General features: G+C 40.4%; 1 protein-coding gene, 1 long non-coding RNA gene and 1 pseudogene across 4 annotated transcripts; all 3 read left to right on the forward strand.

Moving 5' to 3' along the window:
• Window positions 1-4640: 4640 nt before the first annotated feature.
• On the forward strand, window positions 4641-48394 carry LOC126068359 (uncharacterized). 3 transcript variants are annotated; one of them, XR_007515627.1, is made up of 10 exons: window positions 4641-4973; window positions 6058-6218; window positions 7184-7252; window positions 20991-21049; window positions 22149-22379; window positions 33172-33261; window positions 40909-41012; window positions 42440-42520; window positions 42628-42680; window positions 42865-44235. It is a non-coding gene; the product is annotated as an uncharacterized LOC126068359 (long non-coding RNA). The 3 variants fall into 3 exon arrangements; XR_007515628.1 differs by lacking the exon at window positions 4641-4973 and adding an exon at window positions 5004-5586 and having other exon boundaries at window positions 42865-48394; XR_007515626.1 differs by lacking the exon at window positions 4641-4973 and having other exon boundaries at window positions 4999-6218; window positions 42865-48394.
• A 15192-nt stretch (window positions 48395-63586) lies between these two features.
• On the forward strand, window positions 63587-68853 carry LOC126068254 (ral guanine nucleotide dissociation stimulator-like). The gene is made up of 6 exons (XM_049870698.1): window positions 63587-63972; window positions 65621-65814; window positions 66456-66515; window positions 67426-67619; window positions 67865-67950; window positions 68326-68853. Exons 1-6 carry the CDS (start codon window positions 63856-63858, stop codon window positions 68851-68853), a joined length of 1179 nt encoding a protein of 392 aa, XP_049726655.1. The 5' UTR covers window positions 63587-63855.
• A 37869-nt stretch (window positions 68854-106722) lies between these two features.
• Window positions 106723-107659, forward strand: LOC126068255 (olfactory receptor 6C6-like; annotated as a pseudogene).
• Window positions 107660-144179: the final 36520 nt, after the last annotated feature.

Below are 144179 nucleotides of genomic sequence, written 5' to 3' on the forward strand. Positions count from 1 at the left end.
CTGGTCTCAGGCCAATGGAGTCTCTGGTTTATGTGGCCATTTTGTCTTTTGAGTTAATATTTTTCTTGTGTCTTTGGTGTTCTTCATTCTCCTTTGCTCCAGGTGGGTTGGGACCAATTGATGCCTCTTAGATGGCCTCTTGCAAGCTTTTAAGACCCCCAGATGCCACTACCAAAGTGGGATGCAGAACATTTTCTTTGTTATGCCAATTGACCTAGAGATCCCATGAAACCATGGTGCCCAGACACCTGCCCCTGCTACTCTGTCCCATGAAGTGTTTGGTTATGTTCAGGAAACTTCTTAGCTTTTGTTTTAGTCCCGTTGTGCTGACTTCCCGTGTGTTGCGTGTTGTCCTTCCCTTCACCTAAGATAATTCCTGTCTACTCTCTAGTTAGTGAATTCCCCTCTCCCTCCCTCCCCACCCTTGTAATCATCAAAGAATGTTTTCTTCTGTTTGACTTTTTTCTTGAGTTCTTATAATAGTGGTCTCATACAATATTTGTCCTTTTTTGACTAATTTCACTCAGCATAATGCCTTCCAGATTCATCCACATTGTGAGATATTTTTCAGACTCATCATTGTTCTTTATCTTTGCATTGGATTCCATTGTGTGTATATACCATAATTTGTTTATCCATTCGTCTGTTTATGAGCACCTAGGTTGTTTCTGTCCTTTTGCTGTAGTGAACAGTGCTGCAGTGAACAGGGGTGTGCATGTATCTGTTCGTGTAAAGGCTCTTATTTTTCTGGGATATATTCCAAGAAGTGGGATTGCTGGATCATATGGTACTTCTTTTTCTAGCTTTTTAAGGAAGAATCAAATCAATTTCCAAAGTGGCCATACCATTTAACATTCCCACCAGCAGTGTATAAGTGTTCCAGTCTCTCCACAACCTCTCCAACATTTACTAACTTGTGGTTTTGGGATTAATGCCAGCCTTGTTGGGGTGAGATGGTATCTCATTGCAGTTTTGGTTTGCATTTCTCTAATGGCTAATGATCATGAGCATTTTCTTATGTATCTGTTAGCTGCCCGAATGCCTTCTTTGGTGAAGTTCCTGTTCATATCCTTTGCCCATTTTTTAATTGGGTTATTTGTCTTTTTGTCGTTGAGGGTTTGCAGTATCTTGTAGATTTTAGAGATTGAATCCTGATCAGATATGTCATAGCCAAAAATTTTTTCCCAGTCTGTAGGCTGTCTTTTTAACTCTGGTGAAGTCTTCTGATGAGCCTAAGTGTGTGATTTTTAGGAGTGCTCCCAGTTATCTAGTTTCTCTTCTGGTGTTTGTGCATTGTTAGTTATGGTTTATATTCGGTTTATGACATGTATTAGGGCTCCTAGCATTGTCCCTGTTTTTTCTTACAGATAAGTTAAAGAGGCTGTATTTTCCCTATATAACGGACTTCGGACCTTTGTCCGATATGAGATGCTCATAGGCAGAAGGATTTACATCTGGGCTCTCAATTCTCTTCCATTGGTCAATCTGTCATTGTATGAGTACCAGGCTGTTTTGATTACTATGGTGGTAAAATCAGGTAGTATGAGGCCTCCCACTTTGTTCTTTTTCAGTAATGCTTTACTTATCCAGGGCCTCTCCCTTTTCCATATGAAGTTGGTGATTTGTTTCTCCATCTTGTTAAAAAATGTTGTTGGAATTTGGATCAGGATTGCATTGTATCTGTAGATCGCTTTGGGTAGAATTGACATTTTTACAGTGTTGAGTCTTCCTGTCCATGAGCAAGTTATGTTTTTCCGCTTATGTAGGTCTCTTGGTTTTTTGCAGTAGAGCTTTGTAGTTTTCTATGTATAGGTCCTTTATGTCTCTGGTTAGATTTATTCCTAAGTATTTTAAGCTCTTGGGGGCTACTGTAAATGGTATTGATTTGGTGATTTCCTCTTTGAAGTTCTCTTTGTTAGTGTAGAGGAATCTAACTGATTTTTGTCAGTACTGTACATTTCTACATTTCTTTAATATTTGAGTATTTTATAATAAGCAGGAGAAATCTTATAAATTTAAAAAAAAATCAGAATTCAACATGAATTTTATTTTGTTGCTCCATTTCTTAAATTTTTTATTTCTATGTTTTAGAATAAATGGTTATTACCCTCTTGCCAGCTATGGAAATGTAGTTGCGGTAATAATAACATTAAATTTGTACAGCCCTTCAGAGTTCCCACAGCCTTTCATGTCATCTTACTTGATTCTGGGAGATGAGCAGGCCAGGTAAGGTCAAGTTTAGATTTTACGAATGATGTTCAGAGTCAGGAAGGGTGAGAATCCAGCTCGGGGTTAAACATTCTCTAGCAGGAGAGTTTGGCGTTTACTATTTGTAAAGTCGTCAGATTTGGTGCATTATAAAACATAGTCATTAATTGTTGGTAATTAGAAAAATTCAGAGGAGCCCTGAAAAGTTTTATTAGATCAATTACAAAACCTACAAAAATACATACTTGGTCCATAATTTTAATTCATGTTCTCAAAAGCACTTACGTTGTCCCAAAAGTTAATCTTCACCATGTTCCTAATCAAGTTCCCACTGTGCTTTTAAATTCTAGAACTTTAATCTAGAGGAGGGATGATTGGGGGGAATTTATTGGTTTCTGACTAGACATCCACAGTGGTTAACAGGTTTATGTATGCATGAAGCTAAATTCTTAAGGTAGAATTCTGTATCCCACATAGCACATGGGTAACTATTTACAAAGGTGACCTGTAATTACAAAGTGCTTTAGTAATATTATGAGAACTTTGATTTGCAGAACTCAAATGCTTTCATAACATTAACTCATTCACTTTCACTGAACAGATAAGGAGAGGTTGGGGGACAAATAGCATCCCTATTTTGTCCGCTGGAGTTGATGAAGTAAAGGGAAAGGAGTGAGGTACTGAAGATAATACAAAGCAAGAGCAGTTGGACTTTCTTTTTAGTTTTGTCATGATTGTTGCATTCACTGTTATGAGAACGTCTCCATTTGGACTAGAAAGTGTAATTTATGATGATGAATCTAATTTTAGGTAGAAATTGTTTCTAGAGCATCAAGGTATGGAGATGTCAAAGAATACTGGAAGGCTTGTACTATTAATCTGCATCGTTTTTTATCTTGCATATTCTGATATTTTCATTTTTTATGGCGCTAAGGATAAGCTTTTTGTTATAAGTGAAGCATTATAGTAATTTGACAGTTCTGGCGTAGGTCCCCTTTCCTGCATCCAGACTGCCCTTGGACTGAAATCGATCCTCTAAATATGAAGTCTATGCCAAGAGATACAACTGATGTGGGGAAAACGGGACTTTTTAAAACCAAGTCTGACGTCACACATTCGTGTTCTAACCATCTGTACCTTTTATTAACCAGGGGCTGGTGCCGCCTGGGAGAACAGACACAAGCGCACAACAGTCTTCTCCCACACAATCCTGGAATGGGAACAGTGTGCAGCTGCCTAAGAAAGAGAAGCAGTTTCAGAGCTGTAGGGTGGCCTGGAGGGGCAGGGGGTTGGGGAGTGTATGTGTGTGTGGCAGGGTTAGGGAGTTATTCCTCTTCTCCTCCATCCAAGGACGATACTTATTAGAAATTTTGCACATCGTTTTTTATATTTAATTGATTTTTCTCGCGTGGGAGACAGAATCCTTCAGGTGCATAAGAAGAAGGGGAGAAAAAAGAAAAAAAGCAAGCCTGGCAGGGGGGCTTTCCGAGAGGGGGTCAACAGCCTTGCTTAGGATTGGGACTGCAGGCAAAAAAAAACTCAGGCGTCCACAACCTGTTTGGCTGCAAATACGCCTCCCTTCCTTCTGGAGAGCCAGCACCGTCCCTCTCCCCCTGGATTGCAGCCTCCAGGCGTTACCTCACACCCTTCCAGTGCCTCCACCATCCTCCCCAAATCCCGGACCTTTGGGGTGAGGGGAGAGGGGAGACAGAAAGGTCTCCATTCTACCTCGACATGCAAGTAGCGGCCAGTTCGCCTTCCCCACCTCCCTATGACCTTGGTCACCGCCCAGGTGAGGGCAGCAGCCCCCAAAACCACCTCTCACCCCTGGGCTCCTTCGACCCTCCCCCACCCAAGCCCAGGGGCGCATCCTCACTCTTCCTCCAAATGCGAGTCCAGGTCACCCCCGAACCCAGGCCGCTATGGAGAAGGCAGCAGCCCCCACGTTCCCACCTCTCACGCCTGCCCATTCCCGCCCCTCACCCAGCTCCTTCATCCCCCAAAGCTGGAGGCGCATCTACACTCTACGTCCACGTGTGAATCCCGGGCCGTTACCCCCACCCCCTGTCCCCTTCAGCCCCGGGCTCCGCCCACCGCACTAGGCCGCGCGCCCAGGAGCCCGTACACCTGGCCGTCCCACCCCGGGCTCCGCCACGTTCCCGACTCCTCCGCCCACGGCAGCCGCAGCTCCGCGCCCACCCCTCGCGGCTTCCTCCTCCCCGCCCTCTCCCCCTCCGGCAGGTGGGGGGGGCCACCAGCGAGCGCAATGGCGTAGCCAATGGGCGCTCAGCTTACGCTGGCCTCTCCCCCGGGCGGCGGCCAATCGCGGCGGGCGGTGGTGGCAATATTGGGGAGTGGAGTTTGCAGCCGCTGCTGCCGCGGGCTGGAGCGGCGCTGCCGCGGGGGCTGACAGGGTATTTCGGGAAGGGGGCGTGAGGGGGAGGAGGCGGCAGGGGCTGTGGCGGCCGCTCGGGCAGCGTGTGGAGGCGGCCGAGAAAAAGAGAAAGAAAGGAAGGAAGAGGGCGTGGAGTCCTTAGAAGGAGGAGGCGGGACCGGCCGGGCTCCTCACCTCTCGGTGGCGGCGGGCGGCCCGGGAGGCGGTGCCGCCCCCTGCCCGCGGACTCCTCAGCTCAGCCGGCCGCCGACCCGCCGGCCCCTGGCAGCTGCTGAGGCCACCGGCGTGGCAGCGGCGGGCCGGGGCGTCGGCGGAGGCTCGAGTGGGCGCGGAGGCGACCGCCATGGCGTTCCTCAGACTCCGCGACCAGGTAGGTGAGGGGCGACGGAGGGGCAGCGCTCCGACTGAGGAGGAAGGTGGGTAGGGCGGGCCGGCGACGTGGGCCGCCTGGACGCCTGCCCGGCGGGGTGGGTGCGCGGGAGGCAGGCGTCCCGCCTCGGGGACAGGCGTCTGCACTCTCCGTCCGCGTGTGAATCGCTAGCGGTTACCCCGACCCGGTCTCCTTCAGTCCCGGGCTCCGCCCACCGCGCTGGGCCGCGCTGTCGGCCTGCGCCTCCTGTCGCCTGCCAGGTGAGGCTCAGGCCTGACAGGTGGCTTCCTGCAGGCGGGCGGAGCGGCGCGGGCGGCCGGGACCCAGGGTCACGACCTTGCTTGTTTGCTTCCCCAGATAGTTCCAGGCACTTTTTTTCCTGGTTCAGAGCAGTTGATTCTGCTTAGGGAGTAGTTATTCAACGTGCAGGTTGCCAGACTTACTTTTTTTGGTATCTTGTGCACGTTCTTGATTACTTGGCTTGGGAAGAGCTGGTCAGAGATTACTTGAAGTGCCCTAAAGACTCGTGACTTTCTTGGCCTGAAAAAAATATTTTGTGTGTAGGAAGGAAATCGCAACGGTATCAGAATGATTCGTTCGCCTAAATACATAGGTAAGGAGGCTTTCAGGAGATGCAGGCGCTTGCAAACGTTTGTATCTTTCCTTAAGGGAAAAGGAAACGTGAAATTTACCGAGTCGTAGGAAACTTATTAGTGCTAAGAACTTATTTTTGCATTCCTCCCTTCCTTTTGTGAACAGAAGGTAATTGGACAGATTTGAAGGAAGAGTTACTCGCATGCATTGGGAAATTATTCCATAAATCAGTACCTGTTTTGCAAAATAATGGGGGAGAACTTGAGATGTGCTTTTTAATATTGTTTCTTAGTGAGTATTGTGCCTTGCGTTCTGAATCTAAGTAGTATTATGAATTCTTATTTCGTAAGTGAATTTTATGTTTAGGCTGGTGTTGAAGGTGTGTATCATTTGGTAGCAGAAGGGGTCTACTTGGTGTTGACATCATCTCAGGACATGATACTTTGAAAAACTAGTCAGTCAAGTTTATGCCTTTTATTTCAAATTGTAGGACTGCGCTGTCCAGTATAGCCACTAGCCGGAAAAAACAAAAACAAAAAACCTGTTGCCCTGGAGTCCATTCCGACTCATAGTGATCCTATAGGACAGAATAGAACTGCCCCCATAAGGTTTCCACGGAGCGGCTAGTGAATTTGAACTGCCGACCTTTTGGTAAGTATTGTAGCTCTTAACCACTGTGTCACCAGCCACTAGTCACCTGTGGCAATTAACATTTAAGTAAATTAAAATTAAATCAATTTCAAAACTGACTTCCTCAGTCCTGCTAACCACATTTCAAGTGGGCAGTAGCTACATGTGACTGTTAACTATCCTACTGGACAGCACAGATAATAGAAGATTTCTGTCATCAGAGAAAGTTTTATTGAACAACGCTGTTAAAGAATAACAAGCAAAGCACAGTTGAAATAAAACAAATTGGTTTCTCTTTGGAAACTGATTCGTGTACAGTTATCTCACATTATACTCCAAGGGGTGCGAAACTCAAGATCTAGATTTTCCTCAAATTTTTACCATTCTAAATAACTTTGTGTTCCCATAAGTAAAGGCTGAGGTAATGATTGTTAGCTTTCTTGAGTTTCTGATCCTGTACTTTTGGGAAAGTTATTTTTATGATTTAAATTATGTGTTAGGGATTTGGTGAACTTTTAGGAGAGCACACTATTTTATTCACTGTCAGGTTTAAACAGAAAGAGGATTGTGTTTTCAGTTGGTCATAAAATCCAGTTGCCCCTTTGTGTATGGTATTTAGGAATTGCACTCATGAAGTGACTGTGATGCTACTCCAGTTTTATATAATATCTAGTAATACTAAGTGGTAAAGTTGATCTATTTAACATCACCTGCAAACTTGAGGGTACTTGGATAAGTTAATAAAATGGCCTGGCTCAGAGCAGGTAGAAGAGCATTGAGGTTTACCTGTAAATCACTAAGCCGTTGGTTGGCTTATCTTGTCTCTGTTTTGGCAGACATTGAGGAACGAGTTTAATTTTTAATTTTGCCTAGTTTGAACGGAATAGCTGTTTTAGAAGTCGTCTTGTATGTTGATACTTTAGAGTTAGAAGTGATGGTAAAAGTGAAATGGAACGTAAATACTATTTGAACTCTCTCATCTACAGAAAAAGCAGCTCAGCTAAGATGAATTACTTTATTTGGAGGAAAGCAGGATGAGATCTGAATAAGTACAGGTGAGTTTTAAAGCTGGAAGGTACTTGACGTACATTTAGCTCAAAGAATAACAGGTAAAGCATAAAACGAATTGGCTTCATTTACATTTGAGGCTGGAAGTAGTAGAACCTACTTTTCTAGATCTGTTTCCATATTCATCTTGTATTTTGTTTTCTTCTAGCTTTGTAAAATACAGCCTAATATGTACAAGCTGTAGATGGGTAGTGGTCATTTTTTCATTGTGCGTTTAAGCATCAGGAGACTTAGAGATGGTTTAAATATAAAATCACTGAGCAAATAAAGCAGTTTGTTCAAATACCGAATCAGTAATCTGAATGAAAGAGCTTTCCTTCATCTTATGCCAGTACCTAATTATGTGGGTAAAAAGTTATTTCTTACTACTGTGTATTAATTGGTGAAAATAATTTAAGACTTTTTAAACTAAAATTAATTTCTTGTTCTTTGTAGAGTAGAAACATGAACTTTTCCCCAGATTATTTCGCTTTAGTTTACACAGCATGAATCTGTAATAGTTGTAGGGTTTTGTTCAACAGGTGTTGCTGTTGGTATTTTTCTCTTTGAAGTTAATAAAAATGTAATCCTACATGATGGAATTTTAACTTATTAGTGGTTCATAGTACATTCATTATAATAAGAAAGATAGACGATCTTTGTTTAGATCAGGGATCACAAATTCACATGCCTATGGGGACTACAATAGGGAGTGATGTCTGGAGATCACAGCATGTAGGAGCAGGTATGTTACTTGCTGCCATTGTTAACTGTGCAGGTATGCCTAGTATCTTTAGAACTCCTTTTTTTTTTTTTTTAAGGAATTCAGCACTCTGGATTCTTAATACAAAAATACCTTTTTATAAGAATTTAATGCTATGGCTTTAAAAAGGGGCTTGTAGGGAGCTAGCTTGCAACCTGTAGTTTTAATCAGCTTGAGAAAACAAAGTACTAAGTAAGATTCCTATGAAAAAGTTTTCTTCAAGGTAAAATGACCAAATTGATCATTGGTCATAAACTTTAAAAAATTGAAGTATAATTTAGGTCACATATATTGAAAGCTATATATATTGACTCGTGGTGACCCCATGTATACAGAGTAGAACTGTGCTCCATAGGGTTTTCAAGGCTCTGACCTTTCAGAAGCAGCTTGCCAGGCCTATCTTCTTAGGCTCCTTTTGGTGGGTACGGACCACCAACTTTTGGCTAGTAGTTGAGGGCTTAAATATTTGCGCCACCCAAAACTGTGAGATGTAATTTATATAACGTGAAACTCACCCTTTTAAAGTGTACAGTTCAGCGATTTTAAGTATATTCACAAAGTTGTGCGGTTATTACCACTGTCTAATTTCAGGTCATTTTCATTACTCTGAAAAGTAACCCCATATCCCATTAGCAGTCACTCCCTATTTGTTCCTCCCTTCAGCCTCTGGCAATCACTAATCTGCTATCTGTCTCTATGGATTTACTTATTCTGATTATGTCACATAAACAAAGTACTATAACGTGGTTCTTTCTGTCTGACTTCCTTCACTTAACATACTATTTTTAAGGTTCACGTATGTCGTAGTATCAGTCAGTTGGTTGTAAACCTTTATATTATGTTTCCATTGCCATCGAGTCGATTCCAACTGATAGTGACCCTATAGGACAGAGTAGAACTTCCCCATAGGGTTTCCAAGGACTGGCCGGTGGATTCAAACTGCTCACCTTTTGGTGAGCAGCCTCTGTAGCTCCATGTCATGTTTAAAACCAAACCCAGTGCTGTCGAGTCGATTGCGATTCATAGCGACCCTATAGGACAGAGTAGAGCTGCCCCATAGAGTTCCCAAGGAGCGCCAGGCAGATTCGAACTGCTGAGCCTTTGGTTAGCAGTCATAGCACTTATCACTACGCCACCAGGGTTTCCATATCATGTTTAGGGGTTCCTAAAAAAGTTCCTATATTTGTATGCTATTTCACTGCTTCCTGTAGTGTTTGTTGATGTTGTTGTAAGGTGCTGTCAGATCAGTTCTGACTCATAGTAACCCTACGTACAACAGAACGAAACATGTCTGGGCCTGCGCCATCCTCATGATGGTTGTTATCCTTGAGCCCATTCTTGCAGCCACTGTGTCAGTCCATCTCATTAAGGGTCTTCTTTTTTCCTGGTCCTCCCCTTTACCCTGGCAAACAGGTTTCATGTCAGCTTCCAGACTAAGACAGACTAGGAAGAAGGACCTGGCAGTCTACTTCTGAAAAGAATTAGCCAGTGAAAACCTTATGAATAGCAGCAGAACATTGTCTAATATAGTGCTGGAAGATGAGCCCCCCAGGTTGGAAGGCACTGAAAAGATGACTAGGGAAGAGCTGCCTCCTCAAAGTAGAGTGTACCTTAATAATGTGGATGGAGTCAAGCTTTCAGAACCTTCATTTCCTGATGTAGCACGATGTCTTACATACTTTGGACATGTTATCAGGAGGGACCAGTCCCTGGAGAAGGACATGATACTTGGTAAAGAGAGGGTCAGCAAAAAAGAGGAAGACCCTCAATGAGATGGATTGACACAGTGGCTGCAGCAATGGGCTCAAGCATAAAAATGGTTGTGAGGATGGTGCAGACCGGGCAGTGTTTTGTTTTGTAGTACGTAGGGTCACTGTGAGTCAGAGCCAACTTCACGGCACCTAACGACAACAATCTCTTTATCAAGCATGATGTCCTTTTTCAGGGACTGGTCTCTCCTGATAACTTGTTCAAAATATGTGAGATGAAGTCTCATCATCCTCCCTTCTAAGACGCATTCTGGCTGTACTTCTTCTAAGATGAATTTGTTCATTCTTTTGGCAGTCCACGGTATAGTCAACATTCTTTGCCAACACCACAACTCAAAGGCATATATATACACATAAAATCTATGTATTGCATATATAATTTGGGATGTTGTTATGTATGTTTTCTGAATCTGTTTTATAACTGGGGCTCCCTTCTGGGTTAGTGGTCATTAGGTGAGGATTCTTGATATGTTGAAGGTTTTTATGAACAAGCTTTTTAGTTATCTAGTGCTCCATAAGTGGGTGGTACCATAAGTGGATGGCTTTAACAGGCAGAAATTTATTCTGTCAGAGTTTATGAGGCTAGAAGTCTGAATTCAGGGCTCCAGCTCCAAGGGAAGGTTTTCTCTTTTTATCAGCTCTGGGGAAAGATCCTTGTCATCAATCTCCCCCTGGTCTAGGACCTTCTCAGTGCAGGGAACCTGGATCCAAAGGATGCACCCATTCCTGTCTCTTCTTTTGGCGATAATGAGGTCTGTCTCCTCTCTGCTCCCATCTCTCTTTTATATCTCAAAAGAGGCAACCCAATTCTGTAGATCGTGTCCTGCCTCATTAATATTATGTTGTTGTTTTTGTTGTTAGGTGCCGTCGAGTCGGTTCCAACTCATAGCGACCCTATGCACAACAGAGCGAAACACTGCCGGGTCCTGCGCCATCCTTACAGTCGTTGTTATGCTTGAGCTCATTGTTGCAACCACCGTGTCAGTCCGCCTCGTTGAGGGTCTTCCTCTTGTCCGCTGACCCTGTACTCTGCCAAGCATGATGTCCTTCTCCAGGGACTGATCCCTCCTGACAACATGTCCAAAGTGTGTAAGATGCAGTCTCGCCATCCTTGCTTCTAATGAGCATTCTGGTTGTACTTCTTCTAAGACAGATTTGTTCATTCTTTTGGCAGTCCATGGTATATTCAATATTCTTTGCCAACACCACAGTTCAAAGGCTTCAGCTCTTCTTCGGTCTTCCTTATTCATTGTCCAGCTTTCACGTGCATATGATGCGATTGAAAATACCATGGCTTGGGTCAGGTGCACCTGAGTCTTCAGGGTGACATCTTTGCTCTTCAACACTTTGAAGACGTCCTTTGCAGCAGATTTACCCAATGCAGTGTGTCTTTTGATTTCTTGACTGCTGCTTCCATGGCTGTTGATTATGGAACCAAGTAAAATGAAATCCTTGACAACTTCAGTCTTTTCTCCGTTTATCTTGATGTTGCTCATTGGTCTAGTTGTAAGGATTTTTGTTTTCTTTATGTTGATGTATGATCCGTACTGAAGGCTGTGGTCTTTGATCTAATGAAGTAAGTGCTTCAAGTCCTCTTCACTTTCAGCAAGCAAGGTTGTGTCATCTGCATAACTGCCGGGGGCCAGCCTCAGCAATGAACAGGGTTACCAGAGGAGGGGTAGAGTTCGGCGAAAAAGAATGAGAGGTAGTATGTCTTATATTTTCATTTTGCAGAAAAAGAAGCCTCTCTTTATTTTTTACATGGTCTTTTATATCATAAGCTTACAAAAGCATAACATCGCATGATCAATAAAGGGGCAGTACAAGATATAATCATAAACATCATTTCCCAGAGACATAATTTTCCAAGTGACACATAGTACAGTTCCGCATATGCACACAAGTACAATGAGTTTTTGTTTAATTGAAGAGAATATTTTGTTGATATATTTTTACACAAAGTAACAATTGACTTCATACTGCTTTACACTTTATGCTTAATCTTGCAATTCCTTCCACAGTTTTTATAATAATTAATCTTTTTGCAAAAACCATTGCCACATAGGCTTTGTCCATTTTGTCCAGGGTGGCCAAATTTTTGAAGTCCAGCCACTTTGGGTTACGTCATATTGTCCGCGATTATGCCAAGGACAATTAGCCCGATCTCTATACCCAAAGACCAGTCAAGCGCAGCAGTGAGCGAGGTAGACGAGAAGGTTGACCTGTAATTGGCTGAGAAATTGGCTGAGAGAACTCACTGCCTTTTGTTTTTCCACTTTTATGGGATCATGTGTGGGTGGTGGTTTAAAAACAAAAGGGCCTCGGTAAGTACCAGGATTCCACCATCCTGTTTTTGTTTTCCATAGTCGAGCTATTTGTTTTTTCCCCTAAGACAACTTCATGTTGATCCCCAAGTAATACACGGGCTGTCCCTACCCGGGATTTCACCAGGGGATTATGAGTAGGACGCCCCCCTCCAAAGGTCCCTAAATCTATAATGGAATTTTATGCTTATACATTCTGCTATACACAGGCTGAAAATGAAACAGAAACATAACACAGATGACAGAGATATTCCTGACTTTTCAGGAATTCTTCGATGTTTATGCTGGGGTCAGTGGGTGCAGAGGGGCCGCCCTTGCAGCCTGGCTCCTCCTGACTTTTCAGGGATTCTTTGATGTTTATGCTGGGGGCAGTGGGTGCAGAGAGGCCGCCCTTGCAGCCTGGCTCCCAGCACATAACGCAGGTTGTTAATGAGTCTTCCTCCAATCCTGATGCCCCATTCTCCTTCATATAGTCCAGCTTCTCAGATTATTTGTTCAGCATACAGATTGAATAGGTATGGTGAAAGAATACAACCCTGACGCACACCTTTCGTGACTTTAAACCAATCAGTATCCCCTTGTTCTGTCCGAACAACTGCCTCTTGATCTATGTAAAGGTTCCTCATGAGCACAATTAAGTGTTCTGGAATTCCCATTCTTCGCAGTGTTATCCATAGTTTGTTATGATCCACACAGTCAAATGCCTTTGCATAGTCAATAAAACACAGGTAAGCATCCTTCTGGTATTCTCTGCTTTCAGCCAGGATCCATCTGACATATAATAGCAGTTAGGATTTACGACACATAGGATAATCACATCAGATCACAAAATGGTGGGCAATCACACAGTACTGGGAATCATGGCTTACCCAAGTTGACACACATTTTACGGGGACACATTTCAATCCATAATAGTAGGGTTGGCATATCTCAGTGAGTAGAGAGAATAACTTTACTACTATTTTAGTAAGTTCACGGTTGATCTAGTACCCACTAAGGGGGTAGAACATTGTACTTTGAACTTTGTTTATGGAGGCACAGGGGAAGATGATCCTTGAAAAATCTTGTAATTTGGGGTACAGAATCCATGAAGTGTCTGAAGAACACTGAGGCCCAGATATTGAGGTACTTTATATCAAGGGTACTCCTTTTCTGCTGGTGACTGTGGGACACCCAAGAGCACATTAGGTACTGTGTCTGCCCTGAAGGATCTTATTGGCTGTGAGAGGAGAAAAGATACAAATAAATACAGAGTGTGTGAGATACTTCACATGAAAAGCGTTGTGGAGGTCGAAGACAAACATAAAAAGCATATTATTTGAAAATATAATGAACAAGTGTATTTTATGTTTCCTAACTTTTTGTATAATACAAGGAAACCCTGGTGCTATAGTGGTTAAGGGCTATGGCTGCCAACCAAAAGGTTGGAAGTTCTAATCTACCAGGTGCTCCTTGGAAACCCTATTGGGCAGTTCTACGCTGTCCTATAGGGTCACCATGAGTCAGAAATCGACACGACGGCAACAAGGGTTTTGGTATAATACAAGGTAGAACATGGTGAACTCTATAAGAGATGTAGGTAACTTGTCTCAGAATTCAGAAAGGAGCAGATGATCTGATCATGGACAGAGGGACACCGTCACGGCAGGGGAGGTTTTTTAGGTTTACCTGGAAGTATTTGTAAAAAGCAGACAGTTGTGCATGAAAGCAAAAAGAGGGAACCATAAGGTCAAGCCAGAAAGAGGATGGTGTGCCTGTGTTGGAATAGTAAAGAGAGAGAGAGTGCCATGATTGGTGCAAGTAGTTGAAAAACAACGAGAGATAAATTACCTAGGTTAACTGTGACTACATTATGAAGTACTTTAAATATCAGGCTAAGAAGTTTGGATTTGATTGGTAGGCAATGAGAAGTCATTATAGCTGTGCTTTCTTAGAGTCTGTGAAGGACTTGGAGAGAAATGTGAGTATATGTACTTACTCAAGAGGGCCCATAACTTTTTTTAGATTCTCAGAGGGGCCTATGACCCCTGAAAGTTAAATTACCACTGTATTACAGGTTTTAGAAGAGTAGATTACAACAGACAGATAAACACCCAAGGCCAGTTGGGTGGCTATTGCTGTAAATCAGATTGTATGTAATCTGTTTGAGTATAAACTGAGGACATTAAGTACTAACCAAAGTTTGAACGGAAGTGAGTATATGTTTAAAGGTCCCACATAGCCATATTAATGGCTCACTTGTAAGTACAATTGAGAGTGACTGTCATATATTTTGGAAACCCTGGTGGCGTAGTAGTTAAGTGCTATGGCTGCTAACCAAAGGGTTGGCAGTTCGAATCCGCCAGGTGCTCCTTGGAAACTCTATAGTGCAGTTCTGCTCTGTCCTATAGGGCTGCTATGAGTCGGAATTGACTCGATGGCACAGGGTTTGGTTTGGGTTTTTTTTTTTTAATTGTATATTTTTGTTGTCGTTGTTATTTAGTCCCAGTAGGATAAATTAAACTTTATGAAAATGAAGTCAAACATTGATTAAGGCAGTAAAAAAGAATCAGATAATCCAGGTGTTTAGATTTGGGTTGTGTTAGGTTTTTCAGCATTTTATCTTGTTATTTGGTTTTTATTATTCTAGTCTAACATAAAATTGATATTTTGTGAATGTACTCTGGGGTGAAGTGACCTTGGAAAAATGCTGTGTGTCTGGACAGAGTAGTTCGGGATGAAGTCTTTTTGTTTTGGATAATGTTCCTGGTAGACGGCCACATGAAATCAAATCAGTCACACAGTAATACTTCTGATTGAGAACAAAATTTAATGAAATCTCCGGTTATTAGTATGTTGTGTACAAATATAAAGTTAGAATGATTACAATTATCCTATGCTTTTTAGTTTTTATTTCCACCATTCCCCATTCTTATTTATATGATAACTATCCTCCTTATTTGAAGCTCATTAAAAAAAAAAAAGAAAAAATTACTAACATTCTTCTCTGTATTTTCTGATTGGCATAGAAAACAGTCTGGATGCAGTTATTACTTCACAGCTTTAGGGAAAAGGCCACTTAATTTATTAGTTTATTATCAGCTTAAAAGTCAATCTTTTGTACTTGTAAGGATTTAAGGCCACAGATAACATTAAAACATGCAGCATAGGATAATTAAAATACTTAAAAAGTAAAATCAGGTAAGAAATATTTGTTCTAAAACTTAGAATGAGAGTTATTACAATTGAGCGCTACATTTAACTTCATTTCCTGTTATCTAAGGTATAAAAAAGAGAGATTGATTTTATATTTTATAGTATAAAAAATAAATAATTTTTTTGTATATTTTATATTTTTTTAATATATTTTATAGTAGGGAGCACAAATTACTTTGGAGAGGTAGCCTTTTCCCTTGCATCAGTTTCTGGATTGAAAAATTTGATCACTTTTTCTTTTTTAGGTAGCTTTATTGAGATATAGTCACCTACCATATAATTTACCAATTTAAATTATACAGTTCAGTTCACAGAACTGAACAAGTATCATTACGATCAATTTTAGAACATTTTTCTCATACCAAAAAGAAACCCCTCACCTCTAAGCTGTCACTCCCTAAATGCGTATCCTCTCCAGCTGTAGATGACCACTGAACTGTTTTTGTCTGTGTAGATTAGCCTTTTCTGGATATTTTGTATAAATGGGATTAAATAACATATGTCCTTTGTGATTGTCTTCTTATCTTTGGAGATGTATCTATTAAGATCCTTTTTTCCTTTTTTAATTGGGTTATTCGTCTTTTTATTATTGAATTGTAGGAGTTCTTTATATATTCTAGATAGAAGTCCATTATCAGATACAACATTTATCAGATTTTTCTACCAGTCTGTAACCTGTCTTTTTGCTTTTGTGATGGTGTCCTTTGAAGCATAAAAGTATTTAATTTTGATGAAGCCCAATTTATTTTTTCTTTGGTTACTTGTTCGTTTGTTGTCACATCTAAGAAATATTTGCCTAACTCAAAGTCATGAAGAGTGTAGTGGGTTGAACACTGGTCTTGAAAAAGACATGTCCAAGTCCTTACCTGAGGATCCTGTAAATGTGATCTTACCTGGACAGAGGGTCTTTGTAGATGTAATTAAGGTAATGATCTCGAGATGAGGTCACCCTGATTAGCGTGGGCTCCAAATCCAGTGGAATGTCCTTGTAAGAGATAGAAAAGGAGAAGACTGAGAGACCTAGAAACATATGGGAGAAGGCAATGTGAAGATGGAGGCAGAGATTGAAATCACGTACCCTCAAGCCAAGGAACGACTGGAGCCTGAGATGCTGAAAGAGGCAAGAAAGAAGTCTCCCCTAAAACCTTTGGAGGGAGGGCAGCTGTGTAGACACCTTGATTTTAGACTTCTGGCCTCAGCTGTGAGAAAATAAATTTTTGTTGTAAGCTACCAAGTTGTCATTTGTTATGGCAGTCCTAGGAAACTAGTACAAAGAGTTGTATAGTTACAGTTCTTATGTTTTGGTCTGTGATCCATTTTGAGTAAGTTTTGCATGTGCTATGAGGTAGGAGTTTAACTTCATTTTTTTGTGTGTCTAGACTATTCTTTTCCCATTAAATTGTCTTGGTATCCTTGTCAAAAATCAACTGACTGTAAATGTGAGGATTTATTTCTGGCCTCTCAATTCTGTTCCACTGGGCTATATCAGTACCATACTGTCTTAATTACTTGTAGCTTTGTAGTAAGTTTGGAACTGAAAAGCATGAGTCCCCCAACTTTATTCTTCTTCTTCAAGATTACTTTGGCTTTCCTGGGTTACTTGCATTTCCACATAACTTTTAAGATCAACTTGTTAATTTCTGCCAAAAAGGCTGTTGGACTTTAATGGGAATTATATCGAATCTGTGGATCAGTTTGAGGAATACTGCCTTCTTAGCAATATTGTCTTTCAGCCCATGAACATGGGATGTCTTTCCATTTATTTAGTTTTTTTTTTTTTTATTTCTTTCAATGACGTTGTTTCCAGAGTACAAGTTTCTTAATTTTATTTTCAGATTCTTTATTGTGTATAGAAATACAGTTGTCTTTTGTATATTGCTCTTGTACCCTGCAACTTTGTTGAACTTGTTTATTAGTACTAATAGTTTTGAATGGATTCCTGAGCATTTTCTGTATATGAGATCATGTCACCTGTGAATAGAGAGAGTTTTACTTCTCTCCAGCCTAGCCTTTTATCTCTTCCTCTTGATGAATTGACCTGAGCAGAATCTCTAGGACAGTGTTGAATACAAGTGGTGAGAGTAGACATCCTTATCTTGTTCCTGATCTTCTGGGGAAAGCATTCAGTCTTTTATTTTAAGTATGATGCTAGCTGTGAGTTTTTCATAGATGGCCTTTATCAGTTTCAGGAAGTTCCCTTCTATCTCTAGTTCGTTGACTGGTAGCTTCTTATACATGGATAAGAAGTTCCCACCTTGGGTCCATGATATAGCCATATAACTAGAAGGAAAGATCCCCTGGCTTTAGCCAAGGTCATATATTGTCGGAACTTGTCCATTCTCAAGATTTCTAAATATTGCTTTTTTATTAGTGATTCTCAAATTTGTGATTCTGGTTTTGAATTTTCACCTAAGTTCTAATCTCTCTGACATTTGCTTATTTGATGATTCCAGTTAGCTACCAGTCTGCCATTCCAAATTCAGCACGACTTTATTCATGCATTCATTTGATTGATTCATTTACTGTACATTGAGTGCTATTCCAGACTCCAAAGGATACGAGAATATTTTTGGAGAAATGTTTGGGGTAAGAATGGCTCTAACACAGAGGACCTGGCGTGTCAACAGAGGACCCTCTTGGAGATATGCAGGGGCCGTATCACGAAGATCCTGTGAGCTAAGTTCTAAGGAGTTAGAACTTTATTCTGAGAGTAGTGGTGAGCCACTGAAAGATCTGAAGCAGGAAATCAGTGTCAGATGTGAATCTTGAACAAATCGTGAGGAAGGAGAGCTAGTGTAGAATATATAGATTGATGTTGAAAATGAAGCTGGAGGTTGGGGAACTGGTAGTTCTATCATTTGAAAAGAAAAGAAAGCCCGAAATAAGACAGTGGCAGTGGAGCTCTGGTGGCACAGTGACTAAGAGCTACAGTGAGCTGTGGCTCCTAACCAAAAGGTTGGCAGTTCAAATCCACCAGCCGCTCCTTGGAAACACTGTGGGGAAGCTCTGCTGTGTCCTATAATTAACTTGGTGACAGTGTTGGTTTTTTGTTTTTTAAGTGGGGATAGATGGTAGATTTTTAGGAAGTCAAAAATGGATAGTACTTGGTAACTGGATTATAGAGGCTGAAGGAGCAGGACAGTACCTCCATGATTCCTATGGTTTTAACTAGGTGGCCTAGGTGGTTAGGGAACAAACAGAGGGAACTGGTTTGGCAGGAAGATGAATTCATATTTGGATATGTTGGGATGCTAGCAGGACATCTACATTGGAGAAGTGTTATAGTTGTTGTTAGTTGCCATCAAGTTGATTCCGACTCATGGCGACTCCATGTGTGCAAAGTAGAACTGGGTTTTCAAGGCTGTCATCCTTCATAAGCCGGTCATCAGGCCTGTCATCCAAGGCACATCTGGGTGAGTTCAAACTGTCAACCTTTCGGTTAGTATTCGAGTGTTTTCAGCGTCTGCACCACCTTGGAAATCCTAGGCGGTTAAATGTGAGGCTGGATTCAGAGAAAAATGTTTTAGGTGATAATTAACGTGAATGAGGTCACTCAAGGAATGAGCAGAGCTCGTGGTCAGTGAGAGTATAATGGAGACTATAGGATGAATAGAGAAAAGGAAACCTGAAATTAAGCTACAAGAGGTAGGAAGAAAGCTACGAGAGGCTGCTGTTACAGGCCAAAGTAGGGAAGAATTAGCTCAATTTTTCGTTATCCTTTAGTTTTCCTTTTATCTAGTACATTGTTTTAAACTTTAACATGAAAATTTTTTGTTTTGCTTTTCCCATTTGCCTCATGCTCTTTACTACCTAAGCCAGTGTTTCCTAACTTGGACATACATCACAGTTAGTTGGCGAGATTAAATGCAGGTTCTTTGGGTCCTGGTAGACCTACTGAATGAGAATCACCTGGGATAATACCTTAGAATCTGTATTTTTTAAAAACTTCTGTGATAAAGACTTGCTCTTTACCAAGCTTGTTTCTTTTTATCCCTGATGCCAGCTAACCTATATTTACTAGTCCCTTTGCTGTTGCGGATGGCCATATGATTGAGATCTTTCCATAGGAAATTAAGCAGAAGTGTTGAGTGTCACTTTATCCACCGCAAATACGAAGCCCCCTCGATCGATCCTCTCTCTTCCCCACCTGCTGTCTGGCAGTTGTAGGTATGACAGAGCAACATTGGAAACGAGGGGTCAAATAGAGCTGAGCATCTGTCAGCCTGGGTCGTCTCCACCCTCCTCAGACTGATTTTGGTCTTTCTGTATGCAGGGATTAAAAATAAACTATTGTGTTATGCCACAGTTTTGGAATTTACGTATTATACCATCCATTGTTACGTTAGCCAGTATGGTTTCTTAGATTACTATTAAAGGATCAGAGTTTGGGAACCATGGCCCTTTGTCTATGCCATTTGTATTTTTAAACTCATTTATATGGTAGTCTTCAGTTTCAAACAACGTATTGCATTAGGCAAATCTGCTGCAAAGACCTCTTTAAATTATTAAAAAACAAAGATGTCACTTTGGGGACTAAGGTGCATCTGACCTAAGCCATGGTATTTTCAGTTGCCTCATATACATGTGAAAACTGGACAATGAATAAGGAAGGCTGAGAAAGAATTGATGCCTTTGAAGTACGGTGTTGACGAAGAATATTTAATATACCGTGAACTGACAGAAGAGCAGACAAATATGTCTTGGAAGAAGTAGCAGCCAGAATGCTCCCTAGAAGCGAGGATGGTGAGATCGTGTACTTCTGGCATGTTATCAGGAAGGACCAGTCCCTAGAGAAGGATATCATGCTTGGTAAAGTAGAGTGTCAGCAAAAAAGAAGACCCTCAACAAGACCGATAGACACAGTGGCTACAACAGTGGGCTTAAACATAGCAAGGATTGTGAGGATGGCGCGGTTACTGGGCAGTATTTCATTCTATTGTACATAGGGTCGCTGTGAGTTGGAACTAACTCGATGGCACCTGACGACAATAGTCTTCAGTTGTTGACTTACAGGGACTGTAGGTAAATATTGTGTTTTTTTTTTCTGTAATAATTTTAATGGAAATGGTTTTGTTAACATCCTGATAATTTTATTAAATGACAAACATTTGCATGCTTACTGCCTCCTGGTCTTTGATGCTGGAGATACATCTATATATAAAACAAAGGGTCTGCCTTCTGGTATGGAATAAGGTGGACTCAGATAAGGGCAAGTGTCTTACCTGTACTTTGGAGCGCCAAGGGAGAAGTGGCTAATTGAACCCAAGGTGGAGTGGGTGGAGTCCTTCTCGATGTTTATATCCCTTTTGTAATATTGTTCTCTTTTGTACTCGTTGGACAGGAGTCATACATAACCTCTTTAAAATATCCCTTTAAACGAAAGAAACCAAACCTGCTTCCATTGAATCGATTCCAACTCCTAGTGACCTTATAGGACAGAGTTTCCAAGGAGCGCTTGGTGGATTCCCTTTAGAAGATCGAAAACCACAAGGACATGTTTGGTAGATTTGTGTTCCGTGGGGTGTGCCGAACATGTGCCTTTTCTTAATCTCCATCACTAAGAAAATTATTTAAGAGAACTATAAATTTTCGTCTTGATGCAGATTATATTGTTAAATGTTGCCTGCAATTAACAAAGAAAAAATGTGAAGAAAACCTTATTGATGATATTTACTCTTTCCCTCTTCCTTTGCAGGGAAATTTTGGATTGGGAATGGTGGAAGTCAGAAAGAACCTACTTTCTTCATAAACATGGTATGCGAAATCTGTGTAAGTTCCATAGGGTAAAATCACATAATTAATCAAACAGGACTTGGAAAGATCTATCTATCTGTCTTGCCAAACCCATGGCTGTCCAGTTGATTCTGACATGACGACTCCATGTGTGTAGAGTAGAACTGCACCCTGTAGGATTTTCTTGGATGTAGTCTTTATGGAAGCAGATCGCCAGGTTTTTCTTCTGTAGTGCCACTGGGTGGGTCCGAACCTCCACCCTTAAGGTTAGTAGCTGTGTGTGTGTGCGTGCGTGCGTGCATGCGTGTGTGTGTGTGTAGATGGGTGCATTTGTATATGAATAATAAACAAGAGTCTTCTATATATTGCATAGTTCTCTAAATACTTAGGGATTTCCCCCAGTTTTGAAAGCTGACACGCTAGGCAGTGTGTGGTTGCAGTGTCAAACTGGATCGTTACCAGCATGTGGAAAGTGTTCCCAGGAGAACTATAAAAGGCTGAGCAAGTGAGAGCCACAACCTGGAGAAATAGGCGTGCCATGTTCTTGGAGTTTGTTGGACTTGTTTGTTAACAACAGTTGGCTTTTAAAGGATATGTAAGCAACTGCAGCGTCAGTAGGGTTGAAACCAGGTGACTAGATCAGAGTAGCAAGTGTAATATTAGTTAGGCAAGACAGATAAGTAGCCTAATCCGAGGTACGAGCAAGTAGTTAGAAACTAGCGTGTCTGTGAGAGCCTGCAGGATTCAAATAGGGAAGATGTCTGGGATCAAGAGACTTGAGTAAATGAGGCCAAGGAGCTATGTAACCTTGCAGACATTCTCATGTGATCTTGTAGCAGGGACAGTGAGAGAGAACTGGTTAGAGTATTTCCTAATAGAGAAGCTAGTCAAGGGGGGAAATGAAATATGGGCTGTATGTCCTATAGAAATGTTTCTGTGTGATTGTGTATATATTCAGTAATGGCTAATCTACTCACTTAACAATGGATGAACTTGTTATTTTAAAGAAACTTACTGTAAATGATTTAAAATATGAAGTCCTTTAATAGAATAAGTTATCTTTTAGCTTATCTTTTATCATAAAACTGAATTTCTGTATATCACCTTGACTTAAATTTAGGTGCTCTGACGGTTTGACTGTTACAGTTGATCACTACAGAGACTATTTTGCATGTTCTCATGAATTACTGGAGTCCTGGTGCCATAGTGTTTAAGAACCCAGCTGCTAACCGAAAGGTCAGCAGTTTGAATCTACCAGCCACTCCTTGGAAACGCTGTGGGGCAGTTCTGCTCTGTCCTGTTGGGTCGTTATGAGTTGGAATCGACTCAACAGTCTCAAGTTTCAGGTTTGGTAAGTTATTGGCTTACAGATTCAATTAATGTCAAGTGAACTCCTTACCTGCTCACCTTGTGCCTCTCTTTGCTCCTTGGAGCCGCAGTTCTGAACTTGAAATTTCTTTTCTCTGACCACAGCTTCTTTCATTCTTGGTTCTTCCAGTGAACCTGAGCTTTGCTGTATTAAGCCTACTTCACTGAGTTGATCGGTTCAGTTTGGCCACAAACTGACCTCTGGAGAATCCTTGACCTTTTGATTTGCAGAGTCCTGGTTAGAGCAGTGTTTTTCAAAGTGTATGCACTGCTAAAGGGGCAAGGTGGGCAAACCTCACCTTTGTCATTTCCTTGTCACCACTTACATGGCACTTTGTCTCTCTTACCCTGACCACCCAGAGTTAAACTAGACCTCATCCCTGGCCACCTAGGGCCAGGTCATTGGGTACCAGCCGTAGGCTCAGAAGTCTGCACAACTCCCATCACTTCAGACCAGCTGGCCCCTCTCTCTCTCTCTCGTCCCCTGGGACTAGCCTGTGCAGCCTTTCTCTGTCACGCAGCTGCCCAGACCTGGGTCTTCACAAATCTCTGTCCTGCTAGTCCCTGCTGGCTTATTGCCCCCTGGGTTTGCTAATTCTCTATAACTGCTTATAAAATTCACAGAAACTTTTTAATTTGTTGTTGTTGTGTGCTGTTGAGTTGATTCCAACTCAGAGCAACCCTTTTGACAGAGTATAACTGCCCTATAGGGTTTCCTAGGCCATAATCTTTACGGGAGCAGATTGCCAGGTCTTTTCTCCTGTGGAACCACTGGGTGGGCTCAAACCACTGGTTAGCAGCAGAGAGCTTAACCATTGTGCCACTAGGGCTCCTTTACTTGTACCTACATTTACCCATTTGTTATAATAAGAAAGAATACAAGCAAAGAAAGACTTCAGTTAAGGTCTGGGAGAGGGCCCTGTGGCGCAGCGCAGAGACAGTCTCTGACTTTCATCTTTATCCTCCCATCTTGTCAGCTGGGGATTATGTGCCTGATGATTTTACACATGGTGTTAGTTGATGAGGACTGAGGAGGGATGGCAGGAGCTGAGACTAGGGGAGGAAGAGTATATAGGGGCAATTCTAAACTAAGGGGCTTGAAATTTATTCTTACAGCTGTGGGGTGGTAGCCATTGGAAACGTTTATTTAGAGTTTTGTCGTTCAATTTGAGCCTTTAGGAACCGACTTTGCAAAGACTGGGCTCTGAATGCTTAGAGATGGCAGTGACAAATCACAGGTTCAAAGAGGAAGGTGAATCTGCCTTTTTCTCTGGAATTGGTCCTTCATTCTTTTGGGCAGTTAAAAGCTGTTTGTATCCAAGAAGCTACTTCATTGCAAGCACGAAATATTTACAAATTTGTGACAGAGTGATGTGGAGAGGGAATCATGAGAGCTCTCTGTGAGGTTTGTACAGCAACAGTTTGAGAAAACCGCTATTATGGGAGTCCCCGGCTGGTGCAAATGGTTAACGTGCTCAGCTCCTAACGGAAAGATTGGAGGTTGGAGTCCACCCAGAGGTGCTTTGGAAGAAAGGCCTGACAATCTTCTTACAAAAAAACAGCCGTCGATAACCCTGTGGAGCACAGCTCTGCTCTGACATACGTGGGGTTGCCATGAGTTGGAATTGACTGGACAGCAACTGGTGTTTTGGTTTGTTACAGGCTGAACAGATTGCTTATTGTTTGTGTGTATGGAGTGGGGTGTGTACTGAAAGCCTAAACATCCTCTGGCATCTTATTTATTTTTGACTGTTCAAGGAAGGCTGGGCTGATAATAGCAGTGCCTTTTAGTTGTTTTTTTTTTTTTTTTTTTAGTAGTTGACATAACAGGGAAGTGTTTGGCCTTTTACTTACTTGGAACCCACAGCTTTTTTTTTTAAACCATAGGTAGGCTAGGTAAGAGGCTTTGTACTTGCTTCTTAGAAGAAATTTAAGAGCAGTAAATTGACTGCCTTCAAATTTTTGCTACCAGTTCTTCACAGAAGTACAAAATGCAGAACCCTGCCTGATTCCTTTGTAAACAATCCTTGTGATTGTCAGCTTGCCAAGGGATGCTTTTTTGTTTTGAGTAATTTCTGGGGAATACCTTGCTTTGGATCACCCTTAGTTATTGCCCAAAGTTGCCTTCGGGAGTACAGGTGCTCTTTTCCCCGCTTATTCATAAAACCATTAAATTCTACTTTTTTCAGGAATTTAACATTGTTTTCATTGAACTGATGTAAGTTAAAATTGAAACGGTGAGAGAATTTACCTATTTAGTCTTGAGCTTAAAATTTCCCAAAGAGTAGGAGCCATAGTTTTGCCCACCACCAAACATAGAACAAGTAATTTTGAATGTATGGACATGATTATGTCATGGCCTTTCTAAATACAAAAATACAACTTTCACTTAGAACATTGAGTACTTTGATAATATCTTTACTGATATTGGTGAGAATGTAGTGAAATTGGTCCCATTATAGTTTTTTCTATTTGCCTTTTTTTTTTTTAGTAATGTTTTAGGTGAAAGTTTACAGAGCAAATTAGTTTTTCATTAAAGAATTAAGAGACAAATTGTTTTAGGACATTGGGTGCCAACGCTTTGATGTGTCAACACTCTCCCCTTCACGCCGGGTTCCCTGTTTCCATTTGTTCACTTGCCCGTCCCTTCCTGCTTTCTTTATCTTTGCTTTTGGGCTGGTGTGTTCATTTAGTCTCATAAACATGGTTAAATTATGCAGCCAGTTCCTCAGGTGTGTTATTGTCCGCCATATAGACTTGTCTCATCTTTGGCCTAAGAGGGAGCCTCTGGAGTACTTTTGTACCGAGTTAAAAGGGTATCCGGGGGCCCTAGGCTTGTGGTTTCTCAAGGTCCGTCAGACCAGCAAGTCTGGTGTTTTTTTGTGTGTTTGAATTTGAATTTTGTTCTACATTTTTCTCCTGCTCTGTCCAAGGACCCTGTATTGTGATTCCTATCAGAGCAGTTGGTGGTGGAAGCCGGGCACCATCTAGTTGTTCTGGGCTCAGCCTGGCAGAGATTGTGGTAGTTGTGGTCCATTCGTCCTTTGGACTAAACTTTCCCTCGTGTTTTGTTTTTTTAATAGACTGAGGTAATCCTGTTTATTTGTCTACATGTTTATGGTGTCTCCCTGTACTGGAATGTGAACTTTAAGAGGACAGGGACCATGTGTCTTTTATGTATTGCTGCATCCCTGTCATGGATTGAATTATGTCCCCCTCAAAAATGCATGTGTTTACTTGGTTAGGCCATGATTCCAGTATTGTGTGGTTGTCTTCCATTTTGTGATTGTAATTTTATGTTAAAGAGGATTAGGGTGGGATTTTAACACCCTTACCAGGTCGCATCCCTGATCCAGTATAAAGGAAGTTCCCCAGGGGTGTGGCCTGCACCACCTTTTATCTCTGAAGAGATGAAAGGGAAGTAAGCAGAGAGTTGGGGACCTCCTACCACCAAGAAAGCAGTGCCAGGAGCAGAGCTTGTCCTTTGGACCCAAGGTTCCTGTGTGAGATGCTCCCAGACCAGGGAAAGACTGATGACAAGGACCTTCCTCCAGAGCTGACAGAGAGAGAAAGCCTTCCTCTGGATCTAGCGCCCTGAATTTAGACTTTTAGCCTACTAGACAGTGAGAGAATGAATTTCTTTTTGTTAAACCCGTGCGCCTGTGGTATTTCTGTTACGGCAGCACTAGATGTCTGAGACAATCCCTATCACCTATTACAGTGCTTTGCGTATAGTGGACACTCAAGTAATTGCTGAATGAATTCTGATTTGGTGTGGCTTAGATGGTATCCTGACGTATATTAAAAAAGCACCTCAGGTTATTTTGATGTGCACTCCCATGGTTGAGAAACCTTGGTCTATCTTCCCTCTCTAATGCGCGTGAGATATAGAAGATATCACTCCTGAAATTGGTAATCTCATTTCCCTAGTAGAAAGAGTTTAATTTGGTAATGTTATTCAGGTGTTGTTTGTAGGTGGGACTCAGAATGGACAGTTGCATTCCATCATCGAATAATTAAGTTTAGGAAAGGTAGGAAGATAGACCTAAAATTGAGTTTATTCCTTTTTTTTGTTTTGTTAAAAAAAAAAAAAAAACAGTCAAGGTTAGACTTCCTAGGTGGTTTTCCTTCAAAACACTACTTCTCAATGTTGGGTAGGATAGGATTTTGCTTCTGGGGGACATTTTGACGTCTGGAGACGTTTTAGATCCCTTGTGGTCAGTGGTTAAGCGATCAGCTACTAACCGAGAGGTCAGCAGTTCAAATCCAGCCCCTCTGTGGGAGAAGGATGTGCTGGTCTGCTTCTGTAAAGACTGAAAAAAAAGACTACAGCCTTGAAAACCTGATGGGACAGTTTTACTCTATCTTATAGGGTCACTATGAGTCGAAATGGTCTCCACTGGCAATAGGCTTTTTAGTTTTAATTTAAATATGCACATATCTTACATTTTAAAGACTTGTTTGTATATGTAAGTCAGTAGTTTTCAAAGTGTAGTCCTTGAACCCTTAGGAGTAAAACCTGTTCATATTAATACTAAAATATTATATGCCCTTTTTGCTTTGATGTTTGGATTAAAGATACAAAAGCAATGCTGAGTAAAACAGCTGATATCTTAGCAGGAAATCAAGGCAGTGGCACTGAATTGTCTAGTAGTGTGTATTCTTCTCTGTCATGAATACTTCACGTCATACAGTTAAAAAAAAACCTCATTTTTCCTTCAGATTCTTTTTCAGTACAAATTAAATTTTACTCTACTTGGCTCTAGAGTATCTGTGTGATAAAATGGGTATGTGCTGCAGAGGAAAAGAATTTGTGTGATTGAGTTGCTAGCTCAGCTACCCCCCTCCCCATTTTCATGTAATATCTTCTTTAATTGAAAGAACAACTGAAAAACCATGGTTATTCAGACTTGGGTATTTGACAAGCATTTCTTTGAAAATGAACAAAATGAACTTGTTACTAATAAAATTGGAGCTTTCAGGCAAAAATTAGAATTTGGGGAAATCTGTATGGGCCACCTTGAGCTTGATAGCATTCTAGTAAAGACATTCGTGGTAATAATGATAGTAATAGTGATATTATATAATGAACTGTGTCAACATTTGGAAGAACTGAATAACTCAGTAAACCAACATTTTCCAGATGGCATTATGAAATCACACGTAGGTAAAGATCCCATTCAAAGAGCACATTAGACAAATGGATTTTGTATGTGTGTGTGGTAAAATACGTATAACAAAACATTTGGCATTTCAACCATTTGTATGTGTACAATTCAGTGACATTTATTACATTCACCATGCTGTGCAGTTGTCATCCCTATCCATTTCCAAATTTTTTTATTATCATCCTTAACAGAAACTCCATACTCCTTAAGGAATAACTTTCCATTTTCCCCTCCCACCTGCCCTTAGTAAGCTCTAATAAACATTGATCTCTATGCATAGAGATTTTATATAGGTGGGTCATAAAATATTGTCCAGTAGTGTCTGACTTAGTTCACTCAGTATAATCTTTTCAAGGTTCATCCATGTTTTACCATGTATCAGAACTTCATATTTCTTCATGGCTGAATTACTGCATTGTATGGATTTCCCACATTTTATCCATTCATCTGTTGATGGATACTTAGGTTGTTTCCACTTTTTGGCAGTTGTTAATAATGCTTCCCCCACGTGTCTGTCATTTTGTCGTACTGTGGGGGCTTGCATGTTGCTGTCATGCTGGAAGCTCTGCCACTGGTATTCAGATAACAGCAGGGTCACCCATGGCAGACAGGTTTTAGTGGAGCTTCCAGACTGAGACAGACTAGGAAGAAGGACGTAGTGGTCTATTTCTGAAAAGAATTAGCCAGTGAAAACCTTATGGATAGCAGTGGAACATTGTCAGAGACTGTCCCAGAAGATGAGCTGCCTCCTCAGAGTAGAGTTAACTTAATGATGTGGATCGAGTCAAGATTTTAGAACCTTCATTTCCTGATGTGGCACAACTCAAAATGAGAAGAAACAGCTGTGAACATCCATTAATAATTGGAACCTAGAATGTACAAAGTATGAATCTAGGAAAATTGGAAATCATAAAAAACAAAATAGAACACATAAGCATCAATGTCCTAGGCATTAGTGAGCTGAAAAGGACTGGTATTGGCCATTTTGAATCGGATAGTCATATGGTCTGCTATGCCAGCAGCAACAACCTGAAGAGGAATAGCATTGCATTCATCATCAAAAAACATTTCAGGATCTATCCTGAAGTACAATGCTGTGGGTGATAGGATAATATCCATACGCCTGCAAGGAAGATCAGTTAACGTGACCTACTTTTCAAATTTATGCAGCAACCACTAAGGTCAAAGATGAAGAAATTAAAGATTTTTTACCAACTTCTGCAGTCTCCAATTGATTGAACATGCAATCAGGATGCATTGATAATTACTGGTGATTGGAATGCAAAAGGTGGAAACAAAGAAGGATTGGTTGTTGTAAAATATGGCCTCAGTGATAGAAACGATGCTGGAGATGGCAGGATAGAATTTTGCGAGACCAATGACTTTTTCATTGCAGGTATTTTTTTCGAATAACATAAGTGGCGATTATACACCTGGGCCTCACCAGATGGAATACACAGGAATGAAATCAACTACATCTGTGTAAAGAGATGATGGAGAAGCTCAGTATCATCAGTCAGAACAAGACCAGGGGCCGACTGCAGAACAGACCATCAACTGTTCATATATAAGTTCAAGTTGAAGCCGAAGAAAATAAGAACAAGTCCAAGAGAGCCAAAGTACAGGCTTGAATATATCCCACCTGAATTTAGAGACCATCTCAAGAATAGATTTGACACGTTGAGCACTAATGACCAGACAAGTTGTGGAATGACATCAAGGACATCATACGTGAAAAAAGCAAGAGGTCATTGAAACGACAAGAAAGAAAGAAAAGACCAAAATGGATGTCAAAAGAGACTCTGAAACTTGCTCTTGAACTTCAGGTATCTAAAGCAAATGGAAAAAGTGATGAAGTAAAAGAGCCGAAAAGAAGATTTCAAAGGGTGGCTCCAGAAGACAAAGTAACCTGGAGTTAGGAAACCAAAAGGGAAGAACATGTTGGACGTTTCTCAAGCTGAAAAATCTGAAGAAAAACTTCAAGCCTGGAGATGCCATATTGAAGGCTTCAACAAGGAATATACTAGGTGACACAGGAAGCATCAAAAGACGATGGAAGGAATACACAGAGTCACTATACCAAAAAGAATTGGTCAACAGAACCGATGGTACTGAAGGAAGAGGTTCAAGCTGCACTGAAGGTATTGGCAGAAAAACAAGGCTCCAGGGATTGATGGACTACCAGTTGAGATGTTTCAACAAACAGATGCAGTGCTGCAAGTGCTCACTTGTCTATGCCAAGAAATTTTGGAAGACAGCTTCTTGGCCAGCCAACTGGAAGAGATCGGTATTTGTGCTCCTTCCAAATAAAGGTGATCCAACTGAATGCAGAAATTATGCAACAGTATTATTAATATCACACGCAAGTAAAATTTTGCTGAAAATCATTTAGAATGAGCTGCAGCAGTATATCAACAGGGAACTGCCAGAAATTCAAGCCAGATTCAAAAGACGAGGTGGAAAGAGGGATATCATTGCTGATGGCAGATGAATCTTGGTTGAAGTCAGAGATAACCAGAAAGATGTTTACCTCTGTTTTACATTCACTGAGCAGAGGCATTCGACTGTGTGGATTATGACAAATTATGGATGATTGCCAAGGATGGGGATTCCAGAACACTTAATTGTGCTCATGAGGAATCTGTGCATAGATAAAGAGGCAGTCGTTGGAACTAAACAAGGGGATACTGCATTGTTCAAAGTCAGGAAAGGCGTGTGTCAGGGTTGTATGCTTTCACCATATTTATTCAATCTGTATGCTGAGGAAATAATCCAAAAATATGGACCATATTAAGAAGAATGAGGCAACAGGATTAGAGGAAGACTCGTTAACAACCTGCAATATGCAGATGACAAAACCTTGCTTGCCGAAAGTGAAGAAGACTTGAAGCACTTATTGATGAAGATCAAAGACTACAGTCTTCAGTATGGATTATACCTCAACATAAAGAAAACAAAAATCCTCACAACTGGGCCAGTAAGCAGCATCATCATAAACAGAGAAACAATTGAAGTTGTCAAGGATTTCATTTTACTGGATCCATAATCAACACCCATGGAAGCAGCAGTCAGGAAATCAAAGGACACATTGAGTAAATCTGCTGCAAAAGACCTTTTTAAAGTGTTAAAAAGCAAAGATGTCACCTTGTAGACTAAGGTGGGCCTGACCCAAGCCATGGTGTTTTAAATTGCATCTGCATGCGAAAGCTGAACAGTGAATAGGGAAGACTGAAGAAGAATCAATGCCTTTGAATTAATGGTGTTGGCGAAGAATATTGAGTATACCATGGACTGCCAGAGGAACGAACAAATCTCTCATGGAAGAAGTACAACCAGAGTTCTTCTTGGAAGCAAGGATGGCAAGACTTCTTCTCTCATGCTTTGGATATGTTATCAGGAAGGATCAGTCCCTGGAGAAGGACATCACGCTTGGTAAGGTGGATGGAGGGTCGGTGAAAGAGAGGAAGACCCTCAGCGAGGTGGATTGACACAGTGGCTGCAACAATGGGCTCAAACATAGCAACAATTGTTAGAATGGCACAGGACTACACAATTTTTCATTCTGTTTTCCATAGGGTCACCATTAGTTGGAACCAACTCGATGGCATCTAACAACAACAACAACAATAATAATGCTCCAGTGAACATTGGTAAGCAGGAAACTAAGACCCTGAGTCTTAGGCTGGGTGTTCTAGAGAAGCAAATCCAGTAAAGCGGATAAGTACATATAGAGAGAGATTTGTGTGAAGGAAATAGCTACTGTGGTCGTAGAGGCTGGAACATCCTAAATCCGTGGATCAGGCTGGAGGCTTCTCATGAATCACATAGCGGCAGGGCTGGGGAACCCAAAATGGGCAAGGCAAGATGGCAGGTAAGGTGCTAGCTCAAGTCCCAATAACTGAAGGTCAGACAAACAGGAGCCAGCTGCAGAGTCCAGAATGAGCAAAAGTCCATGAGCCTTGCCAGAAAGTCTACCTATATTGGTTGCAGGCCACACCCCCAAGGAAACTCCCTTTCAACTGATTGGCTACTCACAGCAGATCCCATCATTGAGATGATTACATTATATCAGATCTTATCATGGAAGTGATTACATCATTATATGACTGCCAAACCACTGAGAGTCACGGCCCAATCAATTTGAAACACAACCATAATGATCACACCCTGCGTTCAAGTCTTTTGGGTAGGTATATACCTAATATAGGGTTCCAATTTTTCCATATCCTTGCCAATACTTCTTATCTTCCATTTTTCTGGTAATAGTTATCCTAGTGAGAGTGAAGTGGTATTGTGGTTTTGATTTGCGTTTCCCTAATGATTAATGACGTGTCAAGCATCTTTTTTTCCCTTGTTAAAATATTTTTTTGTTTATTGTACTTTGGGTGAAGATTTACAGAGCGAACTAGTTTCTCATTTAACAATTAATACACATACTGTTCTGTGACATTGGTTGCCAACCCCTCGACACGTCAACACTCTCCCCTTCTCAGTCTTGGGTTCCCCATTACCAGCTTTCCTGTCCCCTGGTGCCTTCTTGTCCTTGCCCCTGGGGTGGCGTGCCCTGTTAAGTCTCCTTTTTTTTTTATGGGCTTGTTTAATCTTTGGCTGATGGGTGAACCTCAGGAATGATGACTTTATTACTGAGCTAAAAGTGTGTCTGGGGCCATACTCTAGGGGTTTCTCCAGTCTCTGTCAGGCCAATAAGTCTGGTCTTTTTTTGTGAGTTAGAATTTTGTTCTGCATTTCTCTCCAACTCTGTCTGGAACCCTCTGTTGTGATCCCTGTCAGAGCAGTTGGTGATGGTAGGCGGGTACCATCTAGTTGTGCTGGACTCAGTCTGGTGGAGGCTGTGGTAGTTGTGTTCCATTAGTTCTTTGAGTTAATCTTTCCCTTGTGTCTTTGGTTTCCTTTATTCTCCCTTGTGTTGAGCATCTTTTTATGTGCTTATTGACTGTTTGTATGTTCTTTAGAGAAATGTCTGTTCAAATCCTTTGCCCATTTTTAAATTTGGTGGTTTGTTTTTTGTTGTTGTAGGGTTTTTTTTTGTTTTGTTTTTTTTAATATTCTGGGTACTAAACCCTTATCAGATACATGGTTCCTAAATATTTTCTCGGATTCTGTAGGTTGTTTCTTAACTTCCTTGATAAAATCCTTTGGAAGATTTTATATTTGGAGAACTGGATTTATCTGTTTTATCTTTTGTTACTAATGCTTTTGGTGTTATATCTTAGAATCCACTGTCGGATACTGGATCCCAAAGCGTGTTTTATTCTTAGCATTTTAAGCTTTTAGTTCTGACATTTAGATCATTGATCTATTTTGAGTTAATTTTCATACATGGTGTGTGGTATGGGTCCAATGTCATTCTTTTGCATTCTTTTTCTCAGCACCATTTATTAAAAACTATTCCCCAATTGAATGCAATTGGCACCTTGTAAAAAAATCAGTTGACCGTAGAAAATGAATTTATTTCTGGACTCCCAATTCTATTTAATTTGTTTATATCTTTGTCATTATACCAGCACCAAATTGTTTTGATTACTGTAGCTTTATACTGGTTTTTGAAATAGAGAAGTTTGAGTCCTCTTTGTTTTTATTTTTCAGGGTTGCTTTGGCTATTCAGAGCCCCTCGCAGTTTCATATGAATTCAAGGATTGAGTTTCCCGTTTCTGCCAAGAAACTGTTGGAATTTGTGTAAGGACTGCATTGAATCTGTTGATTGGTTTGAGTAGTATTGACATTTTAACAATATTAAGAATGTGGAATGTGTTTTCATTTATTTAGGTGTTTAATTTCTTTCAGCAATGTTTTATGGTGTTCAGTTAAAAGTCTTTGTCCTCCCTGGTTAAATTAATTCCTAGGTATTTTATTCTTTTAGATGTTTTTGTCTATAAAATAGTTTTCTTTTTTTCCTTGCCTCTTTAAAATAGTTTTTTTGTTGTTGTTGCTGAGAGTATATGCAGCAAAATATATACCAGTTCAACACTTTCTGCGTGTACAATTTAGTGACACTGATTACATTCTTTGAATTGTACAAGCATTCTCACCCTCTTTTTCTGAGATAATCCTCCCCCATAAGCATAAACCCTAAGACTCCTACATAGTCTTTTGAATCGTGTTGTCAGTTTGATCCCACATAAATAAGTCTTCAAAGAACATAATGCTCAAGGCATTCTTTACTAGTTAAGCTAAAGTATTGTTTGGTTTTAAGAAGACTTCAGGGGATATTTTTGGTTTTAGGTTTAAAGGTTATCTTAGGGTAGTGATTTCAGAAGTTTGTCCATCCCCCATGGCTCCACAAAGTCTGGAGTCTCTGAGATTTGAAGTTGTGTTCTGCATTTTTCCCACTTTTGATCAGAATTCTTCTGTAGAATCTTGGATCAAAATGTTCAGTAATGGTAGTCAGGCACCGTCCAGTTCTTCTGGTTGCCTGGCAAATGAGAGAGTTGTTCATGGACACAATTATCCACGCATTCCATTTCCTCCTCCTGTGCCTGACTCTCCTTCTTCTCTTTCTCCTGGCAAATAGTTACCAGTTGTTGTGCCTTGGATGGCAGATTGCAAGCTTTGAAGACCCCAGCCACTACACAGCAAACAGGAAGGTAGAACAAAAGCACTGAACACAGTATTAGGCCAGTTAACTTGGATGTCACATGAAACCATGACCCTAAACTTCTGAACCAAGGAACCAAATCCCAGGAGGTATTTGGTTGTACAGAAGCAGCCTTAACAGCTCCTCTCTTTTTGTTGTTGTTTTGTTGTTTTTGTAAACATATCTGTTGCACAACTTTTGCCAATTCAGCTTTTTACAGGTGTGCACCTCAGTGACAGCAGTTTCATTAATTGGCTGTGTAACCTTGACTTTAACGAATATAATTTTTCCATCACCGTAACCCAAACCTTGGTTCCTTATAAGCAGTAACCCTCTTTTTTCCCCTGCTTCCTGCCCCAGTAGCCACTAAGGAACTTTGGTCTCTATGCTTTTGCCTTTTCTTATCTTTTTCTGTAAGTGAGGTCATACAATATTTATCTTTTTATGATCGACTTGTTTCAATCAGCATAATGTCTTTAAGCTCCATCCATATTAAAGCATGTATGAAGACTTCATTTCTCTTACTGACTGAATGGTATTCCATTGTATGTATGCACCACATTTTTGTTTATACATTCATCTGTTGATGGGCATTTAAGTTGTTTTGGCTGTTCTAAATAGTGCTGCAATAAACACTGGTGTACAAGTCTCTCTTTGAGTCTCTGTTTTAAAGTCTTTGTGGTATATGCCTAGGGGTGGAATTGCTAGGTTATCTGATAGTGTTTTGAGGAACTGCTACATTGTTTTCCACAGTGGTCCTACCATTTTGCATTCCACCAGCCATGGATAAAGGTTCCAATTTCCCCACATCCTTGCCCTGCCCATATTTGTTACTTTGGCTTTTTTTTTTAAGCCAACCTAAACAAACAAAAACCTGTTGCCTTTGAGTAGATTGCAACTCATTGCAGCCCTATAGGACAAAATAGAATTACCTCATAGGGTTTCCAAGGAGCAATTGGTGGATTCGAACTGCTGACCTTTTGGTGAGCAGCTGAGCTCTTAACCATTATGCCACCATCCTGACGGAAGTGAAGTGCACCCTCACTGTGATTCTGATTTGCATCTCTTGATGACTAATGATGTTGAGTATCTTTTCATGCATTTGTTGACCATTTGAATGTCTTTTTTGGTGAAATGTCTATTCAAGACCTTTGCCCATTTTTTGATTGGGTTTTCTTTTTGTTGTTAGATTGTTGAGACTTTATATGTATTTTGGGTTTTAGATTCTTCTCAAATATATGGCTTCCGAAGATATTGTCCCAGTCGATGGCTTGCCTTTTCACTTTTTGGTAAAGTGTTTTTGATGAACAGAAACCTTTAATTTTTATGAGGTCCCATTTATCTATTTTACCTTTTGCTGTTTGTGTTCTTGTTATTGTTTAGGTAATCCATTGTTCAAAACTAGGCCCAGCAGCATTGCCTCTGCATTTTCTTCTAACAATGTTATGGCTTTAGTTTTCACATTTAGGTTCTTAACTCCATTTTGAATTTGTTTTTGTATATGGTGTGAGGCATGGATCCTGTTTCGTTTTTCTGCATATGGAAATTCAATTTTCCTAACACCATTTATAGAGGAGACTTTTCTTTCCATATCGAATGGAACTTAGTTAGCACCCTTATCCAAAATCAGTTGATCACAGATGTGTGGATTTATTTCTGGACTCTCAGTTCTATCCCATTGATTTGTGTGTCTGTTGTTACACTAGTACCAGACCGTTTTGATTGCTGTAGCTGTATAATATGTTTTCTATTGGTCAAGTTTTGATGTCCTATCAAAGAAGAATATCCACAATCTGAAAAGGCTGTTTCGTGTGAGTAGAGATTTTCTGCATGTTCTTGAATGAAGACAGTTTATTTCAACACATTAAATGAAGAAATGGCTATGAGACACCAACTTTTTTCTTTTCAGACATTAAAGAGTTTTTTAAAAATGTGAAACTGTGCTACTGTTTTCACAAAATTCTTTTGAAGGTAATTCTTTTAATAGAAAATTTATTTCTGTTAATCGGTAAATATTTTATTATGAAATGAATTTGAAAATAGTTTTAAAAAATTTTTAGTTTCAATTTGGAGTACAGTACACATTAGTAGATACAACCCACATGAGCAAACTTCTTTGAGGAACTCAGTAATCTGTACATGTGGAAGGGTCCTCTTAACAACCATTTTTAAACCAGATAGTCTCCTAAGAGTTGTCCCTCAGATACTGTTGAACATCAGTTTGTGTCTCTTGTTAGGCTAGTCTGCCATAGATGAGGCGATTGAATTGGGCTTTGAAGGAAAGTTTTGGCCTTTCATTTAAGACTTGAATATACTTTTAACGTATAAAATACATGACGGAATTTAAATTGATGGTTACATTTTGACTTCATATGGCTAAAGAAAGTGTTACCTGCAGAGCAAATGAGTGGATAATTATATCCGGAAGAAAAAGAAAAGAATTTCAGAAAATGATGAATAAAAAATACTGAACTGTGAACTGCAAGTAATTGTGGAACAAGCATTGTCTGAAACTGTTGGATTCTGGCTCATAGTGACCCTAAGCATTATCTTAATGGGAATCTTAATTAGACAAACAAGATTAGGTTTAGTAAACACCTTAAATGAAAGAGATTGCAAAGTATAAGTGGGGGTACAATCGGAGTATTTTAATTACTGATAACACTACAGATTTACCCAACCATAAAGAAATAGAAGTAATAGTTTATTTGTTTCTATGAACTAACTCTGTGTTTGAGTAAATTGTTGGTAGGTACTATGAAAGTTAATTGTGGGGAACATTTATGAGAACCTTACTGAAGGTAATTTAGAGAAGAGACTTCACAGATTTTTTTTTTTTAATCTGTATAAAGTTAATCAGGATTACCTTGACTTAAGGAGTCCCGATGGTGCAATGGTTAAGGACTCAGCTGCTAGCTAAAAGCAATGAACAATCTGACAAGGAAATTTAGAAAACAATTCCATTTTCAATGATATCTTAAATAATACAATACCAAGGAATTAATTTAACCAGGAAGGTGAAAACAGTGTACGCTGAAAACTGTAGAAAAACATCATTGAAAGAAATTAAAGAAGATCTGAATAAAGGGAAAGACACTTCTTGGATTCGGAGGCTTAATATTGTTAAGATAGAAATACTACCCAAAGTGACCTAGAGATTCAACATGATTCCTATCAAAATGCCAATAGTCTTTATTGCAGAAGTAGAAAAGCCAATCCTCAAATTCATATGGAATTGCAAAGAGCCCCGAATAGCCAAAGCAATCTTGAAAAAGAACAACAAAGTAGGAGGACTCACACTTCTATTTCAAAATATACTATAAAGCTATAGTAATCCCAACAGTCTGGTACCAGCATACAGATAGAGATATAGAGCAACAGGCTAGAATTGGGAGTCCAGAAATAAACGCATGTATCTGTGGGCAACTGGTGTTGAACTAGGGTGCCAAGTCCCTTCAGTGGGGGAAAAAACAGTCTCTTCAGCAAAGATGCTGGGACCGTTGGATCTCTCTATGCACAAGATTGAAGTTTGACTCATAACTCATAGCATATATAAAGATTAAACCAAAATGGATCAATGACTAAGTGTAAAAACTAAAACCATGAAACTCTTAGAATAGGGATAATGCTTCAGGACCTAGTTTTTGACAGTGGATTCTTACATATGACACCAAAAGCATGAACACTAAAAGATAAAATAGATAAATTGGACTTCATCAAAATTAGAAGCTTCTGTGCATCAGAGAAATTTATCAAGGAAGTGAAGAAACAACCTACAGAACAGGAGAAAATATTTGGGAAGCATGTAATATCCAGAATATATATTAAGGCACAGTGGTTAAGAGCTAAGGCTGCTAACCAAAAGGCCGGCCGTTCGAATCCACCACTTTTTGGAAACCCTGTGGGGCAGTTCTACTTTGTCCTATAGAATCGCTATGAGTCAGAATCAACTTGATGGCAACGGGTTTGGGTTTTATCAGTGGTGACTCAGTGGTAAAATTCTGAACCTCGATGTGGGAGACCCCTGTCTGTCAGTGGATATTTGCTGAATATGATGCCGAATAGGTTTCCGTGGAGCTTCCAGACTAAGATGAACTAAGAAGAAAGGCCGGTGGCAATCTTCTTCTGAAAAACCAGCTAATGAAAACCCCATGGATCACAGCGGTCCATTCTGCAGCCGATCATGTGAGTGGTGTAGGACTAGGCAGTATTTTATTCCGTTGTGCATGGGGTCTCCATGAATCAGAGGCGGACTCAACAACAGCTGACAGCAAGAACAACAGCAACAACTCAACAACAAAAAGACGAACAACTCAGTTAAAAAATGGGCAAAGGACTTGACTAGACATTTCACCAAAGAACTATCCAAATGGGCAATAAGCATATGAAAAGATGCTCAAGGGCCATTAGTCATGGTTGTTAGTGGCCATTGAGTCAAGTTGCTAGCATTCCACCCTGACTTGTGGAGACCTCATCCACAACAGAATGAAATGCTGCCTGGTCTTGTGCCGTCCCGTCCCCATGATGAGTTGCAGATCGGCAGGCTTTTCTTCCTAGTCCGTCTTAGTCAGGAAGCTCCACTGAAACGTATTCAGCATCATAGCAACACACAAGCCTCCACTGACAGACAGGTGGTTGCTGCACATGAAGTGCATTGGCCTGGAATCAAACCTGCGTCTCCTGCATGTAGGGCAAGAATTCTACCCCAGAACCGCCACTACCCCCTTATAATGTTTCATGGTATCTTCAGATTTCATGTGCTTGAAATTAAATTTATCGTCTTCCTTTCCCCGAAAATTCTGTTACTCTCTGTGTTTGCCTTGTTGGTGAATGGTGCTATCATCTGCTCAGTTCTAGAAGTCATAAATTCAAAAGTCGTTCTTAACTCCTCCTTCCATCACCCTCCCATAGTCACTTGATTACTAAGTTCTGTTAATTCTGTCTTAATATCCTAGAAATCGTTCCTCTGCTTTCATCCCTTCTGCTATGGTTCAGGTTCTTATTTGAACCATTGACTACTGCATCAGCCTCTTAATTGCCTTTCTGGACTTTAGGCTGACTCTTTGTTCTTTCTTGTTAGTGTATTCAATTATTAATATTTCTGAGATACAAATTTGAAGAGTCACACCCGTGGTTAAAATTTTCGATTATTGGCCATCACCTTCATGATAATAGTGGCATTAAATGTAGCTAAGTGCATAACTTATTGTGGTGCAGTGAATAAATATGGCCCTTGTAGCATGGTCTTTGTAACTCCTACCAAATGACTGGGTGAGACTATGCGAATGAGGTGCTTGTGACCCACCAAAGGGATTGGCAAGTTTGCTAATAATATAAATAAGGTGCATGGCACCTTGTGGGGGTACAACCATGCAGATAGGTGTATGCAGCCCTAATGAGGGGATTGGTCAGTTTTTCCATCTGACTAGGCTTAAAATGAGCCATCCCGGAGGTGGGAAGAGAGGATTTCAACACCACCAGGAAAGAAGAGTCAAGAGTGGAGTGCATCCTTTGGACCCGGGATCCTTGTGGTGAGATCCTCCTAGATTCAGGAGACAGACAGAGAGCTGTGACACCAGAGATGGTGAGAAACAGCTGCAGAGAAATGGTGGCAGCAGAGGCAGCAGAATCAGGAGACTGGCAGGAGACGGCGAAGTGGGCTTCCCAAGCCACAGAGCAAGAGAGTTGAGCACCTTTGGACTGGAGGCTTACTGGCAGAGTGGGGTGCCTCCGGCTACTTATCGGCAGAGCTAAAAGAGCTTTGTAACACTTACCTGAATAGGGCAGAGGCCAAGGGGCCAGAGAAAGATGTGCCTGCAAAGACACTGAGAAGCGGCTGTCCTGATCAAAGAACTGTATCCTGAGCATTCCTGAACCTGAATTGTAACCTGTTACTTCCCTAATAAACTCCATAATTATGAATATTGTCTGTGAGTTCTTTATGGTCATTGCAACAAATTATTAATCCCAGCAGAGGAGTAGAGAGTGCCGTGGGAGGGACGGTTGGTGTCATAATTGGTAAAAAGGTTGAAAGGTGGAGGCATGTCTGATTCCTGCCTTGTAAGAACCAGCGTGGGCTGTTGATTTTGATTCTCCTTTTCGTATGTGAAGTTAGAGGAGGTCAGATGCCTTGCCATGCCATATTTACACTTGTGTTGTCTGATTTTATTCTTTGAACAGTCCTTTGCTACTTTCCTGGTTGCACAGATGAGGAAATTGAGACCTAGATTTAAACCCAGGACTGTCTGTTTTTAGTTTATGCTCTTAGGCACTTTCTTATGCTACTTATGTAGGACATTCCAGACCCCTTGTCTTGTGGCTCTTACCCACTTGCATTTTCTTAAAACATAGTTCCACTACCCACTGCCGTCGAGTCGATTCCGACTCATAGTGACCCTGTAGGACAGAGTAGAACTGCCCCATCAAGTTTCCAAGGAAACATAGTAGGCACTTGGTAAATGTTGAATGAGTGTTAAGCAGTGATGAATAACAGGGGACAGTGAGACTAGCCCAGTGTAGAAAGACATGAAAGAGACATCTGAAGAAAAGGATTCCTCTGGCTGGCCATGTTCATAAACGGTCAGCCTTTGGGTTAAAGCAAAATAGTGAGAGGTAACCGAATGAGGGAAATGAAATCCAGAAGGGGTGATTAAAAGAGAGAAACTTTCTGTTTTTGACTTGAATGAATTGTGTCCTAGGGTTGTAAGAACCTGAAAATGAAGCCTCTAAATACCCTTTTATGTTTTTAGGACTTGTGGAATTAAAGAGAGAGATGCCTGAAAACTAGAGACAGAGAAGAATATTTTTCAGAAAGGGGAAGAAGGAAGACTATAGAGCTTGATATGGTCCTCAGGTGAGAATCTAGAATAAATTACTTAAAGGATAAATTGTTTCCAGGAGAGATGAAGCACTAATCATTAGGAAATAGCCTGAATTCATTAAGAAATAAACAAAACAGCGGAGCCTTCTTTTTGCACATGGAGCCTGTTGTTTTCTGTCCATTGGATGAGATATAAGGTTTACTCATCAAAAGCATAGATGGCACAGATCATGGGAGGGAGAGGGTGTTAGCTAGGACGGGCTAGATTCTGCTGTAGTAATAACCTCAAATTTTGGTGCTTAAAAACAAAAGAGATTTATTTTTTAAATAATATATTTTTGGTGATTCCAATTCAACAGGTTTCACACATACTACTTAATGACATTGGTTACATTCTTGTTTTTCCCCCCTATTTTTTTTTTTTTTTTTTTTTATTATTGCATAGGGTGTATTTGTTTTTACAAAAGTAGAATGACTATAACAACACCGATCTACCATGCCTGATATGGTCACTGTGCCCCATCCATACTTCCTGGGACCACAATATCATTTTTTAAATTTTATGTTGTTGTTGAGAATATATACAGCAAAACATACACCCATTCACCACAATTCAGTAACATTGATTACATTCTTCAAGTTATGTAACTCTTCTCACTCTTCTTTTTGTTTCTGAGTTGTTCCTTCCACATTAACATAAACTCACTGCCCCCTAAAGTTCCTATCTAATCTTTTGAGTTGCTGTTGTTACTTTGATCCCATATAGTCCTTCAAAGAGCACAATGCTCAAAGCAGACATTTTTTTTACTAGTTAAGCTAGACTATTGTTTAGTTTTAGGAAGACTTCAGGAGATTTTTTTTGGTTTAAGGTTTAAAGATTATCTCGGAGCATTAGTTTCAGGGATTCATTCAGCCTCCATGGCTCCAGAATGTCTGGATTCCATGAGAATTTTAAATTCTTTTCTGCATTTTAAATTTTAAATTCTTTGCTGCTAACCAAAATGTCTGTGGTTCAGATCTACCAGGTGGTCCTTGGAAACCGTATGAGGCAGTTCTGCTCTGTCCTATAGGGTCACTATGAGTCAGAATCAACTCGATGGTAACTTTTTTTTTCCTGCATTTACCCTGTTTTGATCAGGATTCTTCTATAGATTTTTTGCTCAAAATGTTTGGTCATAGTAGCTGGGTACCATCCAGTTCTTATGGTCTCATGGCAACCAAAAAAAAAAAAAACAACCCTGATGCCCTCAAGTCTATTCTGACTGATAGCAACCCTGTAGGACAGAGTAGAACTGCCTCATAGGGTTTCCAAGGAGTGGCTGGTAGATTTCAACTGCCAACCTTTTTGGTTAGCAGCTGAGCTCTTAACCACTGCCGCACCAGTTATTCATGGAGCCAATTAGCAACACATTCCATATCTCCTCCTGTTCCTTATTCTCCTTCTTCCTCTGTTGCTCCAGGCGAATAGAGACCAATTGTTGTGCCTTGGATGACCACTTGCAAGCTTTTAAGAACCCAGGCACTATGCAAGGAACCAGGAGGTAGAAAAGAAGCACTAAACATGTTATTAGGCCAATTAACGGCGATGTCGTGTGAAACTGCGACTCATGATGACCCAGTATATGCAGAGTAAAACTGTTCTCCACAGGGTTTTCAAGACTGTGGCCTTTCTGAAGCAGATCACCAGGCCTATCTTTCAAGGTACCTCTGAGTGGGTTTGAACTGCCAGTCTTTCAGTTAGCAGTCAAGCACTTAATCGTTTGCACCACCCAGGGACTCCTGAGACATCGTACCCACTGTTTTTAATGACCTCAGGAGATGGTGAATTTTATCTCTCTGGGTAATCTCTCTGGCATTAACCAGAATTTTTTTTTTTTTTCTTTAGCTTTAAGGCCGTACAACCCACCATACATTGGGCCACCTCACAGGAAACTGATCAAGAGAACAGGAGACATTCAATGAGAGTTTTCTTTCTTGGTGTTTCAGGAGAACTAGAAAGAGTCACAGCCTTTCCTTAATGTTGATGTATTTATTGAGGAGGAAAGAAATTATGTAACAGGGAAGTGCGGGGCACTGTTTGAGAACTTGGTCTTACCTGGCTAGTTATGGAACATTCTTATGCCTTGTTTAAGGATTTCTTTTTTATTTTTCAGGATTTGTTTTCAGGAAGACAGGAGGAAAGGAAGACATCTCAGGATCCCATTTCAAGGGTCCTTTGGCTACATTTCCACTGTCAGAACATTTTCTCCAAGAGTCCTGGGCCAGACACCTGGATTTCCAGATGGGTTTTGTAGTCAAGGAGATTTTAGAGAGGGGAGGTATTCCAGTTATGTAGAAAAGTTCAGTTATCTAAAGAATTTATTTTATAAAATACCATAAATCTTTGTGACCTAAAACAACAGCAATTTATTACTTTTCATGATTTTGTGGACTGACTGGTATCAACTGAGTGGTTTTGTTCCGCATGGTGTAGCTGAGGTCACTCATGGGCTACATTTAGCTGGAAGCCCGGCTGGGACTAGGACATCTAAGATGGCCTCTCATCCTCTAATACCTCTCACCATTTGGCAATGTAGCCCAAGTTTCTTCATACCATGGCATTTAGCTTCCAAGAAGGAATATTTCAAGAGAACAAGCCCCAATATGCAAGCACTAATCAAGCCTCTGCTGGCATCATTTTGCTAATGTCTCATTGGCCAAAGCAAGTCACATGATCAAGTCTAGAGTCAGTGTGGGAGGGGGCTACACAAGGGTGCAAACGCCAGGAGGTTTTGTTCACTGGAGGCCACCACTATAATGATTTACCACAAGTGAGCAGGGCAGTTTTGCACACTGGATCCTCAGTTGTCAGTGCTTAGGTATGGATGCGTAACCTAAGATCTGGTCCTTGACTTTGCAGTTCCAGAAACTCTATGTGACTAGGAGTTCATGCTTAGCCCCGTGCGTTTATCTGAAGTTGCTTTTCATCATCACTCGAAGACGTGAATTTAGGCTGTCATAGTTTTATCTCAAGATTCTGTCGTCTTGGCCACAGATGGTTGAACCAGAGTGGACACCCGACCTATGACTCTGTTGGCTGAGCTGGCCCAATTGGACTTTTTCTTAAGACTCTGGAATGGGAATACTGAGAGACTAAGATCCAAACTGGTGAAGAGATTATAGAAAATCTCGTAGATAGTCTAAAACGAGTTCAGAAATATATCTAAACTCCTGAGATGACTAGAAAATGAGACTGCTAACCATAGTTTAAGTGGTTAAGTGCTATGGCTGCCAACCAAAAGGTCGGCAGTTCGAATCCACCAGGTGCTCCTTGGAAACTCTATGGGGCAGTTCTACTCTGTCCTCTAGGGTCGCTATGAGTCGGAATCGACTCAGCGGCAGTGGTTTTAAACCATAGTTATTAAGAGATTGGCTGCTAACCAAAAGGTTGGCAGTTTGAATCCACCAGCTGCTTCTTGGAAACCCTATGGGCAGTTCTACTTTGTCCTATAGGGTCGCTATGAGTTGGAATCAACTTGATGGCAACAGGTATTCACTAGTGGATATATGTTTCTGCTCATTCTCTTATGCTCCATGACATTATCTAGCTGCAAGGGAGGCTGGGAAATGTCATCTCTAGCTGAGTAGCCATGCACCCAACTACTATGGAAGAAGGAGAAAGTGTATTTTAGTGAAGACTTAGCTGCTGCCTCCTTCCCCCCACCCCCTCCCCACACAGCATAGTGTTCAATTCCTGGTTACCTTTCAGGAGGGAGAAAGACAAGAGTGTATTTACAGGGAGTAAACAGGATGATGAAGGCCTCAAAATCAGGCCATAAACAGATTGGTTAAAAACTTGGGGATGGTTATATTGAATATTTAGGAAACGAAATGGCTGCTTTTGAATGTTTTACGTGCAAAAAGAGATAAATGTTATTCTGTAAAGGCTCCAGGAGTAAATATAATAAGAGGAAGCTAAGCAGTAACCAGTTGCCATCAAGTCAGTTCTTGACTCATGGCTCAGAGAAATGTATTTATGTTCATTATAAGAAAAGAAGATTCTAGCAGAGTTGTCCAGAATGATTTACACCTCAGGTACATTGTGAACTAGAAGAAGACACCAAAAAAAAAACAAAAAAAATTTTTTTTATTGAGTACCTATTATGTGCTCAACACTATTGAGGTTGCTTCCAACCCTGAGAGTCTGTTGCAGCTCCACATACTTTTCTCCAAACCCTATTTTTCGTGACTCACTGACAAGCCTGCAAAGAGCATATATGAGTTAAATTTGTGGGGTAGAACATCCTAGGGGATAAACCCTGGAGGGTGTTGTGTATGTTCAAGTTGTGAGTTCTGTGGTAGATGGAGAAGTTGGCCAGGGTGCAGAAAGAAGGAAGCATATCACTTAGTTATTTTCTGATTCTCAGCAGCAACCTGAGATCTTCCAGAAGGGGTTATATAGTCCTGACCAGCATAGCTTTGTGGCGGCCCTCCTGTCTGCCATATTACCACACTGGTGAGCCCAGAGAATGCTGCCAAGAAGTATGAGAGGGCTGCTTTGAAAGCTCTGTCCAATGTACGAATGTCCATTGTCTTCCATATAGCTCCTGTGGGTACTGGTGGGAGACAAGATGCCTTTCTTGATATGAGTTCCTGGTTGTTTACTGGAGTCGACAAGAGTGTTTTGTCATTCCTTGTACTTCTGGATCCAAAGATATAAGAGAACAGAGGGGCCCCCACATCTGCAATTCACATAAACAAAGTGACAGAGTAACAGGAAATGGGCCAGGGCACAGAAACAAAGACATTCCCCAGAACAATGGGGCAGGTATCAGAAACTAGCCCACGAACTTCTTTAAAGTTGTCTCTCAGAAGCAACCAGATGAAACGAACCCCAGAGACATGCGTCGAACATCCACCTGTGACCCCTGTGTGACCTTTCACCAGGGGCTGTGAAGGGCGGCAGCCGCAGCTGGGGAATCGAACTCAGAGTGAGAGACTGCACAGGCATGACACCCCATAAGTCCTACTATGAATTCCAGAGGCCTGTGGGACAGGAGCCATCTTAGAAAGCAGCTGCGCGTGCACCTTAGGTAGCCTATCCCCACCCAAAACTGGCTAGTTACCGGAAAACCCCGCCTGTGCCTCTGAATAAACATGAATCTTTTTCACACTGAAGTATTTAAAAGCCCGTGCAAGTCCTTCGTTCTGTGAGACGGGCGGTAAGCATTGCCTAGGCCTTCCTTACCTCTGCTTGCAAGCCTCTTCAGTAAAGCTTTGCTGGTGTGCCTTACCTGCTCATTCTTGACCAGTGAGAGGCAAGAACCTTATTTAATTAAAGGCATAGAGACTCTGGCAACAGTTCTGAATCTCCTCAATATTTCTGCTTGTTTCTCTTTAATTGAACACTCACCTCAGTCAATCCTAAGCTCTAATGTTATGCTGGTCTACCAGTGTGGACACTTAAGTGACAAAGTTTTAGGAAGAGACCCTAAAACTTTAAACCTCCTTGAAGCTTGTGATAAACTTTATGTGCCCGCAAGTAAGAATTGCCACACTTCGCTGGGAAGCTGGAGGAGAGCTAAGAGATTGAAGTAGAAATGTATTTGGACATAAAAATATTTTAGTCAAGCTGTGAAGAAGCAGCACAGGGGATGATTTGAGGCCCCTGGAGCCATCAAGTAGCATGATTGGCAATACCGTTTGGAGAACAAGGGTGTTCTGTGTGAACAGTTTCTCACACTTACCCACACTCCACCTTCCAGCCCTGTCTCTGTGTCTTTTAAATCTAGTGCCTCAGATTTAGTCAGATGATAATAGACACTTGTCATGCCTGAGTGAAAGGTTCCAAAGGGAGGTTGGAAGGGTCTTATGACCCTGAGGAAGAAAGGATGTTTACAGTCGAGTTGAACCTATCCACCTAAAGAGCTTTAGCCAGCTTCCTCCCAGTTCGTCTAATGGAAAGCACACTTCATCACAGCAGGTGACAATTTTTTCCCAAAAAAACACAGAAGGTAGACTCAAATGAGAAAGGCATATTCTTTCAATTGACTTCCTAAGGCGCTCTAACCTTTTGTCTTTAGCCTGCTTGTAATAAGTGCCATCAAATTAGCCAAGAATGACTCTATCTGAGCATCCAAGAGTAGGGGCCTATCTAGAAAAATGAGTGCCTATGGCAATTAGTTTTAAATTGCTGAATGATCTCACAGCTGGCAATGGAAACTTCGATGGCCAATAGAAACTGCTCATTAGAGCCCTTCCTCAAGCAGTACTCAGGGTACACGTCCTACTTGTGATACCTTAGTTACACCTCTGTCAAGAGGAGTGAAACCAAAGAGAGTGTGGGTGGGTATGATGTCATTTCTCCTCATAAGGATTATTTCCTTGTTCTAGATTGCAAAAAGTGAAATTATGTTAAAAGATATGAACGTTGTGAAGGACCTTGATACGTGTAGCCGAACTGCCTTCTTGAAAAGTAGTACCAGATCACGACACTGAACTCAAGTTCCTTATAGACCCACTGCTGTCTTTGGACAATTTCTCATAGAAATACACAACGCTAAGGTACTAGGTATAGTACTAGGTATAGTACCTTAGCATTGTGTATTTCTAAAGCTAATACTAGGTATAGTACCTTAGCGTTGTGTATTCCTAAAGCTAACAGCTGTACTATATTCCTGAATCTTACTACCAGCTCCCGTTCTTACAATTTAACTGTAACATTGATACTTAGAACTCTTTGCCCCACTCACTCTAGGGACTGAGTGTACTTGAAAAATTAATTTTAGAGTAAGTCCTTATATGTAAAGCTCCCATTCCAGGATTATACGAGCCTGAATATATACCCACTACACTAGGCATACTCTCCACATGAGCTTGGCACATCCACTGGCAGCATTTTGTTGGAGAAAATAAAGACATGTTCCTAAGGAATCTCAGGGTGCCTCCTACACGTACTTTTAAAAACGTGCTTGTCGTTAAAGTATTTGCATTGTGTGTAGTCCCTTGATGCGGAAATAGACAAAGGAAAAAGGGAGAGAGACTTTGTCACTGTTGTTCATTGCTGTATTTCAGCACGAAAAACAATGCCTGGCACGTAGTAGAAGCTCAATAAATATTTGTTAAATGACTGAGTGAAATTTTCCTTCTTTTGTTGAGAAGTCTCATAGGGCATTTGTTTGGATGGTCTAAGGGTCATAAAAAGGATGCCTTTTGGGGTTTCTTCCTCATCCACTTTTCAGGGAATCAGGCATCCATTTGATACCAGCTGTGCAGTCCCAGGAACCTTGTTTATATAATATGATGTAGCCTTGCTATAGATGATTGGCTCAGATATACTTTCTCTTATTTTGGAATTGCACTAAGAGATTTCTATTTGTGACTGTACTGGTCTTTGGAAAGACCTCTCAGGAAGTGGGAGTGAAGTCATGGTCTCTTCTAGGGTGGAGATGGAGAGCCGAGAAAGGCCATTTGCAGAAAGAGACAACAGAAAGGAGTAAAGGAGAAGTACAGTAAAAATGAGCTTAGATTCCACTGTGTACCCACTACAATTGCTCAAATGAGGGCAGACAATACCAAGTGTTGGTAAAAATATGGAGCAACTGGAACTCACTGCTAGTTGAAATGTAAAGTGGTACAACTACTTTGGAAAACAGCAGCAGTTTCTTACAAACGCACACTTGCCATGTAACGCAGAAACCCTACTCCGTGTATATTCACAACATACAGATTTCGTCCAAGATATATGTGCTGGAATGTTTCCTGAAGCACCATTTTAAATAGTCCCAAATGGGAAACAACTCAAATGCCCAACATTAGCAGTCTGAATAACTAAATTGCGGTATATTCACAGAACGGAATACTCCACAGCGGTAAGAATGAATGAATTACTGTGACATATGGATGACATTAATGAATCTCATAAGTAGAATGCTGAATAAAGAAAGTGTAAAAAACAATCAAAATTAATGTGTGCTGTTAGATGTCAGGACTGTGGCTAGCCTTGGGGAATGATGAGTGGAGGAGTGGGAGCTTCTGAGGTGCTGGCAATGCTCTGTTTCTTGATCTGGTGCTGGTTACATTGCTGTGTTTAGTTTGTGAAAATTTATGGAGCTGTGCACTTAGGATGTGCACTTTCCATATTCATATTTCAGTAAAAAGATTTAGGAAAAATTTTCATCTAAAATTTTAAAAATGAGTCTAGAAACAGAGATGAATGCCTGCTAATGTCAGCAGCATTCCTTAGATTCCATGAGAAACCTGAACTGTTGTTTAAAATTCCTTTTCTGGATGTAAGGTATCTTGTCTGGGTTTCTTCAGTCTGGGTATCCAGCCATTGATTCCCAAGCCTCTTCCACTGGACGGAAGCTCTCCTAGTGACATAGATTTTTGGCCCACAAATATCCCTTTCCCCTCCCCCATCCTGGCCATCTTCGAAAGTAGATGAATCTGTTCTCTGCAGGAAATTAAGTACATATTCATCAAATAAACAATTTGCAGATGTTTAGTCTAAACTAACCCACCAAATCTGCTTCCCAGAAAGGAAGCAGCATTTCCTATCTGCCTGGGATGAAAGATGGAGAATGCTGGCATCCAGATCACCAGCCAACAGTCTTGGGACACAGTCTGGGATGTCTTGTAGTCAGCAGAGACACTACGATTGTGGTTAAAACTATGCTCAGAAGTTTGGTGATTTATCCCCCAGCTCAGTCCCCTAGATGGTTTCCTGAGAAAACAGAAGCCAACTCAGTCCAGTTCCTCCCACACAACTTATCAAAAGGACAAACACCTAGCCCATGAAGTGGAGGTTATGGAGCAATGAGGTGCTCGCAGCTTAGTGAAGATTGGGCACTTGGCACTGAGCCCTAATCTTCGCCACATGGCTCATCTACCCAGCTCTAATTCAAACCTAGACAATGGAAGTAGCATCTTTATCTAGACAGGCTCAGATTTTTCCAACTTCATTCAGTACAATAAAGGATCATTGCAAAGCCAAAGTTCTGGATGCCAACTCTTTACACCTGTTCAGCGTCTTCTGTGACTGTTTTCCCTCTGACCTTTCTTCTTGGATTGAATGGATGACCTCACTTGCTTCTAACCACAATGACTAGGACTCAAAGATGATGTCTGCTTGGAAATAAAATTTGGCTTCGGTAGCACCTTTCTGCCTCTGTATGGTTTAGACATCTCTAGACTTTTTTGTACCAGAAGACAGAAGAGGGAGATCTGGCGATTGGGCGCTTCTGGAAAGCCTGCTTAGTGTCAGTGCAAAGTGAGAATTTCATTCATTTACCCAACAGATGTTTACTGAGTACCTGTTATGTCCATGAATCATCTTATGTAATGACTGAGAATACAGCCATAAGCAGGATAGATAAAAATCTCTTCCCTCACAGGGTTTATATTCTAGAAGAAAGGAGATAGACAATGAATGTATAAACAGATAAAAGGATAATTTCAGATAGCCATAGAGCTATGAGTAAAAGTGAAAAAATGTGATGAGAGAAAGAATTGCTAAGACTAAGATGGGAGCAAGCTGCTTTGGTAGGGTGGTAGGAGAAGACCGCTCTGGGGAACATTACATTTAAGCTGAGACTTGAATAATAACATGATTTGGGGAAAAGAGTATCCTGGACAGAAAAACCAGCAAGTACAAAGTCCTTAAGGTGGGGACAAGCTTAGTTGTTCAGGAACAGAAAGGACAGTGTGGCTGGAGTGAAAGAGAAAGGGATTTCAGATGAAGCCAAAGAGGTATGCAGGGGCTAGATCATGTGAGATCGTAGGCTGTGATATGGAATAAAATTTGCTTGCCTGATGTAGACAGATGATTCAAATTCTTGGAAAGCCTCAAAGGGAAATAAAATACAGTAGTAATTGTGGGAGAGGTAGTATAACCTAGTGGCTAGGGGTTTAGACTCTGGAAACAACTCTCTGGGACTACATCCCAGCTGTACCACTATGCTGTGTGACTTTAGCAAAGTGACTTAACCTCTCTGGGCCTTGGTTCCTTCACCTTTAAGGTGGGAATAATAATTCATCCTCACAGATACTATTTTGCATTGAGGATTAAATAAATTTATATCTCTAAGATGCTTAGAACAGGGCCTGGCTTTTACTATTTGCTTAAGTATTTTAGTTGCATTGTTGTTGATGTTATTAATATTGTAGACTTATTACTAATGGGAAAAGGACTTTCAATGAGCTCTTCACTATGTTCTACTTTAGTTTTAAAAATGATTCGTGGAATTACATTGTCATAGATTGCTTTATCTGTCTCTAACTCTTCCCTCCCTTCTCCTGTCATGACCTCTCTGGGTGGAGTATATCTCCTTATTCTACTGACTTTGGGCTTGGTCATGGGTTAGAGATTGAATTGTGTCCCCCAAAATATGTGTTGGAATCCTAACCTTATACCTGTGGGTGTAATTCTTTTGGGAATAGGGTTTTCTTGTTAATGAAGCCATGTCAGTGTAGGGCGTGGCTTAAGCCTAATCACTTCTGAGTTATGAAAAGAGTAGATTAAACTCTTACAAAGCTGATTAGACTTAGAAGCAAGCACAGATGGAGGGAGGATAGATGCCACATGAAGATTGCCAAGGAACCAAGGAACACTGGGGCTACAGAGGCTGAGAAAAGGATCTTCCCCCAGAACAGCAAAGAGAGCCTTCTCCTACAGACAGCGCCCAAATCCATTCTCTGCCATCTTTGCTCTTTGCAGCTCTTGTTTTAGCTTAAAATTTCTGAATGGGTATGTCTTATTAAGTGAGCCTAAGTTGTGTGTTTCAGCTTTCAGGATAACCTGGGAATTGCCGCATAGTGGGCAGTAACATCTGTGACCACCAACCTTGACCTAGTGCACAGCTATTAATTCAGCTGAAACACAAGAATACAGCCAAACCAGCTGTTAAAATATTGCCATGCCACTTGTAAGTTATCACTACCCCTAGTCCCCCAAGTCCCCCACCAACATGCAGGAAATCCCAGCCCTCCCCCAAGACATCCTAGACCACTCCCTTGATTCAGCAACTGAAGGGTTAATGCTTGGAGGAATAAGGAGCCTTTGGGATTCTCCCCTAGCTGCTGTGGCAGAGAGTCAGTAATGCCAGTGATCTCTGGTTATGAAATATTTTGGTTCCCCCTCTGCAGATGGGCCTTCTGCTACACCAGGTAAGCACTCTAGTGGGCATGGGGTAGAATGGAAGAAGAGTCATGAGTCTGGCCTTCCACATCATGCCTGGTCCCATCCATCCTGCTCCAAGATGAGGCTGTTTTTCTGCCATCCCAACATCAGTACCTGCTTGTCAGGCTTGAGCCAAAATGCTTCCATAAGTCATGGCCATCTGTGAGTGGAATCTAACAAGGGGAAACCAGGACCATGGAGAAGTGATGATCTGTGGTGCTTACTATGAAATGCGTATGCCACAGGTATTTGGCTTGCAGTAATTTGTGTTTGAGATCCAGATCCAGTACCTATAAAACCCTGTACCTAGAGCCCACATGTAAGGAAAGCTAAACTTTGTCTTCTTTCTTGCCAGACCCATTCACACACAGGCTTATATGGGAAGGAACTGCGTGGTCTTTTCCATTCTGTGTATATTTTCCAGTATAGTCAGATGTAGAAGGAAAATGTATTTACCTCAGTGAGGGAGTTCAGTTTGTGAGAGAAAACTCCTGTGGGAGGGGGAAAGACTGACAAGTCACAGGGAATTAGACAAGCTCTCCAAGTCTGCAGAGGAGCTGCAGTTCCAGCTTCCCTTATGCTGTGGCCCATCTCAGGAAATAAAGTGGTCAAGTTCGTTCAGGGACCACTGCCCACACTCCATCACTGAAGTGTGGCCCAATGGTCAGGAAGGTTCAGGAAAGTAAGGACTGCCCCGACATGAGACCCCCATCCCTTCTAAACAGACTGCTGAGCAGTAAAACAGTTCCAACATTGAGGGACTTTGTTTTTCATCATCACTTGTTGCCTGTGAACATGGGCTCGGCTGTAGTCATAAGGCCTCTGGGTGGGGTTATTCTACGCGAAGAAGGACTGAAAAAGTGGGGGTGCCTGTATGTGTGCTGAGCTAAAAGAGAGAGGAAGGAGGGGAGAAAGACAATGTGGAAAAGAAAACGAAAGCAGTATTTGAGGCATATGAAGGGAGAAAGACTAAGAAATGTTCTTTCTTGGCTTAACTGAAACAATGCAACAGAGCTGAGCTTTCAGTACCCAAAGACCACTGTGTAAGGGGACCTCAGGGGAATCACTCGATGGTGATCAGTGAGGTAGAGCAACCCAGCCCGGGGTTGGGACAGAGGCCATGAGGCTCCTGTGTTGGCCACTTTCTGTCCTCTTTCATCTCTAGGTTGGACCTGATGACCAGCATCTAACACCTAGTGTTCCCTGACAAGCTAGAGATAGCCTGTTGTTTTTAAGTCTTTTTTTTTTTTTATTGTCATTTGTACTCAGACCTTCTGCAAAACACCTCTTTAAAGCATTAAAAAGCAAAGATAACACTTTGAGGGCTAAGGTGTGCCTAAACCATGCCATGAGATTTTTAGTGGCCTCAATGCATGCCAAAGCTGTACGATGAATAAGGAAGACAGAAGGAATATCTCAACATGTCCCACATAACTGGACCCCTAGAAATTTCAGGCCTAGAATAATCCCTGAATTTTTGTGGGATTAATTTCCCACCCTATGGCATGCAACCATTTTTTTTTTTTAACTTTTATTGAGCTTCAAGTGAACGTTTACAAATCAAGTCAGTCTGTCACATATAAGTTTATATACACCTTACTCCGTACTCCCATTTGCTCTCCCCCTAATGAGGCAGCCCTTCCAGTCTCTCCTGACAATTTTGCCAGCTTCCAACTCTCTATCCTCCCATCCCCCCTCTAGACAGGAGATGCCAACACAGTCTCAAGTGTCCACCTGATACAAATAGCTCGCTCTTCATCAGCATCTCTCTCCTACCCACTGTCCAGTCCCTTTCATGTCTGATGAGTTGTCTTTGGGAATGGTTCCTCTCCTGGGCCAACAGAAGGTTTGGGAACCATGACGGCCGGGATTCCTCTAGTCTCAGTCAGACCATTAAGTATGGTCTTTTTGTGAGAATTTGGGGTCTGCATCCCACTGATCTCCTGCTCCCTCACGGATTCTCTGTTGTGCTCCCTGTCAGGGCAGTCATCGGTTGTAGCCGGGCACCAACTAGTTCTTCTGGTCTCGGGATGATGTAGGTCTCTGGTTCATGTGGCCCTTTCTGTCTCTTGGGCTCTTAGTTGTCGTGTGACCTTGGTGTTCTTCATTCTCCTTTGATCCAGGTGGGTTGAGACCAATTGATGCATCTTAGATGGCCGCTTGTTAGCATTTAAGACCCCAGACCCCACATTTCAAAGTGGGATGCAGAATGTTTTCATAATAGAATTATTTTGCCAATTGACTTAGAAGTCCCCTTAAACCATGGTCCCCAAACCCCCGCCCTTGCTCCGCTGACCTTTGAAGCATTCATTTTATCCCGGAAACTTCTTTGCTTTTGGTCCAGTCCAGTTGAGTTGACCTTCCATGTATTGAGTATTGTCCTTCCCTTCACCTAAAGCAGTTCTTATCTACTAACTAATCAGTAAAATACCCTCTACCACCCTCCCTCCCTCCCCTGCCCCGTAACCACAAAAGTATGTGTTCTTCTCAGTTTATACTATTTCTCAAGATCTTGTAATAGTGGTCTTATCCAATATTTCTCCTTTTGCCTCTGACTAATTTCGCTCAGTATAATGCCTTCCAGGTTCCTCTATGTTATGAAATGTTTCACAGATGCCTCACTGTTCTTTATCGATGCGTAGTATTCCAGTGTGTGAATATACCACAATTTATTTAACTATTCATCCGTTGATGGACACCTTGTTTGCTTCCAGCTTTTTGCTATTGTAAACAGAGCTGCAATAAACATGGGTGTGCATATATCTGCTTGTGTGAAGGCTCTTATTTCTCTAGGGTATATTCCGAGGAGTGGGATTTCTGGGTTCTATGGTAGTTCTATTTCTAACTGTTTAAGGTAACGCCAGATATATTTCCAAAGTGGTTATACCATTTTACATTCCCAACAGCAGTGTATAAGAGTTCCAATCTCTCTGCAGCCTCTCCAACATTTATTATTTTGTGTTTTTCGGATTAATGCCAGCCTTGTTGGAGTGAGATGGAATCTCATCGTAGTTTTAATTTGCATTTCTCTAATGGCTAATAATCGAGAGCATTTTCTCATGTATCTGTTAGCTGCCTGAATATCTTCTTTAGTGAAGTGTGTGTTCATATCCTTTGCGCACTTCTTGATTGGGTTGTTTGTCTTTTTGTGGTTTTGTTTTGACATTATCGTATAGATTTTAGAGATCAGGCGCTGGTCGGAGATGTCATAGCTGAAAATTCTTTCCCAGTCTGTAGGTGGTCTTTTTACTCTTTTGGTGAAGTCTTTAGATGAGCATAGGTGTTTGATTTTTAGGAGCTCCCAGTTATCTGGTTTCTCTTCGGCATTTTTGGTAATGTTTTGTATTCTGTTTATGCCTTGTATTAGGGCTCCTAACGTTGTCCCTGTTTTGTCTTCCATGATCTTTATCGTTTTAGTCTTTATGTTTAGGTCTTTGATCCACTTGGAGTTAGTTTTTGTGCTTGGTGTGACGTATGGGTCCTGTTTCATTTTTTTGCAAATGGATATCCAGTTATGCTAGCACCATTTGTTAAAAAGACTATCTTTTCCCCAATTAACTGACACTGGGCCTTTGTCAAATATCAGCTGCTCATACGTGGATGGATGTGTATCTGGGTTCTCAATTCTGTTCGATTGGTCTATGTGTCTTTTGTTGTACCAGTTCCAGGCTGTTTTGACTACTGTGGCTGTATAATAGGTTCTGAAATCAGGTAGAGTGAGGCCTCCCACTTTCTTCTTCTTTTTCAGTAATGCTTTGCTTATCCGGGGCTTCTTTCCCTTCCATATGAAGTTGGTGATTTGTTTCTCCATCACATTAAAAAATGACATTGGAATTTGGATAGGAAGTGCATTGTATGTATAGATGGCTTTTGGTAGAATAGACATTTTTACTATGTTAAGTCTTCCTATCCATGAGCAAGGTATGTTTTTCCACTTAAGTAGGTCCTTCTTTTTAGTTTCTTGTAGTAGTACTTTGTAGTTTTCTTTGTATAGGTCTTTTACATCTTTGGTAAGATTTATTCCTAAGTATTTTATCTTCTTGGGGGCTACTGTGAATGGTATTGATTTGGTTATTTCCTCTTCGATGTTCTTTTTGTTGATGTAGAGGAATCCAAGTGATTTTTGTATGTTTATGTTATAACCTGAGACTCTGCCAAACTCTTCTATTAGTTTCAGTAGTTTTCTGGAGGATTCCTTAGGGTTTTCTGTGTATAAGATCATGTCATCTGCAAATAGAGATAATTTGACTTCCTCCTTGCCAATCCAGATGCCCTTTATTTCTTTGTCTAGCCTAATTGCTCTGGCTAGGACCTCTAGCACAATGTTGAATAAGAGCTGTGATAAAGGGCATCCTTGTCTGGTTCCCGTTCTCAAGGGAAATGCTTTCAGGCTCTCTCCATTTAGAGTGATGTTGGCTGTTGGCTTTGTATAGATGCCCTTTATTATGTTGAGGAATTTTCCTTCAATTCCTATTTTGGTAAGAGTTTTTATCATAAATGGGTGTTGGACTTTGTCAAATGCCTTTTCTGCATCAATTGATAAGATCATGTGGTTTTTGTCTTTCGTTTTATTTATATGGTAGATTACATTAATGGTTTTTCTCATATTAAACCAGCCTTGCATACCTGGTATAAATCCCACTTGGTCATGGTGGATTAATTTTTTGATATGTTGTTGAATTCTATTGGCTAGAATTTTCTTGAGGGTTTTTGCATCTCTGTTCATGAGGGATATAGGTCTGTAATTTTCTTTTTTTGTAATGTCTTTACCTGGTTTGGTATCAGGGAAATGGTGGCTTCATAGAATGAGTTAGGTAGTATTCCTTTATTTTCTATGCTTTGAAATACCTTTAGTAGTAGTGGTGTTATCTCTTCTCTGAAAGTTTGGTAGAACTCTGCAGTATAGCCATCCGGGCCAGGGCTTTTTTTTGTTGGGAGTTTTTTGGTTACCGTTTCAATGTCTTTTTTTGTTATGGGTCTATTTAGTTGTTCTACTTCTGATTGTGTTAGTTTAGGTAGGTAGTGTTTTTGTAGGATTTCATCCATTTCTTCTAGGTTTGCAAATTTGTTAGAGTACAATGTTTTGTAATAATCTGATATCATTCTTTTAATTTCAGTTGGGTCTGTTGTGATGTGGCCCATCTCATTTCTTATTCGGGTTATTTTTTTCCTTTCCTGTATTTCTTAAGTCAGTCTGGCCAGTGGTTTATCAATTTTGTTAATTTTTTCGAAGAACCAGCTTTTGGCTTTGTTAATTCTTTGAATTGTTTTTCTGTTCTCTAATTCATTTAGTTCAGCTCTAATTTTTATTATTTGTTTGCTTTTGGTGCCTGATGGATTCTTTTGTGGCGCACTTTCTATTTGTTCAAGTTGTAGGGACAGTTATCTGATTTTGGCTCTTTCTTCTTTTTGTATGTGTGCATTTATCGATATAAATTGGCCTCTGAGCACTGGTTTTGCTGTGTCCCAGAGGTTTTGATAGGAAGTACTTTCATTCTCATTGCATTCTATGAATTTCCTTATTCCCTCCTTGATGTCTTCTATAACCCAGTCTTTTTTCAGGAGGGTATTGTTCAGTTTCCAAGTATTTGATTTCTTTTCCCTAATTTTTCTGTTATTGATTTCTACTTTTATGGCCCTGTGGTCTGAGAAGATGCTTTGTAATATTTTGATGTTTTGGATTCTGCAAAGGTTTGTTTTATGCCCTAATATGTGGTCTATTCTAGAGACTATTCCATGTGCACTAGAAAAAAAGGTATACTTTGCAGCAGTTGGGTAGAGAGTTCTGTATAAGTCAATGAGGACAGGTTGGTTGATTGTTGTAAGTAGGCCTTCCGTGTCTCTATTGAGCTTCTTACTGGATGTCCTGTCCTTCTCCGAAAGTGGTGTGTTGAAGTCTCCTACTATAATTGTGGAGGTGTCTATCTCACTTTTCAATTCTGTTAAAATTTGATTTATGTATCTTGCAGCCCTGTCATTGGGTGCATAAATATTTAATATGGTTATATCTTCCTCGTCAACTGTCCCTTTTATCATTATGTAGTGTCCTTCTTTATCCTTTGTGGTGGATTTAAGTTTAAAGTCTATTTTGTCAGAAATTAATATTGCTACTCCTCTTCTTTTTTGCTTATTGTTTGCTTGATATATTTTTTTCCATCCTTTGAGTTTTAGTTTGTTTGTGTCTCTAAGTCTAAGGTGTGTCTCTTGTAGGCAGCATATAGACAGATCGTGTTTCTTTATCCAGTCTGAGACTCTCTGTCTCTTTATTGGTGCATTTAGTCCATTTACATTCAGCGTAATTATAGATAAGTATGTGTTTTAGTGTTGTCATTTTGATGCCTTTTTATGTGTGTTGTTGACAATTTAATTTTTCCACTTACTTTTTTGTGCTGAGATGTTTTTCTTTGTAAATTGTGTGTTCCTCGTTTTCATAGTATTTGACTTTATGTTTGCTGAGTCGTTACGTTTTTCTTGGTTTTTATTTTGAGTTATGGCGTTGTTATACCTCTTTGTGGTTACCTTAATATTTACCCCTATTTTTCTAAGTAAAAACCTAACTTGTATTGTCCTATATCGCCTTGTATCCCTCTCCATAGCAACCATTTTGTTTTTATAGCATGCAACCATTTTACCAATAAGTCCAGAGTCACTGACACGTCTTCCTTACTAGGTCCAGTCAGTGTAATGGGCCCATGTGATAGCTTGTGGAAGGGAAAGGTGATAAAGTTCCCTGCAGTGTAAATTAGGATGTATGGCTGGAGAGTTGTAGCCATGAGGTAGGGAACTGAAGTTGTATTGGTCATGCAGTTGTTGTTTTGTGTTTTTGTTAGGTGCCATCGAATCAGTTCCAACTCATAGCGACCCTATGCACAACAGAACGAAACACTGGCCAGTCCTGCACTATCCTTACAATCGTTGTTATGCTTGAGCTCATTGTTGCAGCCATTGTGTCAATCCACCTCATTGAGGGTCTTCTTCTTTTCAGCTGACCCTGTACTCTGCCAAGCATGATGTCCTTCTCCAGGGATGGGTCCCTCCTGACAACATGTCCAAATTATGTAAGATGCAGTCTCGCCATCCTTGCCTGTAAGGAGCATTCTGGTTCTTTTGGCAGTCCATGGTATATTGAATATTCTTCGGCAACACCACAATTCAAAAGCATCAACTCTTCTTCAGTCTTCCTTATTCATTGTCCAGCTTTCACACGCATTTGATGCAATTGAAAATACCATGGCTTGAGTCAGGCACACCTTAGTCTTCAGGGTGACATCTTTGGTCTTCAACACTTTGAAGAGGTCCTTTGCAGCAGATTTGCCCAATGGAATGCGTCTTTTGATTTCTTGACTTTTCTTCCATGGCTGTTGATTGTGGATCCAAGTAAAACGAAATCCTTGACAACTTCAATCTTTTCTCCATTTATCATGATGTTGCTCATTGGTCCAGTGTGACGGTTTTTGTTTTCTTTATGTTGAGGTGCAATCCATACTGAAGGCTGTGGTCTTTGATCTTCCTCAGTAAGTGCTCCAAGTCCTCTTCACTTTCAACAAGCAAGGTTGTGTCATCTGCATAATGCAGGTTGTTAATCAGTCTTCCTCCAATCCTGTTGCCACGTTCTTCTTCATATAGTCCAGCTTCTTGTATTATTTGTTCAGCATACAGATTAAATAGGTATGGTGAAAGAATACAACCCTGACGCACACCTTTCCAGACTTTAAACCAATCAGTATTCCCTTGTACTGTCCGAACAACTGCCTCTTGATCTATGTAAAGGTTCCTCAGGAGCACAATTAAGTGTTCTGGAATTCCCATTCTTCGCAGTGTTATCCATAGTTTGTTATGATCCACACAGTCGAATGCCTTTGCATAGTCAATAAAATACAGGTAAACATCCTTCTGGTATTCTCTGCTTTCAGCCAGGATCCATCTGATATCAGCAATGATATCCCTGGTTCCACGTCCTCTTCTGAAACCAGCCTGAATTTCTGGCAGTTGTAGAGATGGGAATGTCCCAAGTCCACGGGTCAGGAAAGCGCCCTCTGATTCACATAGGCATAGGAGCTGTAAACCCAAGACTGGCAGGCCTGAGAGCAGGGCTCTTGCTCACAGTCTGTGAAAATGGGCAAATCTCAAGATTGGCAGGAAGACCACAGGTAAGCTACTAGCTCAAGTCCCAAGAACTGGAGGTCCGACAAATGGCAGCCAGTTGCAGAGTCCAGAATGAGCAAAAGCCCCCGAGCCCTTTTGAATGTCTGCCCACACTTGATGCAGGCTACATGCCCAAGGAAGCTCCCTTCAACTGATTGGCTACTCACAGCAGATCCCATCATGGGGCTGATCATGTATTAAATCTCAATAGGGAAGTGATCACAACATTATAGGACTGCCAAAACACTGAGAATCATGGCCCAGCCACATTAACACACAATCGTAACCGTCACAGATCTTGATCTCCTTGCCCTTCCACAAGACACCACACTGGTCCATTACATTGATGACATTATGCTGATTGGACCTAGTAAGAAATAAGTATCAATGACGCTAAACTTATTGGTAAGACATTTGTATGCTAAAGGATGGGAAATTATTCCAACCAAAATTCATTTTCCCTATACCTCAGTGAAATTTCTAGGGCTCCAGTGGTATGGGGCCTGTCAAGATATTCCTTGCAAAGTGAAGGAAAAGTTGGTGTATCTGGCCCCTCCCACAACTAAAAAGGAGGCACAGCACCTGTTGGGCCAGTTTGGATTTTGGAGGCAACATATCCCTCATTTGGGTGTGCTATTCTAGCCTATTTATCAAGTGACTTGAAAAGCTGGTAGTTTTGAGTGGGGCGCAGAACACGGGAAGGCCTTTCACCAGGTTCAGGCTGATGTCCAAGCTGCTTTGTCACTTGGGCCATGTGATCTGGCATATCCAATGCTTTTGGAAATGTCCATGGCAGATAGAGATGCTGTTTGGGGTCTTTGGCAGTCTCCTGTTGGTGAATCACAGTGCAGACCCTTAGGATTTTGGAAAAAAGCCCTGCCATCCTCCGCAGAAACTTGTTTCTCCCATAGCCAGGATTCATGGGTCCAGGAATCAAGAGATGGAAATGGAAGTGGCACCATTCACTATTACCCCTAGGGTCTCACTTGCAAAATTTTTGCTTCCTATCCCCAAGACCCTAGGGATCTTAGTTTCAAAGTGAGGAATGATCCCAGCAGGAGAAAAACACTGATCGAACTGGAAGTTAAGAATGCCACCTAGCCACTTTGGGCTCCTTGGCCTCTGGATCAGCAGGCAAAGAAAGGGGTTACCATATTGGCTGGTGTGAATGATCCTGATTACCAAGGGGAAATCAGAGTGATATTGCATGATAAATGTAAGGAAGAGGATTTCTGGAATACAGGAGATTCCTTAGGACGTCATGTAGTACTACCATGCCCTGTGATAAAAGGCAATGGAAAACTACAGGAACCCAATTCTGACATGATTGCTAATAGCCCAGACCATTCAGAAATGAAGGTATGATTCACCCACCAGGCAAAGAACTATAATCAGTTGAGGTGCTTGCTGAGGGTAAAGGGAAAACAGAAGGGGTGGTAGAAGAAGGTAGTTTTAAATACCAGTTATGACCACATGATCAGTTGCAGAAATGAGGACTATAATTGTTATGAGTATTTCTTCCTTGTATGTGTGCATCAAACATTTTTGTTTTCTTCACTCAAAAAATAGAAGATGTAAATGGTACTAGTGTAGTTAGGCCAAGAGGGGAAGTGACTTTCCCAAGATCACAGCACCAGTACCCAGCCCTGTTTGAAGGTGTACTCCATGCATGCTGCTTCCCACCCCTGCTTGAAATTCTTCCATCTCTGAGTTTGTGCATTAGCTACAGGAACAGATATTCCAAAAGGCAAGGTAAGCGTGGTGAACACCACACCTTTGATGTGGTGAAGCATATGTGAAATTGTTCACTACAGATTTGTAAGTAAGCACAAGTAAACTTGTGCTTACCTTGCTTACTGGGTCATCTGCCCCCATCAGGGATTGTAAATTGAAAAAGAGGCTTTGATTCCGTAGGAAGGTGCTGTGGGGTTGGGAGAGAGACAGATGCCAGCCATACCTAGAAGCAGAGTCTTTGATGTGGTGAAAAACTATGAAAATGTTCACTACAGATGATCTGGTAACCAGTAAGCCCTGTACTTACCTTGCCTATTGAATAATCTGCCTCTAATTAGCTAAATGCAACATCAGCCCATGGGTTCTTATCTCACAAACACTTGCTGATATCCCTAAGAAGAAGATGCTAGAATGATGCCCACTGTGTGGGGTGGGGGACTGGGGAAGCTCTGAGAAGCACAAAGACTTGTCTAGGGTTGCACATTGCTTAGGAGGGATGAGCTGTGTCTGAACCCAGCTCTGTCTGCTGCACCCAGGCCCTCCCCAGGTTCTGTGGGGGAAGGGGAGGGGGCTGTGTTAGTGTCACTGTGTACAGTTATGGAGATGGCCTGGGGAGAGGTGAGCAATCAGCAGCCCAGAGGAGACTTTGGGGAGGTCTCATCTGAGGTTGGGCCCAGGTCAGGGGACCCAGAACATGACCTCACTTACTTGACACCAGAGTACATAGAACTTGGAACCCTGGTAACCAGGCACCCACATTGTAAACAAAGCCCCCTACCCAACTCACTTGAGTGGAAACGCTTGAACTGAGAACATGTTTTCTTGTTTCTCATCCCCTGTTGAACCAAAGCTTGAGAAAGCCAGGAGTTCAACCCTGTCCCGAAGGCTGAGACATGGTCTCATATCCCACCCCCGAAGGCTCTGGCCACTTTCCAAAAGAAACCCGAAGGTAACACAGGGTGGCCCAGAGCTGCCAGTCCAAGCCAGGCCACCACTGTGATCCCACCTGGGCAGCCTCACATCCCTCTCCCAGATCATACCAGCCCCCAGGCCATGCCAGCCCTTGTCCTCATGGGGTCCCTGGTAAACAGGGGCAGGGAGGAAATGTGGACAGAACTGATGAGACAGAAAGTTGTTGGATAAGGCAGGGTCCATTTGGGAGGGAGGAGGATGGGAGTCAGAGAAGGAGGGCCATGTGATCTGGGGAGATTTGGGAGGGGAGAAGTGATGATGAGGATGATGAAAATGGTGCTGTTGCTTGAGGGCAACCCCAAGCTCCAGCCCCACAGCCCCTCACCATCACTGGGTTCACGGGGCTGGGTCTGACCTGCAATGGGGTGGTGGCTGGGCCTAGTCCATCAGATCGGGTGCCTTGGAGACTGGGAGCTGGGGCATCAAGGCAGAGACCTCCTTCAAGTCCCTGCCCCAACCCCACTGATCACATAGAACTGTCTGGAACCTAAGCCTGCCCAGAGGTCCCAGTTCAGACCAGGGCTTTAGGGAGGGACTGTCAGGGTCACAGACCGAGTTAGCACTCTCACCTGGGGCTTCTCTGAGATGCAGCTCGCCTGAGTGGGGCAGTCAAATCACAGTCCTAACTACTGGAATTGCCTGGGCCACTGCTGACCCTATGCTAGTCCGGCTTCTCCCAGATCCTGCTGCGAAACTCAAAGGTTGATTTTTCTATCCGTGGGCTTGGCCAGGGCTGGATGGTGCACCTCTAGGCCGACCCACTCATCACATGGTGGCAGATGGGAAACTGGGAGCTCCTCCAAGGCCCAGGGGGCACAAGGGTCTGAAGGGGCAGAAAGCGAAGGAGGTGGCTCAGAGGGGCCCTTGATGCCTCCCGGGCCACTGCCACCACTGTCTCTCCAGAACCAGGTGCAGAAGATCCCCAAAGAAAAGGAGAATGGCATCACCCAGCTGGGGTCCAGGAAGGGCTGGTGTAGGCTCAGGGTAAGTGCAGGGGAGGGGTCTGGGTCCCTGGGTGGGACCCTAGATGACCAGAGAGTGCCTGGGGCCCAGACAGTGTCCTGGAGACCCCCAGTTCTCTCCCAGGAGTTTCCCACTTGAGGGCCCCCAGTCCCCTCTCAATGAAATTGACCACCACCGTTTCCTGTCCTCCTACCCCCCTGCCACTGCCCTCCCTGCCCTGGCCAGCTACAAAGCCTCTATTCCCATATTTGTAAGAATATCAGAAAGGAGTTTTTTATACTATCGTCCCTTCACATAAGCCCATGGGTCTTTTTGCATGTTGCTGCTGTTTTAGTGTTTAACTTCCAATCCCAGGGCCCTGGGCAGCAGTCGGCTGGGCTGTCCTTCCACACCTTCGCCCAGCCTCGCACATCGTCATGCTTAGCAGGCTTCTTCTACCCTAAAGTGCAGGGCTCAGGCTATGACACATCTTTTTCTGCCACTGCAAGCTCAAGAAACACATCATGTGACCCATCCAGTTCAGGAGCTGTGTCCTTACTACAGAATGTTCCAGAAGGGAGACCAGTCCCCACAGTGACATCTAGTGCAAGCTCACTCCTTCCCGGCTGGGGACAGTGCACAGAGCAAACACACCCATGAGACTGGCCCTGGACTGATTCCTTGTGCTGCCCTTTCAGCAGGGCTACAGGAATGCTTACAAGTGTCCTCATACACAGTCCCACTCAGGACAGACTCCCAGGAGTGGCATGCTGGGGGAAGGATGTGCACATTTCAAGTTTGGATCACTAGAGCCAGACTCCTTCCCAAAACAAAAGTCGCAGTCCCGTGGCCCAAAAGTCTTGACAACGGCTGTGTCCCTACATCGAGCCAGTTCTGGGTCTTAGGGTTCTTTTCCATTTTGCCAATCTGCTGTCAGGGTGGCCAATGGAACTGCAGGGTGGCTTTGAGGTGCTTTTTGGCCCTGAGAAGCCAAGCCCCTTCTCAGTCCTTCGCTGGCCATTCAGTTTCACTCTTTCTGAGTCATTTGTTCAGATCCTGGATCCTGTGGGGGTCTTTCTCCCACCCAAGGATCTCCAGGTTCTCACCCTTGGCTGGATCTGGGTACTCCATAGCTTCAGGTTCTCAAAACCCGCTTTGATGTACAGAAAGAAATATCCGTGTCCTGCTTATCTCATGGGTGTGTTTGGTCTATGCACTGTCCCCAGCCGGGAAGGAGTGAGCTTGCACTAGATGTTCCCCTCTGAGTCAGGAGCAGAGCAGGCCTTACGCAGCACAGAGGGAACATCGCAGAGCCCTAGTGTTGGACAGTTCTGGGGGCTGACCAGGTGACTTTGAGGAAACACTAGACATCACCAAGCCTCTGTTTTCTCATCACTGGAATGGGGTGTTTTGTGAGGACTCACTGGAACACTGCTCTTCCTCCAGGGAGATACCATGGTTACTTAGTTAACAAAATAACTTCAGGTTCCTAATGTTTCTAATCATCTCTCCACCTCCAAATGTGCTTGGAAAGCCCAGCCCTGTTTTCTGCTGAAGGCACTCATGTCCCACCTCCTGCCACAGGTCACTGAGGGAGAGGGAGTGCCTGGTCTGAGCTCCGTGGCCCTGACCCTCCTGGTGGTTCATGAGGCTGCCTCTGACAATATGTCCCTCCTCTGTCCCACCCCAGTGTGTCTGTGGTTCTGACGAGGACTTGGATGAGGCCTGGGTGATGAAAACCTTCAAGGCAGGCTCACTGGAGAAGCTGGTGGAGCACCTGGTGCTCGCATTCCTAAAGGGTAACTTCTCCTACATCAGAATCTTCCTGGGAACCTATAGAACCTACGCCACCACCCAGCAGGTCCTAGACCAGCTGCTCCAAAGGTGAGCGCCCTGCCCTCCACAGCCCAGTGGAGGCTCTGTCCCCTGCCAGTTGTGAGTCTGCAGAATGTCACTTCACCACTCAGAGCCTGTTTGCTCCACTGAGAAGTGGGGCGATAAAGGACAAATCAGCTAGAATTACTGTCAGGACCCCGTGGGACAAGCCATGGAAAGTGTGTACCAGAGCCCAGCTCTTTGGTAAAGGGTGTTGGAGGGTCTGGGATGTTCACATTTATTATTTTCTTCTCCCCCATAAAGAAACTGTCTGCCTCAACCCTCACTCACTGTGTGCCCTTGAGCAAACTCATTTCCCATTTGTAAAGGGGAGGTTGAGATTCCATTTAGTGGGTCCTTGTCCTTGGTATTGCCAGAACGGGGATCTTGGAGGCTGGTAGAAGGGTCCCAGGACTCTCAGATACCTGGGAAGGTGCTGCTTGGGTTCACTCATTTACCAGTTGTCTATGAAGCCCCTACTGTTGCAGACACTGTTCTAGGCACTTAGCATCGTTCAGTAGACGAAGCAGGTAGGAAGCCCTGCCCTCCTGGACCTCCATTCTAGTCGGGGAGTCAGACAGGAACATTAGACATCTTAAGCAAGTAGTGTCCACAGTGCATTAGATGTGACACCCTCACACCACCTCTAGGTATGGATGTAACCACCCCTATTCTGCCCAGGATGCTGAACCCCAAGACCAGCTGAAAGGGTGAGTGGACTGTGGGTGGACAAAGAGGGGCTCCTGTCTATTCAGAAGGGTGGAGGCTGTACGGGGCCTGTGTCTGGATTGGGGCTGGGCAGACTCTGGACCCCACACATCTGGATTCCACTACAGGAATGAGTTTAGAAGCACCTCCTGCAGGAGATAAGCAGTCATAGAGAGCTGGGGATGGAACCTGGGCATTCTGGGGAGCAGAGGGGAGGCTGGGGGCTCAGAGAGGCCCCTGAGAGAACCCATCCCCGCACAATCCCCTCACATTTCCATTTGCCCCCCCCATATTGGGGGCCCAAAATAGGAGGTGCGGGGTGGGAGGGAGAGAAACCTGCTCCTGAATCTCAATCCCCAGTTGTGGATGCTCAGCTGCTATGCGGGTCCCCTGTCCCAGGGGAGAACAGTGTCAATGGGAGAAGAGACGATCACACGTGTGCAGAGAATCAGGCAGCATGGTGCTGCACACTCTCCAGAGGAGGGTACTGAGGGCCTGGGCATCTGGGGCAGGGGACAGCCTCCATGTGTCGCCCAGCATCAGATAATCCTGGAGCACTACTGTGTGCCAGGCTGTGAGATGAACATGCAGACACACATCTCCGTGCCCTTAGAGGGTTACTGCCCAGTGGGGAGAGGGCCGGGGGAGAGAAAGGGATGTAATTCAGGCTCCCCAAGGAGGGAGAGTTCTTTAGATCATTGATGGGGACCTCCCTGGGATGGAGGCTGTGTGCTAGCCCTCTGCTCAGTGACCAGGCCTGCTACTGCCAGGATAGCCAGAGGGTGTGATGCAGGGTGGTGCTGACCTTTGGAAGGACGGGCAGACACAGGGCCCTTTGCAGGGGTGCCCTGGGAGGGCAGTGTCTCAGGAAAAGCCAGGCCTCTGACCCTGCTCTTCACCACCCACCCCTAGTGCCATCTCTTTTATCCTGGGCACGTGGCTGAAGGAATACTCAGAGGATTTCGATCAGCCCCCAGACTTCCCCTGCCTAAAGCTCGTGATGGAGTATGTGCAGGTGAACATGCCAGGCTCACATCTAGAGCACCGTGCCCAACTTCTGTTGGCCCAGCTGGATCAAATGGAGGTCACTGAGACAGAGCCAGAGGGTGAGGAGGACTGGGCATGCCTGCACGTGAGCTTGTGAGGGGGACATGGGAAGACCCCCAGAGGCTGGGGTTGACCTATAGCGCAGAGTAACCTCAGACCCTCCTCTGGTGGACCATGGTCTGGGAAGACTTCCTGGGGTGGAAATCTTGGGAATGGGCTTCTCTTGATGGCAATGAGATGTTTTTCATCATTGGAAAGGTATGAGGAAAGGCAGTCATATTGGTGAACATTTCTCCTCTTGCAGCTCCAGAGCCAAGGCCAGGGCCAGTTGTAAAAGTAGCTCAAGATCCATCTTTGCCTCGAGAACTGGCTCCTGCACCATGTTCTGGGGTACATTCTGCTCCTGTACTGGCACCGGAGCTCCATAGCACACTGCCTATTACATCGCCAGCTCCAGAACCTGCACCAGATGGAGAGCCGGCTGGAGGGGTGGATTCCCATCCAGGGTCACCTCCAGAACTGGCTCCCGGACCACTGGCTGATGTTAATCCTACTTCTGCTACAACACTGGAGCTCCATACCACCCCAGCTATTTCATCACCAGCACCTGTGCTGGCACCTGATGAAGAGCCAGCTGGAGGGTCAGAGTCTTATCCTGGGCCACCTTCAGAGCCAACTCCTGGACCACTGGCTACTGTCAGTCCTGCTCCTGCTCCAACACCAGAGCTCAATGTAGCCCAGGCCCTCCTCCAGCTCCATCACCAGCATCCGATGGACAACTGGATGGAGAGGTGGATTCCCACCCTGGACTACTTCCAGAACCGGAACCTGGACCAGCAGCTGATGTCGATTCTGCTCCTGCTCCAACACAGAAGCTCCGTGGAGCACCAGCTCTTCCATGATGAGCTTCAGCTGTGGCAGCAGAGGGCTAGCCCCATGGAGGTTCGGATTCTTAACCTGGGCCACCTGCAGAGCCAGAGAATGGACAACCTGGTGATGTGGATCCTGGTACTGAATGGACACCGAAGCTCAATAGAGCATCACCAGCTCCAGCACTGCCACCACACGGAGAGCTGGATTTTTACCCTGGGCGACTTCCAGAACACATTCAAGGAAAACTTCATGAGTTACATTCTGTCCTTGCAGCAACATTGGAGCTGGGTACATCAACAGGTCCTCCAACAGCAAGTTGAGCAGACAGAGAGCCTTTTGGAAGATCGGATTCTCTTCCTCGGCCAACACCATAATGGGCTCCTGGACCACCTGGTGAGGTTGATCATGCTCCTGGACTAACACTGGAGCTCCTTAGGCCACCATCACGAGCTGCTTCACTGACACCAGATGAAGAGCCAGCTTAAGGGTCAGAGTCTTATCCTGGGATACATCCAAAACCTGCTCCTATACCACCTACTGATGTTGAACCCACTCTTGCACCAAAACCAAAGCTTCACTGGCACAGGTCTTTCTTCTCCATTTTCATCACTGACACTAGATGAAGGGCCAGCTGGAGGGGTGGATTTCCATCCTGGGCCACTTGCACCTGGCTCCCAGATGAACAGCTGATATTGATCCAGCTCCTGTTCCAACACTGGAGTGCCATACACCATTACATCCTCCATCTCCAGCACCGTCTGGGGCACCAGAGGCCTAACTAGTTGCCACATCTCCTCTACAGCAGCTCCTTATTGACAGCCAGGGAACATCTGCTCCAGAAGCAGACCCTTATTTCTCCTCACCTGAGTGGGTAGTTCTTGGTTTTGTTGTAGTATTTTCCCAGCTCAATTTATTCTGTATAGTTTATAGTATTTTAACTGGTAGACTTCTCATTAAATAAAGTTTTGTTGTAATAGCTTGCAAGTGTGTAATATAGTGGTTTTATGTACTTTTTCACAATTTTATTCACCATCGCCAGTGTCTCCTTCAGAACATTTTCATCACCACTGTGATGGTTAATGTTATGTGTCAACTTGGGTAGGCCATGATTCTCAGGGGTCTGGCTGACATTATGTAATCACACTCTATTTTATGATCTGATGTGAGCAGCCAATCAGTTGGAAAAGGCATTTCCTTGGGAACATGGCCTTCAAATCAATACATTTCCTGGGGTATGCAGCCATTAATCTGGCCAATGTCTTTTTCTCCATCCCTGTTTTGAAGGATCAACAGAAGCAGTTTGCCTTCAGCTGGCAAGGCCAGCAGTACACCTTCACTGTCTTATCTCAAAGGTATATCAACTCCCTAGCCCTATGTCATAATTTAATCCATAGGGACCTTTATCACCCTTCCTTTCCACAGTATGTCACACTGGTCCATTAAACTGATGACATTATGCTGATTGGACATAGTAAGAAAAAAGTATCAATGACTCCACAGTTATTGGTAGAATATTTGCCTGCTAGAAGGTAGGAATTATTCCCCCAAAATTCAGTTGTCTTCCACCTCAGTGAACTTTCTAGGGCTCCAGTGGTGTGGGCATGTCAAGATGTTCCTTGTAAAGTGAAGGATAAGTTGATGTATCTGGCCCCTCCTACAACTAAAAAGGAGGCACAGCCCCTGCTGGACGTCTTTGTATTTGGAAGCAACATACCCCTCATTTGGGTGTGCTACTCCAGCCTATTTATCAAAGGGCTGGTTTTGAGTGGGCCCAGAACAAGAGAAGACCTTGCAAGAGGTTCAGACTGATGTGCAAGCTGTTCTGCCACTTGAGCCATATGATCCAGCTAATGAAATGATGTTTGAAGAGTCACTTGCAAATAACGATGTTATTTGGGGTCTTTGGCAGGCTCCTATTGGTGAATCACAGTACAGGTCCTTAGGATTTGGGAGCAAAGCCCTGCCGTCCTACACAGTTAACTACTCTCCTTTTGCGAAACAGCTTTTTTCTTGTTACTGGGTCTTAGTAGAGACTGAACTCTTAACCATGGGCCACCAAATGACCATGTGTCCTGAGTTGCCCATCATGAATTGGGTGTTGTCTGACCCATAGAGCCATAAAGCTGGATGTGCACAACAGCACTCCATCCTTAAATTGAAGAGGTATGTACGATACAGGGCCGGAGCATGACCTGAACACTCAAGTAATTTGTACAAGGAAATGGCCCAAATGCTCATGGTCCCCACTCCTGTCATATTACCTGCCCTCTCCCAGGCTGCACCTATGGCCTCATTGGGAGTGCCTCATGATCAGTTGCCTGAGGAAGAGAAAACTCGTGCCTGGTGTATGGACGGTTCTGCGTGATATGCAGGCACCATTTGAATGTGCACAGTGGCACCACTGCAGCCCATTTCTGGGACTTCCCTGAAGGACAGTGGTGAAGGGATATCTTCCTAATGGCAGAACTTCAGGCAGTGTGCCTGGTTGTTCACTCTGCTTGGAAGGATAAATGGCCAGATACGCAATTGTACACTGATTCATGGGCTGTGGTCAATGGTTTGGCTGGATCGGCAGGGACTTGGAAGGAACATGATTGAGGAATAGGAGTCAAGGAGGTACGGGAAAGTGGTTTGTGATAGACTTCTCCGAAGGGACCAAAGAACTCACATTAATGAGTCGGGGCTCCTTGTCCTTTGCCAGGGACCCCTGTTTCTACATTGGGCCTTTAGGGCAGACAAAAACCATTATTGCTTTAAGCACCATTGTGGATTGAAATTATCATTGTTGGGTGTTTCATCCTGTGATCTGCTGAACTGGAATAATGAGGAGAGGCATAGTAATATGTGTAGGACCTTTCCCACTTATTAGCTGTGAGATCTTCAGCAAATTACTGCCCCTCTCTGACCCTTGGTTTCCTCAGCTTTACAATGGGAGTAATACTGTCTTCCTCACAGCACTATTGTTGAGGATTACATTGAAATACTGGTGAAGCGCTCAGAATGATGCCTGGCACATAGTAGGCAATCAATGAATGGGAGTTAAAGCAAGAGATACAGGAAAGGTGGCCTGTGTGCAGGTTTAATCTGGGAGTGCAGGGTAAAATTGAGGGAAGGATTTCTTGTCACCCAGGGCATCAAACTCCTTGCTATAGAGTTGTCAGTTAGGTCCTTCCTGCCCAGGCCCCCTATCTTCAATGCCTGAAGAGGTCCATTTACTAGAGTCTTTCTTGGGACAAGTACAGGTTTGACAAGGAATGTCTGTACCCATACAATGAAGTGGGAATTATATACACCTTTTTTTTTTTTTATTGTGGTTAGCAAAATTGTGTAGTGGGTAGACCACCAGTAGTTTTTCCTTCTTCTTCAAGAAATGAAGCTGCCAAGTCATATTTGAGCAGATCTTGAGATCCACTTTTGCTATGCAGATGTAGGCCAAGGGCTTTTATGCCATGAATAAGACATTTGTATTTTACTAGGAAAGCAGCTCCTCTTGTAGCATGCAGAAGTCTAAGGAAGATTTGCACAAGTTACACAAGAAACTGGGGGGTCTCCTGGGAGAGAAGGAATTGATTGTATCTTATCACAACCAACCATGGCCAACATCAGCACCAACCATCACTATTACCACCACCACTACCTCCACCACCATAACCATCACCATCTCCACCATACAACCCACCACCACCACTTCTACTACCACTGTCACCACCATCACCAACACCAATACTACCATTTCCACCACCATCACACCACCAACCATAATCATCACCATCACCACTTCCATCATACAACCCACCACCATCATCACACCACTTACAGTCACCACCATCATCATGCTACCCACCACTGCCATCACCACCTCCCTTACACAAGTTATCACCACCATCCTTACCAGTACCACCATCACCATCACTCTTACCATCAATTTTACCGCCACCAGCAATGATGCCCCCTGTCACCAGAACCACCCCTGCTACTCTCAATATCAACATCATCAGCATCACCACCTCCATTACAAAACCTGTCACCGCTACCATTACCACCCTTACGTTCACCATTGTTCCTTCCCTGTAATTCAGATCTCTAAGTCTGGAGAAATGAATTTTGGTCTAGGCCCACTGGCCCAAGACCCTAATATAAAGTTCTAAGAGAGAGAGAACACATGGACTTTCCTTGGCCCTAAAAGGGGAGAGACGAAGGGGAGTGATAGTTTTCTTTTTCTTTTTGAGGCTATGGATCTTGAGATCTACTTGCACCCTGATGTATATGAGGGAAAAATAACACACAACTGGTTTGGGGGAATTCGGACCCTCTAAGTCTGAGAAAACAGAGTGTTATCCTTTCTTAAAGGAAAGTTGGGTCCATTAATCTTAATTCAGCCAGATCATTAAGCAAAAAGACTCCCAAAACTACCCCAATCTCACCGCAATGGGACAGTCTATCACCTAAGGAAACAGAGGGATGAGATAATCGTGGTGAAGGTGAGCCTTGAAGGTGATTAGACACAAATGTTGGACTTTCAGATATTCCCAGAAAGTGGACAAGGCTTGAGGGTTTCTCTTTAGGGCCTGACTGAGACATATTAATCCTACCTCAAATAATAAAACGAGAGCAAGAGTGAGTCCAAAAAAAAGAGTAAGTCAGGAAGTGAAAAATACAAGTCAGAGACAATTTCCATACTATGTGGTCCTGGCATCAATCTCCAATCCCTACTAACGAAGAATCAAGGGACTCCTCACCTGGGTGTGGCAAGGACTTCTCTGTCCTGGCCCAATCTTTTCTTCTATCACCAGGCTCTGCAGTCCTCACTGGTCCTCCTTTGTGTGCCACGCTGTTCCACATCAAGCTTTCAAGGATTAGGAAAGGGGCTTTCTTAAATAAAAGTTCTTTGTCTGTTTTGGCTTCGACACTGAGATTGCAGAGGATTCTCATTCTTTTCCAGCCTAAAGGGACAGAGCTTTATCAGCTGTGTTCACATAGCTTTAAGGTCCCTGGGTGGCTGTAGAAGCAGCACAGGGATGGTGAGTGACCTCCTCTAACCTCACAAGGGGCAAAGAGAACCAAGATCAACAGCCCCAGCCTGGCCCCATGACGTGGAGGCCAAGCACGCCTCCTCTCTCCACCATCTTCACCAATTCTGACACCAACTGTCCCTCGCGCAGCACTTTCTACTTCTCTGAAAAAAAAAAAAAAAAAACTTCTCTGTAAAAAAACTAGTGCCATAGTCCCTCGCGCAGCACTTTCTACTTCTCTGAAAAAAAAAAACAAAAAAAACTTCTCTGTAGGGTTCGATAATTCATTGCAGTGGCCACACCGAACTCACAGGCCATATTCATGATTATGGTTTTTTTTTACGGAAATAACAGGTTACGATTCAGGCCCAGGACACTCAAGGATACAGTTCTTCCATTGGGCAGCCTCTTCCCAGCCATGCTCGCAGGCACAGTTCTCCCTGGCCCTAGGCCTCTGCCCAAAGGCACTCCCTGTCCGTCAGCTGGAAAGCCCAATGCGCAGTCTCCCTGCTGCCGGGTCTCTGCTGCAGCTTCTCACTGCATTTAGTGTTACAGTTCTCTCTCTCTCTGTCTCCTGGTTCCAGGAGCTTCTCGGCATAGGGATCCCAGGTCCAAAGACATGCTCTCCGCTCCTGGCTATTTTTCTTTGGTGGTGGGGGGATCCTCTCCTTCCGGCCTCTGGGGTGGCTCATTTCAAGCCCAACAGAATGGCAAACCTGACCGATCCCTTTGGTAGTCCACAATTACCATATTTGCACAGTCCCACCCAATCACTTGGGTGAGAGTTGCAAGACCATGGCTAGAAAGGCCACACAAAAGTCATCTATCACACTACAGTGGCGCAAACAGTTTACATTGGACTACGAACCAAAAGGTTGGGGATTCGAAACCATGCAGCAGTGCCACAGAAGAAAGGCCTGGCAATCTTCTTCCATAAAGATTACAGCAAAGTAAACCCTATGGAGCTTGATCCTACTCTGTAACAATTGGGGTCGCCATGAGTAGAAATTGATTCAACGGAAACAGGTTTTGTTGGGGTTTTCATATAGCTTTAACTTTACCTTTTGCTATTAGGACATTAAGGGAATCATGCCTCCTTTTCCAAGTGGGCTGTGAAATACTGCTGCTGCCGGGTTCACTGGGAATGGCCGTGTACTGCCTGCACTGTTCGGCGTTCTGCCTCGCTCTGGCTTCTGCACCCTCTGATCTGTGTCGCCGGAGTATGAAGGGGTCTTAAAGCCTGTGCTGTTAATTGGGTGGGAAGGGATTTAAACAGCCTACAAGGCCCTCCCCTGTGTCATCATCAGCTCTGGGAGGACTTGGATGTTGCACTGGGAACCATTCCCCCCCCCCCCCCCCGCAGCTACAGCCATCTGAGGTTTTTATTTTTATGTTTTGTTGTTTAACTATTTCCTGCCCACTTCTATGCAGGCTGCCTAGGCAGTTCTCCAGCCCACACACTGTCCAGCTCAGGTGGGGCCCTGAATTCACCCTGGAACCAAGATAGAGCCAGAGAAACTGCCACCATGAGCACATATTAGTGACACAAAGGTCCCCAGACAGACTTGTGTCTAAGGCCCCCAGCTGTCTGGGGCTGTTAGCTGAGCTTGAGGAGTTTTTAAATTTTAAAACACTTCAGTCGCTAATATCAAAAGAGGTGCTCTCTGAAACATATAAGGTATATACATGGCAAGGGAATCAAATTCTGAACATTGGGACTGAGGGTAGTAGTTTTTTTTTAATGTTATGAAGTTTAGCAAGAAACACTTTTGTGTTTATATACATTTTGCATGCAGTAATACAGAAATTTGTATTTTGGGACAAAAAACCTGAGATTCATTGAAAGAAAAACACAAATAAGGACAGAAGAAATAATGCAGCAATGACAAGACCCCTTAGCAGTTACTCAGCCCGTGTGGTAAAATTCAGGGGGAAAATGTTCTAATTGTCCCAGTCTGGTTCCAGCTGAGTCCTTCTCAAAGGACTGAGATAAAGTATATGTGTGGGTGGGTTGGAAAGAGAGACCAAAACCCTGTTGCCGTTGAGTCGATTCTGACTCATAGCAACACTGTAGGACAGAGTAGAACTGCCCCATAGGGTTTCCAAGGAGCGGCTGGTGGATTTGAACTGCCAACTCTTTGGTTAGCATCCGAGCTCTTAACCACTGCATCACCAGGGCTTTAAGAAAGGGAAAGAGAGAGAATGTAAATGTGAGTGTGCCAGCATAAGTTGTGTTTGTAATCACGAGTGTAAATGTGAATGTGTGTGTGACTACGAATATGAGTGTACCGTATATTTGAATGTGAGTGTAAGCTGTGTGAGTGAACATGCGTGTACAAGTTTGTGAATATGTGACTATAAGTACCTCAATCTGTGTGTGTGTGAGTTGCATAAGTGTGAGAGTAGCTATGTGTGAGTAGAAGTTGTCTGGTGTGAATGTGAGTGTACAAGTCTGTGTGTAAGTGGGTGTGAGTGTGAATGTGTGTATGAGTGTAAGTTATGTGAGTGTGTGCATTTACTATCCACCCAAAGATGTAACTTTTAGGGATCTCAACTTTGAAATCTCCATTATTTCTGAGCACGAACAGCCCCTTGTCCCCAGTGAGGTTAGCTTGGGACTTGGTAATGGCTCTAAGGAGCCCTGGTGGTGCAGTGGTTAAGTGCTTGGCTGCTAACTGAAAGGTTGGTGGTTTGAACCCACCAGCCGCTCCACAGGAGAAAGATGTGGCAGTCTGCTTCTGTAAAGACTGCAGCCTCGGAAGTACTATGGGGCAGTTCTACTCTGTCCTACGGGGTCACTGTGAATTGGAATCCACTCAACAGCAACGGGTTAAAACGTCCATTCAGCCCTATTTGCCCAGGACAGAACTCATTTATGCCTGTTGTCCTGGCATAACTTTCATTTCTTTGCAGCCGTATTGATTTTTGTTTGAGGTATAACTCACATCAGTAAAGGACACAATTCTTAAGAGTACAGCCTGATGATCACTCTGGGGAAGTCTCCCAGGGTTTCTCGTCAGCCCACCTGAAGAGGGCGGATTTCATTGTCCACAAGCATTTTACTTCCCCTGTGGTCTTTGAGGAATACTTTATACATGCTGGAGAATCAAAGGAAATGGACTGCAGCTATTTGGAAAACAGGCAGGGTTTAAATTACATTGCCTTGACTTGATGGGCTTTAAGGATGTGTTGATTCTAGAAGGTAGAAATTATTAGAAACCTTCATAGAAGTTACCATAATTCAAAGCATCTGAACTTCCCTTTACCCCGTCACTACCAGTCTAGCCTTCCCCTGACAAACTTGACTTTGGTTAAAGAAATAAGTCATCCCATTGGGAATCATATAGGAACTGTGGGAAAGAGTATGGGATTTGGAGTCGGCCAGGCTTAGCTCTGCAGCTTGACTCTATCATTTGGTAGCTCTGTGTCCTTGGGTAAGTTAGTTTAACTTCTCTGGCCCTCAGTTTCCTAAACTATAAAAGGGGCAACAGGATTTACTTTGCAGAGTTGGGGTCAGGATCATATGTAACGAATATATGGGGGCTGGTGCATGGGCACCAAGTAGATGATAGCTAATATTTGAGTCAGATTTAAGGATCAGAATAAAAGCAAAGTGTGGCAGATTATATTTTCCAAAATTGGCTGCAGCAGTCTTTCCAGTTTCACTCATTTTTCCAGAATTTTGCTACGCCCTATCAAGAGGCAGCGTCTACTTCCCCTCCTTGTGAACCTGGACAAACCATGTGGCAGAAGCAATGTTACATGACTTCAGAGGCTAGATCAAAAATGACAATGTAGCTTTTGCCTAGTCCTCTCTCTCTCTCTAACAAAATGCTTACCCTTGGAACTCAGCCACCATGCTGTGAGGAAGCCCATACTAGCCTACATAGAAAGATGACATGGAGAGGCCCACATGAAGAGGAACAGAGGCCCCCAGCCAATAGCCATTATCAACCACCAGACTTCTGAGTGAACGAGCCTTCAGATGATCTCAGCTCTCAATGTGTCTTCCAACTGAAGTCCCAGAAATTTCGAAGAAAATACAAGACATCCCTGCTGTGTGCTGCTCAAATTCCTGATCCATAAGGTCCATGAGCATAATAAATGATTGTATTAGCTATGAAGTTTTGAGATAATTTTTTACATGGGGATAGTAATTGGAATTCAGTGTAATCAAGGTGTTTCAGATGAGGTTGACATTTCTCTCATACATCTGCATCAGGCTGTTTGCTTTCATTCATTCCAAAATCAAAGGTTAAGAGCCTGTTATACATATTTGTACTGTTGCTTATGTTTGTAGGAAACCCTGGTGGCGTAGTGGTTAAGTGCTACAGTCTGCAGTTTGAATCCGCCAGGCGCTCCTTGGAAACTCTATGGGGCAGTTCTACTCTGTCCTATAGGGTCGCTATGAGTCGGAATCGACTCGACAGCACTGGGTTTGGTTTGGTTTTTGGGTTATGTTTGTAACCCAGTGTAGAGGTTTCTTTTCACAAAATTAATTGGTTCTGTATTCAAACCCAATGTGATCTTCTATATCCAAGCTCCTACCGTCCTGCGTATTATTTAACACTGCCCATTTACTAGCCTGTGGGAGGTGGAACTATAAAATAATGTAACCATTGTATAACCAAAGATGTGTGAAGTTGTATATCCAAATTGCTGCTATCCCATCCAGATAGCAACTGTGGAAGAGTGAATCCTGTTCCTTTGTTTTCCATGCCACAAAGATGGAAACTTTCTCTAGTACTATGAATTCATTTGAGGAAGGAGAGAATTACAGTAAACTAGCAAGGCCTCAAGGAGCCCTGACAGCTCAGTGGTTAAAGCACTCAGCTGCTAACCAAAATGTTGGTGGTTTGAACCCACCAGCCACTCCATGGGAGAAAGATGTGGCAGTCTAATTCCATGAAGACTTAGAGTCTTGGAAACCCTATGGGAGACTTCTAGTCCATCCTATAGGGTTGACATGAGTCAAACTCGACTCAGTTGCAGTGGGTTGGTTTGGTTGGCAAGACCTCAGGTCATAGTGGTGGTAGCCAAGGAAAATTAGGCCAGAAAGCTAAGGCAGCAGCAGCACCAGTTTTGCAGACGGGTCCAAACCAGAGAGAATGGGATCCACAGGCAGGTCATGCGCATGAGAATCACACTGTGGTCTAGAGCAGTGGTCACAGTAGAGTGTGTAATAGAGCAGCTAAAGAATGAGCTTTGGATCAAACAAAGCTGGGCTCACATCTGGTTTCTCCACATACTGGCTGTGTGACTTTGAGTGAGTTCCTCAATTTTGTCATCTGTAACATACTACCTGCCCCTGGCAGAGGTGACTAAATGTTTTCCAAAGATATGCATTCCTCCTATATAGTGTAGTTGTGGCTGGGAAGCAGCTGCCCCGCATCTAAAATTGCTGTGTGACTAGACCTGGTTAATGAAATACGAGCAGAGGTCACGTCTATCACTTCTATGCTGAGGTGGCTAAGTATCCACTGCACGTTGCCCACACTAACTTCCCCTTTCCTGGTGAACTTGGAGGCCACGAGTTGAAGATGGTGACATCACAAGGTAGAGTGAGCCTGGATCCCTGCATCACCACTTGGAAGAGAACCACTCAACCAAGAACAGACACACTGCACTTTGTGTGAGTTACTGTGTTAACACACTGAAAATTGGGGGTTGTTTGTTATAGCTGCTAGCCTACCCAGACTTATACACTGTTAGATAATTGTTAACTGCATAATTATAGGGTGTCTTTCCTATTTGACTGGATGCTCCTTGAGAGCAAGGCTGGACCCTATTGACCCAGTGCCTTACACTGTGTTTGGTGCATATGTTGTAGATTGAATTGTGTCCCTCCAAAAAATGTGTGTCAACTTGGCTAGGCCATGCTTCCCATATTGTGTGATTGTCTACCATTTTGTCATTTGATGTGATTTTCCTATGTGTTGTAAATCCTACCTCTGTGATATTAATGAAGTGGGATTAGCGGAAATTACATTAATGAGGCAGGACTCAATCTAAAAGATTAGGCTGTGTTTTAAGTCAACCCCTTTTGAGATATAAAAAACAGAATCCAGCAGGGAGACATGGGGACCTCATACCACCAAGAAGCAAGAGTCAGGAGAATAGCACATCCTTTGGACCAGAGTCCCTGCACTGAGAAACTCCTCAGCCTGGGAAGATTGATGATAAGGACCTTCCCCCAGAGCTGACCGAGAGATAAAGCCTTTCCCTGGAGCTGGCACCCTGAATTTGGACTTCTAGCCTCCTAGACCGTGAGAGAATAAACTTCTCTTTGTTAAAGCCATCCACTCGTCGTATTTCTGGTATAGCAGTACTAGATAACTAAGACAACATACAAGGCAGTGAGTAAAATTGAATTTGCAGCTTGATTAAGAGAATTAGAATCTGGGCTCTTTACCAAAAGGAGAAAGAAAAGGTGGATGTTAAAAAAAAAAAAAAAAACACTTCATAACTGAAAGTAGTTCTTTAAACACTTGCAAGAAGTACAAAAAAAAACAAAAACAAAAACCCACTCAGCAGTGAAGTTATGATTTGCCATTTGGCACTTTGATGCCAAGTGGGACTGGAGAAATGAGTTTTCCCAACAGAAAGTTTTGGAAACCAAGGTTTCCTATTAGATTTTCTTCATAGTTCCACAAAGCTTTTAAAGGTTAATTAAATGATTGGCTTAACCATTGATTCATGTTTTTAGCATATGAAATGGAGTCATTTCGAGAAGGGAACAATTATGTAAATACAAACTTGGTAGCAAGAATTGTACCTGAAAATGATACCTGATTGGTAACATCTCAGTTTACACTTTGAATTCTCAATGTGAATAAACATAACTTGCTTTCATACAGCGCTTTCTTTTTATCATTCCTGTGTGTTTTCACAACAATTCTGAGAGTTAGGACACATTTTACTGTCATTATTTCAAGATGGAAAATGCATAGAAGAGAGTTGTGATTTGGCTATGTTTCGTGGCTCATGTGAGAGTCAGAAGCCAGGTCACTTGACTCTCAGCATAGCCCTTTTTCCTCACCAGACCTCCCAGGTCGATATGTGTTCAACATGGTTGATCGTCCAGTAGGAACCAAATCAGACAATTTTTTAGCCCAATCTGGAGAAGGTCTTATGTTCGGGTGTCTTGTGGAATAAAAAAGGAAACTAGGACATAGGACTGTAGTCCAACTACAGCCCAGCTAGGGAGAAATAATCTAAATATGTGACCACTTAAAAAACTAAATAAAATATTAAAGTATTCATCCCTTTAAGTAACAGAAGATAGAGGATAGGGCATGAGGGGTTAAATGACAAGTAAGTAGCACATATCCAAGAAGTATGATAGCCATTCAGAAGAGAAGAGAGGCTTTGATAAGTGCCCACAATTGTCAAACACAATAGGAGGATCAAGAAAGTAAGAGAAAGCAGGGTCGCCACAGCCAGGAAAGCAAAGTAATTGACTAGGGATAGGTTAAGCAGTGGTGAAAGGAGGCAGGGAAGCCAGTGAGAAGTTTGAAGTGAAAGTCTATTGAGACTGGGGAACAGGAAGTTATTGGTGAGCTTGGAGATGGGAGACTGTAACTGGATGATGGAGAGAAGGATAAGTTACAGGTACAGGGATGCAGCAGATGCTGTCAATGCTCACCCACATCCCTTGGACTCCCTGTGGGTTCTGGCTGACTTTTAACTGGGAATCGGCATCTCTTTGCTTAGGAGATGTATTTATATATTTATTGACCCAAAACTACTGGCCACTCTGCCATGAGGCAGGTCAGATGGGATGGGGAATGAGGAGCCCCACAAATAGCCTTGTGACTCTCGGGAATTGGTGTATAAATACCCCAGCTCCCTTGCCTTACCCTTGCTTTGGGGTGGCACAGTCCTGAGGCATGCATTTTGTACCATTTCCCAGGATTTTCCTGCAGGATTAAGCTCCCAGGAGCCCACTGTGGTAGCTGGCTTAATGCTCTTGTTGTTGAGTGCCATCGAGTCAATTTCAACTCATAGCAACCCCATGTGACAGAGTAGAACTGCCACAATAGGATTTTCTAGGCTGTAAATTAAAAAAAAAAAAAAAAATTTTTTTTTTTTTTAATAATTATGGGAGCAGATGTCCAGGTCTTTTATTCTGAGGAGCCACTGGGTGGGTTTGAACTGCCTACCTTTCATTTAGCAGCCAAGCGCTTGACTGTTGTGCCACCAGGGCTCCTTATGTGTATCCTAGGACTGGCTTAATAGCACAATCTTTATTAGCTGCCTTTCCTTTCTTGTCTCACTTCCCCACTCTTCCACCAGCGTGTTTCCTATGCTTCCCAAATAAATTATCTGTACTTGAATCCTTGCCTCAGGCTCCTTTTCTGAGGGAACCCAAACTAACACAGATGATCATGTAATTTATGGTTCAAAATAGGACACCTGTGAGAGTGAAAGGGAGAGGGGTGCTGTTAATAATTACAGCAGAACAGCTAGTGCAAAGCAGGATAGGAATTTCTAGGGATATGCCTCTCCTTTGAGTGGGACTAGATGAGAGAGAAGTGAAATTGAAATACCAACTCCTTATAATAACAGAGAGTAAATATGTGCAGAGACTAAAGACGCCTTTTATTTAGTGAACATTTGTGTCCTATGGCCCACCACCTGAGGGCTCTGGAAAGGAATATGTCTGCTCAAGAGAAGGAAAATACCTCAGGAGAAGAATGAACCGTAAGAAGCAGGTCAGTGTCCAGACCCCAGGAAAACAAGGCTGTGTGTTTCTAAACTCCCTGTGATTCTACCAGGGCACCAAGCCATCCTGTCAGCCTTAGTCAATAAGACATTCATCCAAGGCATCACTGGGCACCTCCTTCCTCCTTCCTCTCATTTTCCGTTAGTGATATGAGTGCAGTCCTCTCTGTAGCTGCTCAAACAGACCAGCCTCTCTTGGTCTCACATTCATGGCCTCTTTGTTGGTCCCAGCAGTCCCCAGGATATTGTCTGGAAATGGATGCTTTAATACCCAAGACCTTTCTACTTTTTCCCTCCAAAAGGGATTTTTCCCCCCTCCAAGAAAATATTTCAAGAAAACAATTCCATTTTCTTGTGTGGCTGAAGACGTGCTGCTGCTGCTGCTGCTGCTGAGGGGAAGAGCTCTCTGGATGTGATGGTGCTGAGAAGGACAAGAAGCTAACATTGTCTTTCCTTCCCCCATAAAAAAAATAAATAATTTTTTTTTTTTTTATGAACATATTGGAAACCCTGGTGGCACAGTGGCTAAGAGCTTCATGCTGCTAACTAGAAGGCTGGCAGTTCGAATCCACCAGGTGCTCCTTGGAAACTCTGTGGGGCAGATCTACTCTGTCCTTTAGGGTCGCTATGCATTGAAATCGACTCAAGGGCGAGTTTAGTTTCTATGGACATCTAGAGTCCCTGGTGGGCAAATGGTTAATGTGCTGGGCCACTACCCAAAAGGCTGAAGGTTTGAGTCTATCCTGAGGCACCTCAGAAAAAGGCTTGGTGATCTAGTTCTAAAAAGTCAGCCTTTGAAGAATCCGTGGAGCATAATTCTACCCTGACACACATGGGGTCACCATGAGTCTAAATCAAACTGGTAGTATCTGGTTTATGCACATGCTCATCCCAACCCTGGAGCCACGGTAGCTCAGTGGTTAAGAGCTACAGCTTTTAACCAGAAGGTCAGCAGTTCGAATCCACCAGGTGCTCCTTGGAAACCCTTTCTGGTATTAGTTCCACTCTCTCGTAGGGTTGCTATGAGCCGGAATCGACTCAATAACAACAGGTTTCTCTTTTTTTGTTTTTAATCCCATCCCTGGATTTGAGATAGCAGTGTCCATGTGATGTCAATGGTGCAACCCAAGGTCTTGGGTCGGGAAGGGGCCTCTGCTCTCCACCAATCAGTGTTGAGCTGGGTTGTGATACTGCCTGTTTCTAATGGTTCCCAGGACCCCATTCCTCAGAGATGTTTCCCATCCCTTGGCCTCCTTGCTCTTGAAAATTGGACTTGCAGTTGTCCCTTCCCCCTTGAGTTTGGAATTGATATATAAATAGATAGGTGGGTATTGCTGTGCTAAGCACCTTATAGTATTAAATCATTTAATCCTCACAAAGATTCTATGAATTAGATCCTGTTGTTAATTCTGTTGAGTTCCTGGCAGTTCCCTATCCATATACTGCTGCAGACAGTTTGGAATTTTCTCCTGCAAAATTTTATTTGCATGTGATATTAATGATTAAAAAAAAAGAAAAAAACAAACTCGCTGCCATCGAGTCAACTCTGACTCAGAGCGACCCTACAGGACATTAGTGGTTGGTGTATAAATTTGCATCATAGACATATGAACTGGTCTTCGTTGTAAGAGTATGGATATTATCCTATCACTGACAGCAGTGTACTTCAGGACAGACCTTGAAATGTTCTTTTGACAATGACTGTGACACCACTCCTCTTCAGTTTGTCATTTCCAGCAGAGTAGACCACATGATTGTCTGATTCAAAATGACCAATTCCAGTCCATTTCAAGCTCACTAATGCCTAGGATATCAGTCTTTACGTGTTCTATTTCATTGTTGAAGACTTCCAGTTTTCTTAGATTTATGCTACGTACATTCCACATTCCAATTATTAATGGATATTTACAGGTGTTTCTTCTCATTTTGAGTCTTGCCACATCAGAGTACGAAGATCCTGAAAGCTTGACTCCATCCAAGTCATTAAGGTTTACTGTGCTTTACAGAGGCAGCTGTGCCCCAGTTGTTTTTTGAGTGCCTTCCAAAATGAGGGACTCATCTTCTAGCACTATATCACACAATGTTCTGCTGTTATTCAGAAGGTTTTCATTGGCCAGTTTTTTTTAGAAGTCACCATGTCCTTCTTAACAGTCTATCTTAGTCTGGAAGCTCCGCGGAAACCTGTCCACCATGGGTGACCCTGCTGGTATTCGAAATACTGGTGGTAGCATAGCTTCCAGCATCACAGCGACATGAAAGCCACCACAGTACAAGCTGGTAAACAAGTGGTAGGACTACTGCCTAGATAAAAACAAAAGCAAAACAAAAATAATTTTAAATATCAGTGTGCTTATTTGAAAAGTTTTGTATAAAACACGGCAAGGGCCTACATGACCACTCAACTTCCGTTCCAGATCTAGGATAAGTCTTTAAAGTTTTGGCCCTTAATTCTTCTAAATGTGTGGTGTTCACTGGACCCTGTTTGTCCGCCCCCCTCTGGTGGCCATTATATAAATAACAGGTCGAAGAGCAACTCTTAGGGCAATGGTTGCTTTCTCTTTCATCAATATTTCATTCATTCATATGAATATCACCTACTATATGCCAGCTCGTACACTAGATGCTAGACATAAGAAACTAACAAGATAGAACACTGTGGTCAAGGGTGGTAGAGAAACAAGTGAAGAGATAATTACAAATTAGTGAAACAAAGGTCATGGAGGAGCATACAGAGAATGCTGGGAGTGTACATAGGATACTTGGGCTGGCCTTGGCATTGGGTTAGGGCAAATGAGGGAAAGTGGAGAAGCTGGGGATTGAGAAGAGCAGGTAGAATTCCTAAATCCAAGGAGGAGTAGGAGGTAAGAGAAGCCGTTGGGAATTCAGGGAGCTGCCAGGATGCTCGTTCAATATGGCAGAAGTCAAAACACAGGTTTCAAGGGAGGAGAGCAACAGGTGGGTTCAGGGAGATTGGTTGGGGCCAGATCACAAAAGGTGCTTTATGTCCCACTAGAGTTTGAGCTTATATCCCCTAGGCTAGTGGTCCCCCAATTTTTTTTTTATCATGTTCCTCATCAATAAAAATATTTGTGTATAAACCTCCAATATATGAATATTTATTCATTTATACATTTTTTTGTTTTTTTTTTTATACCTAGGCAGTGTAGTGTAATGGTTAAGAGCTTGGGCTCTGCAGCCAGATGGACTATATTCCAAATCCTGGCTTCGCTACTTCTTAGAGGTGTGACCCTGAGCAAACAACCTCTGTATCTCAGCTGCCCCATCTGTAAACTGAGGATAATAGCAGACTCACCGCCTCTGAGGGTTGCAGAAAGGGTCAAATTCAGTAATCCATAAGAACTTAGAACAAGCCTGGCACATGATAATGTTATGTTAACTTGCTGTCAAGTTGATTCCGACTCATAATGACACTATAGGACAGGGTGTGACTGCCCCATAGGGTTTCCAAAGAGTGGGTGGTGGATTCTAACTGCCGATCTTCCGGTTGGCAGCCGAGCTCTCAAGCATTCGGCCACCAGGACTCTGAATATTATTCTATACATCTACTACTGAGTGCCATTATAAAAGTGGAGTTGGAATTTATACCTAGTAGGGGCTCCACCGGAAACCCTGGTGGGTAGCCGTTAAGTGCTACGGCTGCTAAACAAGGGGTTGGGAGTTCAAATCCGCCAGGCGCTCCTTGGAAACTCTATGGGGCAGTTCTACTGTGTCCTATAGGGTTGCTATGAGTCGGAATCGACTCGACGGCACTGGGTTTTGTTTTTGGTTAGGGGCTCTACCTACCCCAGAAAATCTGTTTTAACACAAACTCACTTCAAAATGTCAAGAATTATTTTTCATCCTCAAAACTTCAACCTGGAAGACCAGACCACTCCTAACCCCTCACCCTACCTATCAGTAAATAGCCTTGGCCTCTCCTGATTGTACTTATACCAAACTCATCGGTGCACGTAATTCCTGCATTTAGCTCAAAGCAGTGACGTGGAACCCGGGGTGGGAACTGAGGACCTTCTTTTATAACAAGCTTCCAAGTAGTGCTGATGCTGCTGGTCCAAGTACTACACTTTCACATTTTGAAAAAAAAATATAAATATCAAATGAACTACCTTTAAAAAATATTTTTATTTTTCCAGCACAATCACATGGTGCCTGGCTACCATCACCAAATACTCTGACAGGGATCACAATAGAGGCTCCCAGACAGAGCTGCAGAAAAATGGAGAACAAAATTCTAACTCACACAAAAAAGACCAGACTTACTGGTCTGACAGAGACAGGAGAAACCATGAGAGTATGGCCCCCGGACACTCTTTTAACTTAGTACTGAAGTCACTCCTGAGGTTCACCCTTCAGCCAAAGATTAGATAGGCGCATAAAACAAACAGTAATACATGTAGCTCAACCGTGTATACCAGACTAAATGGGCCCACCAGCCCAGGGGCAAGAACAAGAAGGCAAGAGGGCACAGGAAAGCTGTACACATGGAAATGGGGAACCCAAGGTTGAAAAGTGAAGAGTATTGACAGGTCACAGGGCTGGCAAGCAATGTCTTAAAATATTATGTGTGTAAATTGTTTAATGAGAAACTAATCTGCTCTGTAAACCTTCATCTAAAGCACAATAAAAATAAATAAATAAAATATTTTAATTTTATTTATTAGGACACAGCACATTTTTGTTCTCACTAAAAAATATGTGTGTGTATGTGTGTGTGTGTCTGTGTGTGTGTGTCTGTGTGTCTGTGTCTGTGTGTGTGTATATAAACCCTGGTGGCGTAGGGATTAAAGATTCAGCTGCTAACCCAAAGGTCAGGGTCGGAAGTCTGAATCCACTAGGCTCTCCTGGGAAACCCTATGGGGCAGTTCTACTCTGTCCTCTAGGGTCGCTATAAGTTGGAATCAAGTCGAGGGCAACCGGTTTGGTTTTTATTTGTTGTTGTTCATGTATATATACATGGAAACCTTGCTGGCGTAGTGGTTAAGAGTTTGGCTGCTAGCCAAAAGGTTGGCAGTTCGAATCCACCAGGCGCTCTTTGAAAACCCTGTGGGGCAGTTCTGCTCTGTCCTAAAAGGTTGCTGTGAGTCGGATGTGACTTGTCGACAACGGTTTTGTTTTGGTTTTACATATATATATATGTGTGTGTGTTTTAGCAACGGTAAATATGCTCAATTTTTTGACAATGTTGGTTTAGTTCTAAATTCAGTTTATTCCAGTACTTGAAAAAGAACTTCAGCAACATGCACGGATACCAAATGGAAAAAACGCTTTATGGACTTTGACTAACAAGTTGTGATACTCATTTTTCAGCCTTATCCACCAGTTAATGGAAAGCTCTTTGTTGAAATTCAGCTGACGATTTCCATTTTTCTTAATGTCAATCAGTTATTCTTGCAAAATAATTGGAAGGTTCTACATTTTCATATTGTTAGCAGATTAGCTTATTTTAGCTTTTTATGAGGTTCGAATACCCTGTTTCCAAGCGTTTAACGCATAGAAAGGATGTTAATAGGCGGCCCACTTACATAACATTCTGCCTCAAGATCTCGTAACACTGGAGACATTTCCACTACCCCTTGTCAGTATACTCTCTCCAAAGTACGAGTTTAATTTTGTGTGTGTGTGTGTGTGTTTTAAGTGAAAGTTTACAGCTCAAGTTAGTTTCTCATACAAAAATTTATAAACACGTTGTTATGTGACCTTAGTTGCTCTCTCTATAATGAAGGCACACTCACCCTTTCCACCCCAGATTTCCCGCGTCCATTCAACCAGCTCCTGTTCCTTTCTGCCTTCTCAGCTCGCCTCTGGACAGCATGAGTTTGTTTTGAAAAGCTGTTACTCTCTCTCTCTCTTTTGTTTTGTTAGGACATAAGCTTTGCCCTGAAAAGACAAATGTAGTTATTTTTTCAAATATCCTTTAGGTGCCTTACTGACATCGTTTTCATCGTGGAAAAGATTAACAAGTTTGGGACATTATTTATAGAAGAAAAATAACATCCTTAAATCTGGTAACTTTTAAGTACATTGCCAGAGGGAAACTCCTTTTTCCCCCAGGTTGGTAATTTATTGCACAGATTGAGAACCACGTGATGAGTTGGCATTAGTTTCTCCAGGCGTGAGAACATACTAGTTGAGGGTCAGACAGTTTAGCATATGTTGCTTTCACAGCTGGAGTTTTTTCGGACCTTAATTTGAAGTATCAGACAAGCAAAGTAGCGCCCAGTATGCGGCCAGCACACAATTCATTTTACTGGTGAAAGTATAAGACTTGAAATATTTTTTCAGTGCCAGTGAACTGAAATTACGCATCAATCTTGTCAAAGCCACGAATTCTGCAGCCTGTGTCCTTCAATATATGCAGCCAATATGATCCCAGGTGTTGAAACTGGAGCTTCACTGCAAAACTCTCTCCTCCCAACCCTCATATTTTTCAGTCATTTGATATCTTTAAGAATATATTTTCTCTACATTGAATCCCTGTTCTGGCAATCCTCTGAATTCTCAGTCTGCCACACAGTAGTAATTCCTCTTTTACTTCAACCTTGTTAGTTTCCTGACTAACAAATTGGCCAGTTACAACACCATGAAATGGCCTGTTGTTGTCGTTGTTGTTAGGTGCCAGGGAGTCAGTTTTGACTTAGTGACCTTATGTAAAACAGAAGGAAACACTGCCCAGTCCTGTGGCATCCTCATAATCATTGTTATACTTGAGCCCATTGTTGCAGCCACTGTGTCAATTTATCTTTTTGAGGGTCTTCCCCTTTTTCACTGACCGTCTTCTTTACCAAGCATGATGTCCTTCTGCAGGGACTCCATGATAGTATGTCCAAAATATCTGAGACGTAGCCTCGATGTTTGCTTCTAAGGAGCGTTCTGTTTGTACTTCTTCCAAGAGAGATTTGTTAGTTCTTTTGTCAGTCCATGGTATGCTCAATATTCTGCAGCGACACCGCAATTCAAAGGCAACTCTTCTTCAGTCTTCCTTATTCGTTGTCCAGCTTTTGCATGCATATGAGGTGATTAAAAACACCACGGCTTGGGTCAGGCGCACCTTAGTCTTCAAGATGACAGCTTTGTTTTTTAACACTTTAAAGAGGTCCTTTGCAGCAGGTTTGCCCAATGCAATGCATCTTTTGATTTCTTGACTGCTGCTTCCACGGATGTTGAACGTGGATCCAAGTAAAATGAAATCCTGAACAACTTCAATCTTTTCTCCTTTTATCAAGATGTTGCTTCTTGGTCCAGTGGTGGGGATTTTGGCCTAGAGCTCCTATAAGACATTAAGAATTTGAGAAGTAAATACCCAGCAGGCCCATTCACAGCTAAGGAGACCCTAACATTCAAAATGAAATCTTACGGATCAAGTTTTACACTTCTTTCCATGTAGCAAACCCCTCCTAACGCCGGTTGCTGTGCAACTGGCCACTTACTCTCTAAGTTTTCCTGGAAAACTAAATGGAGTAAAGAGAGTGGGGCCTAATATTTTACCTGCTCTACGAATATTCTAATTCTGACTTTTCCGCAGTTAGTCTATGGGAGGATTGCTCACCAGTTAGGAAAATAATTTCCTGCTCGATCTCATTTAACAAACGTGTGGTCCAGGTGAGACAGAACTCTGAGTGTCTCCACAGAAAAAGACACCACCACTTCCTAAGTCGGGAGTCGACCAGGCAGTTGCTCTCCTGAGCTCTGTGTGAGAACATGATCGTCGCTCCAGATTCCTGCTTAGGTTTCCCCGACTTACGAATCTGCCTACTCTGCTCATCTCATATAAATGGAATCAAATAATATGTGGCTTTTTGTAAAGTGTCTGTCTTAATTCACTTAACGTAATGTTTTCAAGGTTTGTCCACGTTACAGCATGTATTCCTTTTTATGCTTTAATAACATTCCATTGTATGGATATAACGTACTGTTTTTAATGCATTCGTCAGTTGATGGGCATTTAGGTTGCTTCCACTTTTTAGCTATGAATAATGCTGCTATGAACATTTGTGCAGAAGTTTCTGTTTGAACTACAGCTCAATTAGATGGATTTTATAGTGTTTGAAGGACCTAGTGATGATCCCAAGGGTTCTAACAAACCATAGGGAAGGTTACGTACATTCTTCACTCTTTTCTGAGGTAGTGTTGTCACTTTAGCAATAGAAATACAGCTGAATCCTATTTAAATTGCAATGTTGTTGTAAGTCTAGTACCTGTAAGTTTTAATTAGGAGAATTTTGTTGTAAAAAATATTATCACTAAAAGATGTTATGATCACTTTGTTCTGTTCAGGTTACACAAAAAAAAACATAAACAGTAATAAATTAATGAGGATGAATTTACTCTAAGAATAATGTATCACTAGTAAGAGAAAACAAGATTAAGTTAAAACTTCAATTAACTTAAGGTGAAAAACATGATAAAAGGGCATCGTTTTCCTAAAATTGTGAGAATGAGCATAAGAGAACTGTTTTCATGAATAAACAATACATCATACTATATTTTCAGAGTTGTTGCTTTGTGTAAGTCTGTTTTTGTTATATTTTTGTAATTTCAAAATTAAAGAAAAGTTCCAAAAATAATACAAAGAATTCCATATGTCCTGTTTGTAAATTCACTAATTGTTTTCATATGATTTCCTTTATCATTCTGTTATTTTTTCTCTCTCTATCATCTATCAACTATCTACCATCTATATCTATATTTAATATGGATAGACATATGTATATGTTCATATTTTTCTGACTGAACAATTTGATATTAAGTTGAAGACATCATGCTTGTTTATCCTTTATTAACTCAGTGTGTATTTTTTAACAAGAACATTTTCTTATATGGTCAAAGTATAATTTAAAATTCAAAATCAACTTAATGGCAATGGGATTTTAATTATCAAAACCAGAAAATATAACATTAACACTATTGTATCTATATTATATTGACACAATAAAATTCACAATCCTTATTAAAATTTTATGAATTTTTTAGTAATGTTCCTTTGTATTCTCTTTTTTGGGGGGGGCATCAATGATTACATATTGATTGTGTAGCCCAGCACATTTCATTTACTTATTTTGCCTATTTAATTATTTAATCTGGACTTAGTTTCTCAGCCAATCTTTGACCTTCTCATCTTGAGATTTTGGAAGAACACATGTTATTGGAGCTAATGGGATTTTTCTTCAAGGTTAAAACAAGGTTCTGTTTTTTATTTTTTTCAGGAATAATACAAACATAATGAAGAATCCTTCTTAATGCACAATATTAAACATAATGTTTTTCCCATTATTGGTGATGGTAATATTGGTCATTTGTTTAAGTTGATACCTTCCAGACATCTCTAGACTGAAAAATTACTATTTTCTCCTTGTAATAATAAACAATTTATGGGGAAACACTTTAAGATGATGCATTTATTGAAGGTTTCTAACGTCGTCATTATTTATACATTTATTGGCATATTTTACTTTATCCTGCATATATTTATTCATTTACATTTTATAACAATATTGATTCAACACTCTTATTTTACTTAATATATTACAATCCATTACTGTCATCATTTATTTTGATGATCAAATTATCCAGTTATGGAGAGAGGGAGCATCTTCAAATTGGCTTCTGGATTTTATTCATATGTCCCTTTCATTTTTTGTGTCCTTTCTTACTAAAAGATGACCTTGGATCTCTTGTACTTTTCTTCATCTAGCTTTGAATACAGCCATTCCTTCAAGGATCCCTTGTTCAAATATGTATACATGTATATCTATATATATATTCATACTGATATCACTAATTCTGATACAACACTTTATAGGGTATTTAGTAGATTTTTTATGCTCCATATTTATTTCTCCCACTCGGAAACGACTCGATGGCACTAGTTTTTTTTTTTTTTTTTTATTTCTCCCACAGGGAGAGACTTGAGTGTCATTTTCTTCAATCTCTTGTTTGCACAATAAGAATAAACACAGAACAGTGTTTATGATCATTATAGAAATGATAAGGCACATCACTTTGAAAGTAAACCTACTAACTAGGATTCTTTTTTTTAAAATAAAGTTTATATTTGCCGAAATACACAAATATGTGTTCAATTCGATGATGTTTAATGTAAGCAACGTCCCCATTATCCGTCGAAATTAATATATCACCTGAAGGTTTATACACTGAGTTGTGGATTACTTTTGGTGTCTATAAAGAAGAAAAAAATGTCAATTGAAAGTACCTATATAAACATCATGACGATACATGAAGAAGAAAATGAAGTTGTCAACAATTGCATTCTACTTGCATCAACAATCAATGTCCATGGAATCTGTGACCAAGAATAAGTAAATTGATGAATTGCATTGGGAATATCTGGTGCAAAAGACCTCTTTAAAGTTTTAAAAGGCAATGATGTCACTTTGATAACTAAGGTGCCTCTGACCAAACTCATGGTCTTTTCAATTGCCACATATGCATGTGAGAGCCAGAAATCAAAAAGGAAGACAGAAGAAAAATTAATACATTCAAATTGTGGTATTTGCGAAGAATACTGAATATACCATGAACTGCCAAAAAAACAAATGAGTTTTAGAAGAAATACAATCAGAATGTTCACTTCTAAGGAAGTGAGGATGGAGGGATATTGGCTCTTTTACTTTGGACGTAATCAGGAAATACCAATCGCTAGAAAAGGACATCATGGTTAGTAAAGTAGAGGGTCAGTGAAAATGAGGGGGACCCTGAATTCGATGGATTGACACAATAGGTACAGCAACAGACTCAAACATGCCAACAATCATGAAGATGGTATAGGATCAGGCAACGTTTTTATTTTGTGCATAAGGGCTTCATCAGTAGGAGCCCAGTCAACAGCAGCTAATAACAACATATTCCAGTATATTTCCATTTAAAAAATAATCAGACATGCAGATGCTACAGAACAGATAAAGAGAAGTGCCAGGTGGTAAGTGTTGGCTGTTACTCTGATTAACGCTATTGTTAGGCACCGTTAAGTCAGTTCTGACTCATACTGACCCTGTATATAACAGAGCTAACTACTGCCCAGTCTGTGCCGTCCTCACAATCATTATTATACTTGAACCCATTGTTGCAGTCACTGTGTCAGACCATCTCATTTAGGGTCTTCCTCTTTTTTGCTGACCCTTTACTTTGTCAAGCGTGATGTCCTTCTCCAGGGACTGATCTCTCCTGATAACATGTCTAAAGTATATCAGACACAGTCTCACTCACCATCCTTGCTCCTAAGGACATTCTGGCTTTGCCTCTTCCAAGACAGATTTGCTTGTTCTTTTGGCAGTCCATGGTATAGTCAATATTCTTCACCAACACCATCAATCCTTCTTCGATCTTTTTAATTTTGTCCCACTTTCACGTGCATATGAGACAATTGAAAACACCATGGCTTGGGTCAGGTCTTCAAGGTGACGTCTTTGCTTTTCAACACTTTAAAGAGTTTTTTACAGCACATTTGCCCAATGCAATGAGACTTTTGATTTCTTGACTGCTGCTTCCATGGGGGTTGATTGTGGATCCCAAGTAAAATGAAATTCTTGACAACTTCAATCTTTTTGGTGTTTATCATGGTGTTGCTTATTGATCCAGTTGTGAGGATTTTTGTTTTCTTTATGTTGATGTGTAATCCACACTGAAGGCTGTGGTCTTTGATCTCCATCAGTAAGTCCTTCAAGTCCTCTTCACTTTCAGCAAGCAAGGTTATGTCATCTGCCATCGTGCAGGTTTTAATGAGTCTTCCTCCAGTCCTGATGTCCTGTCCTTCTTCATATAGTCCAGCTTCTCAGATTATTTGCTCAGCATACAAATTGAATAAGCATGGTGAAACAATACAACTCTGACGCACTCCTTTCCTGACTTTAAACCACACAGTATCCCCTTGTTCTGTTCGAAAGACTGCCTCTTGATGTATGTACAGGTTCCTCACGAGCACAATGAGGTGTTCTGGAATTCCCGTTCTTTGCAATGTTAACCATAATTTGTTATTATCCACACAGTCGAATGCTTTTGCATAGTCAATGAAACACAGGTAAACATCTTTCTGGTATTCTCTGCTTTCAGCCAGCATCCACCTGACATCAGCAATGATATCCCTGGTTCCACGTCCTTTTCTGATCTGGCTTGAATTTCTGGAAGTTCCCTGTGGATACACTGCTGCAGCCACTTTTGAATGATCTTCAGAAAAATTTTACTTCTGTGTGATATTAATGATAAAACAAAACACAAAATTTTTTTTTTTACATTCTCACATTTGGTTGGATCATGTTCCTTGGGAATAGGCATAAATGTGGATCTCTTCCAGTTTGTTTGCCAGGTAGCTGTCTTCAAATTTCTTGGCATAGATGAATGATTGCTTTCAGTGCTGCACCCTTTTTTCAAAACATCTCAATTGCTATCTAGTAAATTCTTGGAGACTTGTTTTTTGCCAATGCCTTTGGTGTAGTTTAGACTTTTTCCTTCAGTACCATCAGTTCCTCATCATATTCTGGTAGTATGCTGATTAATAGGGCTGCATTAAAAATTACCTCAATAGTTTGTGGCTTAAAGCAACCATTTACTGGGCTCAGAGATTCTGTTGTCAGGAATTTATTCAGAGTTCAGCAAGGCTCACCTCTACTTAAGGATGTCTGGAGTGTCACATGGAAGATTTAAACACTAGAGGATTGGGTTATCTGAGGATACTTTCACTCACACATCTGGTGGTTGATGCTGGTTGTAAGTTTGAGGGCTAGCTTTCTTCTTATATGGGACTCTCCAAGTGGTCTCTCCATAGGGCTATTTGGGCTTTTTCACAACATGGCGGCTGGCTTCCAAGTGTAAAAATCTCCAAATAGAGGGGCCTAGAAAGGAGTTTTTTTTTTTTTTTTTTAGAAAGGAGTTGTAGCCTTTTTTATGGCCTAGGCTTGAAGTCACATGGTATGTCTGCTGTGATACTGTACTGATTAGAGTTGTTACTGGTTTCTGCCCAAATTTAGGGAAAAGAAACTTAGACCCCACCTCTCCTTCAGAGAAGTGTCAAAGTCACTTTTAAGAGCATGTTGGACAGGAGGTAATGTGGTGCTATCATTTAGAAAAACAGCTCTACCACAGAAGTGAAGGTGAAGGACAGAGCATGCTGCTTTATTCCTTATTCAATGAGGCTATACAGATAATGAAACAAACATGGAAAGTTTCTCCAGCACATTATCCTACAAGTTTATCTCCTCAAGTTATTCTAGGCAAACTTACATCTATCTTTTTAACTTTGTGTGACCTTTCCTGAAAGCCTTCAACTTATAATTTATCCTGAAGACCAGAGAGTCCACCAATAGCCTAATAATAGATTTTCATTGATCTATTCATGTTTGAAACCCTGGTACCGGAGTGGTTAAGTGCTATGGCTGCTAACAAAAAGGTTGGTGGTTCAAATCCACCAGGCGCTCCTTGGAAACTCTATGGGGCAGTTCTGCCCTGTCCTATAGGGTTGCTATGAGTTGGAATTGACTTGATGGCAACAGGCTTGGTTTGGTTTTTTATTCATGTTTACTTTTCCTATTGGCAATTAAGTTTAATAGGTAAATATTTTCAGGAACATTAACTCGAGAAATGTACGGTAACTGTTGGCATAGCCAACTGATACAACTTGAGAAGAATCTTGTGCTACTGGTTTAATCAGTACCAAACTAAAAAAAAAAAAATTGTATACTGCACATTCAATAAGATAATTATAAAATTATGGAATTTATGTGTTCTAAGAATTGACACTTTAGATTTTAAAAAAATAGATAATTTCATACATGTATTTTGGAAGAAATGAAACATAATTTTATCTTTAAACAAGTCATTAAAAGCTTAAGACATTGGTATTCTTGTAGAAAATTAAAAACCAATCGTTATAGTATAAGTCATAAAACTCATCATGTATTCTTACTTATTTAATATATTCATTAGCACGTTCAAAGAGATTAAACTTGCTTCATGTGTTTTGAAAATATTGTGTGTTGAATAAGTTACTTGTATTTTAAATCATTTCTTTTCCTGTAACTTTGAAAATATATCCAGCATAAATAATATCACGCAAAGGAAATTTATGGTTCATTTCAGAGAAGTTATGCTTTCTTTTTTTTTAATTAATTTTTTTTAAGCTTCAAGTGAACATTTACCATTCCAATCAGTCTGTCACATGTAGGTTTACATACATCTTACTCCCTTCTCCCACTTGCTCTCCCCCTCTTGAGTCAGCCCTTTCAGTCTCTCGTTTCGTGCCAATTTTCCCATCTTCCCTCTCTCTCTATCTTCCCATCCCCACTCCAGTCAAGAGTTGTCAACACACTCTCCAGTGTCCACCTGATTTAATTAGCTCACTCTTCATCAGCATCTCTCTCCCCCCCACTGACCAGTCCATTTCATGCCTGATGAGTTGTCTTCGGGGATGGTTCCTGTCCTGTGCCATCAGAAGTTCTGGGGAGCATTGTCTGTGGGATTCCTCTAGTCGCAGTCATACCATTAGGTATGGTCTTTTTATGAGAATTTGGGGTCTGCATCCCATTGGTCTCCTGCTCCCTCAGGAGTTGTCTGTTGTGCTCCCTGTCAGGGCAGACATCGATTGCGGCCGGGCACTAACTAGTTCTGGTCTCAGGATAATGTAGGTCTCTGGTTCATGTGGCCCTTTCTGTCTCTTGGGTTCTTAGTTGTCGTGTGACCTTGGTGTTCTTCCTTTGCCTTTGCTCCAGGTGGGTTGAGACCAATTGATGTATCTTAGATGGCCGCTTTTTGGCATTTAGGACCCCAGGTGCCACAATTCAAAGTGGGATGCAGAATGTTTTCGTAATAGAATTATTTTGCCAATTGCCTTAGAAGTCCCCTCAAACCAAGTTCCCCTGACCCCAGCCCCTGCTCCGCTGACCTTTGAAGCTTTCATTTTATCCCGGAAACCTCTTTGCTTTTAGTCCAGTCCAATTAGGCTGACCTTCCTTGTATTGAGTGTTGTCTTTTCCTTCACCCAACGCAGTTCTTATCTACTGATTGATCAATAAAAAGCCCTCTCCCTCCCTCCCTCCCTCCCTCCCCCCTTTGTAACCACAAAAGTATGTGTTCTTCTCCGTTTTTTCTATTTCTCAAGATCTTATAATAGAGGTCTTATACAATATTTGTCCTTTTGCCTCTGACTCATTTCGCTCAGCATAATGCCTTCCAGGTTCCTCCATGTTATGAAATGTTTCAGAGATTCGTCACTGTTCTTTATCGATGCGTAGTATTCCATTGTGTGAATATACCACAATTTATTTACCCATTCATCCGTTGACGGACACCTTGGTTGCTTCCAGCTTTTTGCTATTGTAAACAGAGCTGCAATAAACATGGGTGTGCATATATCTGTTTGTGTGAAGGGTCTTGTCTGAGGAGTGGGATTTCTGGGTTGTATGGTAGTTCTATTTCTAACTGTTTAAGATAACGCCAGATGGATTTCCAAAGTGGTTGTACCATTTTACATTCCCACCAGCAGTGTATAAGAGTTCCAATCTCTCCGCAGCCTCTCCGACATTTATTATTTTGTGTTTTTTGGATTAATGCCAGCCTTGTAGGTGTGAGATGGAATCTCATCGTAGTTTTAACTTGCATTTCTCTAATGGCTAATGATCGAGAGCATTTTCTCATGTATCTGTTAGCTGCCTGAATATCTTCTTTAGTGAAGTGTGTGTTCATATCCTTTGCTCACTTCTTGATTCGGTTGTTTGTCTTTTTGTGGTTGAGTTTTAACAGAATCATATAGATTTTAGAGATCGGGCGCTGGTCGGAGATGTCATAGCTGAAAATTCTTTCCCAATCTGTAGGTGGTCTTTTTACTCTTTTGGTGAAGTCTTTAGGTGAGCATAGGTGTCTGATTTTTAGGAGCTCCCAGTTATCTGGTTTCTCTTCGTCATTTTTGGTAATGTTTTGTATTCTGTTTATGCCTTGTATTAGGGCTTCTGATATGGTCCCTATTTTTTCGTCCATGATCTTTATCGTTTTAGTCTTTATGCTTAGGTCTTTGATCCACTTGGAGTTAGTTTTGTGCGTGGTGTGAGGTATGGGTCCTGTTTCATTTTTTTGCAAATGGATCTCCAGTTATGCCAGCACCATTTGTTAAAAAGACTATCTTTTCCCCAATTAACTGACACTGGGCCTTTGTCAAATATCAGCTGCTCATATGTGGATGGATTTATATCTGGGTTCTCAATTCTGTTCCATTGGTCTATGTGCCTGTTGTTGTACCAGTATCAGGCTGTTTTGACTACTGTAGCTGTATAATAGGTTCTAAAATCAGGTAGAGCGAGGCCTCCCACTTTCTTCTTCTTTTTCAGTAATGCTTTGCTTATCCGAGGCTTCTTTCCCTTCCATATGAAGTTGGTGATTTATTTCTCCATCACATTAAAAAATGACATTGGAATTTGGATCGGAAGTGCATTGTATGTATAGATGGCTTTTGGTAGAATAGACATTTTTACTATGTTAAGTCTTCCTATCCATGAGCAAGGTATGTTTTTCCACTTATGTAAGTCCTTTTTAGTTTCTTGTAGTAGTACTTTGTAGTTTTCTTTGTATAGGTCTTTTACATCTTTGGTAAGATTTATTCCTAAGTATTTTATCTTCTTGGGGGCTACTGTGAATGGTATTGATTTGGTTATTTCCTCTTCGATGTTCTTTTTGTTGATGTAGAGGAATCCAAGTGATTTTTGTATGTTTATCTTATAACCTGAGACTCTGCCAAACTCTTCTATTAGTTTCAGTAGTTTTCTGGAGGATTCCTTAGGGTTTTCTGTGTATAAGATCATGTCATCTGCAAATAGAGATAATTTTACTTCTTCCTTGCCAATCCAGATGCCCTTTATTTCTTTGTGTAGCCTAATTGCTCTGGCTAGGACCTCTAGCAAAATGTTGAATAAGATCAGTGATAAAGGGCATCCTTGTCTGGTTCCTGTTCTCAAGGGAAGTGCTTTCAGGCTCTCTCCATTTAGGGTGATGTTGTCTGTTGGCTTTGTATAGATGCCCTTTATTATGTTGAGGAATTTTCCTTCAATTCCTATTTTGCTGAGAGTTTTTATCATGAGTGGGTGTTGGACTTTGTCAATTGCCTTTTCTGCATCAATTGATAAGATCATGTGGTTTTTGTCTTTTGTTTTATGTATATGGTGGATTACATTAATGGTTTTTCAATATTAAACCAGCCTTGCATACCTGGTATAAATCCCATTGGTCGTGGTGGATTATTTTTTTTGATATGCTGTTGAATTCTATTGGCTAGAATTTTGTTGAGGGTTTTTGCATCTATGTTCATGAGGGATATAGGACTGTAATTTTCTTTTTTTTTGGTGTCTTTACCTGATTTTGGTATCAGGGATATGGTGGCTTCATAGAATGAGTTAGGCAGTATTCCGCCATTTTCTATGCTTTGAAATACCCTTAGTAGTAGTGGTATTAACTCTTCTCTGAAAGTTTGGTAGAATTCTGCACTGAAGCCGTCCGGGCCAGGACTTTTTTTTGCTGGGGTTTTTTGATTACCGTTTCAATCTCTTTTTTTTGTTATGGGTCTATTTAGTTGTTCTACTTCTGATTGTGTTATTTTAGGTAGGTAGTGTTTTTCCAGGAATTCATCCATTTCTTCTAGGTTTGTAAATTTATTACAGTACAATTTTTCATAATAATCTGGTATGATTCTTTTAATTTCAGTTGGGTCTGTTCTGATATGGCTTATCTCATTTTTTATTCGGGTTATTTGTTTCCTTCCCTGTATTTCTTTAGTCAGTCTGGCGAATGGTTTATCAATTTTGTTAATTTTTTCAAAGAACCAGCTTTTGGCTTTGTTAATTCTTTCAATTGTTTTTCTGTTCTCTAATTCATTTAGTTCAGCTCTAATTTTTATTATTCGTTTTCTTCTGGTGCCTGATGGATTCTTTTGTTGCTCGCTTTCTATTTGTTCAAGTTGTAGGGAGAGTTCTCTGATTTTGGCTCTTTCTTCTTTTTGTATGTGTGCATTTATCGATATAAATTCACCCCTGAGCACTGCTTTTGCTGTGTCCCAGAGGTTTTGATAGGAAGTGTTTTCATTCTCGTTGCATTCTATGAATTTCTTTATTCCCTCCTTAATGTCTTCAATAACCCAGTCTTTTTTCAGGAGGGTATTGTTCAGTTTCCAAGTATTTGATTTCTTTTCCCTAATTTTTCTGTTATTGATTTCCCCTTTTTGGCCTTGTGGTCTGAGAAGATGCTTTGTAATATTTCGATGTTTTGGATTCTGCAGTTTTGTTTCATGACCTAATATGTGGTCTATTCTAGAGAATGTTCCATGTGCACTAGAAAAAAAAGTATACTTTGCAGCAGTTGGGTGGAGTGTTCTGTATAAGTCTATGAGTTCAAGTTGGTTGATTGTAGCAATTAGGTCTTCCGTGTCTCTATTGAGCTTCTTACTGGATGTCCTGTCCTTCTCCGAAAGTGGTGTGTTGAAGTCTCCTGCTGTAATTGTGAAGGTGTCTATCTCTCTTCAGTTCTGTTCAAGTTTGTGTTATGTATCTTGCAGCCCTGTCATTGGGTGCATAAATATTTAATATGGTTATGTCTTCCTGGTCAATTGTCCCTTTAATTATTTTGTAGTGTCCTTCTTTATTCTTTGTGGTGGATTTAGCTTTGAAGTCTATTTTGTCAGAAATTAACATTGCTACTCCTTCTCTTTTTTTGATCGTTGTTTGCTTGATATATTTTTTCCATCCTTTGAGTTTTAGTTTGTTTGTGTCTCTAAGTCTAAGGTGTGTCTCTTGTAGGCAGCATATAGACGGATCGTGTTTCTTTATCCAGTCTGAGACTCTCTGTCTCTTTATTGGTGCGTTAATCCATTTACATTCAGCGTAATTACAGATAAGTATGTGTTTAGTGCTATCATTTTGATGCCTTTTTATGTGTGTTGTTGACAATTTCAGTTTCCACTTACTTTTTTGTGCTGAGACGTTTTTCTTTGTAGATTGTGTGTTCCTCATTTTCATAGTAGTCAAATTTATATTTGCTGAGTCGTTATGTTTTTCTTGGTTTTTATTTTGAGTTATGGAGTTGTTATACCTCTTTGTGCTTATCTTAATATTTACCCTTTTTTTCGAAGTAAAAACCTAACTTGTATCATCCATATCGCCTTATTTCCCTCTCCATATGGCAGTTCTATGCCACCTGTATTTAGTTCCTTTTTTTGATTATTGTCATCTTTTACATATTGACTTCAATGATTCCCTTTTTTAAGCATTTTTTTCTTTTTAAAAATGAATCTTAATTTGTTTTTGTGATTTCCCTATTTGAGTTGATATCAGGATATTCTGTTTTGTGACCTTGTGTTGTGCTGGTATCTGATATTATTGATTTTCTGACCAGTTTCCTTTACTATTTCTTGTAGCTTTGGTTTGGTTTTTGCAAATTCTCTAAGCTTGTGTTTATCTGTACATGTTTTAATTTCACCTTCATGTTGGAGAGAGAATTTTGCTGGATATATGATCCTTAACTGGCAGTTTTTCTTCTTCAGTGCTCTATATATGTCATCCCATTGCCTTCTTGACTGCATGGTTTCTGCTGAGCAGTCTGAACTTATTCTTACTGATTCTCCTTTGTAGGAGACCTTTCTTTTATCCCTGGCTGCTTTTAAAATTTTCTCTTTATCTTTGGTTTTGACAGGTTGGATGATAATACGTCTTGGTGGTTTTCTTTTTGGATCAATCTTATATGGGGTCTGATGAGCATCTTGGATAGATAACCTTTCATGATGTCATCATGATATCTTTCATGATGTCAGGGAAGTTTTCTGCCAACAGATCTTCAACTATTCTCTCTGTACTTTCTGTTATCCCTCCCTGTTCTGGAACTCCAATCACATGCAAGTTATTCTTGATAGGGTCTCACATGATTCTTAGGGTTTCTTCATTTTTTTTTTTAATTCTTTTATCTGATTTTTCTTCAACTATATTGGTGTCAATTGCTTTATCCTCCACCTCCCCCACTCTGCATTCCAATTGCTCAGTTCCGCTCCTCTGACTTCCTATTGAGTTGTCTAATTCTTTAAGTTTACTGTCAATCTTTTGGATTTCTGAATGCTGTCTCTCTACGGATTCTTGTAGCTTATTAATTTTTCCACTGTGTTCTTGAATAATCTTTTTGATTTCTTTAACTGCTTTACCAGTGTGTTCCTTGGCTTTTTCTGTAGATTGCCTTATTTTATTTCTGAGGTCATCCCTGATGTCTTGAAGCATTCTCTAAATTAGTTTTTTATATTCTGCATCTGGCAATTCCAGGATTGTATCTTCATTTGGGAAAGATTTTGATTCTTAATTGGGGGAATTGTAGAAGCAATCATTATCTGCTTCTTTATGTGGGTTGATATCGACTACTGTCTCTGAGCCATCTATAAGATATTGTAATTTTTTATTTTATATTTGCTCACTGAGTCTTATCTTTGTTTGTTTTCTTTCAATATACGTAGATGGGCTACTAGATTGAGCTGTCTTGATTGTTGTAGCCTTTGAATCACTTATGTCCTATTACCAGCTGGTTTGGGCTGTTACCAGCTATATAGGCCCAAGAGTCCATTCACTATTTTTGAGTAGAATCTGATTTTGGACCATCAAGTGTGTGGTGTAGACTGTCACCTATTCACTTAGAGGAGTAGTGGTGATAGTTGTGTGCACCAGATTCTAGTAGCAGCAGGGGGTTACACTCCGGGGGGGGAGCAGGATGCTGACAGGCTTCCCCCAAGTGCCAGTGAGGTAGGTGTGTCTCTATTCGTAAAGCACTTTGGTGGGTGGGCTCTGCAGCTGTACCTTAGGCACCCAATGCATGTACCTCTACAGATTGGTAGGTGTCACTATCCTCAGACCCCTATGGCAGGAGGCTAGATGGTTTGGATGGAGCTTCAGCCCTCAGTTCCCAGTTGGGGGTGAGTGAGGGGTCTGTTTAATAGGTAGAGATATCAGACCTGGAGAACTTGTCTTTCCGTTAATCTGCTAAAACAATTACAGTCAGATCACTATCAGAATTGCCTTTGCATTATAGTAGCCATCTTGTTCCCTGTAGGGATGAAAGCCCAAGACTGTGGATCACATATGCTTGGCTGGAGCTGGTTCTGTGTTTTTATTCCAATTTCGGGAAATCAGGGAAGGATTTTTGGTCCCTGGGTTTTTTGTAGCTGCTTCTCTCAGGCCAGGAGAATGGGCTAGGAAAAGACAAAAACAAAAACAAACCACAGAGCACTTTTCTATCTGGCCCAGGAAATTCCAATGTTAATGAAGCCACCTGGGAGGGAGGGGAGGGATCAGATAGATAGGAGAGAGTAACACCCAGGAATATAGACAAAGTTACTTATCTTGCTTGGTGATGAGTGTTTTATCTGAGATTCCTGAGGGGTATGTAGCCTGTGTGTGTTGCCTGGGTCAAGATAGCCCCCGAGGGTCAGGCCTGCATCCCGTGCTTGTGCTGTCTCAGAAGCCATGGTCAGTTTCTCTGCTCCCAGTCCAAAGCCCAGCTCCAAGGTTCCCCAGCTGGGACGCCACACTCTAGGCTCCAAAACCAGTCGCTGCCTCCCGGTGACTTCTCCTCCTGTCAGCCACATCACTGCGCTGCCTGCGTGCACTGGCTGGGCTTCTCCCAAGGTCACTTCTGGGGGCTAGGGCTGCGGCCCTTGTTTGCACTTTCTCAGGATGCGGTGCTCAGCTCCCGTGCACCCAGTACAAAGCCCGACCCCAAGGTTTCCTGACTGGGACACTGGCTCCAGGCTCCGAAAACAGTCACTGCTTCCTCGTGGTTGTTCCTTCTCTCGTTAGCCGCATCAGTGTGCAGCCTGCTTGTGCTGGCTGAGTCTCTGTCACTCAGGTCAACTCTTTAGATCTGTGTTTGATGGTCTGGGTTCGTAGATTGTCAGGTATGTGCTCGATTCAGTTGTTTTTCCGAGTCTTTGGTGCAAGAGGGATCCGAGGTAGCTTCTACCTAGTTAGCCATCTTGGCCCCGCCTCCCATGATAGATTTTTTTAACTGCATGAAATTGTACTCCTTCAGGAAATTTTGAAGAGCAAAAATAGCATCTATTTTGCAGATTCTTAAAGAAACCAGCGTGTAGATTTGTCACCTAGCCACATGATGTTAGCAAAAATTGTTGGACTGACTCTTTCTGTTCGCTTTCTGACTGAATGTAGAGCAAAACTGAGAGCTGGAGAAATGAAAGTACTGGAACACATTCTTGATAAATAAACACTTGTGATCACTCAGTTTATGATCTGTTAAGTAGTCAAGGAATAAAACAAAAATGGCTGCTATCCTGGACTTCAGATTTTGAGAATTACTGAAATCAAAAGTTAGAATCTATCTGCCAATGTATCCGTCCATCTCCCAGTCTATCATCTAGCTGTCTAATCTATTTTCCAAAGCCAAAAAAAAAAAAAAAAAAAACCCAAACCCTTTGCCATCTAGTTGATTATGACTCATATCAACCGTATAGGACATAGTAGAACTGCCTTATAGGATTTCCAGGGAGTGACTTGTGGATTCACCGTAGCTCTTAATCACTGTGCCACCATGGCAATTTGAATCTATATATCTGCCTATCTATCTATCTGTCTGTCTATCTATCTATCACCCATCTATCATCTATCTATCTGTATATCGTCTTTTTTTTTTATCATCTATCTATCATCTATCTCTCTATCTCTATCTGTCTCTCTGTCTATCATCTATCTATCTATCATCTACCTATCTATCTAATCTACCTATCTATCTAATCTACCTATCTAATCATCTATCATCTCTCTATCATCTAACTTACTTTCCAAAGCCAAAAAGAAACTCAAATATAAATATGAAATATGTGGAAAAAATACTTGAAAATAGGAACTTGGTAGATTATTATTGCTATAAATTGCTATAAAACCATTGCCGTTGAGTTGGTTCCAACTCATAGCGACCCTATAGGACAAAGTAGAGGTGCTCCATAGGGTTTCCAAGGAGTGTATGGTGGATTCAAACTGCTGACCTTTTTGGTTAAGAGCCATAGCTCTTAAACAGCATGCCACCAGTGTTTCCTATAGCACCTCAGATTGTCAATAGCTGTCATTCAAAACACACAAAAAAATTTTATAATAAAATACACATTTTTGCTACATTAAGTAGAGTGAGAAAAAGTGAAATTAGGGAAAGCACATCCTTCTATGCAAGGGTAAAACATTTTTATTCAAGTGAGATGCATATATTAATAACCTAGTGGAATGATTCTTAAAATTAATAAGGTAATTGATTTAGAGATACCCTAATTTAAATACCCAATGGAATCTGTATATTAACTCTGAAATTAAATACATGAATGTTCAGATAGCACTTCAACATCTTCATTAAAATAAAGAGAAATTGTCTCTTTTCCACCACGGATATACATACAGGACAGTAGTCTACTGAGCATAAGGTGTGTGATTAACTATGCAGCAAACAATGGGCCTATTCATCTATAGAGAAAATTTTTACTTATGTATTTAAGAAAAATGAAGCTGAGTGTCAGAAATAATATAATTAGGATCACAAATGACTACTGACTCTCACTTCTATACTAGTCCTAGACTAACAAAAAGATTTAATGAAACTCCTTATTCCTAGTAATTAATATCACCCTCATCATTAGACTAAGAAGACAAAATTATTAACTGTAGTCTGCACAAACAGGAAAAAAAGTAATATTTAAGAATTTATAAATTGTTGGAATCCAGGACAAAGATCAAGTAAGAAAATAATTGATTGTGTTTGTTTTTCCTATAGCTACATTTCTTTCCCTACTTTATTTAGACTTTTGAAATTACTAACTGTATCTTGAAGATATTTCAAAATGATGAGTTCAAATGCAACAGATTATGAGAAGACTGATGATATGGAATCAGAAAAAATAATCTTTGAAGAAAATAAGTCAAAGGAATAATGGAGCAATACTGCATCAAAGCTAAAAAATTAATGGCATATACTGGAGAATTTTGATCATGCTTAGGGAAAATATATAACTCCTAATAATTCTATATGTTTGATAGATTTAAAAAGTCTTTTCATAAAGTAAAAGATGTTGAACACGCGTAGTAAATTGACACTGGCAAAGTTGTCCAAATTTTATAAAAACTTATTGCAATAATTTATTAAACGTAAACAGAAAACACTTCTCAAATAATACTTATCCTCTCTCTACTTAGAACATTTAAGCAGAATTCAGATTATTTGGAAATGATTAGCCAAGATTTAAATCACCTTTCAAGTCCAAAGGAAAAAGAGAAGAAAGAACTTAGTATTGTAATAAGCAAAACTTCAATGTATAGAGTACAGTGAGTTAGAAGATGTTGAGGTTGATCTGTACTATAATTTTAGGTATCACCTGCCTTGACAAACAATGACAAATATTTACACTTGTTTACATTTCTGGTTATCAAGTTTATTCCTGATGGTAGCTTTAAAAAAATCCTGTTATTTCTGCTTTTGTGTTTTTTTTTCCCATGTCAATTTAATAGGATTCAAAAGTGAAATGAAGAACCAGTCAAAGGAGATAGAGTTTATTCTCTTGGGACTGACAGATGACCCAGAGTTGCAAATTGTGATTTTTGTATTTCTCTTCCTCAATTACATTTTGAGTGTGATGGGGAACTTATCTATCATCCCCCTCATGCTGTCGGATCTTCACCTCAAGATGCCAATGTATTTTTTTCTCCAAAATTTCTCCCACTTGGAAATCTTATTGACAATAATATCTATTCCTGGATTTCTGACAAGCATTGTGACTAAAAACAAAATCATTTCCTACAATGGTCATACATCTCAATTGTTCTTTTTCCTCTTAATATGTGTTACAGAGTTTCACCTTCTGCCTGTCATGTCTTATGACCATTATGTAGCCGTCTGCAAACCGTTGCATTACCCCATCATTATGAGAAGCCAAGTGTGCTACCAACTTGTACTCAGTTCATGGACAGCTGGCTTTCTGAAGACCTTTCCACCATTGGTCATAGGGCTGAAACTAGAATTCTGTGCTTCCAGAGTAATTGATCATTTCATGTGTGACACTTCTATCTTACAGATTTCTTGCATAGACACTCACTTCCTAGAATTAATTTCATTTGTTTTTACAAGCTATAATACTTGTGGTCACATTGCTGTTAGTGATTTTTTCCCATACATATATAATCAAGACCATTCTAAAAATCCTCCCTGCTAAGAAAAGAACAAAAGCTTTCTCCACTTGTTCTTCCCACATGATTGTAGTTTCCCTTACTTATGGTAGCTGTATCTTCATTTACATGAAGCCATCAGCAAAAGAAAGGGTGACTTTATCCAAAGGTATAGCTGTTATCTATACTTCATTTGCTCTTTTATTAAATCCCTTCATTTATAGTCTAAGGAACCAGCAAGTGAAACAAGTTTTCAAGGATACACTCAAAAAGATTCTCACTGTTTTCAAAAAATGAAAAAATTTTAAAATCTTGATGTAAACATTAAATATAGATTATTGCTCCTATGTTCATGTTTACTTAATCTGTTATTTCAATTAATTAACTTTCTTGTGCATTTTAAATAAATTTCTCAGTGTTATTCACTCTTTCCTACTTCTCTTTATGATTAATATTTCCTGGAGTGTTATAGAATTCTCCCTTCTAGATTTCACCACAAATTTATTATTATTATTTTTTTACCTCCCAAGATATGGAACTCTCTTTCCCTAAAAAAAAAAAAAAAACCTAAGAAAAAAATCCAATTTTAATTATGTATTAATATACCATGTACAGAAGCCCTGGTGGTGTAGTGGTTAAGTGCTATGGCTGCTAACCAAAAGGTTGGCAGTTTGAATCCACCAGATCCTCTCTGGGAACCCTATGGGGCAATTCTGTTCTATCCTATAGGGTTGCTAGGAGTCGGAATCGACTCGCCAGCAACGGGTTTGGTTTTTGGTTTTATATCCTGTACAAACGGTTGAATGAGCATAACTGGCTAACATCCATTTATTATAGATATGCTTATCCTAGGTTCTACACTAGTCAAAATTTTGGTCCTTATTAGGGTGAAACAGCTTACTGTGGAGGAAACAAAGCAACCAACAAATATCATAGATAGTAATTTCTCTTATAATAGAGCAATACACAGAGTTATGTGTTCATAGTAATGAATGCTTAATTATTTCAGTGAATCAGGAACGCAGTTCGAAAAGAGGTGATTCTTGTGACAGTTGCAATATACATGAAAGAAAGTGTAAAGGAATGTTATAGATGTGTATAAGAGCATGCACACTATTTGGGGGCACTAGGAAGTTCAAATATCGCTAGCTAGTATCAAAAAAAATCACTATCCCAAAAATGAGTAGCATAGTGTTTTCAGTCAGCTAGCCAGGCTGTAACTCCAGATTTACATGTCAGCCTGGTTAAGTTTCCCAAACTCTCTATTGATAAGTTTCTCCATTCATGAAATAGAAATAACAATTGTTCTTACTTGATAACGTTATTATCAGAATGAAATGAAGTATGTATAAAACAATTCAATGTCAGCGCGGGGCCTACAATGAGCTCTCAGTGTTAGCTGCCCTTTAGGAGGAAAAATTGTGTCAGTTGGGATAGATTGTAACAATGCAAGAAAAAGAGGAAAGCTTCAAATCATAAAAATTTTGTTATTTTTGTTGTTATTCAGTGCCGTCAAGTCAGTTCAACTCATAGCGACCCCATGTACAAAGGACAGAAACATTGGTCCTGCACCATCACAATTATTGCTATGTTTGAGCCCATTGTGGTAGGCACTGTGTCAATTCATCTTGTTGAGGACCCTCCTATTTTTCGCAGATCTTCTGCTTTAGCAAGCATGATATCCCTCTCAAGGTACTTGTTTCTTATAATAACATATCTAAAGTACTTGAAGTCTCGCCATCCTCATTTCTAAGGAGCTTTCATTCTGTACTTTTTTGAAGACAGATTTGTTCACCGTCCTGGCAGTCCATGGTATAGTCAATGCTCTTTGCCAACTCCATAATTCAAATGCAAAAATTTTTCTTCAGTAATTTTTATTCCTTGTCCTGCTTTTGCATGCATATGTGGCAATTAAAAATATCATAGCTTGTGTGGGGCCCACCTTAGTCCTAAAAGTGAGGTCTTTGTTTTTAACACTTTAAAGAGGTCTTTTGCAACAGATTTGCCCAATGCAATGTGTTGTATGATTTCTTTTTTTATTTGACCTTTTTCTTCTTTTGTATTGTAATTTAGATTAAGGTTTACAAATTAGTTTCTCATTAAACAATTAATACACATATTGTTTTGTGACATTGGTTGCCAGCCCCACAACATATCAACGCTCTCCCTTCTCAACCTTGGGTTCCCTATTACCAGCTTTCCTGTCCTCTCCTCCCATCTCGTCCTTGCCCTGGGTTTGTGTGACCATTTACTCTCATTTTGTTTTATGAGCCTGTCTGATCTTTGGCTGAAGGGTGAACCTCAGGAATGACTTCAATACTGAATTTAAAGTATGTCCAGGGGGCATACTCTGGGTGTTTCTCCAGTCTCTGTCAGACCAGTAAGTCTAGTCTTTTTTTGTGAGTTAGAATTTTGTTGTACATTTTTCTCCAGCTCTGCCCAGGACACTGTATTGTGATCCCTGTCAGAGCAGTTAGTGGTGGTAGCCAGACAACATGCAGTTGTACTAGGCTCAGTCTGGTGGAGGCTGTGGTAGTTGTGGTCCATTAGTCCTTTGGACTAATCTTTCCCTTGTGTCTTTGGTTTTCTTCATTTTCCCTTGCTCCAGATGGGGTGGGACCAGTGGAGTATCTTAGATGGCCACTCACAAGCTTTTAAAACGCCAGAAGCTACTCACCAAAGTACAATGTAGAACATTTTCTTTATAAACTATGTTATGTCAATTGAGATACATGTCCCCCGAGGCTGTGGTCTCCAGCCCTCAGCCCAGTAATTCAGTCCCTCAGAGAGTTTGGATCTGTCTGTGAAGCTTCCACGTCCTTGTCTTGGTCAAGTTGTGCTGAATTCCCCAGAATTGTGTATTGTCTTACTCTTCACCAAATTTAGCACTTATCTATTGTCTAGTTGGCATTTTTCTTTCCCCACCTCTCCGCTTCCTAGGAACTATCAAAGATTGTTTCTTGCTGTGTGTAAGCCTTTTCATGAGTTTTTATAATAGTGGTCTCATACAGTATTTGTCCTTTTGTGATTAATTTATTACACTCAGCATAATGCCCTCCAGATTCATCCATGTTGTGAGATGTTTCACAGATTCATCATTGCTCTTTGTTGTTGCATACTATTCCATTGTGTGTATTTACTGTAGTGGTTTATCCATTCAACTGTTGATGGCACTTAAGTTTTTTCCATCTTTTTGCTATTGTGAATAATGCTGCGATGAACATAGATGGGCATATATCTGTTCGTGTGATGGCTCTTATTTCTCTAGGATATATTCCTAGGAGTAGGATAGCTGTGTCATATGGCATTTCTATTTCTAGCTTTTTAAGGAAGCTACCTTATCATTTTCCAAAATGGTTGCACCATTCTACTTTCCCACCAGCAGTGCATAAAAGATCCAGTCTCTCTGCGGCCTCTCCAACATTTGTTATTTTCAGTTTTTTGGATTTGTGCCAGTAATGTCACGGTGAGACGGTATCTCATTGTAGTTTTGATTTGCGTTTCTCTAATAGTTAGTGATCTCGAGCATTTCCTCATGTGTCCATTAGCTGCCTGAATGTCTTCTTTAGTGAAGTGTCTATTCATATCCTTTGCCCATTTTTTAAAATTGGATTATTTGTTTTTTTGTTGTAGAGGTGTTGGGTTTTCCTATAGATTTTAGAGATTAGACCTTTGTCAGATTTGCTATAGACAGTTTTTTCCCCAGTCTGTAGGTTGTCTTTTTTCCCTTTTGGTGAAGTCTTTTGATGAGCATAAGTGTTTAATTTTTAGAAGATCCCAGTTATCTAGCTTATCTTCTGTTGTTTTTGTATTGTTGGTTATGGTTTGTATGCTATTTATGCCATGTATTTGGGCCTCTAGTGTTGACCCTATTTTTTCTTCTATGATCTTTATAGTTTTGGGCTTTATATTCAGGTCTTTGATCCATTTGAATTAGTTTTTGTGTATGGTGTGACATATGGGTCTTATTTCATTTTTTTACTGATAGACATCCAGTTTTGCCAGCACCATTTATTAAAGAGACTGTCTTTTCCCCATTTAATGGGCTTTGGACCTTTGTCAAAGATATAGTGACCAGGTGGGTGGACTTCCATCTGGGCTCTCAGTTCTGTTCCACTGGTCAAAGTGTCTGCCGTTGTACCAGCATCAGTTTTTTTTGACTACCATAGCTGTATAGTAGGCTCTAAGGTCAAGTAGTAGGAGTCGCCCTACTTTGTTATTTTACTTCAATAGTGCTTTACTTTTCAGTGCCTAGTTCCTTTCCACATAAACTTAATGATAACTTTTTCCATCCCTTTGAAGAATGCTGTTGGTATTTGGATCAGGATTGCATTGCATTCGTAGATTGCTTTGGGTAGAATTAACATTTTCACAATGTTGAGTCTACCTATCCATGAGCATGGTAGGTTATCCACTTATGTAGGTCTATTTGGTCTCTTGACTTAGTGTTTTGAATCTTTCTTTGTATAGGTCCTTTATGTCCCTGGTTAGATTTATTCCTAAGTATCTTGTTTTGTTTGTTTGTTTGTCTTTAGTTGCTATGATAAATGGTGTTGCTTTCCTGATTTCCTTTTTGTTTTTCTCTTTATGATGTATAGGAATCTGACTGATTTATCTATGTGTATCTGTTATCGACTCGAAGGCAGTGGTTGGTGGGTGGATCTTTTATGCTGCTACTCTGCTGAATCTTTCTGTTAGTTCCGGCAGTTTTCTTGTGTAGGCATTTGGGTTCTTTCGGTATAGTAATTTTACTTCTTCCTTACCAATTTGGATGTCCTTTATTTCTTTATCACGCCTTATTGCTCTAGCTAAGACTTCCAGCACAATGTTAAATAAGATTGGTCTTCTTGTGTTTTGGGGGGATGTTTCATCCTCTCTCTGTTAAGAATGATGTTGGCTGTTGGATTTGTATGATTGCCCTTTATTACGTCAAGGAATGTCCCTCTATTCCTGTTTTGCTTGGTTGGTATCTGGTGGAGGCTGTCTTAAGTGCTAGATTCAGGTTGTTGTGCAATATTGTTTGTTTTCTAACTGAAGGACTCCCTTTAATAATTCTTGTAAGTTTGGTTTGGTTTTTCCATATTCCTTTCATTGCTGTTTGTCTGGAAATGTCCTAAATTTGCCATCATAGTTGAGTGAGAGTTTTGCAGGATATATTATTCTTGGTTGGCAGTTTTTTGCATCGCTTGATTTCCTGACTGCCGTTTTCATGGGTGTTGGTTGTGAATCCAATTAAAATGAAATCATCGGCAGCTTCAACATTTTTGCCTTTTATCATGATATTGCTTATTTGTCCAGTTTTAGGATTTTTGTTTTCTCTATGTTGAGGTTTAATCCTCAAAAAAGTTTATATGCACTGAAAATGCACTGGCACTTAGTCTGGTCTGAACCAAAACCAAACTCACTGCCATCTAGTCGATTCCAACTCATAGCGACCCTCTAGGGCAGAGTAGAACTGCCTGATAGAGTTTCCAAGGAGCGCTTGGCAGATTCGAACTGCCAACCTTTTGGTTACCAGCCATAATACTTAGCCACAAAAATTTAGTGTGATTAGATTATTGAGGTAAAAATTCTATGTGTGTCATACCTAAAATAACTTCAAATCACATCCAATAGTTTAGAAACATGAAATATAGGTGATTCTGAGGCAGATGTTTCATATAGGATTTTCTTTTTTTAATATAAGCATTCATGTGATCAGATATTTACTTCAAAAAGATTTCTCTGCCAAATGTCCTGAGGTTAAATTTTGAGATGTTTGTGTTTAGAAAGACAAGTTGGAGGGCCAATGCTTTAAGCTCAATGAGGTATTCCAAATGTTTAAAACACAATAGTGGCAGTGAATCGAAAGCTCAGGGAGTGAACTCAAGAGATATTTAGGACAACAAACTGAGAGAAACTATTGAACGTTTGCATATCTGGGATAAGTGAAAGAAACTTATAAAATGTTTGTTCTTGGGCCTAACCTACTTTCTACTTTTGCACATAAACACTCAAGTATTTAATGTCTTTTAAAAGAGAAAGCTTTATTAATATACTGTCCGATTTTTTAAAAAATCACCTGCAAAACATATGAGGTTCCAAACTGGATATAATTTGGCATAACAGACACAGGAGTGAAGAATTCACTAGATGTTTGATGGTGTAACTATTATATATATGGGCCTGAATAGATATCATTTAAGCTCAGATTTGTGTTGAAATTTGCTTTACAAACTCTCAAAGGAAGCATTGTGGGTCATCTACTTTTCCTTGGCAGAGAGAAGAGTGTGAGGTTATGTGATTATATTCAAGGCCCTGAGAACCTCCATCCACACTGAGTTTGTTTCCTCAATTAGTTCCTTAAAAAAAAAAAAAAAAACTAGACCTTTTAACTTCTTGCACAAAAATCTTTCCAATAAGCAGAGAAAAGAAAATCCTTGTTTTTAACATATAAAGAAGTAATTCGTGTGACAATATTTTTACAAAGAAGAAGTGGGAGAGAGATTTATTAAATATTATTGAAAGTAAGATATTATTAATTTGAATTTGTTCTAAGATTCTAAGTATAATTTTCACAGACTTTTTAAGAAAATAATATAAAATATATATGGAAAATTTACAACAGGAAATTTTAAAATTACACTAGAAATTATTGATTTAACACAATAGAGGCGTGGAATCAAGAAATAGACCAACTAAAAATGACATAAGACATACAGAAAATAAATTGCAAGAAGGAAAACAGAAGACATCTATTTAAATTAAATTTAAATAATGAAACAACTCAATTGAAAGGCAGAAGTAGGAAAAATGCATGAAAAAGGAAACATGTCTAAAACACCAGTCTAAAACAGACACACTTAAGATTTGAAGGCACAAATAGGGTGAAAATAAAGAATGGTAAAACATAAGCCATGTGTTATGAATTGAAAGTGTCACTGCAAGTGATAAAGTCTTATCCCTTATGCCTGTCAGTGTAACCTTGTTTGGGGAAATAGGGCTATTCTTTTAAGATAATATCAGAGTAAGGTAGGTTCTGATCCTAATAACTTCTGATGGAAGTATTATAAAAGGAGAGAAGAGACAGGGAAATGTGGAGAGTCACATAGGCAACAGAGACACCATGTGAAGATAGAGGCCAATGAACCTATATGTGTCCAAGGAATGCCAAAAAAAGCCAGGGGCTACAAGAAGCCAGAAGAGAGAGGAGGATATTCCCCTAGAACAAAAAGAGAAAGATAATAGCCCTGCCAGTACCCTAAATTTGGACCTCTAACCTCCAAAATTGTGAGAGAATATTTTAATGTGTTATGGAAGCCCTGGGAAACTAAGACACCAAGCAAGCAGTATCAAAAGAAAGCTGAGGAGGCAGGGCCAAGATGGCTGACTAGGTAGACGCTACCTCGGATCCCCCTTGCAACAAAGACTCGGAAAAACAAGTGAATCGATCGCATACATGACAATCTACGAACTCTGACCATCAAACACAGACCTAAAGAGTTGACCTGAGTGACAGAGACTGAGAATGAACAACCACGGGGAAGCAGCGACTGTTTTTGGAGCCTGGAGCCAGCGTCCCAGCCAGGAAACCTTGGCGCCGGGCTTTGGACTGGGCGCAGGGAGGCTGAGCACGGCATCCTGAGATGGCGCAAACACGGGCACAGCCCTAGCCCCCTGAACTGACCTCGAGGGAAGCCCAGCCAGTGCACGCAGGCAGTGCAGTGATGCGGCTGACAGGAGGAGAAGTCACCGGGAGGCAGTGACTGGTTTTGGAGCCGGGAGTGCAGCGTCCCAGCAGGGGAAACTTGGCGCTGGGTTTTGGACTGGGAGCGGAGGAACTGACCACGGCTTCTGAGACAGCACAAGCACAGGACATGGGTCTGACCCTTGGGGGCAATCTCTACCCAGCCAAGGCACACAGTCGACGCGCCCCTCGGGAATCTCAGATAAAACAGTCATCACCAAGCAAGATAAGTAACTTTGTCTATATTTGGGGTGCTACTCTCTCCTATTTATCTGAACCCTCCCCTCCCCTTCCCAGGTGGCTTCATTAACATTGGAATTTCCTGAGCCAGAGTGAACTGCTCTGTGGTTTTTCTTTCTTTTTTTTTTTTGGTCTTTTCCTAATCCATTCTCCTGGCCTGAGAGAAGCAGCTACAAAAAACCCAGGGACCAAAAATCCTTCCCTAATTGGACTAAAAACACAGAACCAGCTCCAGCCAAGCATGTGTGATCCACAGTCTTGGGCTTTCATCCCTACAGGGAACAAGGTGGCTAGTATGATGCAAAGGCATTTCTGATAGGGATCTGACTGCAATTGTTTTAGCGGATTTACTGGAAAGACAAGTTTGTTTTGGTTTTTTAGGCTTCTTAGTTCCGTCTAAAATATTGCAGAAGCTGATGTACGACAAATATGAAACCTACCTGTGAAATTATAGCCTAAATAGTTACTGCAGCTTATGACACAAACCACACATTACACTTAAAGACCCATCTATTTCTTGACACAGAGCACATGTCAATATGTCAAGAAAGGTCTTGGGAAACTCTGTTTTCTGTTCCAAACACTCTCTGTTCTCCTGTGTCTCACGATTCTTTTCATCCTTCAGATTAATTAGTTCATCTTCACACTGTGAAAGATTTCTGCTTATGTGAATGAAAGTTCAATCCTTTTTCTTTTTAACCTCGCACACAAACAGAATAAAGAGAAAATATTATTTGACATTGTTAATAGACATAGAAAATTTCTCTGACAAGTATCAAAAATCTTTTATGATAAAAGAAAATTCTTGACAGACAAGGAACAGAATGGCAACTTCTGGATTTGAAAAAAATATATATCTGCACTTCTCTACCACCAATACTATAGTTAATGAAGAAATATTGTACTTTAGCCTAAGTTCAAAAAAGACAAAATGTTCACTATCACTACTTGTTTTCAACATTGAAAAGAGGTTCTAGCTGGGGGAAAAAGGTAGAAAAAGAAATAAAATGTATAAAAATTAGAAAAGAAGAATTTAAATTACCATTACAGTGTTTGCTGATGACAAAAATAACTATGTAGAAAATACAAAATATCAACCAAAACACTATTAAAATTAATAAATGAATTTTTCAATATTGGCAGATACAAAGTCCTTACACAAAATTAATTATAATGCTAGTATCAACAAAATGTTGAAAAGGAAATTTACGAACTAAAGCCTTTTTAATATTCAAAAAAACATTAATACATGTGTTAGTCATCTAGTGCTGCTGTAACATAAAATACCACAAGTGGAGGGCTTTAACGAAGAGAAATTTATTCTCTCACAGTCTAGTAGGCTGCAAGTTGAAATTCAGGGTGTCATCTCCAGGGGAAGACTTCCTCTCTGTCAACTCTACAGGAAGGTCCTTGCCATCAAACGAGGAGGAGCTTCTCAGGCACAGAGACCCCGGCTCCAAATAAAGCACTCTGCTACTGGAACTGCTTTCTTGGTAGTATGAGGTCTCCCCTCTCTGCTCACTTACCTTTCCTTTTATTTCTTATAAATTGGTGCATACCACACCTCAGGGAAACTCCCTTTATCTTGGCTCAGGGACATGACCTGAGCAAGGGTGCTACATTCCACCATAATCCTCTTTAACATCATCTAATCTTGCCAACTCAACTCTTTAGCATAATCTAATTTTACCGACTTGACGGCACTTAACAACAACAATCTTGCCTCATCAATCACAGACAGAGATTAGGATTTACAACACATAGGGAAATCATGTCCAATGACAAAATGGTGGACAATCACTACAATACTGGGAATCATGGCCTAGCCATATTGATATCCATATTTTTTGAGGACACAATTCAATCCATGACAATACATAATAAAAATTCAAACAAAACATTTATAAAACCTCTACACTAAAACATTGCTCAGAGAAATCAAAGAGAATTGTTGTTGTCGTTGTTGGGTACCATCCAGTTGGTTCTGACTCATAGTGATTCCATGTACAACAGAACGAAATACTCCCGGGTCCTGTACCACCCTCACAACCATTGTTATGCTTGAGCCCATTGTTGCAGCCACTGTGTTAATCCATCTCGTTGAGGGTCTTCCTCTTTTTCACTGACCCTGTGCTTTACCAAGCATGATGTCCTTCTACAGGGACTGATATCTCCTAATAAAATGTCCAAAGTATGTAAGACACAGTCTCACCATCCTTGCTTCTAAGGAGCTTTCTGGCTGTACCTCTTCTAAGACAGATTTGTTCATTCTTCTGGCAGTCCATAGTATATTCAACATTCTTTGCCACCATAATTTAAGGGCTTCAATTTTTCTTCAGTCTTCCTTATTCATTGTCAAGCTTTCACAGGCATAGATGTTCTGGCATCACTTATTGAAAGGACCATCCTTTACCCACTAAATTGTGCTATCTATAAAAAAAAAAAAAAAAATTTCTTTTTTTTTATCTATGGTACCCATAAAATGTTTTGATATATTTGTATAAACAAATGTCTAGAAATGTATACACTATAATGTAAGCAGAATGTTGTTGTTGTTAGATGCCTTCAATCGGTTCCAATTCATAGTGACCCTATCTATGTACAAAACACTACCAGGTCCTGCGCCATGATCACAATCATTCCTATGTTTGATCACATTGTTGCAGCCACTGTGTCAATCCATCTCTTTGAGAGTCTTCCTCTTTTTTGCTGACCCTTTACTTTACAAAGCATGATGTCCTTCTCCAGGTACTGGTCCCTCCTGATAACATATGTAAAGTACAAGAGACAAAGTCTCACCTTTCCCCCTTCCAAGGGGCACTCTGACTGCATGTCTTCCAAGACAGACTTGTTTGTTCTTCTGGCAGTCCATGGTATATTCAACATTCTTTCCCACCATAATTCAAAGGCTTCAATTCTTCAGTCTTCTTTATCCATTGACAAGCTTTCAAATGCACATGAGGTGATTGAAAATATCATGAGTTGGGTCAGGTGAACCTGAGTACTCAAAGTGACATCTTTCCTTTTCAATGCTTAAAAGAGGTTTTTTTTTTTTTTGCAGCAGATTTGCCCAATGCAACATGTCCTTTGATTTTTTTCTTTCTTTTTTTTTTTTTTTATTGTATCTTAGATGAAGGTTTACAGAGCAAATTAGTTTCTCGTTAAACAATTATATACATATTGTTTTGTGATATTGGTTGCCTACCCCAGGACTTGTCAAAACTCTCCCGTTCCCAACCTTGGGTTCCCCATTACCAGCTTTCATGTTCCCGTCCTTGCCCCTGGGCTGGTGTGCCCCGTTAGTCTTTTTTTTTTTTTTTAATGGGTCTGTCTAATCTTTGGCTGAAGGGTGAACCTCAGGAGTGACTTCAGTATTGACTTAACAGGATGTCGGGGGCCATACTCTCAGGGTTTCTTCAGTGTCTGTCAGAGCTGCAAGACTGATTTTTTTTTTTTTTAATTTGAATTTAGTTCTATATATTTCTCCCACTCTGTCTGGGACCCTTTATTGTGATGCTGGCCAGTGCAGTCGGTGGTGGTAGCTGGGCACCATCGAGCTGTGCTGGACTCAGTCTGGTGGAGGCTGTGATACTTGTGGTCTATTAGCCCTTTAGCTAATCTTTCCCTTGTGCCTTTGGTTTTCTTCACTCTCTCTTGCTCCAGATGAGGTAGGACCAGCAAAGTATCTTAGGTGACTGCTCTCAAACTTTTAAGACCTCAGATGCTACTCACCAGAGTTGGATGTAAAAAATTCTCTTTATAAACAATGTTATGCCAATGAGCTAGCTATCCCCCGAGACCACGGTCCCCAGACCTCAGCCCAGTAATTCAGTTCTTCAGGGAGTTTGGATGTGTCTGTGAAGCTTCCATGACCTTGCCTTGGTCAAGTTGTGCTGACTTCCCCAGTATTGTGTACTGTCTTATCCTTCATAAAAGTTACCACTTATCTATTGTCTAGTTAGTGTTTTTTCCTCTCCATGCCTCCCCTGCCTGGCAACCATCAAAGATTGTGTTTTCTGTCCGTAACCCTTTTCATGAGTTTTTATAATAGTGATCTCATACAGTACTTGTCCTTTTTTGATTGACTTATTTCACTCAGCATAATGCCCCTCAGATTCATCCACATCGTGAGATATTTCCCAGATCCATCGGTGTTCTTTATCGTTGTGTAGTATTCCATTGTGTGTATGTACCATAATTTGTTTATCCATTCATCCGTTGATGTGCACTTAGGTTATTTCCATCTTTTTGTTATTGCAAATAATGCTGCAATGAATATGGTGTGCATGTCTATTTGTGTGCCGGTTCTTATTTCTCTAGGATATATTCCTAGGAATGGGATAGCTGGATTGTATGGTATTTCTAAGGCTAGCTTTTTAAGGAAGTGCCATATCATTCTCCAATATGGTTGTGCCATTTTGCATTCTTATCAGCAGGACATAAAAGTTCCAATCTCCTCACAGCCTCTCCAACATTTATTATTTTCTTTTTTAATTTGTGCCAGTAATGTTGGGGTGAGAGTTATCTCATTGTAGTTTTTGATTTATATATCTCTAATGGCTAGTTATCATGAACATTTCTTTATGTGTCTATTAGCTGCCTGAATGTCTTCTTGGGTGAAGTGTCTGTTCATAGCCTTTGTCTGTTTTTTAATTGGATTATTCGTCTTTTTGTTGTAGAAGTGTTGAATTTTCCTATAGATTTTAGAGATTAGACCTTCATTGGATTTGTCATAGCCAAATTTTTTTCCCCCGGTCTGTAGGTTCTTTTTTTATTCTTTTGATGAAATCTTTTGATGAGCATAAGTGTTTAATTTTTAGAAGATCCCAGTTATCTAGCTTACCTTCTGGTATTCGTGTATTGTTATGGTTTGTATCCCATTTATGCCATGTATTAGGGCATCAGCCTTGACCCTATTTTTTCTTCTATGACCTTTACAGCTATTGGTTTTATGTTTAGGTCTTTGATCCATTTTGAATTAGTTTTTGGTATGTGTCCTGTTTCTTTTTATTGCAGATGGACATCCAGTTTTGCCAGTACCTTTTGTTAAAAGGACTGCCTTTTCCCCGTTTAATGGACTTTGGGCCTTTGTCAAAGATCAGGTGATCATAGATGGATGAATTTACATGTGGGTTCCTAACTCTGTTCCATTGGTTAATGTGTCTGTCATTGTATCAGTACCATGCTGTTTCGACTACTGTAGCTGTGTAGTAGTAGGTTCTGAGATCAGGTAGGGTGAGGATTCCTACTTTATTCTTCTTCTTCAGTAGTGCTTTACTTTTCCAGGTCCTCTTTCCTTTCCGTATAAGGTTATTGATTAGTTTTTCCATCTCATTAAAGAAGGGCATTGGTATTTGGATGAGGACTGCAATGTATTTATAGTTTGCTTTTGGTAGAATTGACATTTTCACAATGTTGACTATAACTATCCATGAGCATAGCATGTTTTTTCCATTTATGTAGGTCTCATTTAGTTTCTTGCAGTAGTGTTTTGTAGTTTTCTTTGTACAGGTCTTTTATGTCCCCAATTAGATTTATTTTTTTAGGGGCTATTACAAATGGTGTTGCTTTCCTGATGTCTTTTTTGTAGTTCTCTTTATTGGTGTATAGGAATCCACCTGATTTTTTGTATGTTTATCTTGTATCCTGCTAAAAATACTCTGTTATTTTTTTCTATTAGTTCCAGTAGTTTTCTTGTGGACTCTTTGGTTCTGTATGTATAGTATCATATAATCCACAAACAGGGACAGTTTTACTCCTTCCATACCAATTTTGATGCCCTTTTATTTCTTTTTCTTGCCTTACTGCTCTAGTAAGGACTTCCAGCACCATGTCAAGTAGTAGTGGTGATAAAGGGCATCCTTGTCTTTTTCCTGTTCCCAGAGGGGGTGTTTTCAGCCTCTCTCCATTACAAATGATGTTCACTGTTTTTGTATAAAACCAAAACCAAACCCGGTGCCTTCGAGTCGATTCCTACTCATAGCGAGCCTATAGGACAGAGTAGAACTGCCCCATAGAGTTCCCAAGATGTGCCTGGTGGATTCGAACTGCTGACCCTTTGGTTAGCAGCCATAGCACTTAACCACTGTGCCACCAGGGTTTCCTGTTTTTGTGTAGATGCTCTTTATTGTGTTGAAGAATTTCCCTTCTATATTTATTTTATTGAGAGCTTTTATAAGGACTATGTGTTGGACTTTATCAAATGCCTTTTCTGTGTTGATTGAGATGATCATGTGTTTCTTTTGTTTTGTCTATGTGGTGGATTAAGTTGATTGATTTTCTAGGATTGAACCATCCTTGCATATCTGGTATGAATCCCACTTGGTCAGGGTGTATTTTTTTTTTTTATATGATGCTGAATTCTATTAGCTAGAATTTTGTTGAGAATTTTTTTCTATATTCCTGAAACATACTGGTCTGAAATTTTCTTTTTTTTTTGTGGTGTCTTTGCCTGGTTTTGGTATCAGGGTTATGCCGACTTCATAGAATGAATTTAGAAGTGCCCCCTTCCTTTTCTGTGTTCTGAAATAGTTTGAGTAGCACTGGTGCAAGCTCTTCTCTGAATGTTACCTAGAATTCTCCAGTGAAGCCATCTGGACTAGGGTTTTTTTTGGGGGGGGGCAGAAAGTGAGGGGGAAGTTTTTTTTTTTTTTTAATTAACTTTTCAAACTCTTCTCTTATTATGGGTCTGTTCAGATTTTTTACCTCAGTTTTTGTTAGTTTAGGTAGGTAGTGTTTTCTTTGATTTCCTGACTACTGCTTCCATAAGCATTGATTGTGGATCCAAATAAAATGAAATCTTTGACAAACTTTATCTTTTCTCCATTTATTGTGATGTTGCTTATTGGTCCAATTGTGAGGATTTTTGTTTTCTTTATGTTGAGGTGCAATCTGTACTGAAGGCTGTGGTCTTCGATCTTCATAGGTAAGTGCTTCAAGTCCTCTTCACTTTCAGCAAGCAAGGTTGTGTCATCCTCACATAGCATGTTCTTAATGAATCTTCCACTAATCCTGGTGCCCCATTATTCTACATATAGTCCAATTTCTTTGATTATTTGCTCAGTATAAAGATATAATAAGTGTGGTAAAAGAATACAACCCTGATGCACGCTTTTCTTGATATTAAACCAGGCAGTATTCCTTTGTTCTGTTCAAAAGACTGCCTCTTGATCTATGTACAGGTTCCACATGAATGCAATTAAGTGTTCTGGAATTCCCATTCTTCATAATGGTAACCATAATTTGTTATTACCCATGCAGCTGAATGCCCTTGCATAGTCAAGAAAATACAGGTAAACATCTTTTTGGTATTCACTGCTTTCAGCCAAGATCCATCCACATCAGCAATGGTATTCTTCGTTCTGTATCCTCTTCTGAATCGAGCTTGAATTTCTGGCAGTTTTGTGTCGGTGTACTACTGCAACAGTTTTTTTTTTTTTTTAAACTACCCTCAGCAAAATTTTACTTTAATGTGATTTTAATGATATTGTTTGATGATTTCCACATTCTGTTGGATCGCCTTTCTTTAGAATGAGCACAAATACGGATTTATTCCAGTTGCTTGGCCAGGTAGCTGTCTTCAAAATTTTTTGTCATAGATAAGTGAGCTCTTGCAGTATTGCATCTGTTATTTGAAACCTCTAAATTTATACTCCAATAATCCCTGGAAGTTTGTTTTCTGCCAATGTCTTAAATGCATCTTGGACTTCTTTTTTCAGTACCACAAATTCTTGATAATATGCTACCTCCTGAAATGGTTGAACATTGACCAATTCTTTTTAAGGCAATGACACTGTGTATTTGTGTATTTGTTCCATCTTCTCTTGATGCTTCTTCTCTCATTCAATATCTTGCCCACAGAATCCTTAAAAATTGCAACTCAGGACTTGAGTTTTTTCTTCAGTTCTTTCAGCTTGAGAAATGTCAAGTGTTTTCTTTCCTTTTGGTTTTTCTAGCTTCAGGTCTTTGCACATTTCATTTTAATACTTTATTTTGTGTTCTCCAGCTGTCCTTTGAAAACTTCTGTTCATCTCTTTTACTTCATCATTTCTTCCGTTTGTTTTAGCTACTGTACGTTCAAAAGCAAGTTTAAGAGTCTCATGTGACATCCGTTTTGGTCTTTTCCTTTTTTTTTGCCCTTTTAATGACCTTTTTTCTTCACATATGATGTCCTTGATGTCATCCCACAAATTTTCTGGTCTTCGGTCATTAGTGTTCAATGTGTGAAATCTATTCCTGAGATGGTCTCCAAATTCAGGTGTGATATACTCAAGGTAATATTTTGGTTCTTGTGGACTTGTTTTAAATTTCTTCTGCTTCACCTTAAACTTTCGTATGAGCAATTGATGGTCTGTTTCACAGTCTGCCTCTGACCTTATTCTCACTGATGATGTTAAGCTTTTCCATAGACTCTTTCCACGGATGTAGTCGATTTCATTTCTCTGTTTTCCATCCAGCGAGGTCCATGTGTTTAGTAAGCATTTATGTGGTTGGAAAAAGGTATTTGTAATGAAGAACTCATTGGTCTTGCAAAATTCTATCACAAGATCACCGGTGTCATTTCTATCTCCCAGGCCTTATTTTCCAACTACAGATCCTTCTCTTTCGTTTCCAACTTTTTTTGAATTTCAATCATCAGTAATTAGCAATGCATCTTGAGTGCATGTTTGATCAATTTCAGACTGTATAAACTGGTAAAAATATTCAATTTCTTCATCTTTAAGCATTGGTGGTTGGTGTGTAAATTTGAATAATAGTTGTATTAACTGGTTTTCCTTATAGGCATATGGATACTATCCTTTCACTGTACTTCAGGATAGATGTAAAATAGAAGTGCAATAGATTGAGAAGTTATTAATGGATGTTTGCATATGTTTCTTCTCGTTTTGTGTTGTGCCACAGCAGCAAATGAAGGTTCCAAAAGATTTACTCCATACACATCATTTAAGTCGGCTCCATTTTGAGGAGGCAACTTCTCCCAAGTTGTATTTTGTGTGTCTTGCAACATGAGGGTCTTATCTTCTGGTACTATATCAATGTTTTGCTGCTATTCATAAGGTTCTCACTAACCAATTTTTTTAGTAGACCACCGGGTCTTTCTTCCTAGTCTGTCTTAGTCTGAAAGCTCTTCTGAAACCTCTCTACCATTGGTGACTCAGCCAATATTTGAAATGCTAGTGGCATAGCTTCCAGCATCACAGCAACATGCAAGCCACCATGGTAAGACAAACTGACAGATGCATGGTGATAAGCAGAATCGCTTACGGAATTTCACGTTTTTCCTATTTTGCTTCTCTAGATGAAATTCCTCAATATAATAAAGAATTCAGGTAACAAATTAGTAATCGAGAAATATGGTCTCTTTTATGATCTTCACCTATGATATGTCTGAAATTATTCAATGGGACAGTAAAATGAAGCTAAACTACTGTTTTATATTGTGGTTCTTCAGTTGTCCTTCTGGCCTGTGTCTGATGCTACATCTTCCTGTCTCCAAGGACACCGTCCCCAATGATGCCTTTGTTACTGTACTTTCTTTTTTTCCAAATTTCGTTACTCAGAAGATTCATTAGTGATCTTGTCTGTGAGTCACCAAGGACTCTTTGTTTATTCACTTAGTTGCATTTTTATCAAATAAAGCAAATGTGAAGCCAGATATAGTAAACTCACTTGGTGCCCTAAGAGGTCAGAATACCAGCTCTCCTGAAACAGAAAAGGATTCCTGACATTCCATAATGCTCATATTGTTATTATTACTTTTTCGTGTTTTTGTTTTTTGCTTTCTTGTATAAATTATAATAGTCCATGTATTGGTTAAAGATGGATACTTCAGAGAGCTCTATGCATTCCAGGGTTGTCATGAATGTGGCAGTGGATTCATAAGCAAAAATCAGCAGAAGTTCACATGAAAATCATCATCCCAACTGCCACTTGCAATCAAGAAGCTTTACATATTGATGTGTTTCTATAGCCAACACAAACTATGACTGACAGTCATAATAGAAAAAATTTTTTAATTTTCACTCTATTTACTTTTGTGTGGTCTGAGTCTTATGCTCTGGAGGAAATTATATTTTACAAATTTCTTAAAAATCAGAGATGTAAATGGCAATTTCTATATTTGGCAAACTATTTTTTCATTTTTTTTTTAAATGCAGTTTTTTGATATATAAATGTCATTTTCTGGGGGATTTTATACATGGGAATATATTGGCATTCAAAGGAATTTTAGAAGTATACAATGTATATTGTCAATCTCACATCATGAAAGATCTATAAATGCATATTATGATATAAGCATACTTCACAATCCCCAAAAAGAATGACATATTGGCTGAAATTGCATCACCTCATTAGAATTCCCTCTACAGATTTCAAACAAATATTTTCAAAGTAAAATAAACAAAGACTAGTTGGTCACATTTCAATGTCAGTCATCTTTTAAATCTTGTCCCATTATACCATGTTGTATCTTGGGGGAAAAAAAAAGATGTTTCTAGAGCATTAAGTAATGCCCAATGTTTATAGGGCTGAGTAAGTTTACTCAGTGATGGAGCACGGTGGCACAGTGGTTAAGTGTTCAGCTGCTAACCAAAGGGTCAGCAGCTGAATCCACTAGCTGCTGCTTAGAAACCCTATGTAGCAGTTTTTCTCTGTAGCATAGAGTCACTATGAGTTGGAATTGATTCAATAGCAACGAGTTATTTATTTTTCTTAATACATGTTACTTGAGATCTTAGAAGGAGAGATGGATGAAGCTAGGAGAAGATAAGCATCAATATTTCATCTACATATCAATTTGATATAATATAGCTGTTCAATGTGCCTGTCAATTCCCTGAGAGTGTCCTAGGTGTCAGGAAAACTGTGAGCCAGATCAGTTCTTCCTTAAGCCTTGTGGCCATAACTGTATTCACAGTTTACACAGTCAGAAAGAACCCTGTCCCACGTCTACAAAACAACAGTTTACCCAGAACTGAAACCATTTCCAAAGTCCACTCTTCAGACAATGATTAGACAGGACTATAAAACAAAAAATAATACACGTGAGGAGTGTGCTTTGTAGTTCAATCAAATACGTGGGACCAAATGGGCAGATTCTGTCTGGAGGCAGGATGAGAAGACAGGAAGGACAGGAAATGGTTGAATGGACACAGGGAACCTGGGGTAGAAAAGGGAGTGTGCTGTCACATTCTGGGGATTGCAACTAATGTCACAGAACAATATGAAAAAAAAGAACACATTAATTTACACAATAGAGTGAGTTCACATGCAAATAAATTGGAACCTCCAGGGAAAACATTTCACAATTCACTGATGAAGAAAAATTTTAAATGAATACTAATTTCAAAATGAAACCACAGGAACTGGTGAAAATGAAGAGGGAATGTGAGTCTGATTAGAGGCAAAGAGGGATGAAGAACACACTAAGAAATAACAACAGGTAAAAGGGTAAGAGAAAAAAACACCATCTGTAGATCTGTAATATTTTTGAAGCTAATTTATGAGAGCATCTCGGGCAGGATAAATGTTAATCCTTAAATTAGTCATTAAGGTATGTTGCATTCTGTGCCACCTTGGAATATAAGAATTACTTAGGGACAGAGAAAGCTAAGAAGGATTCAGGAGGGGAGCTGGAGCTGTTGCGTGTGTGTGTCTGTATGTATGTGTGCATGTAGAGTTTAGACATCCGTAGAAGAACATACATGTGTGCTATGAACAAAACCAGAAAACAAAATTTTTTAAACATAGAGCTGGAACAGAGACTTCAAGAGACTACAGAATGTACATACTGAACCCAAGTTATCTGACATATTTTAGCACAAAAGATATGCTAGGAACAATGTGTCAAGCAAATATATCAAACAAATATTCTTGAGCCAAGGGATGCCTTTTGTCCTTATGAAGTGAGAGACTAGTAGTAATCAAAAGCAGTATTTTTCAGAGTATGAATTTAAAGAGTAAAATCTTATAATCACAAATTTTAATGATTAAGAAAAGTCTGAATAGGATAGATGTAATACTGTTAAAATGATCTTTAATAAAATATCTCTGAATATTATGTGTAGATTGGACAGAAGTCAGGAGTCAGTGATGAGAAACCACGTAGTAATGGCATTCATCCTGCTGGGACTGACAGATGACCACCACAACTGCAGGTTTTGGTTTTTATCTTTCTCTTTCTCACCTACATGTTGAGAGTAACTGGGATCTTGACAATCATCACACTCACCTTACTGGATTCTCACCTTGAAACAGCCATATACTTGTTTTCTACAAAATTTTTCCTTCTTAGAGATCTCATTCACAACTCTCTGTATTCCCAAATACTTATATAACATAAGAACAGGTGACAAGCTACTTACATACAGTGCCTGTGCCCGTCAAATATTTTTTACTGACTTCTTTGGTGTAATAGAGTTTTTCCTCCTAGCTGCCATGTCCTATGACTGCTATGTGGTCATCTGCAAATCCCTATGCTATGTGCAGCACAGTCTGCAGAAGACTTGTATTTTGCTGTTGGGCTGCTGGTCTGGTTATTACAATACCCCCACTCATCCTGGGCTTGAATCTGGAATTTTGTGATTCTAATACTATTGATTATTTCATCTGTGATGCATCTCCCCTCCTGAAGATCTCTTGTTCAAATACTTGATTCATGGAACAGACTGTTATAATCGGTGCTGTGCTGGCCCTCATTATGACATGTGTCATTCTATCCTATATTTATATCATCAAGACAATTTTAGGATTTTCCTCTGCCCAGCAAAAGAAAAATCCTTTCTGCTTGTTCTTCCCACATAATTATGGTTTCCATCACTTATGGAAGCTGTGTCTTCATTTACAAACCTTCAGCAAAGAATTCAGTGGCCATTAATAAAGGTGTGATGGTGCTCAGGACTTCATCACCCCCATGCTGAATCCCTTCATTTACACCCTGAGGAACAAGCAAGTTAAACAAGCCTTCAATGACTCAATCAAAAGAATTGCATAAGAACAATGCAATTCTTTTGATTGAGTCATTAAAGGCTTGTTTAACTTGCTTCTTAAAGAAGTAAGAAAATTTGCTGATGTAGAGCAATCAAGTTTTTAATAAAGATCATTAGTCCCTAGGGGCGTGTATATATATGTATATATATATGGAAACCCTGGTGGTGTAGTGCTTAAGTGCTACGGCTGCTAAACAAGAGGTTGGCAGTTCAAATCCACCAGCCACTCCTTGGAAACTCTATGGGGCAGTTCTACTCTGTCCTACAGGGTCACTCTGAGTCGGAATCGACTCGACGGCAGTGGGTTTTGGTTATATATACATATAAATAAGCTTTTACCTCTTTCCCAATAAGAGAATATAATGCATGTTTAAGAAGCAAAAGAATGACTTCATATTTAAACAAGCCTTGATAAAACTGCAATATAATAAACAGAATAAATAAAATAAAATAAACAGAATCAATGTGTTTATCATATATTTTGGAAACAATAATTGCGCCCACTGCATTTTCCAATTCTATCTTCAGAGGATTTAAATAATTAATTTTTTTCTTTTAATGCCAGGCACTGTTTCAGGTATTGGGAATAGAATGGAGGACAACATTCAACATTTTTTGTCCTCTCGTTGCTTTTATTTTAGCAAGTGAATGATCAGCACGCTAAATAAAATGTGAATACCACAAACAGCAAATAACAAGAAAATATTTAAAAGTAGAAAAAAAGGAATATAGTGCAAATTACTGTATCTTAGAAGTGGAATTTAACAAGTGAGAGTCTATAATTTTGAATACTCTCAAGCTCACAAGACTAACAGGTTGATTTGAACAGATAACATGTGAAACAAAAGTGCTTAGTGTTCTTAATGGAAAGTAAGTTTGTAAGGAAAATGATTATATATACTTTTTATTTGTCTCTATACTTTTGTCTATATCAACATGCTTTAGCTCTTGAGAAATTTAAATGATTAGGGGGTTGTGAAAACATCTCAATGCTGAAATAAAAATTGAAGGAAAAAACATGGAGTGCATAAAAATTAGACATACGAATGACTCTAATGAAAAGGAAACATGAAAGACCTAGAAATAGAAACAGAAAACTAATCCAGCAAAATGCATGGTGATCTGACGAAAAAGCGAGAAACAGAGAAAAAAAAAAAAAATGTAACCAAAGTAATAATTGATTTTTTTTTTTATGAATGAAGAGAGAAAATGAGTACCAAACTAATTTCCTCGAAGAAATAAGTCTATATAACAACTTGTTAAATTCCTCATAAACTTCTTGCCTCTGATAAAAATGATCTTTCCTTCATCTTTTATCTGGCTAATACATAATCACATCACACATCACAAATCTCAATACATTGAAATTTTTCTTTTACTTGTTCGTGTCCCTCTCTAGGTGGTGAAGGCTTTGAAGGCAGGAAACTTGTCTATGTTGTTCACTTGTGTATTTAAGCCAGTCAACAAAATGTCTGCTACACAGCATGCAAACGTTAAAAGAACATCTCCCACAAAAGGAGAACAATTTAAAGAATAAAATGCAAACTAATTTATTCTAACTTTAAACAATAAACAAAGAATAAAATGGCATGGAGAAAGTAGAATTAATATTAAAGGCAATCTTCAAATATTGAATTAAGAGTATTGCTAAAGATGTTTATGTTGGTATTGTATGAAAATGTTTATAGCAGCTACCATTCACAAAATCACTACAGACCTATCCCTTTAAGTTTTTGAGCACTCAAAATCACATTTTTAACTTGGTATTTTGAGATAATTGTGGATTCACATGTAGTTGTAAAAAATAAATCAGGGAAATGCCAAAAATGGTTCACACAGTCTTGCCCCATGGTAGCATTTTGCATAACCACAGTACAGTATGAAAAAGAATAAATTTTCATTAATACAATATGTACTCTAATTCAGACTTCACCAGTTTTAATGCAACTCTTTGAATTTGTGTGTGTTCAGCTCTAAGCAATTTTATCACATACGTAGTTTTATGTAGCCAGCACCACAGTCAAGATACAAAATAGTTCTATCACCTAAACGATCTCTTCTTTTGCCCTTTTATAATGACACTCATTTTCCTCGTCCTACTGCCTGACCTATCCCTTATCAGCTAGCTAAAGCCCACTAATCTGTTCACCAGTTCTATAATATTGTCATTTCAAGAAAATCATATGGAATCATATATGCAATTCCTTGAGATTATCTTTCTACACTCAGTAAAATTTACTAGACAGTCATCTAAGCTGTTGCACATTTCAACAGTTTATTCCTTTTAACTTCCGAGTGATATCCTATGGTATAGACAATATTGCAATTTGTTTAACCATTCATTCATTGCTGGGCATCTGTATCATTACCAGTTTTGGCTATTATAAATAAGCTTCTCTCAACACCCATGTACAGGTTCTAATTTAAATATAAATCTCCATGTGTCTGGGATAAATATTCAAAAGTGCAATTGCTGGGTTGTATGGTAGAAACCCTGTTGGCGCCATGGTTAAGCGCCGGGCTGTTAACTGAAAGGTTGGCGATTTGAAACCACATCCACACAACCAGAGAAAGATGCGGCGGTCCTGGAAAGATGCGGCAGTCCTGGAAAGGTTGCGGCAGTCCTGGAAAGATGCGGCGGTCCTGGAAAGATGCGGCGGTCCTGGAAAGATGCGGCGGTCCTGGAAAGATGCGGCAGTCCTGGAAAGGTTGCACCCTGGAGACCCTGTGGGGCACTTCTGCTCTGTCCTGTATGATCGCTATGGGTTGGAATCAATTTGATGGCAGTGGGTTTTAATGATATGACTAGTTTTTTTTGGAAACTACCCAATGAAAGCTGTTTATTCAATTGCATAGTTAGTTGGGGCTTTTTTTGTTTGTTTTGTTGTTTCAACTCCCATTTTAAAAAGTTGTTTAATCCTATCTATACTTCACAGATGGGTAAGCTGAAACTCAGGAGAAATAATGATTCTAGCAAGTGGTGCAGTCTATATGAAAACCCATTTTTGTATGACTTCACAGCCTGTGCTTCTTATATTTTCAGACACTCCAGTGACACATAGTTGAGCATCAAGATGTCTTCAAGAGGCACCTTAGAAATGTCTACAAATTCAAAATGCACATATTGTTCAAATCACGAAAACTGCGAAATTGGCGTAAGATTTTATTGAGGTAAATTTATAATTACCCAAAATATTGGAGGCCAGACAATGTCTGGAATGGTGGCATGAGGAAATCCACAATCTCTCCCCCCAGTAAATGTCTATAACTGCTAAAAATTATTTTTTTAATGACCACTTAAGTCTCAGGAAGGGTATAAGCAAATGAAATATTAATTCAAGAAAATTTACTAAGTCTTGGTAAGAAACATGAGAGTCTGTGGTGTTAGAGCCACACTGTACTACTTCCCTACTCTCACCACTCCATTTAGCTCAGTGTGATGGAAGCTCCAATCTGGGCAGGAGTGGCCAGTAAGATGGGGTTCCCCCTCCCAATAGCTCCAGCATGATCACTAAGAGGGGCAGACTGCCGGAATTCCTCTTCTCCCTCTGCTGCATATTACAGAAAATCTAATCCAGCCAAGGCTCAGAATAGCTCTGGGGCTTTCTTCTTGCACTCAATCCTGACTTGGAGGATGGGAATCTCTTCCCAAAGTAGGGCAGGCCAAAACAAATGGCCACAATTGCCCTCTCTCCGAGTCAGTCATATGGCAGAAACTCCATGCCAGAAAAGGCAAGTCACAAAGACCAGAATCTACTGCCTCTACCCAGCATACTACTCATAAAGTAAGAGTGTTTCTCTGAGATAAATGGGTCTTTGTCCTTGCCCCCAACACTGGAGCAGTGGCACAGAGTTTCTCCCCAGGGAGAAGCAGACCATGGGTACAGAGAGTTCTGAAGTTTTCCCTAAGGGATTTGGCTTTATTTGAAGGAGGAAGCTTTAAGTCAAAGGGTACTACTGAAAATAATGAGGATTTGAGGGGTAAGCAATTAAGAGAAGACTGGTGTCTCTATGAAAGTAACAACCTAAATCATAGACCAGCTGTGAATTTACCAGAGAGAACCAGGGTTAGAGACAACTAAGAAGTGCCTTTCTGAAATCAGAACAAACCTCAAAGACTGGCCTCAAAGGCTCTCCTGCAATAGGAACCCAATTTAATTGGCTAAGACTGTGGAACAATTAATACCCTAGGGCAATATCAAAAACAATAGATCAGTCAGCAGGCAATTAATGATCTGAGAGTCATACCTACAGAGAAAGACAGCTTAACAGAGAGATCGGAGAAAAAGGCCATTAAAAAAGAGCCCTACTAAAACCACTGTCATCCTAAGATGACTGCACATGACTAAGACTGTACCCTATAAGGAGCTATAACAGAACCTGCTTGTTGCAGAGATAGAAATTATAAAAACATTCCATCCAAGTCACTAAACAAATAAAACAACAACAAGTCTTATTGGATGATGAGGGATTCCCATATTCAGAATTGCTACATAATATTATCTAAAATGTCTAGGTGTCAAAAAAAATTATGATACATGTAAAGAAACTAGAAGGTTTGATCCATACACAGGAAGAAAAATAAATAAACAAAAAGAGCAAGGGAAACTGCCTTTTCAAGGGCCCAGAAATTGGCCTGCAAAGCAGTTATGATGAATGCATTCAAAGAACTAAAGGTAAAGATGCTTAAAGAGTTAAAGGAAATAGGGCGACAATGTCTCTTCAAATAGAGAATATCAATAAAGAGAAATAATTTTAAAAAGAGCCAGTTGGAAATTCTGGAGTTAAAAGTACAATAACTAATAAGAAACATTTGCAGAAAGAAATAGAAAATCTGAATCAACACATAACAGTCAAAGAGATTGAAAAGCCAAAGGCCAGATGGTTTTACTAGTGAATTCTGCAAAATATTTAAAGAAAAAACTAATCATTATAAGAATTTTTCTATTGATTATGAGATAAATAAGAATGTATTTTACTTTCTTGCAAAGTCCTTTCCAATTCTGGCATCAAAGTTATGCTGGCCTTATAAACAAGTTAATAATTGTTCATTTTTCTCTTCTCTGGATAAGTTTATGTAAAATTGAGTATTTTTTTCTTCTTTAAGTGTTTGGAAGAATTTACTAGTGAAATCACCTGAGTCTTAATTCCTTTCTTGAGACTGGTATTAATTATGGATTTAATGACTTTATCAGATACTGGAATATTCATATTTTCTCTTTATTTTTGTCTGAGTTTTGTTCAGTTGTGCTTTTCAATGATGGTTTATTTATGTAAAAACGGTCAAATTCTTTGGCTTGACGTTTTCATGTTGTACTCTTATGATTATTTTATTACTTATGTTTATAGTGATATCTCCTTTTGTGATTAGGAAAATTTCTATTTCTTCTCTTTCATTTTCTCAACTACACTTGCAAAAAGTTTATCTATTCAACCTCTTTCCAAAAAAATTCCAATTTTATTTTCTTTGTATTTTTTCTATGTAATTGCTTTTTGTTTTTACTATTATCATTTTCTTCCTTCTTATGTGGACCTTTGGTGGTGAAGTGTTTAAGCACTCAGCTGCTAACCAGAAAGGTCACAGTTCAAATCCACCAGCTGCTCCTTGGAAGCCCTATGGGGCAGTTCTACTCTGTCCCGGAGGGTCTCTATATGTTGGAATCAATTTGACAGCAACGAGTTTGGTTTTTGGTTTTCTTATTTCTGTGGTTTAATTTATTCTGCAACCTTTTAAAATGAAAACTTAGGTGATTGATTTTTTTCAACACATTATATTTTGTAAAATGTGTATTAAAATGTAAATTGTTCTTTTAGCACTGCTTTATCTAAATTGCACAAATTTTGATGGATCATATTTTATTATAATCAAGTTCAAAATACATTCTGATTTACAATGTGATTTGTTTTCTTTGACTCAAGTTATTTAGAGCATGTTACTTACTTTCCTTATTTGTTTTTCTGCTGTGGAGCCCTAGCAACACGATGGTTGGTAGTTGGAACTCACATAGCACCTCTGCAAGAGAAAGGCTTGGCAGTCTGTTTCCATAAAGATTACAGCCAAGAAAACCCAATGCGGCAGTTCCGTTCTGTCACATGGGGCTGCTAAGAGTCAGAATCCTCTCAACACACCTAGCAACAACAATGTCCGTCTGCTATTGATTTGTAATTTGATTCCACCCAGGTCAGATACTACATTCTGTAACACTTTAATTCTGTTTTATTATTTTAAAAATGGTGAGACTTTCTTTATTGCCTTGTATATGAACTCTTTTAGTAAATGTTAAATAAGTATTAGAAAAGATATATATTAAGCATTTGTTGGGATTTTTTTTTTTTAGGATTAGTTCTCTAAATACGGTTACAATGTCAAGTTGTTTAAATCATCTGTATCCTGTTTGCTCCTCTTGTCATTTACTACAAAAACTGTGTTCTAATATTCAACCATGATAGTGAATTTTTTGTTCCTTCTTTTAGTTTTGTCAGCTTTGGATTTATATGTTTTAAAAATACCTTATACGGTGTTTACAAAATTACAGTTGTTGTAACTTCTTTTAGATTGACCCTTTTGTCATCATGAAAAGTATGTCTTTACCTCTAGTAGCATTTCCTGCTTAAAGTTTCCTTTGTCTGAAAATAGTGTACTAATTAAAGTCTTCTTTTGGTTAATGTTTGCACAATGTATCTTGTCATAGTTTTTTACCCTTTTAATTATCTTGTGTACTTACAGAAAATGTCTCTTGCAAACAACAAATGGTTATTTGGGGTCTCTTATAAACAGAATATGGTTGGATTTTGCTTTGTCTTTACTCTGGCAATCTTTAATACATCGTTACCTATAATTATAACTATAATTGTACTTAAATCTACATTCTATTTCCTTTTTTTTAAAAAAATCCATTTGTTATTTGTTATCTGTTATGTGCTTCTCTCTCTCTCTTTCTCTCTGTTCTATAACTTCACATTCCCTGGATAATAGCTTTTGGACAAGGCAAAGAAAACAAAAAAATCATTCATACTTGAGGTCAAAATAAAAAGAATTTCCATGATGAAATAAAAGTCACTATTTAATACAATCGCAAGAAATTACTAGATTATCATTCTTAGGTGCTGTGGAATTGACACTGACTCATAGCAACCCTACGTACAACACCAATACACTGCCTGGTCCAGTGCCATCCTCACAAATGTTGTTATGTTTGAGCCCATTATCGCAACCACTGCATAAATCCATCTCGTTGAGGTTCTTCCTCTTTTTCAACGTCCTTCTACTTTACTAACCATGATGTCCTTCTCCAGGGACTGATCCCTCTTGATAACATTTCCAAAGTACATGAGATGAAATCTTAGGAGTGCTTTGGCTTTATTTCTTCCAAGAGAAATTTATTCATTCTTCTTGCACTCCATGATATATTCAATATTCTTCAGGAACACCTCAATTCAAAGTAGCAATTCTTTGGTCTTCTTTATTCATTATCCAGCTTTCACATACATATGAAGTAATTGAAAATACTGTGGCTTGGGTCAGGCTCACCTAATTCCTCAATAAGACATCCGTCCTTTTTAAAACTTTAAATAGGTCTTTTACAGCACATTTGCCCAATGCAGTATGTTGTTTAATTTCTTGACTGCTGCTTCCATGGGCGTTGACCATGGACATAAGTAAAATGAAATCCTTGACAACTTCAATCTTTTCTCCATTCATCATGTTTCCTACTGGTCCGGTTGTGAGAATTATCGTTTTCTTTATTTGAGGTGTAATCCACACTGAAAGTTGCAGCCTTTGGTCTTTATCAATAAGTGCTTCAAGTGCTCTTCACTTTCAGCAAGCAAGGTTGTAACATCTATATATCTCAGGTTGTTAATGAACTTCCTCCAATCCTGATGCTGAGTTCTTCACATAGCCCAGCTTCTCAGACTATTTGCTAAGCACACAGATTAAATAAGTATGATGAAGGGGTAAACACCCCCCAAACACTTTTCCTAATTTTAAACCTTGCAGTACCCCTTTATTTTGTAGAGCAACTGCCTCTTGGTCTATTCACAGGTTTCCCATGAGCACGATCAAGTGTTATGGAATTCATATTCTTAGCAAAGTTATCCATAATTTGTTATGAGCCACACAGTTGAACGCTTTTGGATAGTCAATAACAGAGAGGTAAACATCTTTCTGGTATTCTCTGCTTTCAGCCAAGATTCATCTTACATCAACAATGATAGCCTTCCTTCCTCATCCTCTTCTAATCCGTCTTGACTCTCTGGCAGTTCCCTGTCATCACCATACTGCTGCAACCGTTTTTGAATTATCTTTAGCAAAATTTTACTTGCATCTTAAATTAATATATTGTTTGATAATTTCCACATTCTGTTGGGTCATCTTTTTTTGGAATGTGCACAAATATGGTTCTCTTCCAGTTGGTTGGCAAAGTAGTTGTCTTCCAAATTTCCTGGCATTGAGGACTGAGCACTTCTAGAGATGAATCTGTTTATTGAAACATCTTAGCTAGTATTCTGACAATTCCTGGAACTTTGTTTTTTCACCAGTATCTTCAGTGCAGCTTGGACTTCTTCCTTTGGTACCACAGATTCTTGATCAAATGCTACCTCATGAAATGACTGAATGTCTACCAAATCTTTTTGGTAGACAGACTCTATGTAATCCTCCCCACTTCTTTTGATGCTTCCTGGGTCATTCAATATTTTGCCAATAGGATCCTTGGAATAACAACTCAAGCCTTGTTACATGTAATAATGAGTTCAAAGAGGTATTTTATCTTCACTTCATATTTTATTTTCACCTCACAAATACTGAAATTGGAGCTCAGGAGAATTAAGTAATACAACTCAGGGGTGAAATCAGGATGCAAATCCATTTTTATCTGACTCAAACCCTGTGTTTTTACAGTATGAGAAGCTCCACTGACACACATTTCAGCATTAAGATCTATTCAAGGGACACCTTAGCAAAGTCTACACATACCAAATAAAGTACAATTTAATTAGTAAAAATGGAAAATTATATGATTTTAAGAGAAAAAATATTCAAAATATTGCATACCATTTTAATTCATAATGTAAAAAGAATGAAAAACATTTATCATATAAGAAAGTATTTTGAACTTAACATTTATATTTACCAAAAGAAAGCTTGTACTTTAACATAGAGCCATGAAGAACAAAAAGGTTGGACTAAAAGCCCGGGTCAATAGCCTATGTACACTCTTGCTGAGAAGGTTGCTACAAGGGCAATTATCTATGAACTGGTATATAGAACTGAATACATGAATATAATAATTGAGCTCCTTTCCGAAGATACTAGGGCAATAAGTTAAAAAGCCACTGGCCATGATCAATTACCTTTATCGGATGCAGGAATCCATTTAAATATGGGGCCAACTTGAGCCAGAGATGTTCCTCTACGTCTTATTTATATGCTCTGCTTACTGGCAGCTCAAGGTTTGTTCCCTGAATTAGATTCCTTTGATCAATATAATGTAGGTTCTGTGATCACTAGCTCAGCTTTTTTTCGTGAAATTATGAGCTTTCATTTAATCAAGATTATTCATTTTGATATTCACACAACTGGGTTTTATTCCAAAAAAATATTTTTCAGCTTCTCTTTTGTTATTTACTGAGATTCATCACCATATTCCTGGACTGACAATAGAATGTCATTTTTAACATGTTTCAATAAAATACTCTCAACCCCAAACTCACTATCCAGTAAAACTATAGGCATAATCAAGAGGCAGAAAAGTGCCATCAACAAAAATTGTCCGTTACCCATTTGTTGTGATCAATTTGTCACTCACAACCACTGATGTAATTTTTGGGTTGACAGTTTTATTTTGCTTTTCCTGAAAGTCAACAATTAAATCACAAAGTATGTGATTTTTTTTTACTTATATTTGGACTTGACCTCTGTTGCTATATATATCAGTAGCTCCTTGAAAACCCTATGGGGCAGTTTTACTCTGTCCTCCAGGGTCACTATGAGTCAGGATTGACTCAGAGGCAGCAGGTTTTTTTTTTTTTTTTTGGAGTATTCTGTGGTATGGACATACCAGGTTTGTTTGAGGAACATGAGCTTGTTTCCAGTTTGTTTTAATTACAAATAAAGCCTGTAAACATTCCCATATAGATTTTAGTGTAAATATAAGTTTTTGCTTCACTTAGCTAAATAGTAAGGGGTGAAATTACTGGGATTTATGGTAATGTGTGTGTATTTCCACAAGCACCACTTGGTATTGTCAGTATTTTTTTATTTTAGTAATTCTAATAGTTGTGTGTGGACCTTTTGTGGCACAAAGGGTTAAATGCTCAACTACTAGCCAAAAGGTTCTTGGTTCTAACCTGTGAAGAGGCACCTTGGAAGACAGGCCTGACAATCTACTTCCAAAAGTTCACAGCCTTGGAAACCTTATGGAGCAGTTCTATTCTGCACACCTGGGGTCGCCATGAGCTGGAATTGACTCCCCAGCAACTAAAAAAAAGGAGACATGCGTAGTAGCATCTCATTGTGGTTTTGGTTTGCACTGTAAGTTTATCCTAGGTCCTGTGACATCCTCAGTATCATTGCTATGTCTGAGCCCATCGTTGTAGCCACAGTGCCCATCCATCTTGTTGAGGGTCTCCCTCTTTTTCACTGAAGCCCTACTTCATCACACCATGTTCTGCTGCTATTCATAGATCACCAGATCTTTCTTCCCAGTCTGTCTTAGTGTGGAAGCTCCACTGGCCTGTCCACAATGGGTGACTCTGCTGGTATTTGAAATACTGGTGGCACAGATTCTAGCATCACAACAGTGCAGTTTGTCACATTATGACAAACTGATAGACGAGTGGTGGTGCAGTGTCAAAAGGGACATGCTATTGCCCATCTTTCTAGACAGTTATTTGCTATCCAATATTTTCTTTGCGAAATATCTGTGTAGATATTTTGCCTTTTTGAAATTGGGTTTTGTTGTTCTTGTTGCTGTTATTGTTTTGAGTGTTATTTATATATTCTGCATAAATTCTTTTTATATAAAAATTTGAATTGCAAATGTTTATTGATAGATTTAAACTAAAACCACTCATACTCAGAGTGCAACATCCAAGATCCTATATTTGAGGTTGACTGGAAGCACCCAGTTGACATACTAACTATGTAAACAGATTTTCCAGAAAAGACCATAAATTCTATGTTACAAAAAGAAAAGATTTGATTAATTGACTTTAACAGTGGGTGACAGGAAAAGGAATGTAATTATTCTGGTAATGGAATATTGAAAGTCACATGAAGGAAAATGATCTTGGTTGTTGTTGGTTCCGTCCAGTCGGTTCCAACTCATAGCGACCCTATGTGCCACAGAACAAAACACTGCCTGTTCCTGCCCCATCCTTGCAACCATTGATATGCTTGAGACCGTTGTTGCAGCCATTGTGTCAATCCATCTCATTAAGGGACTTCCTCTTTTCCGCGGACCCTGTACTCTGCCAAGCATGATGTCCTTCTCCAGAGGCCGATCCGGTCTTACAACATGTCCAAAATATGTAAGATGCAGCCTCGCCATCCTTGCTTCTAAGGAGCATTCTGGCTGTACTTCTTCCAAGACAGACTTGTTTGTTCTTTTGACAGTCCATGGTATATTCAATATTATCCACCAACATCACAATTCAAAGGCATCAATTCTTCTTCGGTATTCCATCTTCATTGTCCAGCTTTCAAGAGCACATAATGCGATTAAAAATACCATGGCTTGGGTCAGGCGCACCTTAGTCTTCAGGGTGACATCTTTTCTTTTTAACACTTTGAAGAGGTCCTTTGCAGCAGATTTACCCAATGCAATGCATCATTTGATTTCTTGACTGCTGCTTCCAATCTGTTGATTGTGGATCCAAGTAAAATTAAATCCTTGGCAACTTCAATGTTTTCTCTGTTTATCATGATGTTGCTCATTGGTCCAGTTGTGAGAATTTTTGTTTTCTTTATGTTTCTTTATGTTTTTTACTTTATGTTGAGGTGCAGTCCATACTGAAGGCTGTGGTCTTTGAAATACATTAACAAGTGCTTCAAGTCCTCTTAACTTTCAGCAAAGTTGTGTCATCTGCATAACGCAGGTTGGTAATGAGTCTTCCTCCAATTCTGATGCCCTGTTCTTCTTCATATAGTCCAGATTCTCGGATTATTTGCTCAGCATATAGATTAAATAGGTATGGTGAAAGGATACAACCTTGAGGCACACATTTGCTGACTTTAAACCACTCAGTATCCCCATGTTGTGTCCATAAAACTGCCTCTTGATCCATGTATAAGTTCTTCATGAGCACAATTAAGTGTTCTGGATTTCTCATTCTTCCCAATGTTATCTATATTTGCTATGATCCACACAGTTGAATACCTTTGCATAGTCAATAAAACACAGGTAAACATCATTCTGGTGTTCTCTACTTTCAGTCAAGACCCATCTGATATCAGCAATGATATCCCTGGCTCCATGTCCTGTTCTGAATCTGGCCTGAATTTCTGGTAGTTCAATGTCAATATACTCCTACAGCTGCTTTTGAATGATCTTCAGCAAAATTTTTCTTGCATGTGATATTAATGATATTGTTCAGTAACTTCTGCATTTGGTTGGATCACCTTTCTTGGGAATAGGCATAAATATGAATCTCTTCCCATTGTTGGCCTGGTAGCTGTCTTCTAAATTTCTTGACAAAGACAAGTAAGCAATTCCAGTGCTGCATCTGTTTGTTGAAACATCGCAGATGATATTCCTTTAGTTCCTGAAGCCTTGTTTTTCATCAATGCCTTCAGCACAGCTTGGACTTCTTCCTTCCATACCATCGATTCCTAATCATATGCTACCTCTTGAAGTGATTGAACATCGACTAATTCTTTTCGGTGTAATGACTCTGTGTATTCCTTCCATATTCTTTTGATGCTTCCTGCATCATTCAATATTTTCCCCATAGAATCCTTCCCTATTGCAACTTGAGGCTTGAATTTTTTCTTCAGTTCTTTCAGCTTGAAAAATGCAGAGCATGTTCTTTCCTTTTGGTTTTCCATCTTCAGGTCTTTGCACATGTCGTTACAATACTTTGTCTTCTCGAGCTGCCCTTTGAAATCTTCTGTTCAGTTCTTTTACTTCATCAATTCTTCCTTTTGCTTTAACTGCTTGACATTAGAGAGCAAGTATCAGAGTCCCCTCTGACATCCATCTTGATCTTTTCTTTCTTTCCTGCCTTTTCAATGACCTCTTGCTTTCTTCATGTATGGTGTCTTTGATGTCATTCCATAAATCATCTGATCTTCAGTCATTAGTGTTCAACACTTCAAATCTATTCTTGAGATTGCCTCTACATTCAGGTGGGATATACTCAAGGTCGTACTTTAGCTCTCAGGAACTTGCTCTGATTTTCTTCAGTTTCAACTTGAACTTGCATGTGAGCAATTGATGGTCCATTCGCAGTCAGCCCCTGGCCTTGTTCTGACTGACAATATTGAGCTTTTGCATTGTCTCTTTCTACAGATGTAGTCGATTTGATCCCTGTATATTCCATCTTTTGAGATCCATGTGTATTGCTGCCATTTATGTTGCTGAAAAAAAAAGTATTTGCAATGAAGAAGTCATTGGTTTTGCAAAATTCTAACATTTGATCTCCGGCACTGTTTCTATCACCAAGGCTATGTTTTCTGACTACCAATCCTTCTTTGTTTCCAAGTTTCATGTTCCAATCACCAGTTATTGTCAATGCATCCTGATTGCATGTTCCAATAATTTCAGACTGCAGAAGCTGATAAAAATCTTCAATTTCTTCATCTTTGGCCTTAGTGGTTGGTGTGTAAATTTGAACAATAGTCGTATTAATTGGTCTTCCTTGTAGGCATAAGGATATTATCCTATACTGCTAGCGTTGTACTTCAGGATAGATCTTGAAACATTCTTTTGGATAATGAATGCAACACCATTCCTCTTCAAGTTGTCATTGCTGGCATAGTAGACTGTATGATTATCCGATTCAAAATGGCCAGTACCAGTCCATTTCAGCTCACTAATGCCTGGGATATCGATGTTATGCAGTCCATTTCATTTTTGATGATTTCTAATTTTCATAGATTCATACTTTGTACGTTCCAGGTTCTGATTATTAATGGCTGTTTGCAGCTATTTCTTCACATTTTGGGTGGTGCCACATCAGCAAATGAAGATCCTGAAAACTTTACTCCATCCATGTCATTAAGGTCGACTCTACTTTGAGGAGGCAGCCATTCCCCTGCCATCTTTTGAGTGTCTTCCAAGGTGAAGGGTCCGTCTTCTGGCACTATATCAGACAATGTTCTGCTGCTACTTATAAGGTTTTCACTGGCCAATTCTTTTCAGAAGTAGACTGCTGGGTCTTCTTTTTAGTCTGTCTTAGTGTGGAAGTTCAGCTGAAACCTGTCCTCCATGGGTGACCCTGCTGGTATCTGAATACTGGTGGCATAGCTTCCAGCATCACAGCAACACACACGCCCCCACAGTACAACAAACTGACAGACACGTGGGGGGATCTTGGTTAACATGCCTTAAAGACAGAATTCTTTTTCCTCTGTAGAGGATACAATTCTAGTGATGTTGTAGTATTGCTAGGCTTCTTAATTTTGTATAAGATACTATAGAAGTTGATTTAAGACAAACAGGAAAGCTACCTGTGAAATTATAGCCTAAGTGGTTATTGCAGCATATGATGCCAACCACACATGACACTGAAAGACCCATATATTTCTTGACACACAGCACATGCTGATGTGTCAAAAAAGCTCTCTTCTTGTTTCAAACTCTTTCTGGTTCTCTGGTGTTTCATAGTTATTTGCATCCTTCAAAGAGATCAGCTGCTAACCAAAAAGTTGGGAGTTCAAATCCACCAGCCATTGCTTGGGAACCCTATGGGGCAGTTCTTCTCTTTTCTTACCTCATACAGTAACAGAATAGGGAGAAAATATTGCTATTGTTAATCAATGTAGGAAATTTCTCTGACAAGTTTTAAAAATCTTTATGATAAAAAACTCAGAAGATAAGGAACAGAAGGGCACCTCCTGATTATGAAAAAAGAATCTGTAAATCTCTACAACAAACACTATACATAATGAAGAAATATTGTACACTTTAGCCTGAGTTCAAAAAAGACAAAGATGTTCACTATCACTACTTGTTTCCAACATTGAATGTAGGTTCTAGCTGGAGCAAAAAGGTAGAAAAAGAAATAAAATGTATAAAACTGGAAAAAAATAATTTAAATTACCATAATTCCCTGATGACATAAATTACTGTGTAGAATAGCTGTGAAAAAACTATTAAAATCAATAAAATTTTCAATATTGATATATACAAAGTCCATATATAAAATATTGAATGGTACTGGAAGCATTAAAAGAAGATGGAAGAAACAAACATTGTACCAACAAATTCATCGATGTTCAACCATTTCAGGATGTAGCATATGATCAAGAACTGGTGGTGCTGAAGGAAGAAGCCCAAGCTACACTGAAGGCATTGGAGGAAAACAAGGCTCAAGGAATTGTCAGAATACCAATTGAGATGTTTCAAGAAACAGATGCAGAGCTGGAAGTGCTCACTCATCTATACCAAGAAAATTGGAAGACAGCTACCTGGCCAACCAACTAGAAGAGATCCATTATTCGTACCTGTTCCCAAGAAAGAGGATCCAACAGAAAGCAGAAATTATCAATGTCATTAATATCACATGCAAGTAAAATTTTGCTGAAGATCATTCAAAAGCAGGTACAACATTACATCAACAGGGAACTGCCAGGAATTCAAGCTGTATTCACAAGAGGACATGGAATGAGGGACATCATTGCTGATGTCAGATGGATCTTG

Source organism: Elephas maximus, chromosome 27 (genome assembly GCF_024166365.1).
Source record: "Elephas maximus indicus isolate mEleMax1 chromosome 27, mEleMax1 primary haplotype, whole genome shotgun sequence".
In the NCBI taxonomy this organism is placed as follows: domain Eukaryota; kingdom Metazoa; phylum Chordata; class Mammalia; order Proboscidea; family Elephantidae; genus Elephas; species Elephas maximus.

What these genes read in the sequence shown, in the direction of transcription:
- LOC126068254 (XM_049870698.1), top strand. Translation starts at nt 63,856, where the DNA reads ATGCCTCCCGGGCCACTGCCACCACTGTCTCTCCAGAACCAGGTGCAG. An exon ending in CCCCAAGACCAGCTGAAAGG is followed by an intron (nt 66,516 to 67,425) that starts GTGAGTGGACTG and finishes ACCCACCCCTAG; the next exon opens with TGCCATCTCTTTTATCCTGG. An exon ending in CTCCTGCACCATGTTCTGGG is followed by an intron (nt 67,951 to 68,325) that starts GTACATTCTGCT and finishes CTCCATCACCAG; the next exon opens with CATCCGATGGACAACTGGAT.